The 144,179-nt window shown below is 45.7% G+C and overlaps 1 protein-coding gene across 1 annotated transcript; it reads left to right on the top strand.

Moving 5' to 3' along the window:
- Positions 1 to 33,491: 33,491 nt before the first annotated feature.
- Positions 33,492 to 131,681, top strand: cacna1ib (calcium voltage-gated channel subunit alpha1 Ib; the record flags this gene model as incomplete). The annotated part of the gene is given in 41 exon segments (XM_084465439.1): positions 33,492 to 33,584; positions 39,109 to 39,242; positions 51,266 to 51,363; positions 60,081 to 60,240; positions 62,558 to 62,909; positions 63,248 to 63,340; positions 70,288 to 70,549; positions 70,552 to 70,572; positions 70,966 to 71,108; positions 71,213 to 71,335; positions 76,723 to 76,874; positions 78,580 to 78,765; positions 80,768 to 80,885; positions 81,332 to 81,487; positions 82,180 to 82,264; positions 84,710 to 84,864; positions 89,514 to 89,584; positions 90,336 to 90,867; positions 91,294 to 91,394; positions 94,512 to 94,635; positions 95,784 to 95,852; positions 98,932 to 99,110; positions 99,532 to 99,658; positions 101,180 to 101,305; positions 101,467 to 101,556; positions 102,801 to 102,993; positions 104,404 to 104,555; positions 105,920 to 106,029; positions 106,576 to 106,709; positions 109,773 to 109,843; positions 113,201 to 113,279; positions 114,205 to 114,326; positions 116,165 to 116,519; positions 116,631 to 116,710; positions 120,202 to 120,342; positions 122,716 to 122,859; positions 125,880 to 126,093; positions 126,295 to 126,388; positions 129,005 to 129,068; positions 129,070 to 129,252; positions 131,016 to 131,681. Coding segments are annotated over 41 exon segments (6,552 nt in total).
- Positions 131,682 to 144,179: the final 12,498 nt, after the last annotated feature.

Genomic DNA, 144,179 nt, shown 5'->3' with positions numbered 1-144,179 from the left:
TTAATAAAAATAAAAAAGAAATCTATATATATTTTTAAATTAAAATTCAGATTATTAACTCATCTGCATCAAGACGGAATCGTTCTAGAGAGAGTAGCGATGCATCGAAGAATCTATTATTTTTCCCACAGCTACTCACCACTACCCTTACCCAACCCCCAGTGGCGATTTCTCTAAGACTGCAAGGGAAGCTCAGCTTCTCCTAAAATTTCAAAAATGAAATGGTCAAATATATACTGTTGTGTTAACATTTCATTGACTAAAAATGCATTAGAACACGTCCATCTCGAAGATGAGTTTGTTCAGAATCAGCTGCACAGGTCGAATGACTTGATTTCCTTCTCATACACTCCCGTAGCCTCACAGTGCATTTGCCTGTTGAAGCTCAGTGTCCATCCACTTCAATGGGGCTGCATAGAACAGCTTTTTTTAGTGTGTAGAAAGTCGACGGTCATTGGATAATGCTGCGATTATGTCCCTCCCACGGACGCTCAGCGTCTCTGGGGGTGAATGGAGGAGTGGGCTGGCCTGGACGCTGGGCTTCTACGTGATGATTGGAGGGTCTGTGAAAGAGTGAGTTGCCATTTGATTGACAGCGATTTTGAACTATAAAAAGTAAATTTTCATCGTACATTTCATACACTTATTCACACAATTCCTTGCTTCAGTTTAACATCATTCCCACATTTCCTTGTTCAAGTTTAATATTGTTTTGGTAGTTGGCCATCACTTTGATTCAGGGAGCCTGAGGTCTGAACTTCAAGTCCTGTATTCAGATCAGGACTTGCAGGGTGACAGGGGAAAGCTGTGTTATTTCTTGGTGTTCCTTAAAGACATGGAGTTGGACAGTGCAATGCCTCAGCTTTACAAATTGTTCTCATTAGTGGCAACAATTGGAGCTACATCTGCAGGTGTAGAAAAGAGCTTCTCCTGTTTAAAGCGGCTCAAGTCCTACACCTAACACAATGGACCAAGGCCGTTTAAGCAGCCTAGCTCTGCTGGCCATTGAGAGGACACTGGTCTAGTCACAGACAGCTAGTTGGTATGACAGAGCATTTCCTTGAAAAGGAACAGAGAGCATAATTTACATATACATAAATTGACAATTTATATGATGTAGGCCGAAAATGAGCTTCCCCTCTTTGAAAGACCAGCAGCCGCCACTGCCAACCCCTCTGTTTACTGTTTAATAGCATACGACTGAGCTTATTTGACAACTAGTTGTGTTGGTGTTGTTTTTCTCTACTTGAAACGTGTCTTTGTGTCCGCTCCCTCCCTTATCGAGTGCTAGCTCCTTATCAATGCTGAGGGTCATTAGGTCCATAGTGCTACAAAGGGGAGTTGGAACAACACCAATATAGACAGACACCGTTCATTAGTACCACTAAGAGCTGGTACATGTGACAGAATATGCAAGAGCCTTTATCTCTTGATTATGAGAAGCATTGATACATTAAGGAGAGGGGAGAGAGGAGTGAATTTGTCTCTAGTGCTTCTCCATCTTGATTGACTCTCTGACAGGGTAAGATAGATAGAGATCTCACTCCCTCTCTCCCTCCTTCTCTGTCTGTGACTCTCTATCCTTTCACTTTATCCTGTCTTTTTCTATCCTTTGATGGACAGTGGCATTTTCCTCAAGATCAACATAATGACCCAGTTTCTAGCCTGGTCTAGTCTGTATCTTATACAATTAACTGTGTTTTAACTGTTTCAAAGAATATTATCAGGAATAAAGCTGCATAAATCATGGTAAGCATGATTTATATGTTTCTATAGAAAATCGGATCTACGGGTGAATCAGTTTATGAACTTTTAAATCATTGTAGATCTATAATAATTACGTTCATCATTTCATCGTCGATGGATTGTAGGATAGACTTTTGGTTTGTGTGTTCAACCCAACAGCTGAAAGGTCCTTGGTTCTAATCACATTGTCAGCCGTCTACCTGTGACAAGATAACTCCTAACCCCCTCCTTCTCATAAATGACATAATGTAGACAAAAATCTATTCATGGTACGTTGCGTAGGATGAGAGCCTAAATTAGTGAATGGTGAAACGGAATGTGCTGCAAGCGATGATACTACCAAACAGCTATACATTGTCCCCTGTGAGTGGAGGTGTAGTGTATTCTTTCTCAGCCCTTCTGCAGTTTAGAGTGTGGTTTATTTGGGCTATGTTCATAGATTCTGGAGGGGATGTTGCTTCAGTCTGCAGACAGCTGTGGGAGGCCCTGTACGCTATTATTCTGAATAGCTCAGGAACCACAATTTATATTCAGACAGAGAGAGAGAGAGAGAGAGAGAGAGAGAGAGAGAGAGAGAGAGAGAGTGAGTGTGTATTGGTGTGTGTGTGTGTGTGTGTGTGTGTGTGTGTGTGTGTGTGTGTGTGTGTGTGTGTGTGTGTGTGTGTTTTAGAACATATGCTTATGTATGCTTTTAGAACCTGTGTGTATGTTCTTAGAATGTGTATTGTGTAAGTTTAGAAGGTGTGTGTGTGTGTGTGTGTGTGTGTGTGTGTGTGCATTTAGAACGTGTGTGTGTGTGTGTTGAGAACGGTTGTGTGTGTGGAAACATTGCTGTGGTGCCGATCCAAATGGCCTGGCATCATTAAAGAGCCATTCATGTTCCGTCCCTCAAAGCTCTGCTCTCGACGGTCTCCCCAGTCTCTCCCCCTGCTTTGTGGTTACTCTACCGCTTCATGTCTCTCCCAAACTCAGGTTCACACCGGCTCCCCAAACCCTCTTTCAACCCCTATTCCCCTCTTCCCTTTCATATCAATCTCTCTCTCTCTCTCTCGCTCTCGCTCTCGCTCTCTCTCGCTTGCTCGCTCGCTTTCGGTCTCATGCTTTAGTGTTTACGGCACTTTGTTGTTCACCTTTTCATCTCCAGATATCAGCTCTTTTGTCTCTTCTAATCACAGACACACACACACACACACACACACACACACACACACACACACACACACACACACACACACACACACCTATTTAGGATTAAACATACACACAACAACATGTAAACATACTCAATAAGTCACAGATATATGCACATAAAGAGCTGGTTGCACATGAGACTTCAATCTATAGTATTTTCATGGCTCTTACCTTTCATCTTCCATCATTCATGGATTCCCTTGACTCTCCTTAGCTGATGTCCTCACAAATCAAAGAGAAACCTCTGTCACCATCCGACATTCGATGCTATGCCATTTTTGTTTTTACAGCCGTTTGTCTCTTGTTGCCGCGGAAACACTTTGGTTGATATCAAAGTGCCTGACTCACTTCTGTCGTACACTTCACTTCCCATTCACTCTCCCACATTCACAAGAGAGCTAAGTGGTACTAAATCCTATGGTTTGGCTAAAGCACTATCCTACTCTCATAGGACAGTAAATTAAGCATGAAGCGGTCAAGGTATGATGAGCACTCGACATAGCGCTGGATGCTAGCTTAGCAGAAGTCTCCTGGTGTATGAGTTGGGTTTCAACTCCATAGAAAACATTGGCAACGCTGGCAACACCGACAGTAAATGCTCACCATGTATTGGTGGCATAAAGCAGAAGGTGAGCCTACAGAGAAAGATGGAGCAAGATGGAGCCGAGTCACAGTTTACACAACAGGCTGTCACCCACAGCCGGCTGCTAACAGAAGATGACACCATAGTGTTAGGAACAGGAGGACAGATGGATGGATGAAGAGGGATGGCTGGATAGATGGACTAATGGATGTATGGTAAGATAGTAGGGGTGTAACGATAGACAAAAGTATCACGATTCGGTACGTACCTCCGTTTTTAAGTCACGGTTCGGTATGTTTTTCGGTACAGCAGGGTTAAAATTGTATTTTCATTAAAAAAATGTTTTTGGATTTGATTTTGATTCATTAAATTATATCAAACAAATGCCTTACACACATGAAAAGACATCAAATACAATTGAGGATAAAAACACAATCAAGTCCAGGACTTATTTCCATTGTGGTCCTCAACACCAAACATCAGGACAAGACAAGAAAAGAAGAGAAAAAAAAAAGAAAAATCGGTACTCACCGAAATAAAACGTGCATCGGACCGTTAGACCCGTACCGAAAGATTTCGGTACGAATACGCGTATCGTTACACCCCTATAAGATAGACAAACTGACAAATGGATAGATAGTCAGATTGAAAGATGGATGTATGGAGGTGGATGGATATATGGATGGGTAGAGGGGTCTATCTATCACTAAAGATAGTTCTCTCTGTATTGGGAACTCCAGAGTGTGGGTGTCTAACTCCCTTACATAAACCGTCATGTTATACAATGGAGAGGTAGTGTTTGCAATTAAGTGTGTGTGTGTGTGTGTGTGTGTGTGTGTGTGTGTGTGTGTGTGTGTGTGTGTGTGTGTGTGTGTGTGTGTGTGTGTGTGTGTGTGTGTGTGTGTTGGATCAATGTGTGTGTGTTTACGTGCCTGTGTGAATATATTGTCTGTGTGTGCACGCATGTGTTTAATGTGTAATGTGTTTGTGCATTGTGTATGTGTGTCTACTGTATGGGGGGTTCTAACATTGTGAATTAGCATTTCTACAAATGTTCATTTGCATTTCTATAAGAATACACTTGCTAAAGACTGTTGTATTTCTATAAGAATACAACACTCTCTTTGAATATTAATTTGTGTGTTCTGCATGCACATGTGTGTGTGTTTTTGTTTTTGTTGGTTTTACTATACACAACTGCATTCAATTGGTGATAAGGCGGTTTCACGAAACACACACATGCATGCAAACACAAATACACACAAGTCTTAACTTAATAGCATGCCCTACACACACACAAACACAGAAACATACACATCCTTATCCACAGTCACACCAAATACAAACACCAGATACACAGTTAACCTACACACACACACACACACACACACACACACACACACACACACACACACACACACACACACACACACACACACACACACACACACACAAAGAGGGAGGACCCCCCCTCTGTTACTATGACAACCATGTCATGTCCACCCCACCAATCATAACCCATCCTCCCCAATCCCTCATCAGGCCCTTTTCCCTCTTTCCTCTCCCGAACCCTCACTCTTCCTATTTTCCTTTCCTGTCCTTCTTCCTTCTCTCCATCATGGACTACACCTGACCTGACCTCTGACCATCCCCCAGAGACCTCCCTTATCTCTTCCTCGGTCTGTTGCGTCACACATGCAGAGATACAGGTACTGTCACAGTGTTGGCCTTGTGTCATTCAAGTAGTATGTGGTTGTGAGAGGCTAGACACATGCACGCACGCACACACAGACACACTTCCAAACACACAAACATGTATGGACCTGGGTCATAGAGAGCAGGCTTATGGAGATTGATGGATTGATAGACAGATGAACGGTGTGACAGATGGATGGGTAGCTTAAGGATGGATAGCGGGATGGATAGATGGGTGATGGATGGATAGATAGATAAATAGCTAGAGGTATGGATGGATGTACAAATAGAGGTGGATGCCTTACAGTGTGTTGTAGCTCTGTTCATATTGTTGTCACGGTGACAGCTGGCTATACTCCCAGTCTGCTGAGGGGGATTATGATTGGCTGACACTTGTGAGGCTGTGCCATTGGTTACTTGAAAAGACGAATCACTCACTATTTGAGCAATTTGTACGATGGCAGCGTTTCATAATTAGTTGAAGCTCATATCTTTTCCTGCACAAGTGAACAAGTAAACAGTGTGTTCCTTCAGAGACACATTTACTTATTATTTTGTTTCATAAAAGATGTCCCTTGCAAAATTGTATTTGTTGTCGCACTAAGCGTTCTCCAACTTCTACATTTATCAGCGAGGGAATGCTTGGTTAATGCTATGGGTGGTTAATATGGCCATCGCCAGAAGCAACAATGCTCTGTAACAATATTGTATTCCCAATTTGTTTTTAATTGAATAAACGCAGAGGTTCTTTCCTGCTTTATTTAACATGTTATTGACCAAGATTACAGCCGATACAGCAGTTGAAATTGCCTTATGAAATATTAACAAGGCACATGCATCTTCACAATATTACAGTTGCTCTTCTTAGTGCTTCAGAGATTGTAACCCACAATGTTCTGGCTCTTTGTCGTGTGGCCATTACAAATTGTGTATGTTCTATCTGTTGAATGTTTATATCTATTTGCAAAAAGACTCAACGCATCCAAATCGTAGAGTACAAAGGAAATTGGACCTTTACAATCAATCATCTGTTCCTTGTTTGTTTGTGATGTATTTACTTTCTGGGGACAAGGATGTTCACTTGGTGTCTAAATCCTTAACAGCTTCATGATTACCACAAACTGAATCCCAATACAAAGCAACCCATACTCCTCCCTATCCCCTAAAACCATCTCTCATCCTAAACTAGGCCATGCACAGGTACTCTGTGCCCATAGCCCAGACCAATCAGATTAAACACTGAGTCCTTTGAACCAGGAAGCAGAAAGGTGATTAATGGAGGGGTGGATCCCTGTGCCTCTCAGTAGTGGGGAGACTGATGGTTTATGGGGTCCCGGATGGGTCTGCTAGCCAACTGTGGAGACGCTGCAGCTGCTTGCTGCTCTATTTTCATAGAGCCATAGATCCTGTTGCTCTGGTACTGTCGCACACTTCTCACTTTTAAGTAGCTTGGTAAGGACCCCATGGAGATCTGGTCTAATAGCACACACACACAGATGTGCTCACACTCACACTTACAAACACACATGTGCACGCACACGCATATATCTTCGTCAACTGTAAGGATGCAGGTTTGATTCCCTGCTCCTCCAAGCTTAAGTTCTGTGGTATTATTGACCAGTACACCTAAAAAGAATTACTGTGTTAACCAGCGTGCCTGGTGTGAGAGTGAACAAGAGGTGGCTTGATTAATTAAAACACAAAGTGCATCAAGTGGCCCTAGCGGCTAGCCAAACACTGGATGAGTAGCCAGTTTAGTGTGTGGCGGTTGAGCGAGCGGTGTATTAGTACAATGTTTAAGAACGTGTTCATCATCAAAGCTATGTTTACCAGCTGTCTCTTAAACATGAATAATTCAGGCCAATTCACATGCAGAGCATGTTAACCGCCTGTCTAAAGTGTGCATAGTTTAATAAGGGGGAGGTCTGAAGACAGAAAAGGGGGTTGAAAGAGAGAGAGGGAATGGCATGTAGCACTGGACCGCAGGAGGAAAAGGAACCTGGAGACAAGGTGCCTAATTGACAGGGCGCAGTAAGCCAACTAAATGAGCATTCTTTAAAACGTTTCAAGAACTCTTGTGTGTTTCAGACCTTGGTGTGTCAATCTGTATAGGATGGATTGGATAGTGTTGCAGAGCAGAGAAGAATTGACAATATTCATTTCCTCTTTTCAAGGCTGACCTTTGTATTTTATGTAGGTGTTTTCTGAAAGGATCAGTTTAATCTCTCTTGGCTCCTAAAGCAGCATGTGTGATGATGAGTTTAAGACCTATCGCAACCTTTCATGCGGCATACAAACCAAAACACACACTTCCACATACAGTGCAATGCTAAACAACTGCAATCCCTTATATCATCCACCTCTCACCCCTCTTTCCCTTTTTTCTTATGCTTTCCTCACCCACTTACCTAAGTCCTATCTCACTTTGTCTCTACAGTTCTCTCTCTTTCAATTTAGCTCATTTTCTTTCTCTCTCTCCATCACCCCCCTTCCTCGATCCCTCTCTCCTCCTGTCTGATTCATTGATCCAAGGGTCAACATGGATCACTTGTAGTTGAATTCTATATAATAAGATGTAGATAACCCCCTGTCCCCCAATTCCCTTCTGGAGACGTTTTAAAGAACCAATGAGAATGTTGAAGGTTAAGGATATTCCTTTTAATATTGATAATTCCAGTTCTAAACTGCCAGTAACTAATGAGTACCGATCATCAAACAACCTTGTGTATTTCTGCAGTTTTGCGTTCCAGCTTTTTAGTTTTCTGTAATCCACCAGAGTCTGCTTGGCCAGGGGCTTCTGAGGCCTGGTGAAGATCACCAGGTGAGCTCATGAATAGAAAAAATTATCAACCATTAAGTCAAATAAACAAATTAGTATTTTGTGCGGGTCCAGCGGGCGCTGTCCGTGGTCCTGAAATCAGACCTGTGTGTTACACCCAAACAAACTTAAGACCTGTGTGTTACACCCAAACAAACTTAAGACCTGTGTTACACCCAAACAAACTTAAGACCTGTGTGTTACACCCAAACAAACTTAAGACCTGTGTTACACCCAAACAAACTTAAGACCTGTGTGTTACACCCAAACAAACTTAAGACATGTGTGTTACACGCAAACAAACTTAAGACCTGTGTGTTACACCCAAACAAACTTAAGACCTGTGTTACACGCAAACAAACTTAAGACCTGTGTTACACCCAAACAAACTTAAGACCTGTGTGTTACACCCAAACAAACTTAAGACCTGTGTGTTACACTGAATCAAACTTAAGACCTGTGTTACACCCAAACAAACCTAAAGACCTGTGTTACACCCAAACCAACTTAAAGACATGTGTGTTACATACAAACCAACTTAAAGTCCTGTGTGTTAAATGTACTTTGATAGCCAATTCGATTCAATTGTTCGATTTACCCAAGCGAAGCGGTTGACTAATTATCGTATTGTATTATGACGATGGAGCTGATTGAAATATAGTATTTCTGACTTTAGGAAGTACAAACTACACAAAATAGAGAGAGGTCGCAGGGATTCAGACCACACCCCTACAATCCTTTCTCCAGACTGAGTTTATAAACTGACTTTGAGATGTACATTAATATATTCTTTTTGACATTTTCCTGTCAAGTTGTGTGGATACATCCCTCTGTGATATGCTATGGGTATTTCCCATTTTTAAATCCTGTTGTATCACTTTAAATTAGTAAAAACATTCCCATCATAACATTCCTTTAGATCCTATTGTATCACTTTAAATGAGTAACAACATTCCCATCATAAGATTCCTTTAGATCTTGTTGTATCACTTTAAATGAGTAACAACTTTCCCATAACATTCCTTTAGATCTTGTTGTATCACTTTAAATGAGGAACAACATTCCTTTAGATCCTGTTGTATCACTTTAAATGAGTATCAACATTCCTTTAGATCCTGTTGTATAACTTTAAATTAGAAACAATCCCTTTAAAATAGTAACAACATTCCCTTAATGACAGAGCAGGTGTTAGTACAAGAGATTTTCTTGCCTTGTCTCTTGTGTGGTGTTGTGACACATGTTCTATTTATTCCTTTATCCAGGGAGGGTGAATCATTGCTCTTGGCAACAGTGGTTTCATTAATCTTATTACCATTTCAATTGACTTTCCTTTTAGTTTGGGGCTTTCTTTTCATTAACAGCACCTGAACACCTCTTGGCTGTAATTGTCCTGTTGTCACATTCTGGTGCACTCACACTCCCCATTCACTTGCATCTGGTCTTTATTTTCATGTGTGTGCGTGTTTTGCCGTACACACACATCTACACATGCTGAGGCCGTCCACAGTATGACTGCAGTGGATGAGTTTGTATTTTGATCACGTCAATCACATATATTGTTTATAACAAGCTTTCCCAGAACTTTTCAATAAAAGAAAGTGTATTATTGGGTGTGTTTGTGGCCGGCGTATGTATGTGTGTGTGTGCCTTGTATTTATGGTGTGGGTGTGTTGTGTAGGGTGTTGAATTATTCAGGTGATGTTGTGATTGTAGTCATTTATCTTATGTACATGCACATGTGTATGTAAATGTGTGTTTGTAACTCATTCATTATTAACAAGAGATTAGGATTCTGTGATTACCCAACAACATTATCTATTTCCAGCACTGTATCCCTAATTAGAAAGCAGGGAGAAATGCCAATGTGTGTGTGTGTTCAACTAATTGCTGCAGCTTACGTCATACATAACGATTAACATTGATTGATTAACAGCTGTTTATTTTTCCTGGTGGGGAAAACAACAGGAGGCCTTAAAGTGATGGTTCAGAGTAAAATTCACCATAGGGTAATTTCCACCATGACATCAAGCCAAATACCCCCTCAGAAGCATTTTTAGCGATGGTCGAACATTGTCGAACACAAGTGCTGGGTAGAAGATTTGCTTGTGGCTACAAGTTCACTCCTGGTGTACATCCAAACTTTCCAATACCTCGTTTTGTGAGTACAGACCCTATGTGTACTATTGCAGAAGTGTGGTAACATTCCAGGAATTATTAGTGGGGTAATTTACGAGATATGCGCACTGTTCCATAAGCGCCAGTACTAAGCCATTCGGCTGATAACCCTATCTTGACCAATGTTTGACCATCGCTAAAAATGCTTCTGAGTTGGTATTTGGCTTGATGTCATGGCGGAAATGACCCTAGGGTGAATTTTACTCTGAACCATCACTTCAAGGATTTGTGGGAATTTGAAACTTCCGTTCTGTCATCGGCAGACGTTTTTAGACCATTCCGTAGCCACTCAACCGAAACCGGACAAAACACAGCAACAGCAAAGGAACAGTTTCAAAAACGATCATCTTCATTAACTGTGGGTCAAGCGTCTTCAAAGCTTTCACTTAACACTCCAAATTGCTACTACAAAAATTGAAGTAGCTACAAAAAAAGTTACAGTGCTGCACAGCCTTCCACCAACCGCCATCCGAGCAGAGAGTAGATCATGTCAAATGGGGGGTCTGCCTTTATCCCTCTCGGCCCACTCGTCCGCCCCCCCCCCCGGTCTCCCGCCTGTTTCCTCCTCTCCTCTCCTTCATCTCATCCCGTGTTTGCCATCGCAAATTCTCTGCTCTTCCTCCTCGTCGTTGGCACCTTTTCTCTGCTGCTCTCTGTGATCTATCAGCGTGAATGAACTCCCCTCCCTGTTTGAATTCCCCCCCCCCCCCCCCCACGCCTGTCTTGCCAGGGTTAGGGCGCGGCGGTGCCATCAATTAGGATGTAATTCTGTTAGCCAACGAGTGGTTATTCCTTCAGCTTATGAAAACGTCTGCTGAGCGGCTGGTGGGGGGCTCTCTGTCGCCCATTTAGAGATCAAACTTGTCTAATGGAAGATGGAATAGATAGTTTGGGTTATTTACGTATTCAACCTCATTATACCAAACCAGATGATATTTCACCAGACCATGCCACGCCACAGCATGAAATAGCAATACCATTACTCGCAGCATTATTCAACACCCATATCTTACCCTATCTCTCATTCTATGTATCTTTACCTACCATGACATTCATTAACACCCAACATGCTAAAGCTGGCACCTCTCGCTGGGTGGTTTTATTCAGCTCTTTCTGCGAGTATTTGTTTGTTTTGCGGCGCGCTACGGAGCCATATTGGAGCCAGTTAGTGTAGGTGGTTATTTCTCTGAACCGCCTTTGGCAGCCCGGCTCCAGGAAGTGTCGATTCTCAGTGAGTCATATGTGCTGCCAGCGAGGAGAGGGAGCGATCCAAGATCTGCTCTTTAATAATAGGCTGCGTATGTATTTAACTTGTTTCGCTTCCAAACTATAATTCTCTCTCTGTATGAGTTGTCTGTTTGGACATCTTGTGATTGTATTCTTGAGTTCATTCCAAGTACTCGCATCACATACATTTATTTTTATTTTGCCAACCTTTTATGAAGCGTGACATATGCTACAATGTTGCTTTATGTATGATGGGCACGGTGAGCTTTGTTTGTTGTAGGTGGTTTTCTGTTCTGTGTTTGTGAGACTCATGTTTGAGTGAGTAGGAAGCTTCTCTGAAGCAACCGAGCCAGGACGGCTCTTGATCCAATATTAAAGTGGAACGTCTCAGGCAGAGGTTCCAACCCTCACGGCCCGCACCGGGACCCCATTTTTGGGTCAGAAAATAATTTATCCATGACCCACTACATCTTGCCTTTCTTGTTGTTCTCAGAGTTCTCATTTCTGAATGAAGTGCTGGGTAGAAGATTTGCTTGTGGCTACAAATTCAGCCGTCTAAACGCATAAGGAACCGTAAACCCTTTTTGTATTGATCAAAAGTCAACAGGCAAATATGTATAGCTTACGTATATGCCAGCCCTCTCCCAAGACCCAGTACCCAACCCCCAAGTGGGGTCTTGACGCAAAGGTTGGGATACACTAGTGTGAATACCCCCTCCCCCCCGCTATGAAGATTGTGATGGAACTGATTTATGGAGGGCTGTCGGCTGTCTGAAAAATAGGATGTGAAGAGGATGACACATGTTAGAGGAGGGTCACATGTTCACAAGTGTGTCTTGTTATCTGTGTGTGTGTGTGTGTGTGTGTGTGTGTGTGTGTGTGTGTGTGTGAAACTTGTGCATGCGTTAGCATAACATTTGATTGAATATAATTGGCGTAAAATTGGCTAGAGAAACATTAGCTTTTTCACCGAGCGCTTTTTAATGAAAACCTTTGGTGGGAACACAGCTAATTCATAAGATAGAATCTTTCAAAATGTCATATGAACGCCATCAAATTAGACAGTACCGAGAGGACAGAATGTAATGATAGGAGTGAAACAAATACGAAAACAGAAAAATATAATGGAATAGTAAAACTTAATAACATAATGTCATTCCAGGAAAAGGCAAGCAAAAAATAAATATCAACATTTTTAATATCTTCTTAAAAGTGCCCACAGAGCCTTCTCCTCTGAGATATTAAGGGATATCATGGGATGGTGTTCCATATGTACATGTATTTGCCGCATATGGACTGTTTTGCCGTGACCACAGTCCTAATCAAAGATATGAAAGCCATGGGGCCTCGGTCCGTTGGTTTTGGTCATCATCTTTGTTCGAGCTATTGGGTAGTTAAACCCTGTTCATTGTCTAGGTTTAAAAGCTAGGTTTGAAAGCGTTGTTTTTTTTGTTGCCAGTCTTATCAGCCACAAGTAATATATTTGCCCTAACTGAATGAGCCTGGAACCCGTTTTGTCAGGGGGAGTTGTGTTTGAATGAATGAATGAATAACTGACTGCAGCTTTTCATTAAATACAGTCGCTGGTAAGGTCGGGTTCATTTTCCATGGCTTGCACCAGAATTGTGGCTGGTCACAACCTGCCTTTCAAATGCATATAAAGAAATGGAATAAAAATAATAACCTTGGGTTCCAGCATTCTGTAATAAACTTGAATAAACCTTCTTATGAATAAAAGAAAGTTAATTAGTTAGTTTGTTTGAAAAAATAAAGAAATACGTTAATAAATACATTCACCAGCTTCAAACGATAAAGCTATTCCATAACCCTGTCACTGCTCATCATTCAAATCGTGTCATACAGGTTTGCATATTCCGTAGTCCATATGGTTCTCTATTGTACTCCATTGTACAGTATCTCAGTGCTGACGTTCCGCTCCAACACCTCCGTTCACTGGAGGAATGGAGAACGACTGCTCATTGGAAATCCATGGGCAGTCATTCAGCCATGCCAGGGGCTCCCGAGCCCATTTTAGTGCCTCCCAACATGGCTCATCGATTCCTTTATTGTCGCACACCACTAAGCCACTCAAACCCTTCTCCCTCCTTACCTGCCTCTCTTTTCACACTTTCTCCACATGTTCACCGCACTCGCCTCCGTCTCTCCTTCTCTCTCTGTCTCTCCCTCTGCCTCTCTTTCTTGTACCCCCACCATTCAATTCTGTTGGACTCTATCTTCTTTCTTATCTCTGTGGCGGTTTTTACAACGTTGCTGTTGTACAATCAACTATGATCCCAAGCTGTGCCGATTTTTTTTTTTCACGTGAAGCTAAATATGCTTCTTTTTTATGTCACCTTTTGTTCAGCTCTTCTGCACAGAAGAGATTCTAACCTGATCTCCATCTCCGCTGCACAGACTATGCTCTCTCTCTTTTACCTGGGGTTGTCTTTCTCCCCCTCTCTCTAACCTGTGTCTCCCTCCCACAGACCGCCCCGTTGCCATGACGAGTGAGGAGGAGGAGGGCCTGACACCGGCCTCCGCTATCGTCGGGGTAACGCTGACCCCCGTCGTCTTCACGACGACCACGGCCTGGGAAGATGGTAGCGGTGGTGGCGGCCAAGCCTTCGCTTTCTCCTCTCCCCGACACCACTCCCCCACTCCCCGCCTCTCTCCAAGGGAGCAGGAGGAGGAAGAGGAGGAAGGGGTGATGGAGGTGGACTGGATTGAAGAGGACATAGTGGAGGAGGAGGAGGAGGAGGAGGTGGGCCGGTGTGACAGTGAAGTAGGGTGTGACCACCACCACGATGATGATGATGATGATGATGACGAAGGCAGCAGTGATGCCAGTGTGCTGGTGGTCCCCCACCCTGAGATGGTTCCCGTGGTCTTCTTCTGCCTCAAGCAGACCACCTTCCCCCGCAGCTGCTGCATCCGCCTCGTCTCCAGCCCATATCCTTTGCGTTGCCGCGGTAACCATATCCGTGTGCGTGCATGTGCGTGTGTGCGTGTGTGGAAGAACTTATCTGAAGTATGTTCTGATACATTAGGCTCAAGTCACTGGCTGAACTTTACCAACCCTGCTTGACGGACGAAAAATTAGATTTTAATATATCTCAAGCCTTGAATGTATTGGAGTCTGAAGTCCAAAAAGATGTTGAGATCTCTCAATTCCTGTAATGTGCTGGCAGCTGCACCTGATGTTTGGGTGGTTTGAAGCGGTTTCCTGTGGCTAATGTGGTGTGACTTACAGTCATCTCATGCCATTTTCTGGGTCTTGTTTAAGAGCATTGTGTGTGTGTGTGTGTGTGTGTGTGTGTGTGTGTGTGTGTGTGTGTGTGTGTGTGTGTGTGTGTGTGTGTGTGTGTGTGTGTGTGTGTGTGTGTGTGTGTGTGTGTGTGTGTGTGTGTGTGTGTCTACCCATGCGAGAGAGATGGGGAGAGAGATACACAGTGCGACAGATTAAGAGAGATAACTGTAGACTGGAGATCACTGTATACGAGGGACAGAGTGATGAGAGTGTGACAGATAAAGGGAGCGGGTCAGATAAACGGAGAGAGCAGCAGGTATACTTACGTTTTATAGACCATCCATCCAATTCACTGGTCTAACTGGATGAACATTCCTTAAGAGCTTTCACACTACACCCAGCATTCTGTTACATTCAATCATCTCTCATTCTCCTTCCTCCCTGCGCCTCTCGACTCAGTCCTCACCTTCTCCACCTCTATTTCTCTCCCTCTCGCCTCCTATCTCTCTATCCCTCTCTCCTCTCTTCATCTCTCTCATCTCTCCTCCTCTCACTCTCTCCCTATCTCTCCTCCTTTCACTCTCCAGCTCTCTACTCCTCTCTCTTGCCCCATCTCTCTCCTCCTCTCTCTCTCCTTCTCTCCCTCGCCACGTCTCTCTCCTCCACTCCTTCTCCCTCTGTCACTCTGTCTCTGACATTGTCCCTTCATTACCCAGTCCCTCTTCCTCCTCTCCGCCTAGTTCATCCTTCCCTCCATACTTTTCCTCATCTTCTTCTCTTTTTCCTCCCCATCCTCCTCTCTCCCTTCTCTCTAGGGGAGTTGTGTGTGTGTGTGTGTGTGTGTGTGTGTGTATATACTCCCTCCCTCCCTAGGATCCCTGCTGGCAGTGTGAAGCCTAGCCCATCTCAAACCAGCGGGGTGGGCGTCGCCCTGTGTTGCCAGGAGGGAGGAGAGGCTGTGAAGTCACGGGGATGATTAGAACAGTGATGGGACGGTGACATCCTGGGGATGTGTCTCTTGTTCTTGAGATGCTTGAGAATGTCTCCCTCAGAAGACCCCTCTGTCGATCGGCCTCCTCTCGCTGTCCAATTACTTATTCTGGAATGGATTAACAAGCATCCGCGCGTGTGTGTATGCGTTTGTTTGTGTGTATGTGTGTTATCAATCAGAGTTTATGCTTGCCATCTGTGTCTGGGTTCACCCATTTACATCATTGTGTGTGTGTGTGTGTGTGTGTGTGTGTGTGCGACTAAAGCAATATGCCTATAAATATACTTGATTTCTTACTATAATTACATATTTTATTAATTAATTGTGTCTCTCTATCTTTCTCTTCTTTAACTCTGTCTTTCTCTCTGTCTCTCTTTCTGTGTCTCGCTCTCTATCTCTTTCTCTTTCTCTTTCCATCATTGTGTTAGCCTCTACCCATCACTTAATAGACGGTAAATCAACAGTGGGTTTGTGTTCAAATCACATTGCAGTAAGGCAATAAGAAGGGCGAGAGATATAATAAGACAGCGAGCGAGGCAAGGGAGAGAGAGCGTTGGCAGCCCCATAGTGTTGAAATGAATGCCGGGGGCTATTCTCAGTAACAGACAGATTTAATTTATGTCCCTGCTGCACTTCCAGAGAATCACTGAACGCGGGACATATCCCTGCCATTCATCTCTCTTCCAGAGCTCATCTGCACACCACTGACTCTTCTTTTAGAGTTCTCCTTCTGCTCTTTTATTACTCAGAGGTTAGCTGTGTCTAACGCAGTCTGTCTGTTTCCCCTGACACGCAACTCTGTAGAAGTCCTTAACACTCCCTCACATCAGACATTTAAGCACACCTTCATTCTCACACATACACACACTGTCACACACTTATACACGCACATGAATGCAGACACACACACACACGCACACATGCACACACTCACTTTCATGTCGCACAAGCGCTCACACACTTATACAGACACACACCCAGTGCATGCACACAACTAAAACAAAGTTTTAGACAGAAGGCAGAAAGCAAACATCAAAGTGATCGACACAGCTACAGCAGCCTCATATTCCGGCCACTCAGCCAACCGGTGTTGGCAGCTTTCTACTTCAAAACCTTTCCCCCTCTTCAACGCAGCCCCTCACAACCGTGATGATGATATGCAAATGACCATCTCGACGGGCTGGTAATCAGTGATAAGTATCCTCAGCTGCTGCCAGGACAAGTACTCTTCCTCACGCAGAGGCTTAATGAGGCGATGATCTACAGGTGTCAACCACTCCATCATGTGCTTCAGGTGGACCGGGGCATCACTGCAGCAGAGTAGAATGCAACCTTCCATCGTCATAGAGACACCACATCGCAAACCTCCTCTGTTGTCGTGTTTACACCAGCGGTTGCTGGGGCGATGAGGATGTCGGACATGAGTGTGCTGATTCACAAACAGGAAGTGAAGTACAACTTTTGGAAGTAGGAATATTTAGTGAAAGAGTGCCAATAGGCAATGAGGTGTCCAGAGTCTGCTAAATAGCTAGTAACCCTAATAACCCTAGTGTGCTTTTTGCTAAGTAGCTGTCTGGCCTCTTATACCGTCCACAAATGAAGCGGGCGGTGGGCTTCTTTATGCTAATGGTGCATCATTTGGTTCATTTGGCAGTGTTTTCTTGTTAGGTCTGCAGTGCGGTCAGAGCTCGGCACGTCCTGTTCTGCTGAGATCGGCTGGTTTGTGCCGCTGGGGAACCATGGAGGCTGCTGAGAACCCGCGGCTATGCGGTCAAAATAAGAGAGGATGGTCCTTATCTTAGCTTTCCTAGATGGGGAATTCACTGCACATGGTCGCAAGGACAGAACCCAAAGGAAAACGGAATAATCAATTAAAATAAAAGTTAAAAAAAAGACACATGACATATACCTATTATCACATTATGACTTGTGATCTCAATGCAGCGTCTAAAATATCTGTAAACATTACAGACGGTTGAGGCGGACAGAATTCCATACTATTTTATTGAAACGATACATCATTGCCCATTAGACATAAGTGTCTAAACTAAGGGTTCCAGGGTTCCAGCTCGGCTCTGTGTACGGGGGTAGGGGGGGTCATTCCAGATGGGTGCAGTCAGTCAAGCTCGGCCCGATATCTTCCCGGTCCAGCTGAAATGGGTCTGGTTACGATATGGAAGCACAGCACCCAGTGGGAGAGGAGAATCTGAGATAGCCTGGACTCCTATCAAGACCCGGTGGAGCTGTAATGGACCATGAGAGAGGGAGGGAGGGAGGGAGGGAGGGAGGGGAGAGAGAGAGAGTGCAGTGGACCAGACAACTTCGATTATATTGTGTCAATTGCAGTTCTCATACAGGTGGAGAACAAACACACACACACACACAAATGAAGAGCCATAAACAAACACGGTATACTACATGCACAATCACAAGTACCTCCCCATACACACGCACACACACACACACACACACACACACACACACACACACAAACATATAAAGTAAACACAGGCACGCACACACACATACACACGCACACACACACACAAACAAAGTAAGGAAAGATAGGAGCTGAGGAAGAGGTGGCAGATCGCTTGGGCTACATCTGAATCACATATTGCTTTCTTAATCTGGTTAATGTAACCACCTGTAGACGAAGATGGAGGAGAAGAACAGGATAGAGGAGGTGTTGGAGGAGGAGAAGGAGCATGACGGTGGGGGAGGGGTGAGAGACCCAGGCGGTTGTATTGATGAAGATGAAAATATACTGTGATGGTGTGTGTGTGTGTGTGTGTGTGTGTGTGTGTGTGTGTGTGTGTGTGTGTGTGTGTGTGTGTGTGTGTGTGTGTGTGTGTGTGTGTGTGTGTGTGTGTGTGTGTGAGAGAAAAATCAAGGAGATTGAAAGACTTGCTGGGGTAGGGTGATGGAGAGAGAGGAGGTGAGAGAGCCAGAGCTAGAGAGGGTGAGGGAGAGAGGGGGATGGGGAGGGAGAGAGAAAGAGATATAGGTAATGTTGAAGTATTTTCTGCTCAAAATTCGTGTGGCGGCGAGGGGAGGTCAGGTTAATAGCTTCCAATTCAATTTCAATCTCTTTTTATACCACACACACACACACACACACACACACACACACACACACACACATACACACAACCAACTGCCTCATAAAAAAAGAACACACAGGCGCACACACACACACACACATACATGCACAAACACAATAATTCAATAATTCATCACAGGATTTTTTTGGTGTTCTCACTAGAAAGTATCTTTATGCAAACCAAAAGCCCAATTTTCTATACTTTTATATAAGTAATGCTCTTAGCTTCAGATGCTACCTATTTACTACTATTCAGTCATCAAGAAGATGCCTGTATCTAATGCCACTTACTGTGGATTCAGACACATGCCCTTAAGGTGCAGATATGAGCATCTTGCTCAGTGATAAGGAGTTGACCTCTGACTATTATACTACCCTGCTGCCACTACCCCCTACACAGCTAGACAGTGTGGCAGCAAACTGTTTTCTCAACAGATTGACATTCCCGTTTGACATTTATCCTCTTCAGTCACATGACGCTTGGACATGGCTTGATGCTGATTGGTTGGTTAATTAGCAACAATGTTAATGACTACAGATTTCTATTACAGGCAATTGGAGCAAGCCCTAACATTTAATGAGTCTGTTCATAACATAAGTTATTGGTATTGTTGCATGTATTGACGGGTGAGGTGTGTGTGGGTGTGGGTGTGGGTGTGTGTGTGGGTGTCTGTATTGTATTGTGTTGGCATTGTGCTTGTATTAGTGCATGTCTATGTGTGGCAAGAGTGGTTGTGTTGAAGTTTCTTAGTTGGAGTTTCTCAGTTAGTTTCTCAGGAATGACTACCATGTTTCCCCCCCGTCCTCTATGCCCCCAGAGGCTGTAGATGAAAGACAGGGTTTCTGAGAGCCAAGGGCGACTAGACAAACACACTGGGGCTCAGAGAGAGAGAGGAATGTAGAGGGACAGATGTGGCGAGAGAAGAAAGACAGGCAGAGCGAGAGTGGCAGAGAGTAGATATGGGCATAGAGATAGACTGGATAGAGAGGGAAACAGAGAGAGAGAGAAGAGAGATTGGTCGAGCAACAGGCAGAGTGAAGAAGACGAGGGACATACAGGATGAAAGACAGGTAGAGGAAAAACAGGACTTAACCGATAGTGAAAGAGGAGAAAATAATAGACCATGTCAAGCAGAGGAGAAGCTGACAGATGGAGAGGAGAGGAGAAAGAGGAGAACACTGGATTACGGCTTGTCAATCACTTCTTCTTTTTCACCTGTTCAGTCTGCTCACCTTCTAGCTCTCTTGCGCTCGCTCTCTCGCTCTTGCTAGTAGACACTCGCTCATGCCCCCTCTGCCAACTCTTGGAACTAATGCTAATACCTCAGTAGATCATTATGTTAATGACGCAGTTAATCACTATGCTAATGCTATGCTAACACTGCTGTACCCAGCTGTCAGAGCTGAAGAAAAGGTGGCATCATCACATTGCGCTGGCCTTTACCCTTACTGCGCCGTCTGCTCCCACCCGCCTCTCCGTTTCCCTGCGGTGGTTCCTTCCGTTGAAGGTTTAAAGATATGCGCGCGAGGGTGACCAGAAGGTTAACTCCCAAGGTTTTTTTTTTCATCCTACGCCGCATTTCCATTTTCCGTTTTTTTGTGTTTTTTTATCAAGTGATGTCTGAGATTGAATCCTGGATGTCATGTTCAAAGATGTCGCTGAAAGGTATGCATTTCATATTTTACCATTTTGTGAAAACAAACGTAGCCAGTTTCTGGAGACGTGAGGTGAAAACATCACTTATGTCAAATAATTCACTGTTCACTGTTCAACACAATATCTCTGATTATCCCTATCTGTAGGCTTAAAGTGTCAACAGTCACAGCGAAGATAAATAATCGAATGTATCGCAAATTTAACTTTGACTACAGCCAGAGGCACCATACTGGGAGAGGCTAAAGTGTTCTTCCCATGAAATAAAAACCAAGACAACACACGCAATTTGACAGCAGCCAGTAATTATTTTAATGGCTGCCTCTTTTCCCACGATAGTCTTAATAAGCTTGCAAGAATGATGCGGAGCAGAGCTTAACTACACAGGAGGTGACTGAGTTCAGGGCGACAAACAAAGTAATGAAAGAGACAAGAGAATGGCAGTAAAACGGAACGTGACCTCATTAGCTCAACCACATGATTCCAATTTTCTGTCTTAAATTCAACAGAAAATATAAAAAAAAGAAAAAGGTTTTTGGTTGAGACAATAAGAGGGAAATAGAGAGCAGCACAGATAGACAGTGGTGGATTTAGCAAATTAGGGGCCCAAGGCGAAGATATGTATTGGGCCCACCTCATCCAATCTTTAAAAGAGAACGGAGAAAAGAAATGTACCGACTGAAAGGTGGATAGGCAGGTAAAGCTAATCTACACGGAAGTAAAGGTTGGAGATGAGAAAAAAAGAGAGGGGGAGAGAGGGAGTGTATGAGAGAGAGAGTATATGAGAGAGAGAGAGAGAGAGTGTATGAGAGAGAGAGTCTATGAGAGAGAGAGAGTGTATGAGAGAGAGAGAGAGAGTATATTTAAGCAATAGATCACGACAGGCCGTGGTATACGCTCATTATACCACAGTTAAGGGGCGTTGTCCGTCCCGACGCGCAGCGGAGGGGCGGCGACCCCCTTCACTGTGGTATAATGACCGTATATCACTGACTGAAAACGGTTATAAAACGGTTACGTAAATATGGCGAAATGAAAGTCATAGACACCCTCAATTTTGAAAAAGCTAGAAAGTCAGAAAAGCATTTTTTTTAACGAATACAAAAAAGTAGTCCCTCCTGGCTGCCGGCAAAGTGTACGGCGGTTGCTATGCAACACACTGTAGCGTCCTTCAGAGAGAAGGCTAGGCTAAAGACGGTAGCTTGGTTCGCCGGCAATTTAGCCTTCTATCGAGTTCACTCGAACTCGATAGTAGGCTAAATTGCCGACCGTGTGCCTATTGCTTTACAACATTTCCACCCTCTCCAGCAATCAACATGTTTTTTAGGCTTCAGTGAACTACGCTATCGCTTTTATATATACATAAACAACAGTTAGAGTTAGGCGCGGAGTGATACTGAACTCTGTAAACTGAACGGGCGTCATAGCTGTGTGTATACGCTCAATATACAACGGTTGGGAACCAATCAGATCGCTTGATTTAGGCCCCCCGTTTTATAAGAGAGATTATAAAACGGGGGGCCTAAATCAAGCGCGCCTAACTCTAACTGTTGTTTATGTATATATAAAAGCGATAGCATAGTTCACTGAAGCCTAAAAAACATGTTGATTGCTGGAGAGGGTGGAAATGTTGTAAAGCAATAGGCACACGGTCGGCAATTTAGCCTACTATCGAGTTCGAGTAAACTCGATAGAAGGCTAAATTGCCGGCGAACCAAGCTACCGTCTTTAGCCTAGCCTTCTCTCTGAAGGACGCTACAGTGTGTTGCATAGCAACCGCCGTACACTTTGCCGGCAGCCAGGAGGGACTACTTTTTTGTATTCGTTAAAAAAAATGCTTTTCCGACTTTCTAGCTTTTTCAAAATTGAGGGTGTCTATGACTTTCATTTCGCCATATTTACGTAACCGTTTTATAAAAGCAATAGATCACTTCAGTCAGTGATATATGGTCATTATACCACAGTGAAGGGGGTCGCCGCCCCTCCGCTGCGCGTCGGGACGGACAACGCCCCTTAACTGTGGTATAATGAGCGTATACCACAGCCTGTCGTGATCTATTGCTTAAGTATATGAGAGAGAAAAGATATTGTTCGCCACATCACACGCTTTTGAAACAGGTCTTCACCTAGCGCCACTTAACAGCTAGCTGATGCTGCTGCTGCTGTAGTGGCATGTTCAACGCTTTGGACGTTATTGCTCCTGTCTGTATCCCCAACAGTAGCCGTAAAAAAGTGTGTCATCTTTGGCAGCGTTGCCAAATACTTATCAGCGTCTTTACTCTTTTTTCTTTTATTTGAGCCGCTTGGGTAAATTTATTTCCTAACCCTTTTCCTAACCCTTCTTTTATTTTTGTGTTTAGACTCATCTTGCTTCGTATCTGTTTGTGTACTGGTTGGTCTACCTCGCCTACCTATGCCTCTAGATAGATAAAATAGGGAGAAAACAACGATTAGCATTCACCATTTAGTAATTACTTTTTATAATTTAGCATTCAGAACATTTCAGCAGATGCTTTTATCCAAACTGTGTTTTTTTCTTTTTTACACATGATAATGATAATGAGAAGATAAGGGTTATGCCTTATTGCTCAAGGATGCTCTACTGGTAGTCTATAGACATTGGGCTTCAAACCTAGAACCTTTCAGCTGGGACTTGATGTACATCCCCACCGGCCTATCCTGCCTCTCTTTATGCCTTTAAAATAAAGCTCCAGTGTGAATCCTTGGGGTGTGTATGTTTACACAGCAAGACGGCAGAGGACCTATTCTCCTGTCCCTTAATGTTTAAGTGATTCCTTATCACAGGGCTCCATATAGGACCAGCTGCCTATAAGTGCTGGGACCAAAATAAATGAGAAACATAATGGGGTCTGCGGCTGGACTTTTTAATTGGATATGTCTAATTGGAGTTCTCATCTAATTTGAAAGGTTTAAAGAGGAAAAAAAAATGCTCTGTCTGTTATTCAAAAGGAAATGAAAATGAAAATGTAAGGTGCTTATGGTAAGATCTACCACCACGTAAGCTAACTTTTCCCCCATGCCTTGAGAGCATTGAAGCAGACCACCTCCACTCACATGCCAATGATTCCGATGCCGATGGTTCTTATGGCATCAGTTGCTCTGGCGATGGTTCCTATGGTGATGATACCACTGGCCATGTTCATCTGGGGTTGGTTCCTAAGGCTACGGTTCCCCTGGCGAGGATCCTATGACGATCGTTCCTATGGCGATTGTCTTCCTGCCATTTCCGGCAAGTTTTGAGGGTGTCATGTAGAAAGAGAGAGAGAGGGATATGAACGGTGCAATGGAAATCACCATCAGACATGGTGTTCCCAAGACATTAAGACAGTGTGACCTCTCAGTTCTTATATATAGTAACCATTTCACTGTTTGTGCCACGCTAATTGGGGGGGGACCGAGACAGCCTCGGCTGACTCGCAGCTATACCACAAGCTACGTCCATGCCTTAAAGATCCCATGGCATGCTATTTTATGGATGCTTTCATATAGGTGTTAGTGGGCCCCTAATACAGTACTTGAAGACGTTCAAGAAATTCAGCCTTAGTGCAGAGTTACAGCCACTACGAGCCAGTCCCACAATGAGCTCTCCACAAACGTGCCGTTTTTAGAGGCGGGTCAAGGTGGAGGGTGGGGGCACCAGAGCCCCAGCCAACGGGCAACGGGTAATTAGTTACCGGGCAGCGGGGCTCCGGTGGACAATCCTGGGCAACAATCCTTTTCTCCTCCATGTCGCGGTTCCCAATTCCTTCTGAACAATGGCCGAGATATCCCCCACTATGAATCTCGTTGTGTAAATACCAGAGACCCCAGACAACGCGACACAGTCTAGTCTTTTCACCAAATGGAGCTTTATGCAAGCTTGCGTTATTGTGTTGCGTGTTATGCGCCATAACACCAACAGCAGAACGGTCATCCAAATAACAAAGAACACTTGCGTTACAGTGTGTGTATTCACACACACACACACACACACACACACACACACACACACACACACACACACACACACACACACACACACACACGCATGGCCTGGGGAGACCAGGCGATAACCACACGTAATACTGCTAACTCAAAGGCACAGATGGACCCTCTTGACTGACCCATGGCTTGGAGTAGATGCACTTGTCTGCCTAGCTTGGATCGCTAACTCACACGCTCACACACACACACGCGGAAATGTGTATCAATGGATTAGGCCAAAGTGGCTTGCATGGGGAACGAGGTTCAAGTGCGACATAATGATTGTCCTATACAGAAGTTGCGCTTCTTTGCCTTAATGAAGATTACAAAAAAACAAAAAAAGCATCAAAAACCACATACAGTAGGTTAAGGAAAAGAAAATGGAGGAAAACATGGTGTTGGTTAAGTGCAGGTGTACAAATATCCGTATTTTTGATTGATTACATTTATTGCTGTGGTGATGAATGCCTTTTTATATTTCTTACTTTTGGCCAGCAGGGATTTAGTAATGCTCCCCTTATGAGAGTAGCAGGAATGACTAGCTATTAAATCCAAAAACAAACTGCCCACTCCTGAAGGTAACCATCTCTCTTGTTATTTTCCGTACTAACACCCGCTGTGAGCAAGAGGTCAGAACGTTAGCAGCCTCAATTTCCCTGACAGATCCCCCCCTGGTGCTTCCTGCTGCCCCCTGTGGCTGGTTCTGGTTATTACAGGTCTGGCTGCCAATACATGTTACCGTCAGTCTCGTGTCCCCTACTGGGTCTGCTGGTGCCGAAATAAATCACAGCTTCCAGCCAGGGGAGAACACCTGGATGTATGTATGTATGTATGTGTGTGTGTGTGTGTGTGTGTGTGTGTGCGTGTGCGTGTGTGTGTGTTTGTCTCAGTGTGTGTGGTGATTTGGGGTGAAATTTGTGTGGTAGGGGGTTGAGTGTGTGCGCGTGTGTGTGTGTGTGTGTGTGTGTGTGGGAGGGGGTGATGAAGGTGCGTGTGTCTCAGTGTGTGTATCAGTATGTGTGCCCTTGTGTGTCTGTGTGTGTCTGTTACTGTGGTCATCAAAGCACCAGAGAGAAAGTAATTAACACAGCAGGGTGTGGACGTGTTGGTATGTGTGTGTGTGTGTGTGTGTGTGTGTGTGTGTGTGTGTGTGTGTGTGTGTGTGTGTGTGTGTGTGTGTGTGTGTGTGTGTAGGTGTGTGTGTGTGTGTGTGTGTGTGCAACTGAATGTACTTTTAATATCATTAGTGCTGTCTCTGATGTTTTCCTCCTCCTCCTCCACCTCCACCTCCTTTTCATCCCTTTCTTTGCTGCTGCCCCACCCATCCCTCCCAGCAGTGTCACCATGGTGATCGCACAATTCTAACTCTCCACACACTCTGTTCTGAACTGTTTGTGTATGTGTGTGTGTGTGTGTGTGTGTGTGTGTGTGTTTGTGTGTGTGTCCGTTTAATTCTGGGCTTAAACTTTTCCTTTTCCGAGTAAAGTCATTAAAAAAAAAATGTATCACTTCTCACCCCCAGTTCCCTGGACTTGCTGAACTTTGAAGGCGCTTCTGTTTTTAATAAATACAGACAGACAGACATAAATACGGACAGTCAGACATGGGGACAGATTCTTTCTCTTTTTCTTTAGTTTTTCACTCTCTATCTGTCTCTTCCTCTCTGTCTCTATCCTTCCCTCTCTGCCTCTCTGTCTCTTTCCTTAAGGCAGGCAGACTGGCATGCTATCTTAAAGACACAATTGCAGGCAGATGGACAGACGGATAGACTAACAGAGATAGAGACAGACAGAAAGACATGAAGACGGGCATGACAGATTCAGTATTCCTCCACACACACACACACACACACACACACACACACACACACACACACACACACACACACACACACACACACACACACACACACACACACACTCACACCATGTGCAAAAGCACAAGACGTCATTCCACTCCTAGATAACACGACAAGCAAAGAAAACATGTATATGGATTAAAAACATCTTCCGGGGGAGGAAATGGGTTGCGGGAGATAGAGGGAGGGTGGGGGTGGGGGGGGGGGTGGGGGGGGGGGGTGAGGGATGAAGCAAGATAGAGAGAGGGCGAGAGAAAGAGGGAGGAGAGAGAGGGAGAGATAGAAAGAGAGAGTGATGAGGAAGCGAGGAAGAGAGAGAGCAAGATAAGCCATGACAGGAAGTTTAAACCAAGGCCAGGATGTTGGAGACAAAACACTACAGTGTGTGTGTGTGTGTGTGTGTGTGTGTGTGTGTGTGTGTGTGTGTGTGTGTGTGTGTGTGTGTGTGTGTGATTGATAGCTGAACAGTTTTTTAACAACATCCGTATGCCAAATCCCGGGAGTCTTCTGGCCGCTGAAGCTCAAGATAAAAGCGCTCACAAAGCTACTGTAATTACAACTAAAGAACACAACAAAGTGACAATCTGGTTAATTGAGGAAACAATGCCATCAGGGAGGGGTACTCTTATTTTGGCGGTGCACCAGAATTATTGGTGTTGATGTTTTTGCAGGATAGACTTGGAACCTGATAGGATTTGGATACAATACTGGCTTGCACTGTAGGCGATGTAAAAACAAACTTGAATGGCACTGTTTCTGCTTTAATTCAGGACTGGTGGTTTGTGCTTCAAGTTGGCGAACACAAGCAAGAGTTCCTCCTCTTACAAGAATGCCTGTTTGGGGAAGTGACACGCTTGTTTCCATGGAAACCACACTTGTCAGAGCAGCGAACCCCCACACACTTTTAATAATGGTCCCATAAATGCGATGGATACTTACACACCCAGTGTGTCGCTGGGCCAGATATTTACTGAGGTGCACAAGGGTTGTTGTTGTTGTCAAGGGTTCGGCGATAGAACGCTGAACGCCGGTAGGGGTCAGAGGTCACAGAGGAGGAAGCGCTTGAAGTAGAGCAGGGATTGAGTGATTCATAACAGGGTGATGAGCGTCGGATGGTGGGAGGGAGGAAGCTGAGGAAGGGGGGTTGGGAGAGAAGGAGGGAGGGAGGAAGGGAGGGAAGGATGGATGGCTAGAAGAGGGCAGAGTTCAAATTGAAAATGAGGGGAGAGTGTGTGAGACTGTGTGTGCTCACATGTTCCTGCTTGTGTGCATCTGTGTGCTCTCGTGCTTGTGTGTATGACTCCTCCAGTTCTATACAATGGATTGGCGGGTCATAATACTCAACTGTATAACTGTATTATCACCCACACAGCTGTTTGCTCTGCCTGAGCCCTGAACCCTGGCTGTCACTCTGCTGTCATTTACACATTTCATTTGTTAACCACTCATACCAAGTCTCCAAGTCTCCCTCTCGATCGCTTCACTCTATATCTCTCTCTAAGTTAACTCATCTATTCTATTCCTTTCTGTTCTAATGAACTCTATGATATTCTACTATATTATATTCTAGTCCATGCTGCTCTGGTCTTTTCTGTTCTGGTCTGTGGGATCTCACATGTGTGTGTCAGTGCAATGTCAGTGTTGTGTGTCCATTCTTCAGTGAGCTCGCTGCTACTGCTGCTGGTTACACAAGCCTGACAGTGATCCAGAAATAGACCCGACACAGTGGTGGTGGGCGGAGAGGAGGAACCTCACCGCTATATCATCACTATCATCAGCACCAACACCATTACCACCACTGCTATTACCTCCACCTCCAACACAACCCCAGCTGTCATTGTCACCTCCAACAACCTGACGACACCACCAACATCATCACCTATTTCATCATCATGATCACCCTCATCACCATCAGCATCAGCATCAGCATCATCATCATCATCACCGTCAGTTCTAACACCTCAGCAACCACCGCCTCCATCCCATCACTTCTAACACCTCCACCATCACCAACACCAGCTCCAGCCCACCACTTCTAACACCTCAACCACCAACAACACCACCTCCATCCCACCACTCTTAACACCTCCACCACCACCAAAGACACCTCCATCCCACCTCTACTAACACCTTTACCTCTACCTTCAACACCATCCCCACCATCTCTATGACCTCTATGACCACTGCCAAATAAAGACTGACAGAATAAATCAATAAAGAAAATAAAAATGAAAAAGTAAGAAAAAAAGTAAAAGAAAGAGAGAGACAGGGGGGCACGCCGTATGGTGACAGCAACCGACTCTAGCAGATGTTCCACAACAGTTCACATACCCCGGGGTATGTCTGTGTGGCTCTCAGCATCTGCTGTGGGGACCGTATCCCATCGGTAACTGCACACTGCAGTGCTTTTTCACTCTGTGAGCTTGGCCCCTTTCCCTCTCTATCTCCCTCCGATCTTGTGGCGTCGGTGCCAGCAGACACCGTTAGAGGTGGAGGAAGTGTTCAACGACTGGAACGCCATCTCCTCCTGTCGGGCCCCATCGTGTCCTCACCATCTGCTACACGCTACGCACTAGTTAGCCCTTAGCCACAAGCTATTAGCACTGGTGTGGACGGAACAGCTGAACCCTGCGTAGTGCTGTATACCGTGTGTGTGTGTGTGTGTGTGTGTGTGTGTGTGTGTGTGTGTGTGTGTGTGTGTGTGTGTGTGTGTGTGTGTGTGGCCGATGACAAACCTGAGATTCACTGAGGTAATGAAAGATGATTGTGCCGACAATCCAAGACCAGTTTTGGCTATGACTCACTGATGGATGGCCACACACACACACACACACACACACACACACACACACACACACACACACACACAGTGATTCTAAGGAGCACAAACACACAGAAGAACAAGGAAAGTACAGAAATGCAATCATGAAATCCTTGTGCAGGTTGAATTTCCTGCCAGTGGTTTTGTCTCTCTCACACACACACACACACACACACATTGTGATGTGATTGGTTAGGACTGGCCTCTATTTTAGACATTTGGGGATCACCCATCTCAAGGGTGGCATTGTCAAGAAAACCCATAAAACTGACAGCATGTATTTGTGGGTGTGCATCAAGGTATGTGTGGATGTGGGTGTGAGTGTGTGTGTAGTAGGGTTAGCATGTGCACATGGAGTGTGTGTTTGTATGTCCTTTATTGCGCTCATCACAGAACTTATTTTGATCTGTTTGTTTGATCTGTATTCATGTAAGTATTATGTAGCAAGTAACAAGTAGCATGTGCCATGTAGCATGTATCAGTAATTCAATTGGTAGCAGTCCTTCCTCTGAGAATACCTCTGACATCACTCGTTCTGTGATAGATGGAAGATGTGACGTGTTTAGATGTTTGGAACAATGAAACTCCATTACTCCCGCCATTGTGGTTTCAAAATAAAAGCATTCAAATAACATTAAACATCAAAATAAAAGCTTTGATGTGAATTGAGCCGTTGATCCCTCATGAATGAAGAAGGAACCGCTTTTAAAAAGCCTTTCTCTCTCACCCATCTCTCTAGCTTTTCCTCTCTGCCCTTCCACAAATCTTCCACTCTCTCTGTCTCTCTCTCTCTCTCTCTCTCTCTCTCTGTCCGTCCTAATACTTCCGATCGCTCGCCTGGGTAACCCAAATCAGTTGCCATGGCGACCCCCAGGTCGTTTCCCTCCTGCGATTATCTTTCAATGAATCAATGGGGAGGGGAGGAAGATGAGGAGAGAGAGGGGAGAGAGAGAGAGAGACGGGAGTGAGAAGTGAGACTGAGGCAGAGTCTCAGTGAGGGAGTGGCAACAATTCCTTCTGGCCCCCAGCTGTTTGAGGGCCGAACGAATCTCGCCACGGAGACACTTTCTCTCTCTGTACCGTCGTCATAGCTACACTTGGATGGAATTTGTGTTGTTAAACAGAGGCTCCCCTGTCCGTCTGAGGTTGTTTTAGGATGGCAGTTTAGTGTTCGCTGGCACAACATATTGCCCTACACCTGACCCCTGGCAGGCCCCCTGGCCTGCCACCCTTATCTTACAAACACACAACAGGCTGCACCCCTAAATTGTTATGTCCACAACGCTATAGCTACCCAAGCTTGAAGCTTGAATCATAGCTTTGGAAGATGATGGATCATTGATTTCCCCCGAAAATAATTAATATAAATTATAGCATAGGAGCAGGATTATATAAAGTCTGTATAATCAGCATAATTAAACCTCTCACACATACCTTTCTGTGGATTCAAGTTCTTAGCTTAACACGTAATTAAAAAACTTTTATCTGCATATGGCATGGCCATATTGAATGACTCATTCATTGAAGAATTTCCATTACTTAAGTGTGCTACTTTAGTGTCTGCCCTATGCATTAAAGAGGGTGAGAGAGAGAGAGAGAGAGAGAGAGAGAGAGAGAGAGAGAGAGAGAGAGAGAGAGAGAGAGAGAGAGAGAGAGAGAGAGAGAGAGAGAGAGAGAGAGAGAGAGAGAGAGAGAGAGAGAGAGAGAGAGAGAGAGAGACTCCACCTCCAAGGCTCGGCTACTAATTGCATCATTTTTCAGGAGTTGGGAGAGAACAAGATACAGATAGAGAGAATGGAGAGAGAGATAGAGAGAGAGAAAATTAGGGAGAGAGAGAGTGGGGGAGAGATAAAGTGCTAGAGAGATCATGAGTGTGTGTGAACCAGGAGTATTATAGTATCTGTCTGATGTGTGTGTGTGTGTGTGTGTGTGTGTGTGTGTGTGTGTGTGTGTGGATGGGTAGTGGTGTAGGTATCTGTGTGTTGTTAGAGGAGAAGGATATGAGGAGGGATGAGGAGGAGAAGAGAGGCAAGGAAGCGAGGAGGAGATGGGGAGGAGGGAGGAAGAGGAAAGGAGGAGAGAGGAAGAGCAATGACCCAGAGATCTCACAGTGTTACCTCACAGGACATCTTCATTATTTTGACAACAGAGAGCTGGGGCTCTGACCTGCATTCCCCTCCTCCACCTCCTCCTGCTCCACACTCCTCATCCTCCCTCTTCTAGTTCATCTCTCCTATCTCCTCCTTCTCCCCTTCTCCTGCTTCTTGTATAATCCTTCCATCTTCCTCTCTACTCTCCCCCTCCCCCTCCTCTCCTCCTTCGCTTTGTTTTACTCGGTTTCTGGAGAATATGGCCGCCATCGAGGCCCACACTAAGAAATGTGGTGTGTGTGTGTGTGTGTGTGTGTGTGGTGTGATGTGTGTGTTTGTGTTTGTGGTTGATTGACAGCCACAGCATCTGTCTCATTAGTACAGCTGAGCTGCAGAAAACAGACAACTATAACATCATGTTGCCTGTGTGTGTTTGTGAGAGAGAGTGAGGGTGTGTGTTTGTGTGTGTATGTGTGTCAGCACACCTGCCTGTGAGTGCCTTGCAGTGTATTTGATGATAAGCCCATGATCCCCAGTCATGTCCACAATTGTAGGTTCTAAATTTTAGATCAGTCAATGAAACAGTTAGACGGCATTTGTGTGTGTGTGTGTGTGTGTGTGTGTGTGTGTGTGTGTGTGTGTGTGTGTGGTTGTGTGTGTGTATGTGCCATTGTTTATGTGTGTGTGTGTGTGTGTGTGTGTGTGTGTGTGTGTGCGTGTGTGTGTGTGTGTGCCTGTATGTGTGTGTCTGCATGTATGTATGCCTGTGTGTGTGTGTGTGTGTGTGTGTTTGTGACTGTGTGTGTGCCTGTGTGTGTGTGCCTGTGTGTGTGTGTAGGTGGGGGGGGGGGGTGGCTGTATGTGTGTGTGTGTGTGTGTGTGTGTGTGTGTGTGTATGTGTGTGTGCTCACCTGTCGAGCATTGTTGACTTGAAGTAGTGCTCCCATCCGTGCGGAGAGGCTGCTGGGGTTCCAGCAGGAAAAGCGACTCCTCCATTAGAGATGAGAGGCGGCTGAACTCCGCCCCTGATCCACCCCCCCCCCCCCTCCCCCCCCGGCCTGTGGGGCCGGTGCTGTTGTTGCTGCATATCTCCCTTTGAATTAACGTTGCTGTCAGCCACACAATGGATTCAATGTTAGATACTTTTTTGTGTTCTTCATGTTAACATGTGGGGGGATCTGTGCATGCATGTATGTGTGCGTGTGTGTTTGTGTGTGTGTGTGTGTGTGTGTGTGTGTGTGTGTGTATGTATGGGTCACTCCCCACCAACCTGAGAGGCTTGGTAACATGTGTTTGTCTGTTTGTGTGTGTGAACGTGTGTGTACACGTGTGTGTGTGTGTGTGTGTGTGTGTGTGTGTGTGTGTGTGTCCTTGCATGTGTGTGTGTGAGTGCCGGAGCTAATCTTCAATGTGGTGTGAGATGGAGAAGGTAGTAGTAGTCGATAACAACCAGTATATCAGTCGTAGTGATTATTGTGACTACTACAACTATTACTCATTTTTAGTCACCTAGCAGAGACTTGTATCCAAAGGGACTTACAGCTAATTTAGATTCAGCTCATTAAGGAATCGATCGTGGGTTAGGTTGCTTGCTTAAGAATGAACACAGTGCCATTTGGCTGAGAGTCCAAGGGCCCTAGCCCCTAGGCTATTTTGACATGGTTGTCCAGACACAGGTAGACAATCTCTTCTTTTCTCCTCTCAGCTGTTTCTACCAGCTTCTAATTCCAATCAGTGGAGTTGCAAACTAATTTCACAAAACGATGGCTGCTTTCAGCGAGTGTCGAGAGGCTCTAATCAGGGACTGGATCTGAAGAGGACAGAATACAGCCTTCGGTCCGACAGATGATTAGATCACACGTCCACCTGTCCTTATCATCTGCTCTGTCTATGGAATGATGAGACTGTATGATGAATAAGAATTATTCAAAGACGCTTTGGACTACAAAGTATTTGAGTTCATGAAAGGCACAATCATAGCTTTCAATGGCCTCACATTACTGTATGTGAAACCTCCCAGAAATCCACTGTACATTTTTGATATTTGATATATTCCAGATGTGTAGCATTGTTTAGTAGAGTAGTATATATTCCAGATGTGCATTATTGTATTTAGTAGTGTATAGATTCCAGAGGTTTAGTATTGTTTCTAGGACCGTATAATTCCAACTATGTAGAATTGTATTGTATGTAGAATTGTCATGTATACATTCCAGATGTGTAGTATTGTGTGTAGTCGTGTATATATTCCAGATGTGAAGTATGTGTTCCTTAGCCTAGGTAATGTACGTGGTTTGAGCGTGTCACTATGATGGTGATCCTGCTGAACTGCGTGACATTGGGGATGTACCAGCCCTGCGAGAACATCGACTGCAACTCACAACGCTGCAAGATACTGCAGGTAGGCAGCCATACACACACACACACACACACACACACACACACACACACACACACACACACACACACACACTCTGTATGTGTGCATAGTGTGTATTGATCAGGCACACCACAGGGGGTGGCTTTAGAGCCAGAAGAGGACCCCCCTCTATGGTGTGGTGAACTCTGGTCCCTCCACCACTAATGCCATCCTAGTGATACACCCACCCCCTCCCCCAGATAGCAGCATGGATCTGCTGGGCTGCGGTGCCCAGTGGGTCAATACACGCAGCTCTCAGGAAATCTATCTCTCCTTACATTTCCCTGGCGGGGCCTGAAAGAGCCGGAGCACAGAACTGTTGGAACTCTCCTGCGCTCTGGCGATCCATAAGCTCTCAGACTCTGAGAGTCTCTGAGATGCCCTCAGAGTCACTCAGAGTCTACCACGCATGCGCACACACACACACACACACACACACACAGGCATTACCAAACATTTTGTGCATCCATGCTGGTGCGTTACAACACACCCTCCCCCCTCGACACACAGGCAAACACACAGGCACATATGTGAAATAATCATATTGAAGCGGTAACGATCAAAAGCCTTGCCTTCTTATAAGGCCTTCCTCCCAGCTACCTTACTTTCTATTTAAAAGGACAAATATTTTGGGAAGAGAATAATGGGAAAATAAGATAAAAATCGTAGCAGGCTTGGGAGAGAAAAACAAACCAAACTGATAGGACAGGGGAGGGAGAAATATTGGATGGAAAATAGAGGGTGTAGAAATGTCAGAAAATGCATCTTTTGGCATTTGTGGGCCGTTTATTTTCAAATCCCAGAGGTGTGTGAACTTTACACGGAGATCGCCTGTTGTCATTCCATGCTGATGAAGGTTACAGTCTGCATCTCCAAACACATTGTGGACAAATTACCATAACGGGAGAGTGGGGGGCGGATTTCTCTGTGAGCCTAAGACAAAGCCTCACAGCAGTGGCCATTTTAATTTCCACATCAGGCCGCCTACAGCGTTCCTCCTTAAAAACAAAATTCAATTCAAATCACAGGCGGTGACGAACACATCAACTCCTCATGATAGGTCTCATGATAGGGAATGAGCAGGGAATGCTGGGTATTCTTGGTCCCGACGCTCCGGTGGGAACAGCCCCAAGTGTAATGTGGACAACTCTGATTGTTTGGGCTCTGTTTGTTTTTCGGTTGTTGGCGTTGTTGTGTATTCTATCATCTTGTAATTAGCCGCTTAATTAATACTGTGATTGGAGCAGGGGGCTGATCGAAGAGGGGGGAGGGGCGGAGTTGCGTTGATGTGGAACACGTCTGATTAATGCCTAAACCAATCATTTTCAATTAAGCGACACTTTAGAGTAAACAAGTCAACAGCGAGAACAGAGAGGTTTGATATAAAGACTTGGAAAGAAAACAAGAGGGCCGAGGGGAATGGTGTGAGCTGTGCATGGCGTAGCTGGTCAAAACCCCTTTCCAAGCCCTTGTCTTGGAAACAGGAGTCCTTGGGTTCAAATCTCAGTGTCGCCACATAGCCCTGTGGCTGTAGTTTGTGGCCAGTAGAGTGTAGTGGTTACGGTGTTTGACTACCTGTAGGCATAGCTAAGCAAAATGCTGTAACCCATCGATTAGAGAGGCAGAGAGGGAGAGGGAGGGAGAGAGAGAGAGCGGGAGAGAGAGAGAGACTGTGCATGGTCTCGTGGCTGTGAGGATGGTTGAAGAGGAAGGAAGCATGCTGTGTTTGTGGGGGTATTTGCATGTGTGAGAATGTGTGCGCATCTTAGCATGTGGATGTTTGGGGGGAGGGAGTAATTGCATTTTCGATTTTTTATAAGCTTGATGTTGTTTTGACAGACCCTGCCGTCTGGGAATTCTCTGACAGCAAGTTATATGTTGAGCTGGATGACCCAACTGACAAGGCTGTTGTGTCTTCCTGATTGGGAGGGTTAGGGGAGAGGGGGTGAGGACTGGGAGGGTTAGGAGAGAAGGGGTGAAGACTGGGAGTGTTAAGTTTCAAGTCTTTTGTCACAAGCAAAGTCAAATCACACGTCTTAGGTCACAAGACCAAGTCAACTCTCGAGTCTCTTATGGGTGTAATAGCGTTGCACCAATCCCACTATTTCATAATGGATACCCATTCTGACCAACACATCTTACAATGGACCGATCCGAGTACCAATCTGATGCCAAAAGCCAAAGTTACTTTTGCAAGGATGAAATTCGTCTCGTCAGACATTTCCTGAAGATTAAAGTGGAAAAAAATACATTGCGATGTTCAAAAAATCTCCAGTCCAGTCCAGTCTCAAGTCTTTTGTGAAGTCTCATGTCAAGCCACAAGTCACTGTGCGTACGACTCAAGTCCAAGTCACAAACTCTGGTAGAAGCTAACTTAAAATGGTTTGGTTGCTCTATTGTGTAATAAAAACATAAAAAATCATACCATTTAATAAATGTATTCACTTAGGAAATATGAACAACCGTCCACAAGACACATTGACAGAGACAATAACAAAATATGTTTTCTCTATAATTTGTTTTGTCAAACTGACAATGCCGTTTCAGGCTGGTGTAAACACTGCAGGACTCAACTGCACGACACAGAGGCAGAAGGTAGATACAGGAAAAGTCTTTGCTTAAATAAAGCTTTGGCACACGGGTAATCAGTCTAGCGATCAGGTAATCAAATCAGGTGAAGCTAATCAAGGCGAGGGTGGACAATCCCAGAGCCGGGATACACAAGGGCAGGAAGTAAAGGTATCTTAAACGAGAGGAGATGCGTTTATAACAAAGGAAACAGGAAGCCATAAAGTAATGAATGAACCATGATAAAGGAAAACCCTGCTAAAAAAGGAGCAGGGTCAGAGACGTGACATTCAGTTTGTTATTATTTTGTAACCGCTTTTTGTTTCAATTAATATTTTTTGTTATTTTGTTAATTTTCATGAACAAAAATATCCTGAAGGGGCTTCTGTTTGCTTGTGGAAAGAGTTTCTCTGCAGTCCTGTCAATTCTCCTCAAGAAAGGTCTCTCTTCTAGGATGCTGAGCAGGGGGATGAGTGGAAGAGATCAGAGAGATATTGGGAGACAAAAGAGCAGTAGAGAAAAGGAGAGATTTCATGAGGTCGGGGGATATTTTTTAAAACCGGGCTTGTTGAGTATTTTTTTTACGTTGTCAATGTGCCATTATGTCTCGCTCTCTCTCTCTCTCACTCGTCGGTTCATTGGCACTGGTGACATTTTGCATTGCCAAGCTATCCTCATAGGAGTACAACCGCAACAGAACACAAGCACAATTTGAAACCCTATGAAATGCCCTTTCAGCAAGTACCAAATGTGGGAAAGAATATGCAGGGGTTGAAAACAATGTTTTTCACACCCCATATTTTGGTCCTTCATCTCTCCTCCCTTCTCTCTCTCTCTCTCTCTCTCTCTCTCTCTCTCTCTCTCTCTCTCTCTCTCTCTCACTCTCTATCTCTCTCTATTTTTCTCTTTCTTTCTTTCTCTCTCTCTTCCTCTCTTTCTCTCTTTCTCTCTCTCTCTCGCTCTTTGCCAACTTTGACTGGCTTGGCGCATCGGCAGCAGCAGTTTTTTATTGCAAACAAACATTTGCCGCAAGGTAGGATGGCTACGACCAGTGTTTCCACCAAGCCGCGACTCAAAGTCAGGCATGGGCGCAGGTGCGTGCCAGACGCCTCTGTATCGGTGGATGATGTTCTATTAGTGATATGCGGAGTAGTTGGTGGGAAGAACATCAAGTCCCGCATGAACAAAGCAATAGTTGTTTTCTCTCTGAGACCGCACATGTGGATAAACAACACATTCTCATTCTGAGTTCGTCAAAAATTGACGCCAGGGTTTTCGGCGTCAACTGCTGGCGCAAAGGGTGTCCTTGTGCGTCTTTATTCAGCGCAGGGTGTTTGTAATCCCTCCACGGCGATATCTGACACCCAAAGGGAAAAGAGCTCTCGCTTTTTCGTAGGATGGTAGGGGCAAGTACCACCTTTTACGGTTAGGGTTAGGGTAGTAGTGGTTAGAGTTAGGGTTAGGGTAGTAGTGGTTAGGGTTAGGGTAGTAGTGGTTAGGGTTAGGGTTAGGGTAGTAGTGGTTAGGGTTAGGGTAGTAGTGGTAAGGGTTAGGGTAAGGGTTACACACTGTTCGCCATGGAGGGATTACATTGTAATGAGTTGAAAACTCCTTCCGTTGAATGAAGACGCACAAGGACAGCCTTTGCATCAGCGGTTAACGCCAAAAGCCCCTGACCAAGCGTCGATTTTTGATGAACTCGGAGTGAGAGCCAGTTATTACGATTGTTGGGATAAATTGATTGAGGAAGGACTTGTTATTATTTGTTCAAGTTATGCCTTAATCCTCCCCTTCAAAGAGAATTATTCTCTTGAATGTACCCCCTTACTTTGAAAAATACATTTTGGAGAGGATCCTTTCCAGATATGGAAAACAAATGGCACAGATAAAGCCGGTCCTACTCGATTTTAGATGACAAACTTCAAACTTCATTCTGAATGAACAGCATCGGGACTTGGACGTGGCTGTGAAATTGGTGCAGGAGGAGGGAAAGGACTTTGTTATATACATTTCCTCAAACGGCATTAAATGTTTTACGTGTTGGGAATACGGACATTTCAAAAGATCATGCCTGAAATCGGAGCGGGAAGGAAGGGGCCACGAACACTGCAGGTGGAGCGGTGGTGAATCAAACACTGAATCAAGCGCTTGAGGCGCAGCCGGTGCAAGGTGAGCGTACAGCTGGTACCATACCAAAAGGGGGCCAGAGATCGCCACATTGCTGGAGGCCTCGCTGGAGGTAGATGCATCTACTGAGGAAGGCGCGCAGCAGACGGCAGGCCTACCACAGCCGCAACCATCCAGCACACCACAGCGAAGCGGTGGAAAATGGAAAGCGAAGAGAATACGAGCCAGGCGGAGGCGAAATCTGTGTGTGTATTTATAAGAATGCAGATTTTGAAATATCTGTGAATGAGTGAATGAGTATGAGGACGTTATCATGGAGAATGTGCTGCAACCTGTAGTTGGGGAAAGTGTAGATGATCTGGAGCAGCTTGTTCAGAAGGGCGAGCCGAAGTTGTATTCCATTGCTAGACTGGGCAAATTCCTGGACGACACAAAGGGTCAGCGTAAAATAAGCATTGTATATTTTTTCCCTGACGTTTTGGTTTCTGATGATCTCTACTGTAGTTGTATACTGTAAAAATGCCAGTATGATGGAACTTAATATGCAGAAGCATTACCGAATTAAGAAGCTGCAGAGTACAGTAAGAGCTAAATTAAGTAGGCCCAATCGACGGTAATTTTAATGTTATCTTTTTTCTCTTTTTTACTCAATGTTTCAGATTGTTTCCTTCTGTCTTCTTTGTTTTTGTTTGTTTTGTTTGATTTAACAAAAGAGAAGGAAAATTATTGTTTATGATGGTTTAATGACATGTCAGAATGATAGAATAAAATAATTCTAGTCTAAGTCAAAGTCCCTCTCTCCTGTTCCCAGGCCTTTGATGCGTTCATCTACATCTTCTTTGCGCTGGAGATGGTGGTGAAGATGCTGGCACTGGGGATTCTGGGTCGTCGCTGTTACCTGGGTGACACATGGAACCGCTTGGACTTCTTCATCGTCATGGCCGGGTAAGTCTTCCTATAGTGCACACTTCACTGATATCCCTCCTTATTAAGATTATTCACATAGCTGCCATCTTGGATTTAAATGCTTGCTAACCTGTCCCTCGTCTGTTGAGGTGGACTAGGAGCAAATTTTACACTATTATCATTTAACAGCTTTGTTAATATTTTATTGGACTAGGAACTAATATTATACTATTATCCTTTAGCATAGTTATTTATATACTAGTGACCTAGGAACTTATATTATACTGTTATCATTTAGCATCATTATTCATATTGCAGTGGCCTAGAGGTTTTTTTAAATGGAAGAAGCAAGTGCATACTTTTCTATCTCTGGTCTTAACTTTATTGATCAGCAGCAATCAGCACATAATATTTTACACATGAAAAGATATTCATATTTTATGTTGTAATTAAAAGGCTTCATTACAAGTACCACCTGGAACCTGCACACATACCCCCCAGGGCAGTGTTACTCTTACTTTTGTACCGCCTCCAAGGTAATCTTTCAGCCAAGTACGGCTTTCTGTACAAAACGTTATTTGCAGGGAAGATTAAAATAAATAATGTAAATAATGTAATTGCATGTTATTTGGTGTACAAATGAACATTAAAGAGAGTACATGTAGTGTTTTATATATGTATATATATATATATATATATATATGCCTTATTGAGCATTAATTAATAAATTAAATAAAGCATAAATTAAATGTAAAGGCTTGATTAATCAATTCAAGTACAGTAAAATGATTAGTAAAGAAAAAGCATTAATCAAACCTTAATTTTGTGTGAGCTGATGTAAAGCAATGTCTAAAGCATTTATATAATAAACTTATAGGCTTGAAATGCCTCAAGTGCCATTGCACTGGACACACTTTAGATGAGCACACATTAAAGACTTAACCAAGGCATTCTAACAACTTGACCTAATCATGATTTGCAGCATTATTAAGTGTTTACAAAGCTTTATTAACGCATTGTAAATAGTTTGTAAATCATCACTTATGCTTTATAAATGATCTCATAAACCATTATCTCATTATTGCATTAATAATGCACAACTGATTATGAATGACTTACTAATGAGAATTCATTAAGGAGCAATGCTTTATGCATGTTGATTTCACTACTTCCTGCTTCTTTATTAATGCTTCAAAGTTGCAGTCATTATGAAGTGCTTCCCACTTAGATTTTTGTCATCTTAAGAAAGATTTCCGAACTTCCGAGTTAAACAGATATAATTAATGTTTTTCATTTTATGAAGGGAATATTCAATTTCAACACATTTTCAAAAGAAGATGTTTGTCACAACATTAAAAGAAACAAAAAGACCGGAAGTGTTTCTCGTACCCCTTGAAGCCCTCAAAGCACCCCCATCTGAGAAACAGGGCCCTAGGGTAGACGTGCCCCTGGGTGAGAATCACTGTCTTACAAAGTTGGAAGGCATCTCAATGAGAAATTTGTGTGATATAGCAGACAGCAATGCCAAACTGAATCACTGCTAAACCGCAATAAGAATAGAATAATAGTTTTTGTCATTTCACTTTAGTATCTGGCTCTATTTGACCTCTGATAACTGTAGAAGTTATGCCGCTGTTCAGAAGAATATTGGTTGCGATGCTGGTCCTCATTTGGGAATTACTTTAAATTCTTGGTGGCTCTCTGGTCTCTCCTTCTGCCTCACTTTTTCCAACCACTTTCATGAGGCTTTTTGATGCCAGGGTATCCCGCCGCTCTCGGATTTCTTCTCTGTCTTCTCCACCAGTGGTGCGACGGACCCCATCCTCCCAGTGCCTCTATCTCTGCACCAAACTGCACCACAGCCACTGCTCTAATCTACTGTACTAGCTGCAACTAACTGCAGATGCTAACTGACAGCAAAGAGTCTTGGCATGGAGTGTGATCGGGAAACATGTTGGTGTGCTTGGAAGAGCTACAGTGGTGTGAAATACACTGATCTGTATTTTTGCATGCAATTTGTTTATTGTGTACATAGATAGGAATTTGAGCTAATACATGTGCATACACAGGCGGGTTTCATGTGCACATACACACACACACACACACACACACACACACACACACACACACACACACACACACACACACACACACACACACACACACAGGGGCTTCCCCCTTATTCCTAATCATCCATGATTACAGAAGCCATCAGGAGTTCATTAAAGTGTTCTTATAGCTTTCATCCCCAATTTGCCGCCTCGCAGCGTCACATCCCAGCATGCCATGCGACTGCTTTGACAGCATCCCCAGATCCTCCAGGCCCTAATCACCAAGGCCTTTTCTATGTTCCCATGCACATCAAACACTGCTCCTGTGTCACTCCCCGTGCACATCACACAATGCTCCTGTGTCACTCCCCTGTGTCCCCATCACACACTGCTCCTGTGTCACTCCTCATGCACATCACACACTGCTCCTGTGTCACTCCCCTGTGTCCCCATCACACACTGCTCCTGTGTCACTCCCCTGTGTCCCCATCACACACTGCTCCTGTGTCACTCCTCATGAACATCACACACTGCTCCTATGTCACTACCTGTGTCCCCATCACACACTGCTCCTGTGTCACTCCCCTGTGTCCCCATCACACACTGCTCCTGTGTCACTCCTCATGAACATCACACACTGCTCCTGTCTCACTCCTCATGAACATCACACTCTGCTTCTGTGTCACTCCCCGTGCACATCACACTCTGCTTCTGTGTCACTCCCCATGCACATCACAAATGGCTCTCAGTCAGTACACACACATTAGCTAGCTGGCTCCGCTTGCAAGTGCTCAATTGTTAAATTGATTAGTAATAATTCCATGACAATACTCCTTTGTCATAGTCCATCAGCTTGTTATGTCTTCTTGTAGTGTAGCGTTTGTTATATTTTGGTGTGTGTATGTTTTGATCCATTGCTGTGCCCCTTGTGATTGGTGGTTTGAGCTCACTTATAAGCGGCTCGGTTGTCAGGGTTCACAGGCTGGAGGTAGATCTTTTCAAACACACCTAGCTCCACAGAGGACATTTGCTGAATATCTATTTGTATTTGTTTGTTTGTTCTGCCCGTGTTTTCCGGCAGTTCCCGTACAAAAAATAACTCTGGCTGGAATTGAAATGCGTTGAGTGTGTACACAATGTGAGGGGAAACCCCGGCATAATTTGGTCCATGTTGCAGATGTCCCCACTTCACCCACAATCACACTCTATACACTGGTACCCACTCCTGGGGACCTCGGTTCAGCTGAAACAAATCAACCCCGTCAGCAGCCAGAGGGCAGCGAGCTAGGCCCCACGGCCGCAGAGGATGTAAAAAGAACCAAGGTTGAGGCTCAAGACGTTGGGGTGGGAGGTTGAGTTCTGAAGCCGCCTAGCCCCACACTGCAATGAGGTCCGTAGTGTGCTTCACCTTACCTCACCTTACCTCCAGGTTTGGTATAGTTTGCTGAACTGCGACTTTATCTCCACTCTCCTGCAAATAGCAACTCTCTGATCCCTCACGGTCAATAAAGGAAGTTGAATTGAGTCGTTCTGCTTCCTATTTAACAAACACATGTCATTAAGGAGCAGGTGGGGTTTAGGGATCTTGCTCGGGGATAGGCTGCGGATATTAGGGTTCAAACCCAGACCCTTCCACCACACTGGACTATCCAGCCCTATTTGTTGGATTTCTGAAACTTTGTTCATGCTTGTAAATGTAACAACATCTTGTTTGAATTTAATTTACTATAAATACGATAGCCTATTACGAGTCTCTATTTCTTTGGACTGTTATTTGCAGCTAAGAAAAAGGGTAATCTAGTGATGCTGAATTATTTTTTTTCCAAGATTCTGAATTACTGTCAACCAAACCGGTATTAGGTGTAGGCGGGTCTGTGGAGTTGCCTTCCCTGCGCCCTGAACGTTGGACGTCTTAAACTGTGTTTATTTAATCGTGTTGCTGGAAAATACAGTGTGTGGTATATAAAAACAGTGAGTCACACAAATAGAATATTGACTAGAGTCGACGGCTCCCTAACATTACCGTGTTTGTGTCATACGGTGTCATTGTGAAAAATAACTATAGTTCAGGGCTTGTTTGCCGCAGGACGCTACTGGGAAGTTTCGGTCATGAGAATCTCATATGGTTGGGATTCAGATTTAATAAATTAAACCAAGTAAATAATTCAACGACATTCTTCCTATTTCTCTGTCGCTAGTGATAGCCAGGGGCTAAGTGGTTAGCACTGCTGCCTCAATGTGAGATGAATGCGGGTTCAAACCCCGCAGGTGCCTGTCTGTGTGGAGTAAGGATGTCTTCTGCATGTTCATGTAGGTCTCTTTCTACTACTAAAGCTATTCCAGGTTGCATACTTTGTATGTTAAATTACTTTGCATGTTAAGCTGAACTCCTGCCTCTGCTTCGGATAACCGCCCTGTGGGCTTCTATGTAACTGGCGTAGCCAAACTTGGCCGTCGCCGTAGCACACCTCTCCAACCATTTAACTACACGTTGGGATGTTAAACCATAAAGGCAAGCACTGGCATAGAGGACCAAACTGTTGTTGGTGAGAAAACCAATATGACCGTCTATCCTGGCTTCACTATAAAACCTTTTACCACATTAAATTGTCGATATCACTTTGTTGTGCCGATTATGCCCAAGAGCCTTTTGTGTAAAAGCACGTCCGCCATAAATGTGGGTACTGTTTTGATGTAAAGCTTTTTTTGTGTGTTTGTTCCTCTTGTGTAGTGGCAAATAAATTCACCCCAGGGGATCAATAAAGTTGATCTGTCTTTCTATTTATTTGTCAATGTAATTGTGTTAGTGAAAAACACATCTCGCGCTTTTTATCCTTCTTTTGTAAACATCAAACCATCGCAGTCAATAGTATTTGTTGAATGGGTCTTCTTTTGACATGAACACAATATTTCAGAGGTGCCCGAAAAATACTCACATTGTAAAATCTATCACTGCCAAATTTCCTGGCAGACAAAAGGACACTGCTGGGAAAAAGAACAGAACCAGCCACTCTGAATAATCAATGATATAACACAGAAAGGATCAAAAATAAGATACCTAGTGAAACATGAAGAGACACTGCTGGGATTCTTCTTTCGTGTATAGGTCAGCATCCCGCTCTCACATCTTATCCCCTTCATTAGTGTGTGTGTGTGTGTGTGTGCGTGTGTGCATGCGTGCGTGCGTGCACGCGCGCGGGTAGGTGGGTGGGTGTGTGTGTGGGCTGTTTGAAGTCTTCCTGGTAAAGCCACAGGGGGGTGTTACATGTAACTGGACAGCAGGACATGGGCGACACCAGGCCTTCTGGGAACATCAATTAAACAGGAACCCTGTTGCAGCAGCAGGTTTCCACATGCGCGGCGTCTGCATGCACTGGCATTTTTATCGGTCACATGGTTGCACCTTGGTGCTTAACACGGTCATTTGCAACAGTTTGAACGTGCAAGCGTACGTGCGGTGAAACTCTGCATGCTTTTGTCTCGCTATGTTGTTACACACGCTGTGTGTATACGCGGGCCATCAGATGTGGTGTGTGAAAAATTCTGCAGTCCAGCGTTCTGACATTAAGAACAGGTCATATATATCTATCAATATCTATATATAGAATCTAGACAGATAGATATGTATCCATGCCTACATGCCTTGTTTGTTTAATTGAAAGCACACATACATATCTACACACATATATATATATATATATATATATATATATATATACATAAATAATTGAAGTGAGAGCGAGAGAACTCCTAACTGCTTTACATTCTCACACATTACCTCACACGTTCACACTCTCACCACGTTTCCCACAGGCTCCCGCAGCAGCATGCGTGTGGGCGGTCGGGGGCACCGTGCACCTCCTGATGTTTACAGTTCGGTCGGACTGTGTGTGGGCAGAACGTACGGCTGGCCCTCTCCTCCCGCTCCCTCTGACGTATGCCTCGCCAAAGAGACAAGAGAGCCGGTGGACACACCATTCATTTCGATCTGTGTTGGCATGGCAATACCCCCGGCATGAATCATATCTGTTCGATACCTTTCACCTTAACCCAAAGCTGTCTGTCAAAGCTGCGTGCAAAAGGCATGTGTGTGGGTCTTGTGGGTGTCCCCCGTGTGTCCCCCCCCCAGCGGCCCCTGTGTGTTAAAGGACGATCCCTCTCTTCAGACAGCCGGGGGTCGATCAGAGCTGTTGTCTCAATCGTCATCTGCATTTCAAATGTACTGATTACTGATGGGCATGGTTTTACCGTACAGTCGTCCTTTATATGCGTATGGATATTTGTGTCGTGTGTTTATGCTCGGGGGCAGAGAGAGAGAGAGAAAGAGAGAGAGATATTCTATGCATGGTCTCTCAGCTGTGAAGATGGTCAAGGAGATTGGGTAGGAAGTGTGTGTGTGTGTGTGTGTGTGTGTGTGTGTGTGTGTGTGTGTGTGTGTGTGTGTGTGTGTGTGTGAGAGGGTTAATTGCATTTTCTGTGCATTTCATGTTTGTTTCTCTCGGGGTGAGCATTATCATTAGTATGTGTGTGTGTCCTCAGCCTTGCAGAACTCGCTCTGGGACAAAAGATCTATTCCACTCATTAATCTTCTCTTAATAATTCATACCCTGTACTCCAAAATGACTTTGGTCAAAACGGATGATATTAAATAAGTGTCCTGGTGCTACTCGTCAGCTAACTGGTTTATCCGGCTCTATTAGGCTCTTATGCTTCGGTACTAGGCTGTTATAGAGCTTTGTGGATCCTTATCATACTTAACACAGTTGGCTCCGGATCTGACATTTAACCACCTATGACCCCAGGTGGGCATCATACCTGTGGTCACCACCAATACATTTTGTCTACATGGTGGGCATGTAAATCCTGCTGCTCAAGGCAACTGATTTTAAACAGCTTGTTGTGCTGATGAGGTGTCTGGACGGATATATATTCTGTGTGTTCTATACATCCACACTGTGTGCTTTCGTATTCCTAACTTTATTCAGCTGATAGTAAATCCCACAGCCCTTGGGCTCTCCAAAGCGTTTAGATCCGTTGAGGGAAGAGACATAAATAACCTTGGGAGACATTTGGGGTTTTATTTGACAGCACGATAAAGCTGTATCCCCCCTGCTGAGATGGAAAATGTTGCAGTCTACCTCTCTCATCTCCCTGCCTCTCTCTCTCTCTCTCTCTCTCTCTCTCTCTCTCTCTCTCTCTCTCTCCCTTTCACTCTCCCTCTCTCGCTGGCACTCTCTCTCTCTCTGTCTCTCTCCCTGCTTCCCGAGGCCAATCCTACAATTTTTCACCTTCAAGCCACCAACAAAGAAGCTAGTGAGAAAGGTTGCGAGACAGAAGGAGACCTAGAGAGAGAGCAAGCAAGAGAAAGGGAGAGAACAAGATAGAGAGAGAGAGATTGAGAGAGAGCGAAAGTGAGAGGGAGATTGACATGGCAAAGAAAACAGTCAACGATTGAAAGATATGCAGTAAGAAAACTGCAGGAATAGCTGTGCAGAGAAGGAAGAAGTAGAGAGGGAGAGAAATTTTCCCCTTGAAATATTCATGACAGGGTTTGGTAAAGGGTCTCTGTCTGACTATTATTAGTTAAACTTTCTGTGCGGAGACGCAATTTTTGGTTGCGACGGCCGTGTCTGGTGTGCGTTTGTGTTTGTGTGAGTGAGTCTGCTGTTTAGGTTTTTGGTCTGTGTGTGCTGTGCGAGTGTGTTTCTCAGAACTATGTAAATGCGTCATAGTTGACGTTGACACAGTTCCCTGACAGCCCAGAGACTCCGAGGGGCCAGTGCTCAGATGTGTGTGTGTGTGTGTGTGTGTGTGTGTGTGTGTGTGTGTAGAGGGGGGGGTATGTGTTCCATTGTTGTTGTCATAAATGGCTTCCTGTAGGGACGAGAGCTGTTTCCGTCTCAGTCTTGCCATGTTCATAATTTCTCCTGTTATCTCTCTCTAACACACACGCACGCACGCACGCACGCACGCACGCATGCACGCACGCGCTGTTAAAACATCTCATCACTGCCATCACTGCTTCCTACGACCCTAATAACCCTATCAGGGTTAATCCATCTGTTTGGCCAGTAGCCCGCCTCCTCTCTCCTGAAGCACACCTGGAAACCTACCTGTCATGTTAGATCACACGTGTCAATGTTGCGCACTGCCAGGAGACCAACTCCCCAGCACGGCTTGATTACCTGTGTTGACTTCCTGTTTCCCTGGGTCAGAGTTTATACCAGTCCAGTTTGTTGTGATCTTGTCCCTTCAAATGAAATCATGTCACAGTGCGGCGGAGTTGGTTCCTGTAGTGCAGAGTTAAGATGAGAGGGAGGAAGGAAGAAAGGAAGGGTGAGTGAGTGATCGAGAGTGAGAGAGACAGACAGACAGACGGTTCACTTGGTCTGAGGTAGGCGGTTGAGTACGTCTTGCAGACAGGTTGGGGATGCTATAGCGTTATGGCAGAGTGGATACTGCCGTGTCCGCTCCTCTGATATCCAACACACGGTTCAGTGATGTGAGGCATCTTCAGACCGAGGCAGAGTTTTAGACGGAGCGGCTGGGCTCACGACCTCCGCTAGATCATAACTTTCCACAAACTTTGACTTTATGTATTTTGGAGGACCCAGAGGATAACGCATCAAATCAACCGTGCACTATTTCAAATGGGATCCTTGCTGTAAATACAAAAACAAGAGAAAATAACAGCTAATTCATAGAAAGAGAAGAATGCTAAAAGGTACTAAACGATTCCCTACGATTCCCCTCATTGTTTATTTGTCCGTATCCCCATACATAAGTCAATGCCTGCAAATCAGTCAATGTATCTTTAACCTTGCCCTACCCAGCATATTTCATAATAATTGTTATACGTGTACCTTTGAATGCCTGTTTGGACTGGGAAAGCTTAATCTCTACAGGAGGGCTATTCCACAACTAGATTCCAGTGTTAAAGATTGTGGTGGGAGCCAGTCCAGTAGCTCTGAGGCTCCTTCCAAGACACCACAGCCTGGTGTGGTGATTGTGTTGGATCATTCTCAATGGGTTTGTTTTCCTCCCTGTGGGTCCCTGTAGTTTTGTGTCCAGCCACACGCTTGGCTTGCTGAAGGAAGAACAGAACAGAGAATAATTTAGCAGTGGACTACTGTGACCTCTTGGTGGCTGAGCCCTCTGAACCAGAACCTTAATGTCTTCAAGGTTCCTCGTTTGTGTTTGAACGGTTCTCCCTCATCTTCGCCGTGACAGCCCTGCTCTACAGATAACCTGGTGTTGTTTGAAACTTGAATCTTGAATCTCATGACGATACTTTATCTACTCTTGCAATCATACATCCCAATATGTTGTCGTGACCCCTGGTCATATCTTTGAGTTTTGTGTGTTCGTTTCCCCTCCATATTTGTGTTGCCAATGTTTTAGATGGCAGGTTGGTTTAAGGATCAGCAGTGGACTGCACTCCATCACAGCAATGTCTGTGTCTTGCTGTGATATTTTGTCAGATTCATTTATTTTCCATTTCCATTCCATTACCTTTTTGTGCACTTGTTGAATTCAAGACTCAGATGAAAGTGGACAATTTCATGTTGCGGCAAGTTCCCTTCAGCTGGTTGTGACAATATGTGTTTAATTCAATTACTTGTCATCATATTTGTTTTTTTATAATTATAATTGATGAAGAGTAGATCACAAGTTGTTTGTATGTGTTGTGTATTACCATTTGTGTTCCAAATAAACTTTGAAGTTGAACTTCAATAAATAACAAACCTGTCTTATTTACTTAAAACAGTTCTCCATATCCACACACCGGAAAAAGGAAAAGAGATGCCCTGATTGATCAGAAAATAGCAGTGAGCGGTCAAACATCTGTAATGTCCCTTACAGAGGCAGGTGCAATCCTCTGCAAACGGATATTCTCAGAGAGCATTTAACTCATTTCTGATGCATGGCTCCGCTATTTAGAACCAATTACCCTCAAATAATAGCTGTTCAATCTTACCTGCACCACCTTTAGTGAATAAATGAATGAAGGCTAAGGCACTTGATGAATTAAATTCTCAGGGACCCTTCCTGTCTCTTCCACTTTCACTCTGACTTTTTTTTTTATCTTGTCTGTTCTGCAATCTCTCTTTCTTGGCATCTTTGTCTTCGCAATTTATGTCCCAGTGTTTTTATGATTTCCTACGCACTGCTGGCCTGATCCTTCCTCCACTTCATCTCTTCTCTTCCTCCTCTCCCCTTGTCTCCCTCTCCATCCCCCCCCCCTACCCCCCTCCCCCCCCAAATGTGTCACATCTGGTGGCTCTTAACATCTCCTCATGCCAGTGGCGGCTGCTGGTCTTTCAAAGAGGGGAAGCTCATTTTCGGCCTACATCATATAAATTGTCAATTTATGTATATATATAGTATATATGTAAATTATGCTCTCTGATCCTTTTCAAGGAAATGCTCTGTCATACCAACTAGCTGTCTTTTCCACTGACTTGACCAGTGTCCTCTCAATGGCCAGCAGAGCTAGGCTGCTTAAACGGCCTTGGCCCATTGTGTTAGGTGTAGGACTTGAGCCGCTTTAAACATGAGAAGCTCCTTTCTACACCTGCAGATGTAGCTCTAATTGTTGCCACTAATGAAAACTGTTTGTAAAGCTGAGGCATTGCACTGTCCAACTCCATGTCTTTAAGGAACACCAAGAAATAACACAGCTTTCCCCTGTCACCCTGCAAGTCCTGATCTGAATACAGGACTTGTATGGACTTGAATGTACGATGAAAATTGTCTAGCAATTTCGCCAAGCAACTATCAAGAAATAGGTAGGCAGTTCGTCTTTCGACTCGCTTGCAAAATCCGCAATGGGACTGAGGAATGAAGACAGCTCCGGTGACTTTTTATAGTTCAAAATCGCTGTCAATCAAACGGCAACTCAGTCTTTCGCAGACCCCCCAATCATCACACAGAAGTCCAGCGTCCAGGCCAGCCCACTCCGCCACCCCCAGAGACACTAAGCGTCCGTGGGAGGGACATAATCGTAGCATTATCCAATGACCGTCGACTTTCGACGCACTAAAAAAACCTGTTCTATGCAGCCCCACTGAAGTGGATGGACGCTGAGCTTCAACGGGCAAATGCACTGTGACACTACGGGAATGTATGAGAAGGAAATCGAGTCAGTCGACCTGCGATAAGCAGCTGATTCTGAACAAACTCGTCTTCGAGATGGACGTGTTCTAACGCATTTTTAGTCAATGAAATGTTAACACAACAGTATATATTTGACCATTTAATTTTTGAAATTTTAGGGGAAGCTGAGCTTCCCTTGCAGTCTTAGAGAAATCGCCACTGCCTCATGCGCTATAGATCCTCTCATGGAAGATAAGCTCTGTCTTACCGGGAGATATTCTACTGTTCTTCTTCCTTCTGGATGTTAAACTTTTATTTCACCTCTGGACTGTTTGGGTGATTAGTTCTGTAACGCCGTTGACAGTAAACCAAACACACCCCTGGTGGTTTTTAATTACAAAGCATCTCTGTAGGGGTGCATTGATTGCAATCAACGCAAAAACTGCCCTTCCATGCTACAAATATATGTATATAATGTATTATCATATATATATATAAATATATTATTTTTCTTGCCTATACCTCCAATGCAACCTTAGGAAGAGATCTAGAGATCTAAAGAAGGGTATATATAGGGTATATATATACATACATAATATACATTATACATAATTTGCCTGTTCATGTTCACCATGCGCACATTAATTTCCCTCTGGTTGCCCCTGGTCTCATGTTTCTATGATGAGGACTAGAGGATGCAGTAAACCAAGATCAGCAGTTCAGCTTCATAAGCTGTTAGCGTTGTGCTGATCTGAACTCTTTCTATGTGTGTTGCATGTTTCCTATCCACTCTCGGCTAGCTTTTTGGCTAGCGCAGCAGCTAGGAACGCAGCGGAACATACCTGATGCCATTGTTCGATGACCATAGTAAAATGCTAATTTGTTCTGTGTGTGTGTGTGTGTGTGTGTTTACAGTATCGTGGAGTACTCCCTGGACCTGCAGAACGTTAACTTCTCCGCCATCAGGACGGTGCGGGTACTGCGGCCGCTCAAAGCCATCAACAGAGTGCCAAGTAAGAGCCTGCCGACATCTTCATAGTGGGACTTTTTCAACCAGCGCCCATTTTGGTTCAAGAAGCTGGCTTAATGGGGCCAAGAGGGCCGCCAAGTGAACACGGCCAATAACACAGCTGCTTTAGGGCCGGGGTATTGTTTCAGGATTCATATTCCTTCAGAGATATAACTCACTAGGTATGAGTAAGTATGAAATGACATCAGTGTACAATGAAAAATGGGGGAGACTTAAAGACTGGGACACAAATAATGTTTTATATTTTTTGCTGGTGGTGTGGAAAGGATTGAGAATTCGCTCCACAACGAGTCGTTATTAATCTCTGCCTGTATTCCCATTTTTTCCTGGCGGCATGACCATGTGATCTCTTCCACCCGACACCTTTGCCATCCTCTCTGGCGATGACATCCAGCCATGTCATGTCTTTAGATGAAGAGGAGAACCCTCTTCGTCTAAACACATGTTTCATCGCTGTGATGTCATGGCCCCCGCTGAGCTGGAGACTACATGTTTGTTACCGCGTAATCCACACTTTTACATTGAGCTGCCCATCATCACTTCGTTGAAGTGACGTTGCTTGCAGTAATTGTATTGTACTGATCCAGAATGTATTATGTTCCTGTATGTTCCCTGACCATACTACACCATACTACACCATACTAAACCATACTTCACAATACTACACTATACTACACCATACTACAATGTACTTCACCATACTACACCATACTACAACATACTTCACCATACTACACCATACTACAACATACTACACCATGCTACAACATACTTAACCATACTACACCATGCTACACCATACTACAATGTACTACACCATACTGCACCATACTGCACTATAACACATCATACTACACTACACTACACCATACTCCACTATAATTTACATTTACATTTAGGGAATTTAGCAGACGCTTTTATCCAAAGCAACTTACAATAAGTATATATATAATATGGTGTATATAAAAAAAAAAATATATATATATATATATATAATACACCATATTACACCATAACACATCATACATACTATCATACTACACTATACTACACCATCCTACACACCATAGCACATCATACTGCACCATAACACACAATAGAATATACTACACAATACTTCACTATAATACACGTAATAAAATATTACTGATTTTACAATATACTACACAATACTACACCATATTGCATTGTCCTCCACTATACCTAGAGAACAAACCACGATTATGTACTTGGGTGGGTGTTGGCATTGACGTGTGTATGAGTCAACACAACAAAATACCACAATATGCACACATGTGCAGAGGAAGAATATTAAAATTTCAGCTGACATGATGAAAGATGAAAGTAACTCATATCTAATCATTTTCAGTAACGGTGGTGTAAGCAGAACGAACCACTCCGGGCTGTCCCGTTATTGGAAAAGAATGTACAACGAGGGTACTGATGTGGCCGCGGCGTGGCCCAGGTTTCCCTCTCCCGCCAGCGTAACAGGAAGCCCGTTGTGGTTCATTCTTACCAGCTACACCACTCCACTCCATACTCCACAACCAAGCTGGGGACTAATTATGGTCGCCATAATGAGTCGAGCTCCACCATGCATTGAACCCTGCAAGCTGCTGTCGGAGTAGCCAAATCTTTGCAACCTCAAAACCAGTTGTAATAAAACAGTTCATTATACTGAATAATAGCCTCCGAACATTGTTTGGAGCAGATCTGATCCGAGCAGTATGTGAGGGGGTTTTAGGAGGCGAGCCACTGGCAGTGGCTAGCCCATTTTAAACTTAGTCTGGAAACCAATTATGTTAAGCAGCTTGGAGTGGCCTGTATACCATAGGAGCACTCAGAGTTAATGCTGTTTTGGTTCTTTCTCAAGTGTAATTGCTGAGATCTTCTCATTGATGTATTATGCCTCCCCATTATAGTGGCTGTGATGGGCTATCACATAAAGCATTGCTACAAGAGGATTATTCAGGATCCAACTCCCATGATGCCCTGCTCTCCAATAATTTCCCTGCATGTTAAACTATCTTAATCTAAAGGCCTCAATGCAAGCTTTCCTGACTTCAGACCTTATCTGATCCAGTAGTAGTAGTAGTAATAGTAGTTTAGTGTGTGTGTGTGTGTGTGTGTGTGTGTGTGTGTGTGTGTGTGTGTGGACGTCCTGTTTGACTTGTGTGTCATTCAGACCTGGCATGTTGGTTTTTGGCCCGCACATTAAACCTGTCTTATCAAGAGAGGAATATGAAATGGTGCTCCTGTTGGATCCAGCCCTCCACCTGAAGACCCGTCCATCACCCACACCCTCATCCCTCCCCACACACGTACCCTCTGCTTCCATATGTGTGTTTTTTTACATATATTACATATTTACATATATATATATATGTGTGTGTGTGTATGTCTGTGTGTGTTTACAGATGCTTTCAGCTTTGAGATGTATATAGAGGCTGGTTTTGCTGCCCTCAAACCACTGACAAGGAGGTTTATAATAATTAGGAACAACACAATCTTGATGGATGGAACCGAGGACAGAAATGATGAGGAAAAGCACAATATGATAAATGATGGAAGGATGTAGGGATTAACCAGCATCCCTGAGGAGGCCTTCTAGGAGTCTTTAGGAAAAGAAGAAGGGGGAGGATGAGGAGTAGAGGGTGTTGGGAAGGAGGAGGAGGAGGAGGAGGAGGAGGAGAGAATGTGGAAGCCAGGAGGGGTAAATGATGCTGAGGCAGGGAGGGAGTGGGGTGGTCGAGAGGGTGGAGGGGGAGGTGGAGAAGAGGGAGAAGGAGGAGGAGGAGGAGGAGGAAGCGGTGGTGTTTGAGGGGATGGGTGAAGAGGGATATAGGAGCAGGGACTATTAGCATGATGGATAGAGAGGACGAGGCCATGTGTGAGGGATCCAGGACGAGACGAAGAGAGAGAGGGAGAGAGGGTGAGAGGGAGAGGGGGAGAGAGAGATGGTAATGCATGAAGATAGCCAGACAGGTTTTCTTGAACTGGTTTGAATTAGTTTCTCTCGCTCTGTTCCCCCTACATCCATACATCTCTCACTTCCTCTCCCTCCATCTAGCTCTCTATTCATCTCCAGCTCTCCATTTCCCATCTCCACCACTCCATCTCCCTTCCCTCCCTCCCTCCCTCCCCTATCTCTATCTCCCCTCTCCTCCTATTCCACTCTGTTCTGTTGAGTTGGTGTTCTAATGAACCGCCAGGGGCCAGGTTATAATTCCCACTGTTGTCGTTCTGCCCCAGAGCTTGGGTAGTAATGCACTTACACACACACACACACACACACACACACACACACAATCACTCCCCTCCATTGTAAACGTTGAGGCTGTGTGTTGCCAGTGTGGCTAGTGCTGGATAAACCACCTCTGGCGCTGCGTAGGAACATTTATGCACACACCTATCTATGTAGTCACACCGTCACCACCGCTCAGGACTGTGGTCAAAACTGTTCATTTCAACCACTTTTAAATGTCAAATCTGTTTTTTTAAAGTACACACAGTACTCACGCATGTGTCCTCATGAAAAATGCAGAGATACTTTGTGGATACACTGGGAAACAATCATGGGAATCCGCTTCTTGTGTCGGAGTGAGTGGGGCTATGTTTCAAGTGCTGCTCTCAAACCATGTGCCATGTGAAACCGACGAGGCGACACAAAGTGGATTTCATTATGTTTGGTTATCGTTTTTTTTTTTTCATGTTATGCCCTATGGGTGAAGCTTCTGCACCTGTGAGATGGTTCATCAAAATGCTTCATGGGATTATTTGTTGGCAGCACTCCACCATATTGAGAGGACTCCAGAGAGTTGTAGTGAAGTAAAATCCTTAGGCCCCGTCCCAATACCTCCCCTAACCCTATATTTTTGCCCTAACCCTATATTTTGCACGTTCTCATGTAGGGGTAGGGTGCCCCATTACTGTAGGGAGCAAGGGGGAGTGCTATTTTGCCCTTATAATCAACCCTCAAAACGTAGTGAGGTCTGATGCAGGCTTAAAACAAAGTGGAAGATTTACTGTTGAGGGCACTCCAAACCAAGTGGAAGTTTTAAGGGGGGAGAAATGGGACAGGGCCTTAATTCATGCAAATATACCCTAACCTGGGCTAATGAAAACTTTGGCCGTTTCTATCATCACAATGTCCCTGCATTAAAACAAATCAGGTTACTAGAGTTACTAAACAATGAACAATGAACAATGATGATAGTGAGGCTGCATGGGGAGCGAGCGGACAGAGGGCGTGAGTTTGAAGGGTGAGCAAACCGAGAGAGTGAGAGGGAAAGAACAACCACCGACCGAACAACAAAACACGACGATCACAGAGGTCAGGAAGGCGTCCACGACAAGCTGTCATGAAATCCATTTCAAAGGTTTTAGTGCTCATGCTGGGTAAGCTATGAGCGTTTAAAAACCTGGAGGCTCTGTGAGGCCTATTGGCAGGGAAGTGGGGGTTCCTGGAAACATTCCTAACAAAAACCGCAGTCGATCCGCATCAAAACAGCCCCGCCACAAAGCCACCTAATTCCCCTGCCTCTATGGCGATGAGAGGCGGCGATGAGACAGCCTTCATTAAAGACAATTTAGCACAGAGCTCATCTCTGGGGCAACTCAATCTGCACGGTCTCTCACACACACACACACACACACACACACACACACACACACACACACACACACACACACACACACACACACACACACACACACACAACGAGGCACCCGTCAAGTCACATACAGTCTACACAGACACCAAACACATGTGCATAAACACAACCATGTATGTGCATACACACACACACACACACACTCAAAATACAATCAAACACAAAAAAACACACACTTAGACACACACACATTCACAAAAAACACAGGCATCCATGCTCACTAAAACCATGTGAAATGCAAAACAAACAACTGACCTCCCTGATGAGCCAACGCTGAGTGGTCCGCTAATGGGGGCTAACCAGCCATGGGCCCTAATGGACAGGGGATGGATTAGACTGTTTACTACATTACCCACAACACCCTGTTCTCCTGAGACATGGCTCATTTAACTGCCACGTCCACAACCATCATGTCTTCTCCTTCCCCTCTAATCTTATTTCTGCGGAGCCCAGTTCTACTTCAGCTGTTTTTCATTTTTCCTAATTTTCTCATTTGTATTTCTCTGCTTCCGAGCTATTTCCCCCCTCCGTCTCCCCCTCTCTCAGCATCTCTATCCATCTTTCTCCTCCCCTCTCTCTCTTTCTCTCTCTCTCTCTCTCTCTCTCTCTCTCTCTCTCTCTCTCTCTCTCTCTCTCTCTCTCTCTCTCATCAGCCCATCCTCACTCTATCACTGTGATTGTCTATCATAACATGCTCCAACGTGCGCTGAGTGTACCCAGCGCTAATCAAATGAATCCCATTAAGGTAACGCAACCTTTAGCTTTCATACGGAAACCGTCGGGATATTAGCGCCTTCGCCAGCCGCGCTGCGACAGATGGCCTTGTCGAGTTAGCCACGGATGAATTCTCCAGGTCCTTGCCGCGTTACAGTTTGTACAGAGAACCCTGGCCCTGTGAGATCCAGAGTAATGAGTACCACGGGCGAGTGCACGCATCAACACTACGGCTGTGGCAGCAGCAGAGGCTGGCGGAGTGCAGCTTGGCGTAGGGTCTCTGAGAGTCCAAGGTCCTCGAAATATCCTCGAAAATATATCCACCCCCACCGATATAGATCTATACCCATCTCCATCTGGACTCCACCAGTATAGATCTAAACCCACCTCCACCTATATAGATCTATACCCATCGCCCTCTGATCTCCACCTGTCTAGATCTAAACCCACCTGCACATATATAGATCTATACCCATCGCCCTCTGATCTCCACCTGTCTAGATCTAAACCCACCTGCACCTATATAGATCTATACCCATCGCCCTCTGATCTCCACCTTTATAGATCTATACCAACCTCAACCTGTATAGATCTATACCCACCTCTACCTGTATATATCTATACCCACATCCACCTCTATAGATCTAAGCCCACCTCCACCCTATATCCACCTGTGTAGATCTATACCCATATCCACCTTCACCAATCGTCATTGTCCTGCTATGGAGGAAATTTGGTTTGCAGCCAGGGTTTTAAGATAAATAAACAAGCAATACAAATCACATCAAAAACACAGGATCTGCAGGCAACGGTAAGAACAACAACAAGGCAGCAAACAACAACAGGATTTGTTGAAATCTCCTTACATCTCCACATCAATCAATAAATGAATGCTCTGAGAAAAACATAAAAAGATCTGGTAGCTCTGGCTGTGGCAGGCCTGTAATAAGCCCGTTCAATCATTTTATCGGCCCCAATGAAATAATTGGATGGCTTACCTGTCTGTCTAACTGACCTACCTTGCTCCCTGTGTGCCTGTTCAGTCATTGTGCGTGATTGTCTTCCACAATGTATTCATCGATAGAACTTACTTATTTGTCAATATTTCCAAGAGACTGTTTCTTCATGTTTCTCAGGTAAATTTCCTGAGGCAGCTAGCGGGGGGTCCTTGCTCATCTTCAGGGCTGTCCCAGGCGTTGCATGACGAGCTATGAGTCAGCTGGCGGGCCCCTGGGAGGGGAGAGCTGGAGGGACTGAAGGACTGTCAGTCCACTTAGCCTCGATTATCGGTCTAAATGCTAAGGCCCCATTAGCAGTAGAGATGGGTTTTAACCCCGGCTCCCGTCTGCTCCCAGGGTTCAGACACAAAGCAATGGGATGTGGATCATAATTACACACAGGGATTAGGGATTGATTGGCTAATTATGGTAGTTTGGCAGGTTGCATGGAAATGCCAAAGCAATGTGGTCTTGTTCTAAGAGACTTGTTTGTTGTCTCTGTGTGCGTGTCCGTGTCCGTGTGGGTGGATCTGTGTTGATAAAATGTGGCTCATAGGTTAACCAAGAACAGAACAACACAAAAACATCGGATTGGAATCACACTTTTGGTAATGTCATACATTTTATGCGTGGTTCACGTAGGGGTTATATTGCATACATTGTATTATTGGTTTTGGCCATTCTCAATGGTAAACCACCATAAACATCTATCTCTGTCCTTTATACTTTTGAAGTACATATATTTTACACAACACTCTTGTGGAGTGTGTTTAGCTGATGGCTGGTTTAAGCAGTGGGACTTAGGGGGCTGGGAGGGGCTGCACACCTGAGGCACACGTTAAACCAGCCATCAGCACACACACCCAGGGAGAGATCTCCTGCATGGCAACATGGAGCACCCGGTCATTTATCAATATCTACATACGTTTACAATAAACTGAACTTCCAACACCACCACCCTGTGTCCTTTTCTGGAGGAGCCCAGTAAAAGCCACCTAGCTGGAGTGTAGCAGTGACGTTGTTATACCTGTGTATAACCTATGTTGTGTCAATTGGAAGTGTGATGTACAGTATGTCCCAGAGACTGTGGGTTGTTCAGCATGAAAAACAAGTCCTTAAAGTGAACAAACCAGCTGCAGGTGCTTCATAGTGCGCTAACAAGCCACAAATCCCTCTCTATGTATTTCAGTGTGCTTGTGTTAATAAATATATATTATTTGACAGGTGTGTTTATGTACTTGTGTGTGTGTGTGTGTGTGTGTGTGTGTGTGTGTGTGTGTGTGTGTGTGTGTGTGTGTGTGTGTGTGTGGTGTGTGTGTGTGTGTGTGTGTGTGTGTGTGTTTTTTAGTACACTGAAGTAAAAGTGGGAGCTACAATTCTGTTTTTCTCGAGACATTGTATATGAGCAGATCTGTTGTTCGTCCAATTGAAAGACTTTTGGTGGAAAGTAAACTCAATTTCTTATCTATGTTATGGGGTCGTCGTGGGCTATTGAAGATATTCTAAGGATCCACAGGTACGTCCTTAGCTTTCGGGCTGCCTTTTGCCTTTTGCCTTTTTTTGTACCCAAGGGGAAATAAACCAAATACCTGTGCCTGTCAGTGTTTTGGGAGATGGCTGGTCTCTTCATCATTCTAAGTGCAGCTGTTTCTACTCATTGGGTTTCAATGAGATGATGGAAAATGGGCCGAGAGGGAGACTGCAGACAATGGAGTTGGAACCCAGGCAGATTGGTGTGTTTGGTTGACTGTGTGTGGCTGAGTTAGTTTGTGTGCGGTGGTGTGTGTATGTGTGTCAGTGAATATGTGTGTACTGTATTTATATATTTTGTGTGTGTATATATGTATATGTATGGTTGTAAATGTGTGTGTATATTCATGTTCATATATGTGTGGGTGTAACTATGTGGGTGTATAATACATAAATTGTTTGTTGATAAATGGTCCTCATTTATTTAGCTCTTTTATCCAAAGCGCATTACATTGTTGACTGACATTCACCCATTCATGCACACTTTCACACACCGACGGCAGAATCAACCATGCAGGGCGACAGCCAGCTCATCAGGAGCAATTAGGGTGAGGGCGGCGTCTTGCTCAGGGACACCACGACACTCAGCTTGGAGGAGCCGGGGATCAAACCAGCAACCGTGCGGTCACCAGCCAACCCGCTCTACCTCCTGAGCTAATGCCGCCCCTGATATATATATGTGTGTGTGTGTGATTGTGTGTGGGTGTAAATGTGTGCGTATATTCATGTTGATATATATATATATATATATATATGTGTGTGTGTGTGTGTGTGTGTTCCTGCAGGCATGCGTATCCTGGTGAACCTGCTGCTGGACACGCTGCCCATGCTGGGCAACGTGCTGCTCCTCTGCTTCTTCGTCTTCTTCATCTTCGGCATCATCGGGGTGCAACTGTGGGCGGGCCTCCTGAGGAACCGCTGCTACCCTGCAGAGAACTTCACCCTGTGAGTCATGCCCCCGGTGTGTGTGTGTGTGTGTGTGGGAGTGTTGGTGGGGTGTTATCACTGGGGGGGTCACTGCAAGGTCACTAAATATATGATGCTTCGGCCCATTCAATAGCAGGGGGCTATTGCTTCCATCACAGGGGCGTGCCAGACAGGGAGCGATGTCTCCATTTGTATGCATGCTTCCCGTAGTGATGGGGTGGTTGCTAGGCGATGTGCGAGGACTGGCGGAGAGGGGGACCAGTGGCCGTGTGCCGGTATGTGCAGGATCACATATGCGGCCATTACCAGTGCCCGACCCGGGGCAGTGCTTGAGTCAGCAGGACTCATCCTCAGGGTAGTGACGGTTTTACCTGCAGGTCTCTCTTTTCTCTGGAGCTGGTGGATAGCTTTTTATTGATTCTGTGTTTTCCTCTATTTCCTGGGTTTGTGATCTTGCCTTGATTTCCTTCTTCTTTGATTTATTTCCTTTCTCTCAAGCTAATTTAGCCTTTTTCTGCTTAGTCTATGCTCGAAGCGTCGTGGTTTCTTTTTTTAATAAAAAACAATTAAATATGCTGGCTTAGTCAGGTTTAGATAAAGAATCACGATGCACAAATCATCTCTCCATCTGGAAATTGTGTTACAAAATACAAGCCATTTCATTGCTGAGATGTATTCCCGAAAAATAAAAGTTCTGCTCATAGAAAAACTTCTACTGCTGCGGGGTTCTCAGTGTAACCAATTTACAGCAGATAAGCGATCGGAGGAACAGTCGCTATGTCTAGCGGCACGGGGGCCAGACAGATGGGAACCCAGATAAGGCCTGCCTTAACACCGCATCATGTTCTGTGTTGTGTTTCCTCTGGTTTTAACAGAAGACTTTGTTCAGAGACACAGAAACAGAAAGCGAAGATGTGCTGAGTTTGTTTAGCTGTTTACCTTACTCAGTAGGATCTCTAGCAGTGCTGGTTTTTAATCGTGTAGAGGGGAATCCAGGCTCTCCCTATCTATCTAGCATTCCCTGTCCCTCTCTCTCTCTGACTCTATCTCTATTTACCTCTCCCGATCTCTCACTCTCTGGCTAGCATTCACTCTCCCTCTCTCTGTATCTCTATATATCCGCTCTCGCTCTCTCTCTCTCACGCCAGTTTGGATGAATAAAATGTGGAAGTTGTGGTTGAGGAGATACTGGGACAATAGTGTGAGCCTATCCAATCTGTGTACTATTTGCAGTGAGAAAAACACATTTTCTCTGCTGCTTATGGCAACTGCCAGAGGTATTTCTGTACTGAAGGGCCATTTCCTCAGGTGGAGGATCTTCTGCTTACTAATTTAACTCACTAACTAATTGGACATGACTTGAATCTGTCTTCAGAGGCTGATGAGCCTCCATCTGGTACCAGTCCAGGTTTAGGGAACGCTGAGCTTGGCAACCAGATGAAACTTCAAGCTCATGTTTCATTTGCTTTGGCATATGCATCTGGCCCCCTCCCAGTTAAGACAGATTTCCAGCCAATCACAACCGATGATCTAATATTGGGCGGGTTTAATTTCGAAGATCATATGGGATAAAATCTGCTGATGTTTCACACTTTTTGTTGCTCTGATTTGTTGTAGGTCAATCCAATTGTTATCGCCCCTCGGAAATTGGAAATGCTAGGGTAGGCTCACATGGGAGCAGATGTCTCATGATAAATATTATCCATATATATATTATTTTTAATAAATATATTGTTCACCGTTTAGGTATTTTCTGTTCCACTCTTTTCACAAATAACACAAATGAAAGAGTCAGGACGACTCAACTGTTTGCTTTATTTTTCCTCCTCTACACACTCACTTACTCACTGACTCTCCCACTCACATGCACTCACTAAGCCATACAAGTAAAACCTCTCACTCATACAAATACACACATGCTCTCTCCCTAAGCTGTAGTGTTTTCAGAACGAGTTAAGTGCAGTGGTGTGGTGAGTCGCAGAGCCTCTGACCAGATTGACCTTGTCCAATCACGAGTGTGCCTTTTAAAACCGATTGAGGCTATCCGCGTACGTACCCTTTTATTTCAAAAAAGCGTTCACAACACTGACAACATTGACTAGTGTGCGGGACACCCAAAGTAAGCGACGGCACTTACTTCAGTTTAAAAGGTTGATTCATACATTTATTTTGATTCTTACCAGCTGCCAAGAAGCGCAGTGTTGTGAAGTTCGGGTCCCATGTGATTCTTCCTGAAGTCTCCTCTCAGATCTCTGATCAGAACCCCCCCCCCCACATCCCCCACCCCCCCACCCCCCCACCCCCCTACCACCAACACCCTCTCCCTTGCCCACAGCAGCACGGGTGTGCGTCTCCCCCGGCCCTACTACATGGCGGACGAGGACGACGAGCGGCCCTTCATCTGCTCGCTGCCCGTGGACAACGGCATCATGGCGTGCACCGACGTGCCGGCGCGGCGCGAGGGCGGCCGCACCTGCTGCCTGGACAAGGAGGACGCGCTGTACCGCCGCTCGCTGGGCCTCAACCCCGACCCCCCGCCTTCCATCGCCAACGGCACCCACGGCAACCCGGGGCTGTGCGTCAACTGGAACCAGTACTACACGCGCTGCCAGACTGGACACAGCAACCCGCACAAGGGGGCCATCAACTTTGACAACATCGCCTACGCCTGGATCGTCATCTTCCAGGTACCCAGAGTGGTGGAGGTGGTGGCGGGGATGGAAGGGGTGGCTGGGTTCAGGGTAGGGGGGATGGAGGTTCAGTTTAGGTGAGGTGGAGGTAAGGGTGAGGTTTAGGTCATTCAGGGTCGTTTGGGGACGAAAAGGGTTTGACACCTTTATTCAGATTCTTTGTTTGTTTCAATGTTTCAATGGTATGTTTAATAACATTGAAACATGTTATAACCTTTACATTTGTTGTGTGTGTGTGTGTGTGTGTGTGTGTGTGTGTGTGTGCATGTGTGTGCGTGTGTGTGTGTGTGTGTGTGTGTGTGTGTGTGTGTGTGTGTGTGTGTGTGTGCGTGTAGGTCATTACCCTGGAGGGCTGGGTGGAGATCATGTACTATGTGATGGATGCTCACTCCTTCTACAACTTTATCTACTTCATCCTACTCATCATCGTAAGTCTCACACACACAGACACAAGTTATTTTGGGGCTTTTGTTTTAAATTAATGCGGTAATCATCCGTGCACAAATACAATTTGTGCCGATCTTGTATCATCAAATATCACAGTAAACATGGTTAACACAGCTCAGCCTGATCGTTCAGTGATGTGACACAGAACCTGGTGAGGCTGTCCGGATGAGCTTCCTGTCCAAACACCTTTTTCCCCTTACAGTGGCAACACTGGTTAGCCCGGAGGGCAAACCTTCTAGAATGTCAAGGCATTCTGTTTAGTACTGCATTCCATTTCCCCACGAGGTCGCATGTAGAATGCATTTCCATTGGGTTGTCATGGTTTCCCCAAACATTCTACAATGTTTCCCCGCACAGCTAACCAACATGGCCCCTAGTCGAATAAGGTCTACACCTGTACTGATGTATAACCCCTCGGCCCTGGAGAGACTCTGTTTTTGATTGGTCCGTAAGGCGGGAAGCTCACCCTAACAATCAATGGACGCCGTTCCACCGCCTGTGTGGCAGAGCGCCACACAGGCTCTGTCCATGCGTTCAGAATCACAAAGCTCCAATTATCGATGGGGAACACGTCAACTCAGCGCTCTCCCTCATTAAGGATGACGTCATTCTTTGCACATTGATTGTTGTGTGACGGTGCCCTGCGGAGCCCATGTGACGGCTTTCTCAGAGGAGCCTCGTGTAAGACGAGGACGTCAGGGAGGGGAGACAAGGCCGAGAGGTGGCATGATGGATCAGGGAGGAGGAGGATGGGCAACAGAGGGGAGGAGGATGAAGGATAGAGGAGTGGATGAAAGAATGGGTGGTGATGGTGAGGAGAAATGAACATAGTGATGATGATGGTGGTGATGAATATGGTGGTGATGGTGGTGGTAATAGTAGTGGTGATGAATATGGTGGTGATGGTGGTGGTGATGGTAGTGGTGATGAATATGGTGGTGATGGTGGTGGTGGTGGTGATGGTGAAGATGGTGGTGATAATGGTGGTGGTAATGGTGGTGGTGATGAATATGGTGGTGATGGTGGTGGTGATGGTGATGGTGGTGGTGGAAAGATAGGCGATTGCCTGTCTTTATTCTATTCCCAACACAGTGAAAATCTTTGGATAGTAATTCAAAGCAAATGCCAAACCAACAATCTCCCCTTCTGGACAATAATACATTTCGATTAAAACAACACATCTGAATCTGGGTAAGACAGGCGATCCCCAATTTACAGATTTCTCGGCGTATCCCTTTAAGGGACCATTTTTCATTTTCAGGTTATGAATATAGATGTATGCCTTTTTTGAAACCACAACTTTTATGGTCACTTTCAATTCACGAATGTAAATGTATTTAGTATATATACAGTATTATTCACTGGATTATGGAAAAATTTGTACAAAACCCCTAATGCGTTTCCTGTTCGAAAATTTTTGAAAAGGTGCCTACTATGAAACCAAGTAGATAAAAAATGAGGTTCCATGTAATGGCTCCTGTAAGGCACTTCAAAAGTATATAACATTAAAACATTCTTGTGGTTGGGGGAACCCAAACGCACAACAACAGACAAATTAATTATATTTATTTTTTTAATATATATTTTTTTGAAAGTGAGCAGAGGCTGGTTGATGTGGGAGGCCACCCGTAGTGCTCTGATGCTATTGGCCAATATCTCCTTCCAGCTAAACTCCCAAGTATGAACGGGGACGGCGGCCATGCAGGGTCGGTGCGCTAGTGAGAGGATCTGAACAAAAGCAGAGGATTAGAACCCCACAATCACAAATACTTAGACGAAAATAACATGGAGACTGGAACGCTACTGACATAGTTAGCGTAGATATGACGATTTGACGATTTGACGATGAGTATTTGACGATCTGGTGATGAATGGTTGAGAAGCCGGAGTAGATAAGCAGGAAGCGTTGATTATGATGATCCACAGGGGTGTATGGTTGAGTCAGAGAAAGGAGGACTCCGGAGAAGCTGGAGTCCACTAGCCCCGCCACAATAATGATGCCTACATTGAATGTCAAGTAACTGGTTCTGTTAGAGATGCACAATTTATTAATTATGGAAACAAATAACAGAATAAGTTCTCACCAAAGATTTAATCAGAACCACCTGAACAGGGCGATAGCGTTGTGGTTTGGGTGTTCAACCCCCAACTCCTGGTTTGGTTCGCAGTGTTGGCAATCTGCCCGTAGGCTGACACAACTTAATATATTAGTATTCACTGCGCGTCTCGGTCGCCGTCTGCTAAACCACAAAATAGTAAATGGAAAGACTTCCACACTGAATAGGAACATTCGGCGTACATTTACTTCTCATGAAACAAGAGGTGTGTGTTTATTTAAATTTATAAATGGATAAGATGTTTGGACAGCTAAGCTCTCTATAGGATCACAGCATGCTGTATTTCCAGTCCTGTCTCACAGAAAGACACATAATGGGAGGGATACACTATTGTCTCGTGGTTCAACATTCCATGTGGGTATTAACTGCAGTACCTTCATCCTCCCGGATTCTGCTACATATTTAAATATAGATGTTTGTACGTGTACACATGTGGGCGGATTGACGATGCCAATTCATCTATTGTCAGTTTCCCATTGTCTTCAGCACTGTGACAGGCTGTTGCATGAAATACCAGTCCCAGCTACATTCATATGTAATATTTATGTATTTATACATGCACACGCACTGACTCACGCACGCACATGGACATACACACACGCACACACACACACACACACACACACACACACACACATAAATAAGGCACTGAATTTATGTTCAACACACATCTAATATAAAGTCCTTAACACACATAACATTGGCATAATGCATCAGCATCAATCAGCCCCCCAGCGGAGAGAGAGGGAGATCTACCCTATGTTGGTATCCCAGTCACGCAGACTAACTGCTATTAAAAGGCTTTGAATGGGGGATACAGCGGCGAAGCCCCCTGGCAGTCAGGAGGTTTCATCATCTACAACACTCCGATCCCCCATGCTAGAGCTAGATGCTATCAGCGAGCTAACAGCACGCCAAGCCTCTGGCACGTTGAGACATTCACAGTGCGTGGAGACCGAGCAGCTCCTTCAACTGATGTCGCTTAATACCTGACATTAAAGGTAGCTCCACAGTGTCTCTACCACCTGCACCACATTTACATGTTTTGTATATTCCTGTATTTTCCCGAGCGGAGCGATCAGGGGAGGGGAGGTTTCATCTGGTTCTGATCCACGGCTCTGAGGCTGTAACAGGTGGAGCAGGGAGCCCCACTTTTATTCACCATGAGGTACAGGAACAGGAAATGGAAATGTCTCCAGGTGCAGGAGTTGGAAGAAGTGCTCCTGTTTCTGAGCACAGGCAGTCAGAGTTTGGTTCATTGTTGTAGTAGAGTAGATTAGGTAGAGTGAAAAATAGGGGGGTTCTAAATGTGATCGTGGTCCGAGCATGCTACCATACCAGTGATCGATGTGCTTTATTACAACTGTGCCTACATATCAATTTTAAGACTTAATTTGACTTGATAGCTACTTTATTAATCTATGGGTGAAGGAGATGAAGGGGGGACATTATTCAAATTGACCAAGATAGCCAGACTGAAAATAGACACATTCAGACCCGCTATCGTTTAATCCAGCGGTTCCCAAACTTTTTTTCCCGCGCACCCCCTTCAATGTCCCAACCGGGTTGGCGCACCCCCAATCCCCACTTCAAAAAGAAGGAAAAAAACCTGCAACAAAAGCTTTGTTTTAACTCCATATAAAGACTCATGTTTAATCATGCGCAAATAACCAGAACACGCATGACAATAACAACATCAACAAATATCCAACAAATAGGACAGCCAAGGGACATGACTGACGTTGTGTGCAAGATCTGCTCATGTGTGATTGTCGTAGATAAAATACAACATCTAAACAAAAACTAAGAGAGATCGAGGAAGCCGAAGGTTTGAGTGATAAAGATTTTATTATCACTCGAGAACAAGCAACAATAAAATCCTGAGTTGGTTTGACAAAGAACTGAACAGCCACTCCCCAGCCCCTGCCTTTATGCTCCATTATGCCCATATATCATCCATACGTTGTTACCTCATCCCATGCATTCTTCCCTTATTTGGAGATACACTGCGCCGTTTTCCAGCTCTCCCTGGACCTCTTTCAGGCGCAATCTAAACAGAGCATTCCATTCTGTGCAGCCCGTGGATCCAACACACTGAAGAACATGTATCAGATACACATCATGTGAGGAGAGCATTTCTTTGGTTGCCCAGTGTTTCTCCACACTCATTTAATTAATATAGCATACTGGGCAAGATGTTGATTGCATATTGCTTAACAAATTTCTCCTATATATTCCGCACAATAGACGGGCAGACGACCGATCTACTAATCATAACACAACGGTTATGGAAATTAGAACAGTACATTGAATTAAATTGCAATGAAGTTACAAACAATCCACAACATTAAAGAGAATAGGCTCCGAAACAGATAAAATAAATAAAAACGAGGTAATATTACACCAGACCGCCATTACATTTTTCATCTCGCGCACCCCCTGGTAGCAGCTTGCGTACCCCTGGGGGTGCGTGTACCACACTTTGGGAATCCCTGGTTTAATCCATCGTTTGTTCCATTTATACCACAGTGACCAACAAAGATTAGTTATATTACTTTCATCTTTTTTAATCAGCTGAAATTCAAATCTATCATCTATCAACACACACACACACACACACATACGCATGCGTGCAGCCAGGGTGTTTGAGTCTAAATAATGAATCAAGCAGTTGGTAGTGCTGGATAGGTGCTATTGTGCCCCCCCCCCCCCCCATCCTCACCTTAACACCCCACCCCCCCCACCCCTTCCCCAGGAGCCCACCTCAGGGTAACCTTATCACTGGGAGCCCACCAAGGATCAATCATTTAAGAGTCAGCGTACACACACACACACACACACATACTGTAGATGGACACTCAAATGAAGATGGACACACACACACGCACACACACACACACACACACACACACACACACAATGTGTGTGTGTGTGTGTGTGTGTGGGTGTGTGTGTGTGTGTGTGTGTGTGTGTTGGGGGTAACAGATCAGATAGAAAGAAGGATTAGGGCAGGGGTGGTGGGGGGGTTAATCAGGCTTTACCATCACTATTGATCAGAGAGAGAGAGAGAGAGAGAGAGAGAGAGAGAGAGAGAGAGAGAGAGAGAGAGAGAGAGAGAGAGAGAGAGAGAGAGAGAGAGATGTTTTACTTCTCGCTCTTCCTAGTGTTTTACTGTAGAAGCACTGAGAATCACCACCAGGCTGCTTCCCAGAACTACCGGTCACACAACCCTAAACACACACACACACACACACACACACACACACACACACACACACACACACACACACACACACACACACACACACACCCACATACACCCACACCCACACCCACACACACTGTTAATTACCCCCTTTCTCCCTATCAATCTCTTTACTGTGCGGTTCGGTCCCTCTCTTCCTATTATTCTCTCTTCTCTACCAGCCGTACTCCCCCCCCCCCCCCCCATCTCATTTGTGTTTTTTTCCTCCTTCTCATCCACTCCCTCATCGTGCGGCTTTTATTTAATTTCCCTGACCCTGTCCTCTCTGTGATCTCTCCCTCGCTCTCTGTGTTTGATCACCCTCTTTTTCTCTCTAATCACTTTCTCTCTCACTGTCTCTCTTTGTCACTCCCCCCCCTTCTCAGTCTCTCTCTCTTCTCCCCTTTCTGTCTCTCTCTCTCTCTCTCTCCCCTCTCTGTCCCGTGCCGTCCCATCCTTCTCTCTCTCTCTCTCCCGCTAGTCATTTCCCACTTGATCCATTATTTATCTAGGTTGTTAAGGCTTGGGCCAGATCGGGTTCTTTAGAGACCATTTGTCGCGCTCCTGTAGCTATTTCCCATCGCTCTTTTCCGAACAATGGAACTAATAAAAGTTCAAAAGCGTCTCATAGACTTTAGTGCTTTCCACAGATGTCTTAGATAGCATTGAGGATTGCTTTTGCTGCTTTGTACGTCTTTTTAGAAACAAATGGTGGCGTTTAAAGCCATCAGTAACAGGAAAGTCCTATAGGCTGGGTATATATGGCTAGGGGCTTGGGTCTAGGGCTAAGGCTAGGGCTAAGAGTAGTAGAAATGATTTTGACCGACAACTATCTAACATGTTTTGTAATATGTGTACGATGGCGTCTAACCCAGAAGCATGAATCCACATTCCACCAATGTTTTGTGGTTATATCTTCATTAACATAAATACGCCAGCCATCATGTACCCTCATCTGCATGCCTAGAACCCGTAAATCGATCAAACACCTAGTCCATCACCCAGGATAAATGGTTTTCAACAAGCTTGGTTTTCAAAAGGGAAAGATTAAGGAAGGCAAATATATGCATTTACACATTATTCCTTGTGGCTCCTTGTGGTAGCCAGAGTATAAATGTTTTGTTTTGACTGGTTTGTGCAGGCCTTGAGTTGTTTTCCTAGCGTCTCCAATGTGGATCGCACTCATCGTTCCCAGCCTCACTCGTCGTTTTTGGATCAAAGTGTCTGCTATCCGACTAAATGCATGAGTAAATGTACAAGCTGAATTTATAACTACCACATTTACCCCCCCCCCCCCCCCCCACAACTCTCCTCAGTATCCCAGAAGCCGTCCCCATCCAAAGCGGGTTCTGTTTTTAGATCAGATATGAGACTGCTTAAGGGGATAACATTGTCCTTAACATCGTCCTTACTACAGATGGAAATCAGCCGCCGGGTTACAATCTGGCACATCTATGTGTACTGCGGTACATGTGCATCAACGTGCGTCGTCCTGAAATAAATAAACAAGATAACATCATCCTGGGAAACGGCCCCCCCCCTTTTGTGCTTTGTGCCCTCCCTACAGATCGGCTCCTTCTTCATGATCAACCTGTGCCTGGTGGTCATCGCCACCCAGTTCTCGGAGACCAAGCAGCGGGAACACCAGCTCATGCAGGAGCAGCGCGCCCAGTGCCTGTCCTCCTCCACCCTGGCCAGCCAGCCGGGGGACTGCTACGAGGAGCTCTTCCAGCTCGTCTGCCACGTGCTGCGCAAGGCGCGCCGCCGCACCGTCACCCTCTTCAACGCCATGCGGGGGAAGCCCCGGGGCTTCCGGGGCCCTGGCAGGGGGGAGGCGGGGGCGGAGGAGGGGGGAGGAGGAGGAGGGGGGAGGGGGAGGAGGGGGAGGGAGGGGAGGAGAGGGCAGGCAGGGAGAGGAGGGGGAACCGAGGAGGAGCCGACAGCCGGGAGATGAGGAGGCCCGTGCGACCCGGTGAGTGTGGGGGGGGGGGGGGGGGGGGGGGTGGCGGCGCTGGTGGGCTTGGAGCCATTTCCTTTCCTTTTGTGTAGGGTTTGGACATTTTGCTCTAGGATGCATATAGGTTGGATGTAGACATGGGGGATCGAACCCAGAACCTAGACCACAAGACTACCCCACCCCTTGTGTTGTATTCACAAGCACATTGTCAAAATATTGAACCATTTGATAGAGAATACAAGCCCTTAAGCCCCGCCTTCTCCCCCCTCCCAGCCTCCTATTGCCCAGACAACAACAAAGCCGACCATGTGACCCCAGCCGAGCCAGTGGCACTGGACGTGGCCGCCAACGCAGACGGCTGCGCCGTACCCGTGTCACTCGGCGCCGCTGGAGCTGCGGGGCCCGGCGACGGCGGACCGGCCAATGAGGGTGCAGGGGAGGCGGAGATAGAGGAGACGGACGGGGAGGGGGACCGATGCTGCGGCCGAGAAAGGGGGAGAAGGGCGGGGGGTGCCACCCCCGGCGGCGGTGCCAGGGGCTGTGGTACGAGGTCCGGGTGAAGCTCTGGAGCATCGTGGAGAGCAAGTACTTCAACAGAGGCATCATGATCGCCATCCTCATCAACACCATCAGCATGGGCATCGAACACCACCAACAGGTAGGATGCGGTGGTACATATATCTGATGCCCTTTAACTATCACTATCTAGTCATGTTTACTTAGCTTGGACATCATCAACTACCAACAGGTAGAATATTATGTATGATGAACCGTGTAACTATCATCTATAGTCATATTTACTTAGCTTTGAAATCATAAACTACCAACAGGTAGGATGTATGATGTGCTGTATTTTACTATCACTATATACACTGTAATATTTAGGATTTATTATTCGAACGTTGTTGTATATCCACATTTTTGACATCTACCCGCTGGGCTTTTAATCATTGTTTCTATTTGGTGCTGTGACGAAATCCACCGTTTGTTATTTCTTGGTCATTTTTGTCGATTACTCTCTCAGTCTCTGTCTCGCTCTCTCTCAATTTCCCTCTTTCTGAAATGACTGCATTTGGCTTACCTTATTGCTATAACCCTTTCTCACAGTGACATGTCACATGGAGTCACATGGATTATCATTTGAGTGAAATTTGTAGACAATTCCACACCCTTCTGTCAGCTATTAGTGAGTGAAAGGCTCTGATGAAATCAATGTTTCAAATCATATTTTTAAGATCCTTACGGAGTTTGAAGCAACAAAAGGGTTTCTGGCTGTTATTATCTTATATTATCCGTCTTATTATCTCCTGCAGTCTTAATTATACACCCTGTCTTTCTCTCTCCCTGTCTGTCTCTCTCTCTCTCTCTCTCTCTCTCTCTCTCTCCTTATTGTTTGTGGTATTTTTAGCTTCGTCTAAGTTAAGTAACAACCCAGTGGGCAGAGAGAGAGAGAGACAGAGAGAGAGAGAGAGAGAGAGAGAGAGAGAGAGAGAGAGAGAGAGAGAGAGAGAGAGAGAGAGAGAGAGAGAGAGAGCAGCATCCATCAGACAAACGGAGAGGAAAATATCAGGAGAAAGATTGAGAGATCAAGGTAGACAGAGAGACAGGTGGAGAATTAATAAGAACATTAAAGGTAAACAACGAGAGAGGAAGAGGAGGATGCCGAAGAAGAGGTGGATTCTGCTCCTTGTAGAAGGGGATAATTGCATTGTCTATGACAACCCTCTACCTCGAACACAAACCCACACACACAAGCATGCACACACCAACAAACACAAGTACGCAAGCATGTTACACAACACATACTCAAACACCACACACAATCAAACACACACCAACAAACACAAGTACGCAAGTACATTACACAACACATACTCAAACACCACACACACTCAAACACACACACCAACAAACACAAGTGCGCATGCATGTTACACAACCCATACTCAAACACCACACACACACACACACACACACACACACACACACACACACACACACACAAACACCCACACACATCCCGGCAATAGGTCAGTGATATGAGAGGTCTTATCTGTCTCCTTGCCCTGATCTCAGTCCTGCAGCAGCCTAGAGATAAGGGATCTTAACTCTGTGATCCTCCTACCCCCAGGCCATAACCTACTGGTTCCACCTGATAATAAACACTTCTCTCAGGTCAGGTCCACACCACGTCGGTTCAGTGTACAGTACTTTGGGTTATTTAAAGGGGAACCATCACGCTCGCTCTTGATTTTGGAGGAGAGTGCTGCTTCACACACGTGGTCTGGAACCTGAACTCACTCATAAATATTGCGGAAATGTTGGTCTACTGATGTCATTGTGTCCGGGATTTGCTTTCTGCATTGTTCCGAATGATGCCGTTGATGTCGCCTGTCCATGCTGTTTCACCACCATGACCATGCTGTTTCACCACCATGACCATGCTGTTTCACCACCATGACCATGCTGTTTCACGAGTATGACCATGCTGTTTCACGAGTATGACCATGCTTTTCAACGGCTATACGCCGACATGAGAGCAGTGTTCCCAAATGCATCAACAGTGGGAGAGCATTTTTGGAATATCGTATAGCTGCTTTGTGGAATGCCAAAATAGAGATAAATATGATTTGTTTTCAAATATGTTCCCATTAGTGTGGACCTGACCTCATTCAACCTATCAGCATTTGGTCTTCTAGCCACTGATATCCTCCCGCTAAGTGAGTCACCTGTTTATAGTTAGTTGTCTGGAGTCCATGTTTATGACGCAGGGCTCAAGACGTTTCATTTGGCCGAACAAATCCTGTCGCACCTCTTTTATGACCGCTTTTGTATTGGTATCGGCCTGTCCTTTGGCAAGTACCATCCATCTTTGTTCATGGATTTGAAAGAGATTAACTCACTGAACTCACCAATTAAATTGGAAAATTATTTTATTGCATAGGCAGTCCCTTTATTTTTTAAGGCCATTTCCCCACCAGCTCCTCTTTCTGTATGAAAAAGCTATACTCTCTGATTAAAAAACAGGCTGGTAATAAGGTCATTTACTCCAGTTTGGATTTTTCTTTTCCTTTCTTGTGATCCGTCATCCAAAATACTAACTTTGAACAATGTACAAATTACCGTTTAAGTTTTATGATCATCTTTAGTACAGCCATACTTGAAAACCGTGTTTCTTAATTGGATCTTAAGTGGATCATGTTTCCAATGAGAGCGCTAACGTGGGCACCGCTGTACAGCCAGTCTGTCACCTCCAGCACGGCTCATAAACGTTGTCCATTGCCACCTATTATATTAAACAGGCCTGAATCGATGCCGCAGAGGGAACATTACTTTGCACCCACATAATTAATCGTTGCAAACAGGATAATTTTGGTTAGTCTTGAGCCCTACAAATTATGTCATTAAGAGAAAATGAAAAAGATATTCAAAGGACTACTTAAATTCTCCAAATCTCTTGTTAGGATCAGCACGGAAAGGATGTGTGTGTGTGTCACAGCTAATTATAAATGACATGCTGACACAGCTAATGCAGCTAGCTGTGTTGACGACAAAGGGACCTGTGATTAGCAAACACTGATTAGCAGAGCCCATTCTTTGAACCTAATTAGCATTTCTTAGTTTCATGGCTTGGTTAATGTCTTTTTTTCCAATTCAAATTCCTTGTCTGATTGCCATACTCCAAACTGTTTACTTTATTCTTGCTAATTTATATTTAGGAGCCACAATAGAACAGGCATTTCATGAATATAATTGATCTTTAGCTAATGAAAGGATTATATATTTATAAATATTTATATATATATATATATATATATATATATATATATATATATATATATATATACTGTACAAAGCGCAATAGCATCTTACTAGCCTACCAGACCTTTCAATGTGCAGAGAGAAAGTATGTCAATTGTTAGTGGCATGTTTCCCGCGAGTCACTGTGTCGTTTTAAGTCTGGTCCAATCACCTGTCTGGAACAACTACGAGTCCCAGAGCATACTGGCACGCTGCCCTGGCTAATGAGGTGGCTAGGGGGAGGGGAGGGGCGTAGCGGTTGTAGTTGTTTGTTGGTGTCTGGGCTCCCGACATTCAGACACAACGCATCGTTACCACAGCCACCAGGAACGAATCATTAGGCGGACGCTCCATGCAGGCTAAATGCTCGTTAGCCTCTGTCACGTGCGTTGTCACACACACACACACACACACACACACACACACACACACACACACACTCCGAAAAGAAAACCGACCTGAATAGGCAGCTGAATGTTAATAAACCATACAGGCCAAGGTGAATTGAGACCTGAATGTCAACTGTTTCATATCTGAACTAGGCTGAGCTTTGGAGCTCTGGAATACAGTTAGCGGCTGTATGTTTCTAGTTCTGCACACAATAAAGTGACTTGACAAAAGATATTTTGCTACTTTACTCCTGGAATTTGTAATTCAGCCCACAAAGGGAAACATATCAAATCTAACCACAGAAAGATGAGTTTGAGTTTGCAATTTGTATTGCCTATAATGACTACTACAACAAGTACTGTTCAACACTACTACCAGCTTTACAAAGCATAGCCTGATTAGCTTCCGTGCTGAAGTGCAGAGGTCAGGGTGATTGACTCAATCAACTAACCCAGCTCCCCTTCCCCAGCCAGGAGTTAACATGTCCACATTTGAAACTAGACTTGTTTGTTTTTCGTTTCTTGTTTGGTGCATTTGTTTTTAACAATAGTAGGTAAGACGAGGCGGGAGGTGCAGTGCTTTGGACGAGCATGAGTGTGTGTGTGTGTGTGTGTGTGTGTGTGTGTGTGTGTGTGTGTGTGTGCGTGTGCATGCGTGCGTGCGTGCGTGCGTGCTGCGTGCGTGCGTGCGTGTGTGTGTGTGTGTGTGTGTGTGTGTGTGTGTGTGAGTTCACGCTCTAGGCTGACCTTTGTAAGCAATTAATTGTGCAGTGGTTGCATGGACATTGAGCTGTCTGATAATTACACAAAAGGAGAGCGTGAGGGAGAGAGAAAGATAGGCGAGAGAGAGGAGAACGAAATGAGATGAAGAGAGGAGAACAATTGGGAAATAGAGGATAGAGAGAGAGCAATCTCAAGGCAATTAGGATTTTTTTGTTTTTCTTGTTTTGTAATTGTTGTGTGTGTAGGTCTGTGTTTGTGTGTGTGTGTGTGGGGGGGGGGGGGGGGCTTTGTGTGTGTGTGTGTGTGTGTGTGTGTGTGTGTGTGTGTGTGTGTGTGTTTGTTCCACACTATCAGTTTCTAGTTTTGGTTAACCTTTTGTTTCATTTAATTTATTTATATATAACAGTGCACATTAATCTACATTTCTGTAAATGTGCCAGTGTTAGCCAGCAGGCAAATTTTCAACTGCAGTCCTTTGGCAAGATGTTAAGCAAGATGTTAAGCACAGGATGGCTAAAAACTAAACACATCTTAAAGAATACACACAGCAAATGATAACAACAGTATAATATGAACCACTATGGGTTAGACAGGAGAGCTACAACAATACATAGCTACAGTCAAACATCCACTAATCTTAAATACCATCAAAGGTGTTTGATTGCGTGTTTGACATTTTTGATTGCTTAATAGCTAGTCCTTAAGATGGTGGGTGAATGTATGGTGGGAGGTGCAATTTCTAATCTCCACTGAGAATCATAATTGACCAAAGGAGCTGGACCTAAGAGGGACTACACAGTCCCCTCTTAGAGCAGACCTTGTGGTACTGCTTTTGGATTTTTTCTGCTGTATTAAAGAGTGCAGAGTGGTGGGAGAGCCTTGACATTGATAATCTTAAAAATGAGGCATGCGTCGGTGTGTTTTTAAATATTTTTCCAGCTGAGCAAGTTATATATGTCAAGCATGTAACAGTGGTGGTAAAGCTTGGGTTTTCAAGTTGTTGTTTTTTTGTTTATTGACGTATAAAAGGTAAAGTAGAATGTAGTCCTCACCTTTTTTTATCCTCTTCTCCTCCTCTTGACCTCTGACCCCTCATGACCCCCTGCCCCCCCCCCCCCCCCCCCCCCCCCAGCCCGAGGAGCTGACCAACGTCTTGGAGATCTGCAACATCGTCTTCACCAGCATGTTCTCACTGGAGATGATCCTGAAGATCACAGCATTCGGCTCCTTCAACTACCTCAGGAACCCCTACAATGTGTTTGACAGCATCATCGTCATCATCAGGTAGGAGAACCTACCTCTACGTAGGATGGACAGGGGGGGGGGGGGGGATCAGTCCACGGGACTGTCGCCATTCTCTGCCTCTGTATACTTGAATCGTCAGGTTGACTCAAAAATCGATCATATTGTTATTCTTTGTAATGTTTTTTTTTGACAAGAAACTTTCATAAAGTAAATTTGCATCAGCTACTTTCTGTTCCGTTTTGTCACTAAAAAATCCAATTGTGGGCACCAACAGACCTTTAGAGTCTATTAGAAAATACCACACAAAACCACACAAAATTCAAAATATCGCAATTCACACCTCATTTTCATATCGGCACTCAACAGTCGTAATGTTGTGTGTAACAAAGCGGGTAGTTACGCTAACCATCTCTAGGGCGATACACATTGTAGGGATATATGTCCTTCTCACTCTCTTTCAGCTCACTGCCCTGTCCCCCACCTGTCCACAAAGACACAAAAGAAGCTTGAATATATCTTGTTTGAAAGCAAAGGGGATGACAAAAAGACAAACACAGAACAGATCGTACTAAAACTATCAGGCTAAGAAACAGGGATAAATCTTAACAGGAGATAAAGCAAACGGGGATTCATAAAATAATGCAGGACAACACAGCAGAGCAAAGACATCTCATCGTTTGAAGTTCTAGTTGTTTTATTATTTTGGGGCGAGCCATGTTACAAGCTGATCCAGATTTGTCCCGTTTTCTCTTTGCTTCCCCATTTCTGTCTGTTTGCTCTTTGGAATCAAATCCCGGCTAATGAAAGGGCGTCAGAGCCATTGTTGGCGTTGATCGGTTTCCTGATCTGCTCACGGAGCAGCCACCTGCGTCCGCCTGTCAGCCCGTCTGCCAATCTTTACTCTAGTCATCCGTCTGTCTCACGCGACGCCCTCGGCTGAGTGGCTGCGTCTTTGATCCGCCATCTTCATCTCTATTCATCTCACCTGAGCAGCATTCGCCCCCCTGTGATCTCCATTGTAGCGCCCGACCCCGCCCCAACCCTCTCCATCATCCATCAAAACGCACATCAAAGCTGTAACCAGAGAGGTGAGATCAAAATGGAAGCTCTGGTCAATAGGCAGAGAGAGAGAGAGAGATATGTGCTGAATCTGTCTTCTCATCTATCTTCTTTCCCGTCTCCTGCCTGTCTCTGCTTCCCACAACCTCCTCTGTTGCCCTCCAGCTCCCCCTCTCTCTCCTGAGATGGGAAAACAGATTCAGCACGTTTATCTCTCTCTCTCTCTGCCTCCATTGACCGGAACACTTGATCCTGATTGGTCAATAAGGTTCCAAGGGTGTGTTTTATTTTGCAATAACGGGAACAATCTGCCCCTTTTAACAGTTCTTATAAATGCGCTGCAAATCCTACGTTTACAACAACAGTCAAATCATTCGGCCAGCTGTTTCCTTGACAACGCAAAAACAACATTGCCATTCGGGGTGGAGCAATATTTGAGGTTCTGCAGATTAAGGGCGATAAAAAGCCAATCCTGTTGAGAGATAAACGTAACTCATATCTCCCCACTGTTGGATACTGTGGTGTCAGCAGAACGACCCCCTCCGGGACGTCCCGTCCTTGGAAAGTAAAGCACGACGGGTGTGGTGAAGGCAGGGCCCAGGTTGCTTCCCATCGCCCGAGTACACCGCGTTTTGTTGGTGTATCATGTCACACACACACACACTCCCTTCCCCTCCCCCTGCAGCGTGTGTGAGATCGTGGGCCAGTCGGACGGGGGTCTCTCCGTGCTCCGGACCTTCCGGCTGCTGAGGGTGCTGAAGCTGGTGCGCTTCATGCCGGCGCTGCGCAGGCAGCTGGTGGTGCTGATGAAGACCATGGACAACGTGGCCACCTTCTGCATGCTCCTCATGCTCTTCATCTTCATCTTCAGGTGAGGATCCACACCACCTTATTCGTTTTATTCTGCATTAGTCATCCATTGATCAGCGTAAGCGAATGCACTTATGAGCAACAGTGGATGAACTGTGAGTTAACAGTTGACTTACAGTCTGGTTATCCTATCGAGATGTTGTTGCAAATATTGTTCATGTTAACCATGGTAATGCTGTTCATTTTCACTGAGGTAGAAAGAGAGGTACTTCATTTATACATTATTTAATAGGGTTAGGTTGAGGGTTAACCCTAGCTCATTGTATTTAATAATGCTTATTACTGAATTAACTAATGCTGATTAATGGTTAGATTAAGTGTTACAGAATAATAATAAAAAAGGCAATAGAAATGCTGAATCTTGAAATATGTATATACCCAAACTGTATATAAAGTATAGAATATGCATAATGTAACCATAAAGTCTCTTTAATGCTCAACAAATCTCCTCAATGGCCGACACATGGATACGATTATTTCCTGTTATGCTGTTAAATGTCAAGTGTATTGGAGTCAAGTCAATTTAATTAGTACAGTCCTTAATCACAGCTACAATCTCAAAGCTTAACCCAATAAGCCCTCTAAAGAGCAGAGGAAAAGTTGTCCAAAACCCAGAGGAAATAACCTTGAGACGGCACACGCAAAGAGGGATCCTTCCTTCCAGCGACGGCGTGTGTCAGCGACGGTCAGACCTACAGCGGAATAATGGAGGGTGTTTAACATGCAGTGTATGTACGGTGCTCTGGGGGCAAGCATACCCAAAAATAGAACACAGGCAGAGCATTTCTGTGAAGCGCTGTTCATATTGACCGACGACGGTGCTATTCTCAACAGGAGATCAGCCCCACATGTACACACACACACACACACACACACACACACACACATCCAAACAGCAGTCTGTCAGTGGAGAGGCAAAGTGTTTTCTGTCTCTCTCTCCTTCCTCTGCACTTCCCTGTCTCTCTGTCTTTCTGTCTCCCCCCCCCCCCTCCTTGTTTCATGTCCTCCGTGTCAATTAATGTGAAGATGCTCTCATGCTGTTTTTAGCTGTGAAGAACGTCAGTCTTACCCCCTGAGTTCAGCTCGATATACGCACGTGCACACGTGCACACTCACATGCCACTGATGTACTATGTGTGTATGTTCTGTTCATTGGGAGTGTTTGCACTGGTTGCGTTAAAGTAGGAAAGGATTTGCAGCCTTGTCTGGCTCTCTCTCTCTCTCTCAGGGTATCTCTCTCTCTCTCGCTCTCTCTCTCGCTCTCTCTCTCAGAGTATCGCTCATTTCTCAGGGTCTCTCACTTTCTCTCTCAGGGTCTCTCGCTCTCATCTATTTTTCAGGGTCTCTCCTCTTTTGATCAAAAGTGAGTACGGGAACAAATGGTTTTAGCACTTAGTTATTTATACTTTGTTTGTGTGTGTGTGTGTGTGTGTGTGTGTGTGTGTGGGTGTGTGCATGTGTTGCAGTACTCTAGTAGGGATGCATTTTATATAGTACGTGTGTATCTATGTTGTGGCGTGTGTATCTATGTTGTGGCCGTTTGCACTCAGTGAACTCAAGCTTAACCTTGGTAATACACACGCCTCACACCGATGAAAGGATAAAGCTGTTTTCATAAATAAAGGGTTTTTTTTGGGGGTGCGGGGGGCTAACTCAAGTTCTTCCAGGATCTAGTTAATTTACAGTCTGGGTTTAGTCTTTCTTGGCTCAGGGACACACAGGAGCACTTTAAGAGCACTTTAACAGTGCTCATACATACATACACACACATATATATACATACTGTATATAAGAGAGGGATGCATATCTTTGGCTGTAAGTTATGTGTGTGTGTGTGTGTGTGTGTGTGTGTGTGTGTGTGTGTGTGTGCGTGTGTGTGTGTGTGTGTGTGTGTGTGTGTGTGTGTGTGTGGCAGTATTCTAGGGATGCATATCTTTGGCTGTAAGTTATACATGTGTGTGTGTGTGTGTGTGTGTGTGTGTGTGTGTGTGTGTGTGTTGCAGTATTCTGGGGATGCATATATTTGGCTGTAAGTTCAGCCTGAGGACGGAGACGGGGGACACGGTGCCAGACAGGAAAAACTTTGACTCTTTGCTCTGGGCCATCGTCACCGTGTTCCAGGTAACACGCACACACACACACACACACACACACACACACACACACACACACACACACACCTGCACACACACTCACACACACACACACACACACAGATTTTTAATGCAAATCAGTGTGTGTGCTTAAATATATGTTTTGTCTCCAGATCAAGTGAGGTGTGTGTGTATATATACATATATATATATATATATATATATATATATATATATATATATATATATATATATATATGTGTGTGTGTGTGTGTGTGTGTGTGTGCGTTTAAATGTGTGTATGGTCTCCAGCTCGAGTGCTGTGCATACATATGTGCGTATATATGTGTCATATACATGAAAATATATGTGTGTGTGTGTTTAACTGTGTGCATGATCTCTAGATTGAGGGAGGTATAAGTGTAATGCATATATGTTTGTGTTTAACTGTGTCCACGATCCGTCTGTCTCCAGATCCTCACCCAGGAGGACTGGAACGTGGTGCTGTATAACGGCATGGCCGCCACCTCCCCGCTGGCCGCTCTGTACTTCGTGGCTCTGATGACCTTCGGGAACTACGTCCTCTTCAATCTGCTGGTGGCCATCCTGGTGGAGGGCTTCCAGGCAGAGGTGAGGCTCACATACAGGGGGAGGGGGGGGGTTATAGGCTCAATGATATAGGAGGAAATATAGACTTGACTTCTAGATGTCTTTTCGTAACCCATGTGTCCAACCCAGTACATCTCAAAACCCTCACTGCTAAACTGCCCTGCCTTCATTGAGAGAGTAAGTGTATCATTATCCTCATTGGATGTTTTCAGATTCAAATGCACACTTGTATGAACACATTTGTAATTTGACAGGCTACCACTACTGTTCAACTCAACAGTTCTAGTGGTGATTATGACCCATGACTAAAAAATGTTAAAGTTGCTAAGAAATCTGCAGGCCTAAGGCATTAGCAGCTGTCAGTGTCCTCCCCTCCACAATAAACTTCCATACTGAGAGAGCCATGCTGTCTGTCATGCTGCTGGGGTTTATAAGGCCCAGCTCATAGATACAGCATTCACAACAGGTCCTCTTTAAAGTGCTGGCTGGAGGGAAAATGTAATGCGTCAAAATTTTTGCCTCAGATCAACAATTTCCTCACCACAATGGAAATGTCACCGTGACAAACTATCCATCTTCTGTATGTCTGTCTCTTCCTCCCTTCCTCCCTTCCTCCCCTGTCTCTCTCTCTCTCTCTCTCTCTCTCTCTTGTCCTCTCTCTTGCTCACTCTCTCTCTTGCTCTCACACACACTCACTTTCTCTCGGTCTCCAGGGCGACGCTAACCGTTCCTACTCTGACGACGACCGCTCGTCGTTCGACGAGAGCGAGAAGCACAACGACTCCCTGAAGCTCTCTGGTACCTCCGGCCCCTTGGGGCCACAGCTCACATGGCCTCAAAGCATTTGTTATTTTTATTGTAACGACCAGTGCTAGCAGGGTCAACGAGACCTCGGGGAGACGCAACGAAACAGAAGGCTTTTAATAACGAATCTCAAAAATCTCAGTTCCAGGAAGCGGCATAGAAGAGAGTAATGACAAGGGAAAAGGGACATGACAAATATAACAAACTGACCAGGGAGCAAAGGATGTGAACTTGTATATACTAGGAGAGGCTGATCATGGGCAGGTGGGGAGATGGATAAGGGTGCTCAGGTGAGGATCTGGGAAGTGAGGGGAAAAGTCTAAGGACATCTGGTGGACAGGTGGAGAATGGAAGCTAAATAACTAAAATAAGTCAGTCATTCATTAATTAGACGCTGTTGCCTGATCCAACACAAGTTACTGTGGATTCAGATACATGTCATTAGTGAGCTGCCAGACGGTAATTAAGGCATCTTGCTCCAGGCTGCCTTCAGGTTGCACATACAAAAACATCAGAGTAGGCCCGCAAAAAAATGGAGTGAAAAACCCCGAATTGATAAGATATTTGTTGTTGTAATTCTCAAAATAACTTGTTGTTGCGACTAGATGCCACAATAGGAAACTAAGCCCCTAATTATTCAGAACGAGGTTATGAAACTTGCTTACTGCCAACGTCAACTTGCAAGATGTCCCTGTCAAAAAGGGTGGGCCGTCAGACGTGGGGGGGGGAGTGGACCATTTATGCTTATTTTCATGCAGGCTTTTAGACTGTTGCCCTGCAGCCTGATCTATACACAGAGGGCCCTATCTTGTGCCCGGTGCAATTGACTTTCTACACCGACGCATGTGTCGTTGCTAGTTTGCACCCGGTGCAAAGCTGATTTTCCCCCGTAGCAACCAGGCGCCACTACACTTGTGACTGGAGAGGCGTGTCGGCAAAAAGCAGGGGCGTGTTCCGGCGCAAATGATACTTGGTGCTATTTTAGTGATCAAAAAAATGCGCCAACGCAATTGCGCCACTGACCGAAAAAATACCTGGTCTATATATTCCATGTGTGAATTATGCCTGGAGGGAGAAGACTTCCAGAGACACTGCTGGCTTTTCAAGGCAAGGCAAGGCAAGGCAACTTTATTTATATAGCACTTTTCATACACAAGGCAGACTCAAAGTGCTTTTCAGTGGTTTTATAGGTAGTATCAAATATCGAAATATTGAGGCAAGCAAGCCCGGGTATATATTATAGTTTATCTCAAATGTAATATCCCCCCAAGAGTTTGACTATTGTTTTGAGTCCGACGGTTTCTCTCCTGTATACGTACAATAAGTCAGCCATCACATGTGTGTATGAATTATATGTTAGAAGAGATTTTGATTTGATTTGATTTGATTTATTTCTGGATCAAGACAATAAAAACAGTAATCCAAAGGATGACATGCAAAAGTACAATACTTATTTCCAGCATGGTCCTAGAGACACCATGCTAATCCTTTCAAAACCAGTGTGGATAGGATTTGTCATATGCCAGCGACCAGAACCCCCCAGCCTGCCAGCAGGGTGCCCCCCAGCTGGTGGGGCGCCCGCCAGGGTGGGTGGGCCAGGAAATGACTCACATGCTTTGTCTTGCTTTGTTGTCCCTTGGAAAAGGACCAATAGAAATACAATAAAACACAAAGTAGATGCCATTTAGTTATTTACTTTCTGCTGTAGTGAATTGGTTGCTACACCGGAGCAAAGTGAAATTCCACCACTGCTGAGAAAGTAGTCCCCCAAAATGTAATGTGATCATTGCGATACAAGGATAGTTTTATTTCTAATATTATTCTATCAACACAGACATTTACATAGATAGTTGGGCATTATAATTGGTTTGCATCAGGTGTACTTTGGAGTGCCAATAAAAAACTGTTTTTATTGGCAGGCTAGCAGTTCCCCTCGACTTGCGCTAGCCTAGCACCAGCGATTTCTGCAACTAGAATGAAAAGTGTTGAAAACGGTCTCCAATGATAAATAACACACTGGCTCACTTGGAAATGAGACCCGATGTCTAAAATCCTGAACTACCCCTTTAATGCCTTCCTCTACCAGCCAGTTGAGTTGAACAGCCAAACCAACCCCTAACCCTTGAAGTAGTAATGCCTTTCTCTTCAGATGAACTAGTTATGATCATTGACTGAGAATTAAGTTGTTAAGGTGTTGAAACACAAGTTTAGTTTTTTGGGAAGTTTTATTTATACTACTTGTATTGTGTATATATATATAGATTCTCCTGTATATTGTAGATAAAGTAAAATATAATCTTTTCTCATAAGTTTCTAAAGGGAGAGGCTCGTGATTGGTTGAAATTGGCCATCTTCCACTGCTTGTTGACCAATGGAAACCCTAACGACCTCCAGCCTGTCCATACTCACCCGACCTACCTATTGCATCGTGTCATTTAGACCCCAAGATCTGCACCCTGACCCCCAACGGGCACCTGGAGCTGGGGGCCCCCCCTGCCCACGCCTCGGACCCCCGCAGCCTGGTGCTGGACTCACGCAAGAGCAGCGACATGAGTCTGGGAAGAGTCAGTCTGGACCGGAGGTCCCTCTCCCTGGTAAGACACAGAGAGACGCAGGCACACACACACACCCACACGCGTGCCTACATATACAAACAAACCAACACCTGCACGCAAATGACATATACATGTGTAACCTGCGTTGTGTTTATTTTGTGCGGTATGGACTGGGACACTCATTAGATGCAGTGGGTTTTATTGCCTGCACAATGGGTCAGCAAATAATACAGAAAAGGGTATGAGCATTGGTCTGGTCCGACTGAAGCAGATACCGTCTTTTCTGCTTCTTACACCATAGTGTGTAAAGACAAACAATATATACAATCCTATGATAATCTGACATACAGCATACAAATAAGAAAAATACATACATTTTAAATGTCGCGCTGAACAACGCTCGTAAACAGGTGAACTCTCCACTCGTGTGACGACTAACGGTATTGCATGTAAAAGACGTTATAACCATGTGACCGGCTAGACATTCAAGGTCGAGAATGCTAGCAACACCACGAGTAAGATTCTAAAACGTACAAGAAAAATAGAACCAAAATAACTTATTGGTTACCTGCACAATGGGTCAGCAAATAATACAGAAAAGGGTATGAGCATTGGTCTGGTCCGCCTAGACAAATTAAATACAATGTTACAAATGGAACGACAACCATGTGCGTGCAAACGAAAATAGAAAATCTAATAAAAGAAACAATACTATGCCAAATATCCCAAGAATTTAAGTTATATGATGGCATATATTTGTAACAACTGTCTAGAGATAAATTACTTGTATAAAACAATGACAACATGACTTTAACAGATTTTTCATGCGGACACGTTTCTTGCTCAACCTACCTGCAGCAGATACCGGCTGTGTCCCAATTCAGAGGCTGCATCCTTCAAAGGACGCATTTGAAGACCACTTACGTCACAGTGGCGCGTCAAGTGCTGTCCCATTTCGAAGGCTCCTTCAAATGCGGCCGAGATATGCAGCCTTCTTTTCCCGGATTTGAAGGATCCACCGGGTGGATCCTTCATGGCCCAATGTATCCCTAGATTCATTGCGCGTTTTTTTTCAGAAATGGCGCGGAAAGAGCACAAGTGGCAGCTGCAGCGAATACATATTTAATGACAAACAACAGTTTTTAATATAAAAATAAGGTTGGGACCATTTTAAATATGTCACTTTATTGTCAAAGTTCAATGACATTAACGCTAGACATATAACGTTAAACTAATTAACGTTAAGCCAACGTCCTCTCTTCCTCTTCACCTGTCAGCTCCGGCGGTGAATCTTCTCCCACTCCTTCAATAAAAGATAAAACATAACAAATAAAATTATGATTTCTGGCTCCATATTTCTCCTCCGCTGTCCAGTTTGAACTGCAGCTGTCAGGGTTGCTAGGAGACAGGAGCGGCGCGTGGTCACGCAAGGTAATGAACGTTAACGGCTGGTTACGCAATCCGGAAATGCTCTGTAGGCTAGACCGTCTCATTTAACAACGATCGTTCGGCCTTCGGTGTGGCCTTCGCAGTCTACGAAGGCCACACCTTCATATACCGCGTCCTTCGAAGGATGCAGCCCCTGAATTGGGACACTTACATATTTTCTTCTGCAGGATACCCACGATGCAACACAATGCAACACGATGTACAGACATATCAAAATAAAAGTCTTGACCCAATGACACAGGATTTAATATTATTTAAATACTCATTTTATTGACTCTGTTACACGTGTACACGCACACAAACTGATATACATGCACACACACACACACACACACACACACACACAAATACAAATACATATTAAACCACAATGAAGAGGAAGAGGATGGAGATATGGAGAGCGAGAGAGAGATAAGGGAGAGTGAGTAGGAGAGAGCGACAAAACAGTTTAGTTAAGTCAGGGTCAGCATCCAGTTGCCGTGACAACGTGTGCTAATTATGGCTTCCTGTGTTCTTGTCTCTGAGAGAAACATTTGGAGATTGTTAACAGAGATGACTATAATAAAAGTGGGAATGATTGATGGGTTTAATGGACGACAAACAGAGAGAGAGAAGGACAGAGATAGTAGGACATAGAGTGTGTGTGTGTGTGTGTGTGTGTTAAAGAGAGAGATAGAGAGAGAAGGATACAGAGAATTTAAAGGACAACTTTTGGATTTTTCAACCTGGAAGCTTTTTTTCCTATCATTTTGGGTCTAAGTGAGTAATTTTGACACCAATTTTTGAAATTGGTCTAGTATTGATCAAGAATGATGTGGCCATAATCCGGAAAAATGGGCTGCAGTCCTTTGGGGCAAGAGCGTCCCCTCAATTTAATCCTCCAAAGGTGTTTGATTTTTCCACTGACTGGCTTGAATAGTAGTAAAATGATAGAAAGTATTCCTAAAGAGAAATACAAAACCTTTTTCTTTGCCTTTCACTTGATCCAATCTGTTATTGTGTCCATCAAAGGAGAAGGCTCACTCTAAAATCTTGTTGTTGCATAGTTGCAGGATATTTCCATATTGACATTACAATCTGAACCATCCTTGACCCAAATCATTAACAAAACAAACACAACAAACTCTCCTCTCTCCAGCGCTCACTCATGTTTCTCCCACTATCTTCCTGCAACAACTCAACTCTGGTGAGACATCTCATTCAGTGAGACTTGGTTGGGAACAATAACAAACAGATTGGATCAAGTGAAAGGTGAAGAAACAAGCTTTGTTTCTCCGTAGGGATCCTTTTTCTAATGTAGAATGTAATCTGAGCCTGTAAGTGGCAAAAACAAGTAAACATTGCCGGAGGGCGATCAGAGGTTTGCCTGCCTGAATCTTAAGAGAGATCAAATCTATCAGAAGCCATGTTAAATGCATCAGAAGTCCTGCTTTACTCTATCATATTGCAAACAGCAGAAATAACAAAATGCATTTTGATATAACCTCAGAGTCTGGCGACGCAGTAATACACGTTACTTAGTAACAGTGCATGAGCTCTATAAAACACCTGTTCAACTTTGAATGAATGCATTGATCAAATCAGCTATCTACTTACCTCGGTAATTTGACATCACTTATAAATGAGACTCGACATGCAGTGAGCGAATGTCCTCACTGCACTCAGGGAGCAGGTAGGGTTAGGATTTTTGCAATTGCTCAAGACTAAAGACACTTAATCATCACTTCTAAACTAACCAGCCTGTGTATTTTTCTGATGCAGGACAAATCATTCTTGCCAATGGTTAAAAAAGGCATCAGATGTTTTGTTTTGTGTTGATATGTCATCTAAAGCTTCATCATTTAGGCCTTAGCCAGTCACACGACTGAAAAACACAGTTTGAATTGCAATAAAACCTCCATGCTAATGCTAAATTGCTTGTAAAGAAACCGTTGACATTGATTTGAGACGTGGCGGTGTGCACATCAGCATGCATGCAGTGCATACCGTGCAAACACACACACCCACAGACACACACACATGCTCTCACACAAACACACACACCAACATACATACACACACCCACAGACACACACACACATACTCTCACACAAACACACACAGAAACATACACAGAAACATACACACACACACAAACACACACACACACACACACACACACACACACACACACACCTATTCTCACATGCACACACACACACACACACACACACAACCACACACACACACACACACACACACACACACACACACACACACACAAACACACACAGAGGCAGACACACATACACACCAACACACACACACACACACACACACACACACCAACCAACCCAGACACACACACACACACACAGTCGGACAAACATATACACACACACAAATACACACAGGCAGACACACACACACACACACACACACACACACACACACACACACTCAAACACAAAGATAAATGTCACATGCGATCATCTCCTTCACGCAGAGCTCACAGTTGCGTGTAACAAGCGCTGGTGTGCACCCTCTCTGCGGATGATTGGCATAACGTACACTTCAGACAGTACAACATGTCATTAGAGGGAGAGGATTCAGCACGCAGAAACCGCCACCGTGGTTTGTGTCTCTCTGTGGGTTTCACTGCTCAACAATCAAAGCCTCATCATGCTGAGTCCAGTCAAATCTCCTATTTATTCATTCAATTAAACAAGAAGTCATGTAGAATAAATCTACAGCAACTGTTGGCCCTACCACCAACAAAAGAACTAAGAAGTTGAGGTATAATAACTAGCCTTTCATTTCTGATTCCTATGGTTTCTCTGCCTAATTAAGCTGGCTAAATTAATATGCTTGAACTCAAGTGAGTGTAAGTAGAAAGTATCCACTTCATGAATATATATTTTAGGAGGAAGATAATTGCTCTACCCTCAGTGAAACAATGAAGAAGCATAACAGCATTGTCCTTTGTTCATAATATGCTCTCAATATTTCCTAAAGCTGGACATATTAATACAATATTGAAGTGTTCAAAGCAACTTCATTGAGCTCCTGTGATCAGGGTTATTAGACAGACTGTGAACATGGGATATCGAACCGAGAACCTTTTGTCTCAGAGTCAAATATCCTAACCCCCTAAAACAAAATGTAAATTGCAAATACAAATTTTTATTTGATTCCATTTGCTATTTGTCCTTGTCATGAATCAAAACCAACCCAATGTGCTTGATATGCCTCTGTTCCAGCGCCACGGCCGCAGTTCCATGTACCACAATTGGGGGCGCCCTCTCCCTCCGCAGTCGGCCTGGAGCCGCAGGTAGACCCAGACCCCCAGACACTCCACACACAGATTGTGGTTATCACCCTAATGAAGCGCTAACAACTTTCATAAATGATCAAAATGAATACAAGGGACCTTTGACAATTGCTTTATAATTGGATTGAACCTGCGCTTATTATTTAATTATTTATTTAATCACTTGGCAGATGCCTTAATCCGAAGCGACTTGCACTTAATCATTTTTTGGTACGTGAAAGGTAGAGGTTGTGGCATTTCCTTCGGGATTTCTCTCTTCTTTGATTGGGAGTCACAAAGCCTACTCATGTTGATGTCATACCGTATCTTTAATTGGGGGCATCCAAGTGACTTTCCTGTTTGTGAAGACCTGGGGGAGCTGACTAACATGTAGTACATATACTGTCCTATAGGGGGCTTGAGGTGGCTGGACGCAAACAGGCAAACACCACTCTCAGTCAATTGGAAAATTATGTTTTAATTCTCATGCTACAAAGCAAATACATATTTTATCCTCTTTCAGTTTACCTTAATTAAACAGTTAAAAAGGGTTGAATAGGAATTTATTTTGGTCATAGAATGCTGTGAGGCTGCGAGGCTGTGAGTTCCCGCCCTCAATGGGCAAAATGGATTGCCAAGAGCAATTGCAGCGCCCGTAACATGAAATCTACCGCTTCATATGGTTGTGAGGTACCGTCACGGACGCTACGTCAATGTTTTTAACAGTGGGTGGTCGCCACGTGTCGTGTTAACGGGGTCTCGGGTTCCCCAGGTCCAGCTGGAACAGCCTGAGTCGGAGGAGCTGCGCGGCGGGCGGAGCGCCCCTGGTGGGCGGGAGCCTGCGTGTCCGCAGCACCCACTCCCCCTACTCCTCCTCCCCCCACTCCGCCGAGCACCAATCCCTGCTCTTCCACTCCCGGCCCGCCATCCACCCCCCCTTGCCGCTGCCGCCGCCCCCGCTGTCCAGGCGCTACAGCGGGGGGGCCCGCCAGGACCGCCGCGCCCTGTCCCTGGAGCTCCCCGAGCTGCCGCCGCCCGTGCCCCCTTCAGCCACCCTCCCCCCAGCGGTGCCCCCACCTGTACCTCCACCGCTGCCTCCTCCTCCTCCTCCTCACCAAGAACCCCTGAGGAGGAGCTTGGGGTCGGGGACGGCGGGATCCGGCAGCGTGGGCGGGGGGCCGGAGCACCAGGACTGTAACGGCAAGACGGCCCACCCCCACCACCACGCCCACATCCTGGCCGAGGTCTTCCCCCAACTCAAGGCCCGCAAGGACCGCGCCGACACGGACGAGGAGATCGACTACGTGAGTAGGAGGAGGCTATTTGCACAACTATTACAGCTGTGATGTCACATGGAGTTCGCACCGTGCGACCTGATTGGTCAACTAGACCTTTAGAACATGATCCAATGAGCAGGAGAGCCCACATAATAATGAATAATGCCTCATCACTGCCCCCCTGACACGGTGCAACTAGCTTCAAAATACATGTGAATGGAAAAAGTAGCAATTAAATCATTTTTGCAGCAAATGTCTTATTTATTATTAAAACTTTATATTTTATAATGTTGGTAACTGTGGTATAAACTTAATTGTGCAATATTGCTTAAGTATGGTATGGCTTCTATACAACAGTACTATTCCGTTAAATAAACAATGTGACCAGGCAATTTATTGTTAGTGCAATCACAGAGTGTAAATGAGCTACCATTCCTTGTTGTCTTTTCTCAGGGCCTGTGTTTCCGGATCCGCAAGATGATGGAGGTGTACAAGCCAGACTGGTGTGAGAGCCGACAGGACTGGTCTGTGTACCTGTTCTCCCCTCAAAACAAGTAAGGCCCCATTGAAAGCTCTCCTTGCTTGTAACACTAAATAATCCATAAACAGCCTGGCCTGTAGCAGCCCTGCTTAGATTTAGAAAGAAGGAGCACCTTCTTCAATGTTGTAACACGCACCACAGCGTGTACCACGACCAAGCAGTGCTACAGGCTAGGCTAACATCACACCAACAGCACCACCGTGTGAACCACAATCAAGCGGCCCTACAGGGGTCATCCCTATGTTCCCCGGGTCCTATGTTCCCCGGGTCCTATGTTCCCTGGGTCCTATGTTCCTATGTTCCTATGTTCTTTGTATGTGACCAGGCAACATAGGACCCTTTTTCAAAAAAAGGGTCCTATGTTATTCGGTCTGTCGGTCTGTTATTTTTTCCACCATCAGTGCTGATTGCCATCAGTTACAGGCCGTTTGACGCGCATATCCAAATAGGCCTAGATGAGCAGAGATTAGGCATGTAAATTGGCTTTTGTTTTTGTCACGTTTGGACAGTTCAAATAAACAAAACTAAATAAACAATAAATACTACTAATAAATAAATAATAATAAATACACTAAATACTAATAATAATAAATAAACAATAAATAAATACTAATAATAAACAAACTAAGGGCCCTATCTTGCACCCAGCGCAATTTACTTTCTACACCGACGTATCGTTGCTAGTTTCACACATATGAAAGATTGTTCATATGTGTGAAACTGCATAGAAATAGCATGTGGATTGTGGAAACATTTTTTTCCATACGGGTTAAGATAAGATACAAGCTACAACTTACCAATTTACAGCCTAATCTCCCCTCATCATATTTGGATATGCGCATCACGTGGCCTGTAATCTACCGTAACAAAATGCTGAATTAAATCAACGAAGGCATAGTCTTATGTCATGCAATTCGGCAATTATGGAAATTATGGTGAAAAAATAACCCCTTTTTAAATATTATTAGGACCCGTTAAGAAATTGCGTAGGACACATAGGACCCTTTTTCAGAAAAAGGCTCCTATGTTCCCCAGTATGTATTGCGACCGGGGAACATTGGACCCTTTTTGGGAAAAACGGGGAACATAGGACCCGGGGAACATAGGTACGCTCCCGCCCTACAGGCTAGGCTAACATCACACTAACAGCACCACCATGTGAACCACGAGCAAGCAGCCCTACAGGCTAGGCTAACATCACACCAACTGCACCAGACCGTAAATAAGAACCAAGCAGCGCTACGGGCTAACAGCACCATAGTGTGTACCAGTTTGTGTCCCCACCCAGCGCAGCGCACCGCCCCTCACGTCTACCGGGGCTTGTGTAAACAGCAGCGGCCCGGAGCGACCACGCTTAACATTTGAAAAGGGTTAGTTTCACAAGGGCATTTCCTTCTGAAGCACAACTATTGGCTGCTGGATTATCCCTGCAGGCAACACAAATGAAAAATCACTCAGTTAGACGTTCAGCCCCTCACTCTAATCCCCGCTCGCTGATAGCCACTTTAGCGGCTAACACCCGGCCCCAGGGGGGGTGTTTGGCCGCGCTGGCAGGTGTCATCGCTCAGGCAAATGGAAGACAGGGACTGCACGCCTGGAAGTGTGTGCGTGTGTGTGTGTGTGTGTGTGTGTGTGTGTGTGTGATCCAACGTGTTTGTATTTTTGCCTGTTTGTTAGGCTGTTTTTGTTTCTCTGTGTGTGAGCACATGTGTGCACGTGTGTACACGTGTGTTAGTGTGTGTGTGTGTGTGTGTGTGTGTGTGTGTGTGTGTGTGTGTGTGTATTTTTCGTATTTTTGTTTGTTAGTTCGCTTTTGTTTGTTTGTTTGTGTGTGTGTTTATTTGCAGGCCTCTCTGTATGTGTGCATGTGCAAGCGTGTGTGTGTTTGCGTGCATGTCTGTGGGCACCAATATGCTCCCCTAACTGTTTTTATTTGTGCTGTATTTATGTCTGTGATGTGAGTGTGTGTGTGTGTGTGTGTGTGTGTGTGTGTGTGTGTGTGTGTGTGTGTGTGTGTGTGTGTTTATATGTGGGTGCGCGCATTCTTGTGTGTGTGTGTGTGTGTGTCCGTCCAAGTCTGGCAACCCACACCCAAATCATTACTCAAAGCCAGTAAAACAATCAGAGCGAACACAAATCCAGTTAAATACATCGGACACACATCAACACCAAGGAACAGGGGTGCCCGAGTTCAATGGACTGATAAGGGGGGGATGGGGTATCTGGGCCTGGTCTGGAGGAAAAAGGAGAAGCAGGCAGATTAGAAGCATGGATTGCATGGCTCAGAGACCATGTTAGGGGGGGGGTAGGTGTGTGTATATGCAGGGTGTGTGTTTGTGTTTGTGCGATGTGTGTATGCTGTGTATCAGTGTGTTCAGGGAATGTGTGTTGGAGAATCATGATTGATTGTTTCTGTGTGCTGTGTGTGCCATGTGTGTGGAATTTGTATGTGTATTGCTGTGAATGGTGTGTGTGTGTGTGTGTGTGTGTGTGTGTGTGTGTGTGTGTGTGTGTGTGAATCAATGCGTTCAGTGTCTGTTTGTGTGTGCGTCTGCATGTCACTGCGTATGGTCTGTGTATGTGTGTGTGTGTGTGTGTGTGTGTGTGTGTATGATTGTGTGTGTTTGTGTGCGTGTATGAGTCTATGAATGGGAAACAGAAAATAAAGAGAGATGGAATGTGACGTTAGGGTCCATTGTAGAGCCTGCTGTTCTTGTGGGACAACAGAGGAATATGCAGAACAGTACCAGTTCTTCTGAGCAGAACAGGTATAGGCCGCAGAGTGACTCCACTCTCCACAAGGGAATACAGAGTGTGCTTCTGTGCGTGTTTGTCCTTGCGTCACTTGTTTTACACTCTAAATACTGTCTATACTTTCTAGGACAAATCTGTCAAAAGTAACAGTTTTAGGACAACGTGCATTTGGGAGTGTGTATGTTCCTAGCTGAGACCAGATGTCTTTGCCTCCTCCTGTCCGCTCCTCTCTCCCCTTCCCATCTCGCCCCTCTCCTCTCCTTCTCTCCTTTATCTCCTCTCCCCATCTCTTCTCTCTCCTCTCCTCTCCCTAATCTCCCATCTCTTCTCTCTTCTCTCTTCTCTCCTCATCTCCCATCTCCCCTCTACTCTCCAGGTTCCGTCAACTGTGTCGTTCCATCATCATTCACAAGCTGTTTGACTATGTGGTTCTGGCCTTCATTTTCCTCAACTGCATCACCGTGGCCCTGGAGAGGCCTAAAATCATGCAGGGCAGCCTGGTAAGACCCCTCCTTGGACCCCTCCGTAGACCCTCTTTAGACAGCGTGAGCCCCCTTGGAGGCTGGGTCCTCTGCTGTATGACCCAGCATCTGTTGGCCCCAGACAGCACATCCTATGACCAAACATTTGTGCTTTAAAATCGAAAGCATGAATGTTTGAAGAGAGGCCACCAGAGGTGGTGGTTATCTGAAGTTTAGATCTAGTTTTTATCTAATCCAATATACTGTAATCTAAATGTCCATCCACATTTTATATCATGAAATGTTAACAAATGTCATCTAATTTAATTTTAATTGTAAATATTATATAATATCATCTAATGTTATATCATGTAATCCGACTCTAATCGCAGCAGATCTAAACTAGTCTAATATCATTTAAACCGGATATTATTTAAAATGTAATAATAATAATAACATAATTTTAATCATCAGTCATCTGATCCTAGTTGAAACAAATCAAATTTAAAATCATTTAAAATAATCCAACCTCTATGTATTTTAGCTAATCCAAACTAATCAGATGTTATTTAATATAATCAGTATACACTAATACAGTCAGCATTAAATGCTGACTGTATTAGTGTAAACTGATTATATGAACAAAGACAAATGTTGTCTTTGTTTCTCTTCATTTTAAATATCACACAAACTGTAAATTACAACTGTCAATTATAATTAGTTAGTTTGAAGTGAACGCACAGAGAGTATTCTAGTGTGGTGTTACTCCTACTGAGCAGGTGTAGCCTCAGCGGGAATTATCCAGGACGTTAATGCCTCAGTCGACCAGCTGAGCTACAGAGCTCCATGTTGCTTATTTTCTTCATTCCAATTAATTCCTCCCCTTCCTTTTCTCTCTTCTCCTCTTCTCCCTCTCTTCCTGTTTATTCTTTGTGTTTATCCCTGACTTCTCTGTATGTCTCTTCCCTCTCTCTCTCTCTCTCTCTCTCTCTCTCTCTCTCTCTCTCTCTCTCTCTTCCTCCCACTCTGTATGTCTCTTCCCTCTCTCTCTCTTTCTCTTTCTCTTGCTCTCTCTCTCTTTCCCCCAATCTCTCTCTCTCTCTCTCTCTCTCTTTCTCTCTCTCTCTCTCTCTCTTCCTCCCACTCTATCTCTTCCCTCTCTTCTTTCTTTTCCTTCCTTCCTCCAGGAGCGTCTCTTCCTAACCATCTCCAACTACGTATTCACTGCCATCTTCGTCATGGAAATGACTGTCAAGGTAACAGCTTTCTTCTTCCTTTGTTTTATTAACACACACCCACACACCCACACACACACACACACACACACACACACACACACACACACACACACACACAGGCACATGCACACGCATCTTCTTAAGAAGGGACAGCTGGAAAGGAAGTTAATTAGAAAGCTATCTCTCTCTCTGGCCAGTGGTAAGCAAGATCTGGACAGTACATCGATATGGGAACACACACACACACACACACACACACACACACACACTCCACATGCAAACACACACCCTTCATTCTTTATTTATTTTTTCTTCCTTCCTTTCTCTCACTCCATCTCTTTTGCTTTCCCTCTTTCTCTCCTCATTTCACTGTCTTTGTCACTCGTCCCATCTCTTCCTCCACTCTCTCTGACCAGGGTGGCATCCATAATTAATGACCTCCACGTCTCCAGGCTCTTCCAAGCTGATGTACATTATAGACCCTATAGGTTGGCACCCTCTGATGTATTAATAACCATCAGCTAATGAAGACACGTAGCTCACATACGTACAGCTCACCAACTACATTGGATGGGGAGCTTAGCTTGTTATAGTTTGTGCTTGTGTCACTCCTCATTAGAGAAGAGTCCTGGTTTGTGTCTGTGGTTAGCCATTAGCTGCTTTCTGTCAGGGTTTCGCTCACAGATGTAGGCCAGCTTATACTCTATTTAGTCTATACGGCTAAAGTATATAGGGCTTTCTAAAGCGCTTTTAGTGCAAAACAGCCACGCAAAGTGCCTAACAAGAGAAATCCTCTTCTTCCACACATTCTTTGAGAACCATTCTGACTATCTGTGTCTATAGCCCTGGAGAGCCTGCTAGACAGACAGTGGGGGAGGTGAGAAGGGAGGGACGAAGTGGTTGGGTACACACTATTGATTTTTTTCCCTCAGTGGTGAAGAGAGAGAGAGATTAAGACGGAAGCAACCAGCCTTCTCTCCCTGTTTCTTTGATCATTGACACTAACAAGCCAGTCCAGAGTGAAATGCTCTCTCTCTCTCTCTCTCTCTCTCTCTCTCTCTCTCTCTCTCTCTCTCTCTCTCTCTCTCTCTCTCTCTCTCTCTCTCTCAGAGGGACAGTAATTAAACTACCTCGTTAATTACAAACGGAGATACTCCATCACCAGGGCTGCCTGTCTGCTCTGGTTTTCAAACGGCATGCACACACACACATGCACACATGTCACACACGCGCGTGCATGCACACACTTGGTTGGAGTGTAACATGCTGCTACTAATCAGTCAGTTATACACTCTGGGAGAGTCTGATAGCTCCTAGCTAGAGATAAGTCTCTATCGAGATATAGCACACGCATAATTTGCCTGAATTTCTATTTCCTTTGACTTCAACAATCAAAAAGTGGATAAGAATTCTGCAACTTTTCCTAGACTTTATAGATACCTAATCCAAAGTTTTTGCTCAGGGGAGCCACCTTGTCGTCTTCCCGTGGGCAGCAATGGCCACACAGATTATTTGTCTCAAGCCTCCGAAACGTTTCCTACCATTTCTTTATTAGGAGATAAAAACAACACACCACCTGCGAGACGTTTTTTGGCTTGGTAAACATCTAGACTGAGCCGAGTATTACTACAGCACCCGACACCAGACCCACATCACTGAACCTTTTAAGAATCGGGCAGTGATCCAGCCACTAGAAGCAGCCAAAAGGGACCATCATAATATCACCAAGCTCCCACAGTCCCATGTCAAGCAAAGACATGTGCTCAACAGAGCAAACACCTCCTCCGATTGGCTTCTCTGAGTCTGATGACACCCCACAAGATTTCAAGATTTTCACCCCACAAGATTTTCAAGAAAACAGAAGTAGGCAAGGATTAATTCATATATTCCCATATAGAGTCCCGGGAAAAGCCTACTTTATATAGTTTTTTTTTAAATATATTTATATATTTATAGTTATCTCCATTTCACTTCAATTAAGACTTCAATCCATCGTACATTACCCACTATAAAGACGGACATGTCAATGTCCCTACTAATTTGCGTTTATTGCTATTTATTTGTTTGTGCATAGATGGAATAAAGCAACAACTATGGTCTAAATCAATTTTTTAATCAAGATAAACAAGATTTTTTTTAATCTTGTTTATCTCACCGCCACAGTATGACCTTGGAAACCAAGTAATGCTAATACTTTAATATATTATTATATTTTATTACTATGATTTCGTTAGTTTGAGGTATTTGTCCTTATTTTCATTTATGTACATTTTCTGATAAATGCATTGGGTTGATAGAAGGAGGCGTTTTATAAATAGAGCTCACTCAAGCCAAGCGGGGTTCAATTGAGTGAGGGGGTGTCTCTATGTACAGCACTCTGTGTCACTGTGTGGACTATATATATAAAGCTGGCCACAGTGCCTTATTTTGTTTGTACAGGTTTTACTTGAAATAACAGTTAACTTAACAGTGACCATAACCTTATGAAAGTCCCGCCGCACTGAAAAAAGAAATGATATAATGAACGACTTTTTCCATTGGTTACCGACAAGGGAATCACCTCAACAGTCTCTATTCAATATCACAATGTGTACTCTAACTTTATATTGATTTTTCAATCCCACTGGCTTGTCAAGGTTTGTCCAGTCAAACAGACAGAGCATAAGTAATGGCTTGCTCTTTACATAAGCCTTAGACAAGCGGGATAGAGACCACTGAGATGTGTGTGGCTGGCCCTCTCTCCTCTCTTCTATCTTTTCCTTACTCAATCTCAGTGTTTTTCTCTGCCTCTACCCTTCTCTCTCAAGTACATTTCAATTCAATGCATTCAAAGCTTCATTGGCATGGAATATAATCATTAACATTTCCAAAGCCGTTTAAAAATGTTTAAAAACGATCCCACTTTTTGCATGGGGCCTTCGTTGTCGTCTGCCTCTTATTTGAACGTTGCCATGACAACCGTTTGCATGTCTCTCCTTGACCTCTACCTTGACTCTCTCTCCCTCTCTCTCTCATCTTAACCTCTGTCTCCCTGACGCTTTCTCCCTCTCTCCTTCAACCTCTCTCTCTCTCTCTCTCTCTCTCTCTCTCTCTGCAGGTGGTGTCTATGGGGCTCTACCTTGGAGACCGGGCCTACCTCCGCAGCAGCTGGAACGTCCTGGATGGTTTTCTGGTGTTTGTGTCTCTCATCGACATCGTGGTGTCCATGGCTGGAGGGGCCAAGATCCTGGGGGTCCTCAGGGTCCTACGCCTGCTACGGACTCTAAGACCCCTCCGGTAACACCACCCATAACATCCATAACACCATCTAGAGTCACCTCCACCCTAGACTAGGAGTGCAAGCTGGGTATGCTCAGAGAACATCCGGTCAGCTCTAGTCCTGCCCACTTCTGAAATGCATTTCAGAAAAGTTTCCATCTCTCTCACGCTCTACCTCTCTCTCCCTAACTCTTCCTCCCTCTCTCTAAATCTCTCACTGTATCTCCATCCCCCTCCTTCGCTCTCTCGCCCACTTTGTCCCTGTATCTCTCTCTCTTTCTCCCCGCATCTACCTCTCTCCCTCTCTCTCTCTCTCTCTCTCTCTCTCTCTCTCTCTCTCTCCCCGCCTCTACCTCTCTCCCCCTCTCTCTCCCTCTCTCTCCCCCCCCCCCCCCTCTCTCTCTCTCTCTTTCTGTACCTACCTGCCTCTCTCTCCCAGGGTGATCAGCAGGGCTCCAGGTCTGAAGCTGGTGGTGGAGACCCTCATCACGTCTCTGAAGCCCATCGGGAACATCGTCCTCATCTGCTGCGCCTTCTTCATCATTTTCGGCATCCTGGGAGTACAGGTACCCTCCCACACTCACTCACTGCACTTTATAGTAACACACTGACTGTACTCTAAAGTCACACACTGGTGCTTTATAGTAGCACACTTTCTGTGCTTTAATAATACATTGACTGTACTTTAATAGTAACTCTCTCTCTCTGGGCTTTAATAGTAACACACATTTACTGTACTTTATTAGTAATACACTCCCTCTATCCTCATATAGCAACACATACTTTTTATTGTCACATACTCTATATACTTAATCGTACATGTATTTTATTATTCCTTATATTTAATTACATTTACATATATCACTTTATCTTCGTTGTCTTTGATTGATCACTCTATTTTATTGCTAATTGTATTTATTGATCGCTGCTCTCCATCCGCTTGTGTCCTTGTGTTGTTTTTATATATAGTTCTAGTATTTCAAAGAGATTACCTTTGCAGGTAAAAGCACTTTGTAAACTCTTTAAAGAACGCCAAAACTCAGAAAATAATCCTATTAAATGACTTAGTAGAATACTCTGGAGGTCCTCTGATCTGCCACCAAGGAACTGGTGTTACCGTCTATCGCTACTTTATAGGTCAGCTGTCGCTTTAGCGATCAGAACAGGCTTATTGGCTAAACACGTAAGTTAACACATTAGAAAAACATGGCGGTTTGGTGGCTCACCGTTCTGTTCTTTAGGCCCTGTAGAGATCCGCAGGTTCGATTCTGTCATGGGGCCGAGGCTATGTGTCATTCACCCTCTTTTTCAACCCATTCTCCTGTCCATCTTCACCGTCCTGTTAAAAACGCTACATTTTTTTTAATAATAAATGATCAAAATGTAAACCATATGAGCAGCTGATAATCTCAGCTTGGAGAAGGAATATGTGTTAGTATGTTGAACTGCATTCATGTTTTGTGCTGTACTTATATTTTAGAGTCACAACCACAGCTATGACTTACATTATAACATTGGACCTGCTGTGCAGCAATTCAAACTGGGGCTATTTAAGAGTCAGGGTTGTGTGTTGATCGAGAAAACGAAAAACATTGAGAGATCGACCCTATCAGAGTTATTTAGTATCAATAATTTAAAATTTTTAGTCTGAAAGGCAAAATGAAATGCATTATTCATGAAACCAAGTTGAACGATTCTCATGAAAAAGCCAAAAGTATTGGCAATGAATCACCTTCAGTTTTTATAATTTATTTTTAGGAGTTTTTAGGATGTGTTTATGTCACTGGGGATGGAAGCGTAGTTCCTCCATAATCATTTCTCACACCCTCTTCATGGCCAGATTGATGAAATATTCCACTTAATTCTTTGATGTGCTGGAAGGTGAAAAGTCTCCGTAGAACCATCTTCAATTCTGTAGATATTCAGCAACGTGTCTGGTCTCACAGGTTACACAATACAGGGAGCTGAAAATACAACTGACACTTTCCTCTCTTTGTGGCTGTGTGTGTGTGTGTGTGTGTGTGTGTGTGTGTGTGTGTGTGTGTGTGTGTGTGTGTGTGTGTGTGTGCGTGTGTCCGCCTCCAAAGCTCTTCAAGGGAAAGTTCTACTACTGCCTGGGCCTGGATGTGAGGAACATCACCAATAAATCAGACTGCATGTTGGCCAACTACCGCTGGGTGCACCACAAGTACAACTTTGATAACCTGGGGCAGGTAGGTGATGCAACTAACTGCTGATGACCCTAGCACTACCCCCTACCTGCCCCTGATGACCTGTGGCTTCTGATGAAGTATAATGTTTGGTAAATGTAATTTGTGTGCCTTTGTGCATGCATGTGTGTGTGTGTGCATGACTGTGTGTATCTGTCCTCCAGGCTCTGATGTCCCTGTTTGTTCTGGCATCAAAAGACGGATGGGTCAACATCATGTACCACGGCCTGGACGCAGTGGGCATCGACCAGCAGGTAACACACACACACATTTGTGTGCACACATACCACGCATACACGCACACACAAAGGCATACACGCACACACAACGGCATGTGCACAAATAGTTTTGTGGTTTGAGATTCCGCACAAGCACACACACTCTCCCACATGTGCATTCACAGACACACACACACACACACACACACACACATACTGACACAAATCAATGGTGGCTGGTGGAGCCGTACTATTAGCATAAAGCTATTTCTCTCATGTAAAAACGTGGTTGGAAAATCCTTCGCCCATCATCTGTATTCATAGTTCATTCAGTACCATCGGAACGCTACACTCATCTTCCTCCTCGTCAAATCTCAATCCCTCTACAAGTGTTCCTTTGTCTGACATCATTCCCATCTCTCTCTCCCTCCCTCCTTCACTGTGATCCCTCTGTTTCTTATCTCCTCCGTTGTCTTCATCCCTGTGATTAACTCTGCGCCAACCTTCCTTTGTCTTTAACTCATCGTTCTCTCTGTCTGTGTCTCTGCGCCCTCTTGACATTGTTTTGGCTGTATTCACACCATGCTTCTTACTCCTGTTTTACTCTTAAAGGTGCCATGACATGCCACCAGGTGTGGTGTGATGAGCCGTTACAAGCCGTTTTGGAAATCTGCCCCCCCCACCACAACGGGTGGCATGTCATGGCACCTTTAACTGAAAGCTGTTTGATAGCTGAGACATGTAAACCATTTCTGTGTGGTGCATTGTCTGCTCTTCCTCCTCCTCTTTCCCTCTCTCTTCGTTTCACTCTTGTCTCCTTTTTCACTTCTCTTCATGGTGTTTACCTCCTGTTGTGGCCCTCATTTCCTCTTGGTTATTCTCCTAACTTCTCACCTCTTTTCTCTATTTCCTCTCTGTTCTCTCCCTCCTCCTCTCCCCCTCCTCTTTGTGTCTCTCCCGGCCTCTCCTCTCTCACCTTTCCTTCTCCTCTCCTGATCTTTCTAACCTGTCCCCCCTGTCTCCCACCCGCTCCTCTCTCACCCTCCTATTCTGTCCCCCCCACCCTCTACCTCTCCCACCCTCCACCCTCCCCTCTCCTCCTCTCTCACCCCCCTCTCCTCCTCTCTCACCCTCCCCTCCCCTCTCCTCTCCTTTACCCCCCCTCTCCTCCTCTCCTTTACCCCCCTCTCCTCCTCTCTCACCCTCCCCTCTCCTCTCCTTTACCCCCCCTCTCCTCCTCTCTCACCCTCCCCTCTCCTCTCCCATTCTCTCCTCTCCAGCCGGCGATCAACAATAACCCGTGGATGCTGCTGTACTTCATCTCCTTCCTGCTCATTGTCAGCTTCTTCGTGCTCAACATGTTCGTGGGCGTGGTGGTGGAGAACTTCCACAAGTGCCGGCAGCACCAGGAGGTGGAGGAGGCGCGGCGGCGTGAGGAGAAACGCCAGCGGCGCATGGAGAAGAAGAGGAGGAGTAAGGGCGCCGGTTGATTATCTGTGTGTGTGTGTGTGTGGGTAGGGTTGTGTCTGTGTGTGTGTATTTGTCGGTACGGGTGTGTGTGCGCAGTGGTGTGTGTGCGTGTGTGTGTGTGTGTGTGTCTGTGTGTGTGTATGTGTGTGTGTGTGTGTGTGTGTGTGTGTGCGTGCGTATGTACAGGTGTATTGGTGGAGGAGTGTGTGTGTATGTGTGCAGGGTGGCTGTACCTGTGTGTGTGTGTGTGTGTGTGTGTGTGTGGTCATCTATAACTGAGATCAGGGCTGCCCAGAGGTTACACTCATCGTTTTTATTACTGTTACCGGTGATTTAGAAGCCTTGATCCTCACTTTCAACACCTTAAACACTGTTGGCCTTGATACAGAACAGGCTGTATTCCTGGCTCTCTCCTTTCTCCTCTCTCCTCTCTTCTTTCTAATCTTTCCTATCTCCTCATCTCCCTCTCCTCTTCCTCCTCACCCTGTCCTCCTCTTACCCCTCTCCTCTCTCGTTTCTTTTTCTCTTCTGTGAAAATCATAGAAGTTAGAGTTGCAAAAATAATCTTCAGACCTACAAATGCTCCACGGGCGATAAACGCTTGTGAAGCACAATGTGAGAGAGTAGAAGAAGACAGGATGGATCCGCTAGCGACTCAGGACAGATACCAGAGTGTTCGCAGCGTGGAAGCCTCTGTGATCCTCTCTGTGATCATCCCCGTTCATTCAGGGCCTCTTCTACCCTCTTCACCTCTGGGACGTCTCTCTGCTTCCAAGTCCGCAACACTTGATCTCACCCTCTGTTAATCAGCCGCTAATCACTGCTCTCACGCTCTCCTATTCTTTCGCGCTCTCTCTTGCTCGCTTATAATCTGTCCAACCCTCGGGAGGGAAACTGGCTGCACAGATTGTTTTGGATTTTGATCCCTGTTCCCATTCACATGACCCCAGGCAGGACATGTTCCGGAACAATTCAGGGCTGGTCTGCGTGTGTGAAAGGGGCATTTTTGGGGGGGGGGCGGCATTAGCTCAGGAGGTAGAGCAGGTTGGCTGGTAACCGCAAGGTTGCTGGTTCGATCACCGGCTCCTCCTAGCTGAGTGTTGTGGTGTCCCTGAGCAAGACGCCTCACCTTAATTGCTCCTGACGAGCTGGCTGTCGCCCTGCATGGTTGACTCCTCCGTCGGTGTGTGAATGTGTGCATGAATGGGTGAATGTCAGTCAACACTGTAAAGCGCTTTGGATAAAAGCGCTATATAAATGAGGACCATTTACCATTTACCATTATGTTATATATGTTTCTCCTCCCGGCCCACACTCTCCCCCTTCAACTCTCACAACTCGTCATAATGGTAAATCCCGAATCTCGTTTCTCGTCTCCTCTCTTTAACTCTATGACCCCTTCTCTCCCTCCAGAGGCCCAGAAGACCCCCTACTACGCATCTTACGGCCCCACCCGCCTGGCCGTCCACACGCTGTGCACCAGCCACTATCTGGACCTGACTATCACCTTCATCATCTGCATCAACGTCATCACCATGTCCCTGGAGCACTACAACCAGCCAAAGGTACCCTCATCCCCTCTCTGGGCTGGGGCCACGCCAGGAGGAAGGGTGGGGTTGCCATTGGTTACAGCGCTTGGGATTAAAGACACTTTGATGTAAAGGACTTGGTGGAACAATATGTTTGTCGAGATACAACTCTTACTATGGGCTACTATGGATTTTTTTTTTTTTCCTGTTTTTAATGCTGCTTCCTTGGCCAGGCCATTATTGGAAAAGGAATTTTGAAAAGATCATAGTTACTCCCGTGTCTATTGTATGCTTTGTCGAGACACCTGTCATTCGCTTTGGATGCAAGCGTTTGCTATGACTACTTTAGTAAAGGTTTTATATGAGGTGTTCACAGTCGAAAGGAGAAATCAAGATATAAACAGAGAGACGTGTAGGTGTGTATGTGTGTATGTGTTACATGCAGACGTGTGTGTGTGTGTGTGTGTGTGTGTGTGTGTGTGTGTGTGTGTGTGTGTGTGTGTGTGTGTGTGTCAATGTGTGTCGTTGATCCTGTGTGCATGTGTGCGTGCGCCTGTGTGTGAGTTTGTGTGTGGTTTCCATCCTGTGCGTGAGCTGAGAGGCAGTGATGGGCGCAGGATGACAGACTAGAAGCAGAGCGCTGAGGGGATAATGATCTCCTGGGCAGAGAGCAGCGGACCGGCCCCTCCAGTGTGTCCTGTGTTCCCCGCCGTCTCGCACACTGCCCCCACTCGGATTAAAGCCATGTCAACACAATGAATGCATTTTGCACCAGGCCAAAAAGCTGGCAGCTACCGCCAAAGCCCACTTAACACAACTGCGCACACACACACAAACACACATACACACACACGCAAACACATACACACACGCACGTGCATGGACATACAACCAAACAGACACATGCACTCCTGCACAAATACCCACATAGACAAACACACACACACACACACACACATGCACACGCTATTAGCACTGTCAATGGCAGCGCCCTTTTGGCTGGTCAATCTTCCTCTTTTTAGTCTATCCTTCTTTTTCTCTCCCTCCTCTCTCTTCCCTTAAGTAATTTGATTCCACAGTGAAGAACAAACTCAATTCAATTACAAGGGTGTTCTTTGTGGTAACTGTGCATGTAAATTAAAGCCACAGACGCCTCAAATCATCGAAGCACGTAAACATGACATGATTATAAATTTTAGTCTGGCACAAAGAAGGGCTGTGGCAGTTCATTTGAGCCATTGATTAACAGATTGCTTGAAACAGGATTTGAATCATGTTCTGTGCAATGATTTATCTTAATCTCTCTCTCTCTCTCTCTTTCTCTCTCTCTCTCTCTCTCTCTCTCTCTCTCTCTCTCTCTCTCTCTCTCTCTCTCTGTTATCTCTATCTCTCGCCCTCAGTCCCTGGAGACAGGACTGAAGTACTGCAACTACTTCTTCACCTCCACCTTCGTCATTGAATCCACACTGAAGCTGGTGGCCTTTGGCTTCCGACGCTTCTTCAAGGACAGGTCGGGGTTAAACAGTTATTATTTAGCATTGGGTTCAGACAGTACAGAGACAGGTCATTAAGGAGCAGGCAGGGGTCAGACAGTACAGAGACAGGTCATTCATGTGCAGGTAGGGTTAGACAGTACAGAGACAGGTCATTAAGGTGCCCGTTAGGGTTAGATCTTTGAGAGTGATTTTTTCAAGCCGTCTGTGTTCTTTTCAGCCAACTGCACATGTCGAATCTACCATGACCAAATTGGTCCGACTGCCTTTTCTGCCTACGATCAGCAGTTGGAATGATGTGTCAGGGCCTTTAGATAATACAGAGACAGGTCATTCATGTGCAGGTAGGTTTAGACGGTTCAGAGACAGGTCATTAAGGAACAGGTAGGGGTTAGACACTGAATTCAGTGACAAGTTATTACAGAAAATGTGGGGTTAAGACATAAAATACATTGACAAGTCATTAATGAGCAGCTACACGTATAAATGTCTCTTTGTGTGTGTCTGTATGAATGTCTATGTTTGTGTGTCTGTACAAATGTGTCTATGTGTGTGTGCTGCAGGTGGAACCAGCTGGACCTGGCCATAGTGCTGCTGTCTGTGATGGGCATCATCCTGGAGGAGATAGAGATCAACGCCTCGCTGCCCATCAACCCCACCATCATCAGGATCATGAGGGTGCTCCGGATAGCACGCGGTACACACACACACACCCACACACACACACCCATACTAATATACACTCTCACACACACACACACACACACACACACACACTAATATACACTCACACAGACACGCAGACACATATATACATACTAATACACACATGCATGTACTCCCACGAGCATGCACACCTGTACATAAACAAACACACGCGCACAGGCATACACACACGGGCACACACACACACGCACATGCATCATGCATGTTAAGCTGAACATTTCTTGTTGATAGTTTGCTTCTCTGGAGCCAGAACGCTGACATACAGGTACCCACTCACCGTTGGTGTAGGTGGTTGTGTATCAGTCTTTTTTCCCAATATCTTCTTTTCATTTAAGTTTTGCCTGAATAAAGATATCTTAATACAGCAATACTGTTAGTAGGCTGCACTCTGTGCATGCGTACAGGGTGAAAAGGATGGCAACAACTTAGGCAAATTCTCTAATCAAATGATGGTTTTCCACAAATTTCTTAATCAAAAGTTTCAGCACACGCAACGTGCGGGTACAATGTGCAAAGTTACTCATCTCAACTGAGTAATATAACCTAATATTAGCCTATGTCATCCATTTTTCTCATTTCACAACCTTTTGTTTCATCTTTACGTAGAGAAATAGACAAAGTTTTGGGGGGCACCATTTTATAATAGCGGGTTGGGAATAGGCCTGGGCGATATGGCTGAAAGACATATCATGATATAACTATTGATATATGATCAATAGTTATGATATTGATAACTATTGATCATTTTAATGACATAAAAAGACTCTTATGTCGATATAACAATGAAAAACACTCAAATATTGTAAATAAGTGTAGAACCGTGTTTGTGTAACAAACCCAGCTGCTAGATTCGGTGGTCCAGTCTCTTTTCGATATACATTGAACATGTTTTATATTGATATTGATCAAAAGTCTATCACAATACGATAATTGCTTGTTTTACTGCCCAGGCCTAGTTGGTAAGCCCCCAACACACACACACACACCCACAGACACACACCCACACAGACACCCACACAGCTCTGGATCTCTTGCTGATACAGTAATTTAACGGCGGCTCTGACATTAGGAGCAGTGTGTTTGTCCACGGCATTGTGTATGTGTGTGTGTGTGTGGACTGTACAGTCCCTGGCATTTCAACAGCTGGAATACCATCGGGTTCCTAGCACAGCTGGCATACCAAGTTACCAAAATCGTATTTTTAGCCTGAACCGCGCGAGCAAAACACGATGTGATCACAGGCCTTGGGCCGCTTCATATGGCAATTTTTCACATGTCGCACACCTGTAAAGAGTGCGTGACCTGACTATCAACCCCCATGTTGTGGCAAAGCGGCCACTATAAATGCAATAGTTTGTGCGTGGACTGTCTGCGCAATGCACAAACGTTTCTTCACGGTGTCTAGAAAGCCGCCCATCACACTTACAGTCTGAAAGGACCTTCACAGGCCTCCTCCTCATCCAACTCCTCCTGCTCCAACTCCTAACCACCACCTCCATCCCCTCCTTCCCTACCTCCTTCTCCACCTCCTCGACCACCCCCACCTCTTCAACCCCCTCCAACCCCTCCTCCATAATCCCCGCCTCCACCACCTCTTGTCTTACTCCTCCTACTCCTCCTCCTCCTCCTCCCTATCTATCTTCCGGCCCTTTATCTCCACCACGCCCTCCATCACCCTCCTAATCCATACCCTCCACCCTCCCTTTCTTCCCCCATCTCTCTCATCTTATAGGGGGTGTCCAGATTCCAATGGGAGGGGGGGTGGGGAGTAGATGGGGGTTTGGTTATCCAGCAAATTGTTTTGCTTTTCTCCACCTCTCCAGATCTGCTTGTCGTGCAACCCTCACCAACCCCCCCCCCCCCACACACACACACACACACACACACACACAGCCATCTTCTTCGTCTGTGTTCATTGCCCTTCTCTTCCTCCGGAAATTAGTCCGCTGGGGTTTGAGCTGAATCTCTAATGGGAGAGAGGGCCGGCATATCCTAACATCCGGAGCTCTCTCCCTCCCGCTGGATGAGACTGTAGTGTAGAGAGGAGAATACCATACATATTGGTCTTGCAGTATCCATACACTGTATTAAACCCTGCTGTTATTAATCTTCCCATTTTGATTTGAATCATCTTAATGCGTGTGTGTGTGTGTGTGTGTGTGTGTGTGTGTCACTTACTCAGTCACACGAAACAGAAATACACAGAGCAAGACAGAAACATTTCATCATACTGATTATTTTCTTGACATTGTTGATTCCGATCAACTTGACCTTATCCGTGTTTACTGATGTCTGGCCCAGCCCACACTGATCATCCCAAGATAAACAACCTTTCCCGCTTTGATGATGAACTTCCGCGGTTCACAGGCAGGCTGATCAGACACAATGAAAGGTCTGCGGGACAGTCCACTAATCATTCGTTAGGTTATCTACTCTTTAACAGACTCAACTTCAAATGCCATCTGATTAGAAACGTACAAAATTGTCAGTTCATTTCTTTGGAGATTATCCATGAAAGTATTTGCTTCGGTCGACGGTCATCCGATCATCTCGTATATAAACCCCTCCGGTATCAAACGCACGCGGTACGACGCGTCAAGGTATGATTTAAAAAGCACGGATACAGATTGTATAACGGCTGTATTTTTGAAAGGGAAGGGGTTGCCGGGGCCACGTGTCTTTGTGAGAAACAGCAAACCTCTTGTCTCCCTGGTGAATCCACGGCCGTCGTACCTGGTACTCTGTGGTAACATCGGAGCACCTCCGATTGATCCACACGGATGTGGAGGCTCGCCAGCCCTCCCTCTGCTCCGCTTACGGGGCTGGGGTGGCAGAACCGTTACTCAAACAAGAACTCTCTACTCACTCTGACACCAACACGTACACACACTCACACTTACTCACTCTGACACAAACACACACACACACACACACACACACACACACTCAGTCTTAGGAGTACCGAAACCCGTGCACACAGAAACCCACTAACTCCCAGCGAAAGTGATGTAACCTCTCTGTGATCTTCCCTCAGTGTTGAAGCTGCTCAAGATGGCGACGGGGATGAGGGCCCTGCTCGACACAGTGGTCCAGGCTCTACCACAGGTAAACACCCACACCCACGCACGCACACACATACACACACATACACACACACGCACATACACACACGTGCACACACACTACACACAGACACATACCTGCAAAGAAACACACGCACGCAAGCACAAACACACACACACACACACACACACACACACACACACAAAAACACACATAAACAAACAAACCACAAGCACACACACAAACACACACACACACTTACACACATGCACACACACTCACACTCACACACACACACACACACACACACACACGCACAAATACATGCACGCTTGCACAGACACACACAGACACACACACACACACACACACACACACATACACACACACAGACGCCACACACATATATACGCACACACACACGTGCACCTTGCTTTGAACTGGACACTAAGGACACTACAGAGTGAATCAGCACCGGTGAGGATGATGGAGGACCTGCTGCTCTAAGGACCTAGGAGAGGACTTCCTTGAAGAGGCTTTGAAGCTGGTGTGCCCCCAGATATGAGCTCTCCCTCAATCCCTTTGGGTTTGAGGCTGCAAACCCAAAGGGATGCTCTGTAATTTTCAACGACCTCCGCTGCTCAGGAGAGGAGCTGTTGATGGATGGATCCTTTTCCGAGGATTCCTCTTCCCTTTAATCTCCCCTTCCACAGAAACACACTTTCTGTTTGGTCGATATTTAGATTCTCTGAACGCTCTCCGTTTTTCCTCCATCCATCACTGCATGCCGTCCAACTACCCACAGTACCACTGCATCTCTCTTCCTCTCCTCCTCGCCTCCTACCCTTCCTCCTTTGCCTCCTCTTTTCTTTCTCTTCCTTTTTTACTACTCTTTCTACTCTTTCTCTTTATTTAATTTCCCCGCCTTTCTTTTCCTCTTCCTCTTCCACACCTTTTTCCATCTCTCCCTGCCCTTATCTGAGGAATCAAACTGCTGTAATCTTGTTCATTCATCCATAGGATAAAATGTGTTTTTCAAACAGTTTTTGTGTTTACTTGAGTTTCAGTCTGTCGTGCGTTCGTCTTGATGTTATCGTCTTTGACAGCAGGAACGATCCTCAAATGTAATTTCAGATGTTTCTTCCTGCAGTTTCCTGAGGTTCACTTTTTTCTCTTATAGTTTTCCCCGTCTCGCTGTCGCTCAGTTGAGCAGATGTAATGCGCCTCTCTGTTTTATGGTGGCGGTTGTTCCTTTGGTTTGCACGCTCGCTGCACATCTGAATCACTGACAGAATCACCAACAACAAAAACCACAATTTGAATTTGGTTACCAGAGTGTTTAAGGTAATATAAGCTGTTACAGCGACTACAGCTATTGTGTTGGTCACTTGTTGCCAAGGACAACCAAATGCTGGAGACTCTTCGGTTTAAGCAGACCAGTTTCAAACAGGGGCCGATCACAACTGTCCCTGTACAAGTCATCTATCATTGAATGAGCATATCTGTGGACCTACACAGGAAGATCATCGGACCAGTATCCATATATGGTATTTCCTGCTGGGGAAAAAATACATCAAACATCTGTGAAACTTCAGACACCGATGCCATGAAAGGAGCCGCCTGATTGGCCAAGGTGCTCAGATCTCTCTCAGTACTAAAGCAGTGCATCCCTCCCTCATCAAGTACAAGTGATCGCGTTGGGACACACTAAGGTATCACCGTGGTAACAACTGTCATACTGTGGTACCCATGTTCTCTCTTCTGTTATTTTCAATTGTGCAGCATCTCCAACAGATGTCCATCTCCCATCTGAACTGAAAACAATTCCAACAAAAATGACTCAATTAAACGACTCGATTAATGCCTCCGGTTGAATTGCATGGTTGAATGTGAAGTGTGGAGCACAACAGGGGAGGATAGTTTGGAACTTGTGAGCAGAGGGGGATGAGGCTGTGCATACAGAACAGAAGATACAGACAGGCATGACATGTTTCGCTCATCCTGGTACAAGAGTGGCTGGCTCCACCCGGAGACCAGGGGTAGAGCCATCAGAGTCTCTGGAACCGCATTGTCTCTGCAAGATGCCGTCTGTTCCTGTCCTTCCTGGGTCTCCTGGCCCTTCCACACTACCACTGCTCTCGCTCTCTCTCTCGCTCTCTCTCTCGCTCTCTCTCTCTCCTTCTCTCTCTCATCCTTTCCTCTTTCCTTCCTTCCGTCTCAATCTCTCTTGGTCTATCACCGGCTCTCTCTCTCTCTCCCTTCAACCGTTGAATGGATGAGTCTATCCAAAGCTGTGTTTTGTTTAATCCATGCCGTAACCTTTCATGCTGTGTCGCCCAGATAGAGAGAGAGAGAGAGAGCGAGAGATACGAATAAGAGGAGGAATTAAATGTGCTCAGGCCATTGCCCTGACTCCTTAAGCACTGCGTTAATCTACTCTTCTCTCTTGGATTAAAACACAGCTTTACATTTCTTCATCGGGGTGGGGGGTTCAGGTAGCTTGACATCGCCAATTTGCAAATGCGTATGAGTCTGGAAGCCCTCAGGTCATTTTCAACTAAACTGCCTTGGATAGACCGCCGACCGAAGTGTGCGACACATCAGCACCAGCCATCTTGGTTGTTTATGAAACGGCCTCCACAGTGATCCCATAGGCTGGTCCTCGGGCCAGCCGTCACATGGTAGATAAATGGTTGTGATTGTGTGGGCCAGGTCTGCTGGGAATCAGTCTGAGCGGGAGGGGGGCCCGACGCCAGATTCGTCTGGTTCCCAGGCTAGGGTTCAGGGACAGGGTGAATATATTACGCATACATTTACAAACCTTCCCCTCTGTATGGTATCCGGAATCCTCACTGGTATTTATGATAACAACACACACACTCACACACACACACACACACACACACACAGTGAGGCGCTGTGTGTTTATCCTATTACTGGGGTTCGCAGGGTGTGTTGGTGGGGCATACCACAAGGTGACTGATGGATGGTGCTGCCAGCTGCCCAGAGGTCCTGTATCTCTGTACCGTAGCCTAGCAGCAGCGTAGCATGGCTGCTGGGTAGCATAGGACAGCAGGATGTCAGAAAAGGGGAAACTCATTCCAGATAATATGGTTTGAGTCACTTGTTTGCAGTATGATGAATATGTGAAAAGGTTGTCTTTCTATAAAAAAAAATATATGATTCATATTTTGTGTCCTCTAGGTCTAGGTTTGACTAACTTAAAAACAGTATTGCAATATTCCACCACAGAAAAAACTTTAGAAAGTTATAATTCGTTAAATAGCTGGGGCCTGAGCTTCAATATAGAAATGTGATTGCTGTTTGTTAACCTTTCATCTGTGTGTGTGTGTGTGTGTGTGTGTGTGTGCGTGTGCGTGTGTGTGCGTTTGTGTGTAGGTTGGTAACCTGGGCCTGCTCTTCATGTTGCTGTTCTTCATCTACGCTGCGCTGGGAGTGGAGCTGTTTGGGGAGCTAGGTGAGGGGAACCGGAACAACCGAGAACAATCTGGAACTACCTAGTGACTGGTCCAAACCTGAATAATCCAGAATCACATCCTTCTACTGATCCAGAACCATCCAGCTCATGATGGCTCTATTTAAGCACTATGTTACTCATAAGCAGCCTCTAGTGTTATAGCTAAACATGATCAACATTGTCAGATGACAGTGTCATCTGATATGATAGAGCTATATAACCATGATACAGCCAGAAGCACATGTATCTGGCTGTGTGGACCAGAAAAACACAATTAACTGAGAACAACTCCCTGGATGAATTAAGTCGTGGAACCATTTTATTTCAGTAGTAAATAGTGAATAGCTGTAGTAAAAAAAGTAACGTGCAGGTTATAGTGCAGGTATAGTGCAGGTTTGAAGAGTCCCTCTGGTTTTCTGCTTATAGTTCATTTGTCAATGGAAAGTGTCTTTGTGGATCGCTGAATACATTTCAGCGAGACCCGGTGATCTAAGGGCCTCGCCCTCTGGCCGGGTGCTCTGGACCAAAACCCCCCCCCCCCCCCCCCCCCCCGCCGACACTCTCATTTAGATGCACAACATGGCGGCCATGTTTAATAATGCATCAACTGGATCTCAGGGGCCGGACACCGGCTGCTGCCTGGTGCCCCCGTGTTCACGTACACCAACCCATTACCGGAACATAGGGCCTTTGATCCCCCCAAAAACCCTCATGCAAATCCCATCTGGAGTGCGAAGACTCCAGATGGGATGTCCTCTATCTATCAATCTGTCTGTCTTTCTATCTATCTGTCTGTCTGTCTGCCTGTGTTGGTCTATCTTTCAATGTATTTCTCGATTTGATCCGGTTTTTTTTGTTCTAAGTGTGTGTGTTGTTGATGTATGTGTTGTGTATTTATGAGTTGTGTTGTGCGTTCCCCTCCCAGTGTGTAACGCTGACTACCCGTGCGAGGGGATGAGTCGCCACGCCACCTTCGAGAACTTCGGCATGGCCTTCCTCACGCTGTTCCAGGTCTCCACCGGGGACAACTGGAACGGCATCATGAAGGTACGCCTCCACCCGCACGGCTACACCCTGTCCTCTAATCCACCTCCACTACTACACCCTGTTGTCCTCTCATACACCTCCACCTACACCCTGTTGTACTCTAATCCACCTCCACCTCCACACCCTGTTGAACTCCAATACACCTCCACCTACACCCTGTTGTACTCTAATACACCAGGACCAATACAGCTAGACCTTGTTGTACTCTAAAACACCTCCGTCTGTACAACCACACCCTTCATACTCTCAAACCGTCTATGGTCTCGCCTCCACCCGCACACCTAAACCCCTACACCAGAACTCCATTGAAGATGCTGCAACGCCATCCACATCTATGTACAAAGAATGACTTCATAGTTTTTAATTGAAGGTGGTGAGTTGACCCTAGTAAATAACGCTGTCTTGGTTTGGGCCGGGTCATCAGGCCGACGGCATCATGGGGAGAACTCTCTTTTGTTTATACCGCCTGCTTTTCCTAGCGGCATGCAGAAGCTGACAGAACACTAATTTAACCCAAACCTCGAAGGGGCCAGTTCTTCGAAGCTTGAAATGGGCCAGCCCTACTGTTTTTAAATGATATTGAAAAGTGATATTTTTAAAATAAATGTTCTTTCTTTTCTGTCCTTGGCAATCTGGGCTGCCGCCTTTGTGCAGCTAATCAGACCCTTGCACACAAAATGTTTTGCAATCACACCTGAAGCGTTTGACGCACCACAGGGGGTGTTGAGACGATCACGACTGATTATGCTTTCAGCCGGACTACGGGAGGCAGCAGTGGGGGGACAGAAGGTAGAAAGTTGTACTTAGCGGTGAATCACACTACCATATTAGCTTTCTACCTCCCGACGGAGCCCACAGAGGCTGGCACTGTAGCTTTATGTGCACCTCGTCTCCGGAATTGTAGATCTGCACGTCAGGGGGACCGACGGTCTTTCCTGCTACGTTTTGTGGTTCATTCACCATGGATAGTTGATGAGGTTGAGCATATTATGTGGTCCTTGTTACAACACAATGGACCTTGTATTATAGATATGCTTTAGTAATCTTATTAGTGACTGAATTAAGGGACTTCATGGTGGACTACGCCGACAACAGAAACAGAAATGCGAGCAAGTACGAGTTACTCTCTAGTTTGAAAATGTGTGGATGTGCACTGTATAGTCTGTACTTCTTATGTTAAATCACCAGAACATTTAGTTTGAAGTTTGTTAAAAAGTGCTGCATCACTGACTCTGAGGTCCACTTTTATTTTGACAACTTTGCCGTTGACTTCCTTTGGTCTGATTTCTTCCCCTTTCTGTAACTTTCTTGCGTCTTCCCTGTCTTGCCTACCGCCACTAATCCGTCATCTCACCTCACTTCCTGCTTCCTCTGCTCCCATTTCCACTCTGGCGCCATTCGTCTCACCCTGACTCACTGTCTCCTCAATTTAATTCCTGTCACCCTCTGATTTCTTTGCCTACCCTCTCTCCTCTTCTCTCTCTCCTTCTCTCCCTCCCTTCCCCCCTGTCCCCCTCTTTCCCATTCTCTATCTCTCTCTCTATCGCTCTCTGCCTCCCACCCTCTCTATCTCTCTCTCTGCCTCCCACCCTCTCTATCTCTCTCTCTCTGCCTTCCGCCCTCTCTCTCTCTCTGCCTCCCGCCCTCTCTCTCTCTCTCTGCCTCCCACCCTCTCTCTCTCGCTCTCTGCCTCCCACCCTCTCTCTCTCGCTCTCTGCCTCCCGCCCTCGCTCGCTCTCTGCCTTCCACCCTCTCTCTCCCACCCGACCCATCACGCCCAACTACCCTCCCTCCCTCCCCCCCTCCCCGTTTTCCCCCCCTCTCCCCCCACTCCCCAGGACACCCTGAGGGACTGCCCCCCCGGCCAGTCGAGCAGCGACTACGGCTGCCACGCGGGCCTGCAGTTCATCTCCCCGCTGTACTTCGTGTCCTTCGTGCTCACCGCCCAGTTCGTGCTCATCAACGTGGTGGTGGCCGTGCTCATGAAGCACCTGGACGACTCCAACAAGGAGGCACAGGAGGACGCCGAGATGGACGCCGAGATCGAGCTGGAGCTGGCGCAGGGGGGCCTCTGCTGTATGACCGGGGGGCTGGGAGCCATCGCCGGGGCGACCGGGGCCTCCGTCGGCGGAGGAGGAGGAGGTGGAGGAGGAGGACCCGGAGCTGGGATGATGATGATGATGATGAGCCAGGGTGGACCTCCGCCGGGCGGGGCCGGCGGGGGTCCGGTGGCGCTGAGAGGAGGAGGAGGAGGAGGAGGAGGAGGAGGAGGAGGAGGAGGAGGAGGAGGCGGAGCAGGAGGAGGAGGAGGTGGTGGTGGAGGAGGAAGCACACAGTACGAAGCACAGAGGCACCGCAGATGCAGGCTGTACTCCCCGGCGCAGGTGAGTAGAGGGTGTGGAGGCTGTTTGGGTGGAGGGGCTGTGGTCTGTATTTGGTTTTGTTTGTTTCTGTCGGTTGTATTTTTATTTGTGTATGCACAATAAGGCAGACAGTGAGAAAGACAAAGAGAGGGATAAAGGGAGAGGGAGCCAAGGAGAAAGAGGGGAGAGAAAGAGAGGCCGACAGAGAGAGAGGGAGGGAGATAGATTGACGAGAGAGAGAGATTACAAATGAACACAACAAGACTCAACATATCTGGAGCATGACAAATAAGATTGAGAGATTATTGACTGAATTGTTTGTGGAGGATGACAGATCAGTCTGATTAAACAGTAACCAGTCAACATAACAGACTTATCAGAAGTATCTGTAGATGTCAGCGCTCAGAGTTGTCACAGACATCAACAGCTATCTGCTCTCTGTGATGGTATAGCCCAGAACTTTAGTATCTACACAAATCTAACCCTGGCATTGATAATGCCTTGCTCTACCAGTTGAGCTTTGCAGGATGGATGGATGGATGGATAAAAGGAAGGGTGAATGATGGATGGATGGATGGATGGAAAGGGTGTCAAACTGGCAACCTGTGGTCTGAATCCAAAAGACCCTGGGGGAAATATGATAAAATATAAAGAAAAACAAAATGTGTTATTCCTGCCTTCTGTGTCACTAGATGCCACAGAAGGCAACTAGGCCCCTAATATTGGTAAGAAAACTGCTGACCACTAACTTCAACTTGCAAGATGGCCCTGCCAGAAAGAAGAAAAGTTGATACTGAATAAATTTTTTCAAGATGTTTGGAAATATAAATATTTATTCACTGAAAACTCAACTGGCCCAGTGTACACACAGCCAGTAGCGGTTAGAAATAATATTATATTTGCTACCGTGGGATATCGACAGGGAAAGTTATGACAAATACACAAATTCATCTTTGTGAGGAATTGTATATTTTCAAGAATATCAGAAGTTGTTTTTTTTCAGCCTGTTCCCTAATGTAAACAATAGAATAGGTTGTTTTTCACTACCGTCCAAAAGTTTGGGGTAACTTTCCTTTACGGAAAAGCACTGTTTTTTCAATGAACACACATACATTAAATGAATCAGAAATACAATTGTTAATGTGGTAAATTCTAGCTGGAAACGGCAGATTTTTAATGGAATATCTAGTTGTACAGAGGCCCACAGGTGTTACAAGGCTAATTGTTGATTAGAAAACCCTTGTGAAATTATGTTAGCACAGCTGAAAACTGTTGAATAAAAGTGAGTTTTCATGGAAAACATGAAATGGTCTGGATGACCCCAAACTTTTGAATGGTAGTGTATACTGTATATATATATATATATATATATATATATATATATATATATGATGGCTGTCAGCGTGGGTTAGCAGTTGAAGTAGGTTGATATTCAAACATTTATCAGATTAAGTGCAAAGTAAAAAAAAAACAAGCCTACTTATTGTATTTAAGGCTAGTTAAACCTAGAACAAATTATTTTGAATTGTACTCTCTGTGATTTCTATTTACAAAACAACAAATACAAACCGATATTAAGGAACAGCAAGATCGTATTGTGTTTACTCAGGGCTTCTGTTGACTCAAAAGGCTGTAATATGTTGAGGAGTAATATATGGAAAGGATCATGTATCTCAAGGGGCTATCATTATTCATTAAAACTGTTAAGCCCGGTCGCTCAGTGGAATTGGATGGTAATGTATCGACTAAGGAGATGGATAGAAAGCCACTGAGTTGTTTCCTGGTTAATAATGCGATGTTTACGCTTACATGATCATAATTCACTTCCATTCACTCGGAAAGCCAGGCGAATACAGAGCAATTTAAAAATAATCTCCCCATTTAGCGGCCATTAAGATTACTGGCATAATCATCTTTCTAAAAACAGATGACCTGGAGGAAATAGGATGGCCTCAACAGAACAGCTTTCCCTGGGGGCTTCGGGTGGGCTTAAGAGCACCATCAGAAGGGCAACAGTGCCACCAGTTTGTATCTCACTGTAGTCATATAAAGCTGTATGCAACATTTGAGAGTTGTAAAGAATGAATGAGAAAGAATGAGATTGTGTAAATAAACAACCCCAAAACACACCTCCTCACTCTCTGCTCCCTCCCTACGTTTCTCCACCATTGGGTAGTGTTCAATTCCCACACCATTGTGTGTGAGTGAATGTGATTGACAGGAATGATGGTATGATCAGGCAAAAGATTCCCTGATTGGTCAGAAATGAGGCGGGGTGCGGTCTAAAATCTAAATTGTTTAACACAGAGGCAGGCGCACTCAACCAGAACAGGTTTCCTCTGGGAACATTTATATCGGTAAAAGTCATTTCCGTGCAAATTCAAACAAATGACACTGAAATAATTGCTCTTAAATGTTCCCCACCTAACCTTTTAATGCTGATCCAGAAGCCTCCTCTCTTAAGGATGGTTCCTGGTGGTGCTCCTCACGTCCTTTCACGGTCGTAACACCAACACCTCACCTCTGAAACTCTGTGCACCGTTTGAGGTGTAGCCCAACGCGGTTCTGCTTGGTGCTGATAGATTGAGACGCATTCAGGTGAGACGTGGCTAGAGACTGTGACCCACTCAGTTGGGTTCCCAGAGACAAACACTGCAGCAAATTCAGTGGAGGGGCCATGCACCTGACCTTACTCCGGGGTCGACTCGCTTCGACCAACCTTGACCTGAGCTGACGCACCAACCAATTGAATTGCAATAGCTACTCCAACATGGCGGGAAACTTTCAGCCGAGGCTGATTGTGTGTGTGTCTGTGTGTGTGTGTGTGTGTGTGTGTGTGTGTGTGTGTGTTTTAAATACTGCCGTTCTCGAGACCACTGCACCCGACCTAGTGACCTTGCGCGCTCTCCAACCCCGTCTCAACTGACCTTAACTCTTCTGGTCCGAGGGGAATTGTGTCGGTTAGAGCTGTTGAGGTGATTTTCTCGGCTGACATCTCCCTGAGTTGTATTTTATTCATGTCAGATCAACACTCCCCTCAGTCCAGATCATAACGGTCCTCATACCGGCAAAGTGATATTCTATTAGGATACTAATAGATGTTATGAGAGAGAATACGAGATCTACAATCTTGTATTGATCTACAATAAAAAAAAAAACTAATTTGCACCCCTTCTTCAAGGTCTGCAACCTGAATCACTGTTAGATGTCCTTGGTGGGAAACATTCCTCTCCTTGTTTATGTGTGTGTTTTATAGAGTGGTAGTGGGTGACTGTACCTAACATTGGCACTTTTTGCAGTTTGAATATCTAACAGTAGCTAGCTGACCACCATGGAAGCTGGTATAACAGGTCTAATGTACATCCCCCAATCTTTTCCATAATTTAAATCTAATGAGTAATTTTTGTCGGTGCATGCATGTGCGTGCATGTGTGTCTATGTGTGTGCTTGTTTGCTTGTGTGTGCATTTGTGTGTCTATATGCTTGCGCACGTGTGTGTGTGTGTGTTGCAGGAGAGCCAGTGGTTGGACAGTGTGTCTCTACTGATTAAAGACTCCCTGGAGGGCGAGCTGATAGACAACCTGTCTGGCTCCGTCTTCCACCACTACTGCCCCCTGCCCACCTGCAGAGACTGCAGAGCACACTCCCAGGAGGTGAGACAGACACGTGCACGCATCCACACACGCACGCACACACGCACGCACGCACACACGTTTTATATTTTATTGCTTTTATTTTTCGAAAAGCAATTGTATTATTATTACAAATGTTCACATTCTTAAAGTAGTAGTTGTAAACTATAAAGCTTTACTGCTGCAAAAAAAGAAAAAGGTGGAGGTATACTGTCGAGTGAAAAAAATAAAATGAGTCAAATACAGTGCCTTTCGTTTGGACAGCCAACACCCCACATTTACAATGCACTGTTAATATGCCCAGCCAAACCTCTGTAAAATGGACTAATATAAAATGATTGAAAATCTGGAATCGACCATACCGTGACACCTTAAAGACCCTTCACTCAAATTTAAACCTCTTATAAGTATTCCATATTGAATAAAAATTTGTTTCATATGTTTTCCCACCATTTTCTTTGAATAAACCAAAGAGATTGCCTTAGCAGCATCTCTACAACCAAGCTAAGCCTATTGAAAGATATAGTACATAAATACGTAATACATACGTAAATATGTACGATATAGTATATATGACATATATTTTCCTTCCGATTAGCACAACTCATGAACAGAATAGATAGATAGAAGTTTGTGTAATTCTACTCTGGTCTGTTTACCAAGACAGTGATTAACATGCGCTCATTTTCCTGATTATGAATACGATTATGATGGATTTCAAGGGGTTTCTGTGTGTATCGCTGGGATGCGATACCCAATCATACGCTAGTCTTTGTAGTCTTTAACCTTGGGATGGAAGGAAGGGGGGCTGAATGCCTGCCAATGACACACAACAGCTCACACACACTGACACACGACAATACACGCTCACACACATACACACCTACCCTCATGTACAAGCCCATACACACACACACACGCACGCACACACGCACACACACACACACACACACACACACACACACACACACACACACACACACACACACACACACACACACACACACACACACACACACACACACACACCAATGAGATTGCTCACTGAAAAAACATTGCATGTCATGGGATGGCAGGGTTACAGATTAAGGAGAGCTAGGACATCAGTGAGACATGCGTGTTGATTACAATTCAGTGGAACATTCAACTGACATGTGGAGCGGTGTGTGACTCTGTGTGTGTGACTCTTTGTGTGTGTGTGTGTGTGTGTGTGTGTGTGTGTGTGTGTGTGTGTGCTAATCCTATGAGTCATGTCATTTTGTGCAGCATGTTGGCGTGTTGGCATTTCCATTTTTATTCATTTTTTATGATTATATTTCATGTTATGATGTTTTCCATGTTTTGTATTTTATCTCTAACTTTTTATGTTACTAGGCTGCCATTTGTTTTCTTTGTTAATTGTTTTACTGATTTGGCAATAAAAGTTTTTATTTAACATGCTAGTAAAACTATTTTCTAGCACGTTAGAATAAGTGCTAGAAAAGAGTTGAGACAATGGTTCATAAATCATACATTTATGACGATGTACAACGCGTTAATAAGGGTTTATAGACATAATGCTATATATGATAATGATAATGCTGCAATTTATGATTTGTCAGCTAGTTTTAAACCATTAGTCTGTTGTGTGAGTTCATCCAAATTGAGGACTATATATGCCTCACTACATATAACTACTTATACTTGGTACTGCTGCAGTGGTGCTGGTGGCATCTCCAGCCTTTATGTAATTTATTAATGCTTACTAAGGCATAGTATTTGGCCGGTTTGTTGTTAAGTGTCGAGATGTAAATCAGCGATGATTTGTGTGCCACTCACCCCCTCTTGCCGTGTGGGCGTGAACCGAAACTGGGCAGATGGCGAGCCATTGACATCCATTCTATTCCAAGAGTTTCCCATAGCTGGATCTTGGTTTGTTCAACACCAGTGGGCACATTCGAACTGGCAGGGTAGGTTTGTCCATTTGTGCCTACAAACAAACCGTAACCCGCGCTCAGTTAGAATTCCATGCGAAGAGAAGGGCTGTGTTTGAAGCAGTCTGATTATTCAGAGCAACCTTTCAATAAGCCGTGAGGATCAGTGTAGGACAGGAGGGTGTGTGTTTTAACTGAGTGGAACGTGGCCCAAGGATTCACGAATCCAAATGTTGTTCATGTATGAACAATGCTCCATAAAGGAGAAATTCACGGTTATTATTATCTACTAGTGCTTTATTAATGCTTAAAAGTTGCAGTTATTCTAAAGTGCTACGATTTTTCGTAGGTTGAAAGGTGAACTGCATACGCGCAGAATCGCTTTTTTTTCTACACAAACACAAGGTGGTACTCTTTAGTTGATGTGAGGTTATGTCAGAGTTCTGAGGATGACGTCATTCTCCATGTGTTTGTTCGGCAGATCCGGTTGGCCGAAGTGGAGCAGGCGTCTCTGATGTCAGAGCAGATGTCAGAGCAGATGTCAGACAAGTCTTCCCTGGCGCTGCCTGATGACCTCAGCCTGGACGAACACAGCATGTACCAACTGCTGCTCCCCGATCCGATGGTACACAAACATGCACGCACACACATACACACATGCGCACGCACACACACACACACACACACACACACACAGACACAGACACATACACATACACGCACGCACGCACACACACACATACACACATACACACCAGCTACGGGTCCTAGATACACTGGTACATACACACGCACACACACACTACAGCTACTGGTCCCAGATACACTGGTAAGCACACACACACTCACAAACACCAACTACTGGTCCCAGATACACATGTTCGCACACACACACATAAACATACACACCAGCTATTAGTCCAAATACACAGGTATGCACACACGTACAGACACACACCAGCTACTGGTCCCAGAGACACAGGTACACACTCATTCAGTCTAACAAGTTCACACATACACACTCACTCTAACACCAGCTACTGGTCTCCGGTACACAGATACACTCACACGTTCATGCACGCGCACACACACACACACATGCACGTACACACGCACGCACGCACGCACGCACGCACGCACGCACGCACGCACGCACGCACGCACGCACGCACGCACACACACACGCACACACACATTATTAGACATTCCTAAATGAAGGGCTTCCCCCTTCATTTGTTGCTATTAAGACATAATAAATGAAGTGTCATATTTTCAATTGGACATGAGTGATATATACTACAGCTACATCTGGACTGCGGATCAACCATAACCTTTCAACCTACTTTGTATCATTGTACTTACAAAACTCGACCAAAACACACACAAACACACTTGAAACTAAACAAAAAGATATATGTGATACGGGTGGGCTCATCAAAAAGTAGCCCGCAGTGGGTTTATCAGATATGTACCTCTATTCCATGCCCATGGGTGGTCCCAGCTTCATCCTGGTACCCTCCCCCCACGCACACACACACACACACACACACACACACACACACACACGCACACACACACACACACACACATCTGTGTGCTAATCCTGGAGCATGTCATTAATCACTATTTACACACTCTACCACCTGATTAACGCACCTGTCTCCTACCGAGCCAATATTGCTCCCTGTGGTGTCACACCCTGGGTTAGGGCGTGTGTGTGTGGGCGTGCATGTGTGTATGAATACATGTGGGCATTAGCATTTGCTGGTAAGGGTCTCTGAATGTGCATGTGTGGTTAATGGGCTTAACTCTGCAGGCATCTGTGTATTTTGAGTGTGCATGTGTGTGTGTGTGCGTGTTTGTGTTTAGCTTGGTGTGTCCGTGTGCTTTTATCTCTGTGTGTACATCAAGTCTGTGCATTATTCATGAAAGGACGTTTTTGTGTACTTGTTTATCTTTGCTTGCTTATCCTCATCAGCGTCTTTACGTGCTTGCTCTGTCAATTTGCTTACATGTGCTCTCGCCTAATCCCCGCATTTACATGTTTTTGTGTTTGTGTATGTATGTGTGTGTGTTTTTGCATGAGAGAGAGAGTTTGATAAATTATGTGTGTGTGTGTGTGTGTGTGTGTGTGTGTGTGTGCGCATGTCGGTGTGTCTTCTCATCCGGATCATCTCTATTCCCATCCCCACACTTCTCTCGCTCATTCAATATGTTTTCCCGCCACCAATATTAGCATTATAACCCCATTGGCCAATCAACATTTACCATATTTTAATGGTGTTGCATCGTCAACAACCTATTGTGAAATCCAGTTTTAAAGTCTAAATTAATTAAGATGAAAAGACGTGCCTTTTAACTGACTCAAAATATGAGGTTTGAAACATCAGCGAAAATAGAAACTACTTTTAGTTGGATACCATACTTTATGTTTCCTTGTACATCGGTGTAATAGACCTCAGTTCTTTTGAATTCCAGCATTTTGTGATATTTATCGATATTGTGTACAATTCCCCATGGAATTGTACAGATGCCTTTACCCTAGGTGTCTTAGAGTGAATTCAGATACAGGTCAATAAAGGGCAGGAAGGGGGTTAGGGCATCCCTGCTCATGGATGCCTACAGGGTAGTTCTGGGTTCAAACCCAGAACCCTTTAGCTGGGAGTCGTTTACACAACACTACAGTATTGTACCCCTTAGATTCCCCTCTATATCCATAGTTAAAGCCATGACATACATGCCCATGTATCCCTCTTTTCTCTTCTTTTCTTCACAAGATCAATAAGCAATCAATCATGAAGCCAGAAGGATGAGGAAGAGACTCGGTTTATCTTAATCTGTGGCATGCAGTGACATGTTGAGTCGCAGATTGAATCACATTTGCCTTTTTTTAGATTTTGTTATTCTGGGAGGAAAAGTGTTGTTTTTTGTATCTCGCTCTCTCCCCCACTCACTCCTTAACATATGCACTTCTCCTGGTGCTGTATTCACCTAGATACTCTATTGATGAATGCAAACTGACTTTGTTCAAATGTTCTGTGCCTTTGGTCATTCTTATGCACTACACAGAAGAAGCTGCTGTCGTCAGATGCGTATAGATGCGGTAGATTTTACCAAGTCAATTTGCCTTTCCATTACCTTGGGCAGTGCGGTAGCCAATCTGTTTAAGCCGACCAGGTAACAGCAGAGCCGCAACTGCTCAGATGAGGCAGGTGAGTTAGCCTTTTCTAGCGCGCAGGACCAAAGTAACTTGTGTGCACTCATGTTGACCTCAGAAATGAGGACACTCTGTGGGAGTTATCTTCTATTGAAGGGGTTTAAAGACTGCAAACGATGCCCACTGATGCAGTGCTGCTGCTCTGTGAGGTTGCGGCGGTCTAAAAGACCCTGAAACCTCTGTGGTCATTAATGCTGTTGTTCAATGTTCCCTGGGGCGGCTGGAACCCACAGCCCTGAGCTATTTACGTGGTGGATCTGTTTGCCCATGTTTATTTCTCTGTTGTGTGGTGGCAGATTAATTTCCCCTTGATCAATAAAGTTCATCGATCTAAACTAAACAAATCTCTCTCACGCTCTCTCTCTTTCTCTCTCTCTCTCTCCCCCGCCCCCCCCCCCCCCCCCCCCCTCCCTCCCTGTCACCACCAGTCCCAGAAGGGCGGTAGCTCCTGTCCCAGCCCAGAGGAACAGCGCCAGGTGGGGTCCCAGGGAGGGTCTGACCCCGTCAGCCCGGACAGTAGTGAGGGGGAGAAGGGTCTCCGGTGGCGGCAGGAGGAAGGGCTCCTGCCCCGCTCCGCCCCCACCTCGCTGGGACGCTCAGGTGCAGCACCGCACGCCAACGCTGGCCTCACAGAAACTCGAGGTAGGAGAATCAGTTAGAGAAAAAAAAATATTTGAAGGGGACCGAAAAAAACCTAGAAAGAGTTTTTCTGTACACAGCTATCGCTGAGGCTAGCACGTTTAGGTTCAAAGAGAAAAAGGGATGTTCAATAGATTTGTCCGGGATCACATGTCGAAACCTAGATACCATCGGCCATATCTGGGCTCCCCTCCCTCAGGACAGACCCAATCAGACCCAACAGACACTACCAGGCCGCTTCCTCCTCTAAGCTGTTGGAACAGAGATCATGTCCTCGCACAAAGCCTGCCAGGCCGAAGTACACTCTAGATTTATGTAGCTGCCAGCCTGGCAACAATTGCCGCTTTTCCACCGACAGTACCAGCTCAACTCGCCATGACTTAGCGTGGCACAACTCGGTTTGGTTCCAGGCACGTCGCGTTTCCATCTAAAAAAGTACCTCTTCAATGTGGGCGGGTCGTAGAAAAGAACCTCTCCAACATGGGCGGGTCGTCATTAGATTTTAATCCCGGGAGACGGGATTCCCGGGAAATCTGAATCTGATCAAGACTATTTCCTGATTCCCGGGAAAGGTTATGATGGGAAATAAAATAAAATAAAAAGAGCAATGACTGCGCGTCTATTGTTGTCGAGCCCTGGGAAAGGAACGACACAAAAACGAAACAGCGAAATGCTGATCCGTGTCCCCCTCAGGAGCGGGTCCGTGGACTCCAGCCATGCCGGACACACACAACCACACCAGACACACACAACCACGCGCAGCCTAACTCTAGCCCCGGGAAAGGAGCGACACACACGGCGAAACACTGATCTGTGTCCCCCTCGGGAGCGGGTCCATGGACTCCAGCCACACCGGACACAACTTCACTTTTGAGTGATTATTCCCGTTTGCAACCGCTGGCCAATCAGTGGCCAGCAGCCTGTTTATGTCACACAAAAGTACCTACTCCGCTCGCTTGGAACCTCGACGGAGGTGGTACTAAGAAAAGTACCCGGTACCAGGTACCAGGTACTTTTTTTGCCAATGGAAACGCAAAAAAAGGCGGGCCGAGGCGAGTCGAGGCGAGTTCAGCTGGTACTGTCGGTGGAAAAGTGGCAAATGTGTGTACTAAATGACTGATTTATCGCCATGGGAACATTGCTCAAATTGTATATGGAGTGATTCTGAGACAGAACCCCTGAGTTGTGGTCATATGGGAATGAAACTAATATCTTATAATATAATAATAACTAATAACCTTATGGTTATTGCTACAGTGATTCACTCTCCTATTAAATCCCATTGTAACTTTTTAAGCTACAGAGACAGAATTTCATTAATACACAGGATCAGATGTTATAATCCCTTGTGCCAAAATCCAAGGAAAACACATATTCAGAAGCCCCTGTCCAAACCAACCTTATAAGCACGCTGGCTACCAAGCTACCAACCAAAGGTGAAAAACACGAGACAACTAGCCCAACTAACAGCAGTAAATACAGCAGTGAGCAGTAAGCAGAATATCATTGGGGTTATCAAGTGCACCCTCTTTCACAGGTGTTTCGTTAAGTTAGGCCCACTTAATATAGAGATAAGTAAAAAAAAAAAAAAAAGTACAATGCACCTATCCTATCCTATGGCTATCACAGCCTAAAAACAGCAATGTCAACTTCAACTAGCTTAAACAGAAATCAAGTTTAGCCCAGGCAAAGTGAAGTACTACCCAAAATGGTCAAATGGGACCCGGGGTGCATTGCACACCACCAATAGATGTTTTATAACAGTGTTTTAGACAGGATTATTAATTTAACAGAGCTTGGTTAAGGGCTGACATTTTTTGCTTACTTCAAAGGCAACTCTAGACTCTCAACAGTTTAGGACGTGGATATTAAAATTTTGCTTCTGTGACACAAATTTCAGAGCTGATAGAAGACCTTGAATGGCTGAACACTGATTCATCCCAGGCTTTAAAATGGACCTGTGGGGTTCTCTAAGAACCTGCGAGCCTCACACCACACACACTGTAGTGGAACCCTCTTTGGAATGCATTTAACTTTGATTCCACCAGAGCAGAACAGCCTTTCTTCCCATTAGCGAAACCCCTGCCGTTGCATTTGCATATTTCCATACGGTTCGTATAATCCGTACGTCACATTAATAAAACCCCTTACATCCGCACTCCTCATTATCCGTTATCGGCGTCCTTTCCGCTGGCGTTTGAGCGGCGTCGGTTGATTGCGTCCCGACTTTGCTGTGACCTTGATCGGTATCGCGCTCACGTGAGGGGGAAGATCCACCTGAGCGGCCAGCTTCGGCGGCGGCAGGGCGCGGAGATACGAGGATCAAATGCCGTGGAGGTCGTCTCGACGCTGAATGACTTCCTAATCAATTACCTCCATGATAGATGGGGGACGTGTGGGGGGGGGGGGGGGGGGGGGGTAAGGTGGGTGACGGATCCCCCTTGACGTTGATGAATGATGCGTTATGGAACACTCAGCACTTTGTCCCAAAGTAGCCGACCTGCACCGCGTGGAACCGCCGGAGCACTCTCCAACTTGAAACTTCAGCTCCCCAAAGGGAGAGGCAGGGGGGGGGGGGGGGGGGGGGAGATCACCGCCTGCATTTAAAAGACTAGACTCTGGCAACGCGGTGGCTCCACCCACTGCGCTAACCATGCAGGGCGATACAACTTGTAGCGACCCCTGGTCCAACTCCGACTTGTGGACCCACACTACATGTCAATCCCTCCCTACTCCAAATCCACTTCCTGCCCGTCTCTGCTGTTCTGTCCATCAAGGACAGAGCCTACGAAAACATTGGAACCTAAAGGGAAGACGTCCTCCTGTTTACTTCCTGTTTTGCGCACAACCGGGCTGATGCTTACAGAAAGTGAATTCACCGCCTGTTGGTTTATCCACCTTGTGTGTGTTCCAGCGGGCGACCCGGGAGCAGACGGTGCCGGAGGAGGCAGGGAGGAGAAGGAGGAGGAGGAGGAGGAGGGCTCGGCCTCGCCCGCCTTCCCCCTCCCGGTGGACTTCTTCCACCCGGCCCACGTGGCCCCGCCAGGCAGCCCGCCGCTAGACGCCGACCCGTGCAGGAGAGACCCGTCGAGGCTGGCCTCCCCCGCCTCCTGGGCCTCCCTCCGCTCCCCGGCAGCACACAGCAGGGACCTCTGCTCCCAGGTCGGGGGACGGATGGTGGGAGGGAGGGAGGGGAGGAAGGAAGAGAGGGAGGGAGGGTTGATTGATTGTAATGTGGTTGATTGTAAATTTCTGTAGATTATTCACTTTCTGTTCCAAAACACTGAGGCATGTGTGTTACATTTCTGCACTGGCTGATGTGTAAGCAGGTCCCAAGGTGTGTTTCCCTCAGGTGACGAGCCCCAGGCCCCCTGAATGCAGTAGCTAAGTACATATTCACATCACAGCACAGGGGTCCAACTGGTGGCTCCAGCCTGTGGAAGGCTTCAGTCCAGCCCTGGGAGCAAAATGCTAGGATATTATTAAAACAAAATGTTTAAAAGAAGCACGAACACCATCCTGAGTTGGCCTTCAAGAGGGAGAAAAGACAAACAGGTGTATTAAATGGATTAAATATTGCTTGTTGATTGCTTGTTGTAATTCCCAATATAACTTGGGTGCCCTTTGATGCAACACTAGGAAACTAAGCCCCTAATTATTCAGAAGGCTGAGAAAGTGCTAACTGCTAACTTTGACTTGGACAACGTCCCTTTCAAAGAGAAGAAAGGTTAATACAGAACAAGAGTTATTTTGGAAGGGGTTTTGGAAGAGGAAACATGTATTCACTGAAATGAATGGAAACCCAGCCCGATGTGCATACAGCAAAAGTGGTTTAAAAAAGATTATTTCCAATGTACCCACAGGGGAAGCTTGGTCAACTTGGTGAAGGCTGTTTTTTTGTCCGGCCCCATTTGGTCTATTACGGCCTTCAACCTCAAATGAGATGGACAGCCCTGCCTTAGACTATGCCTATCGTCAACCATGTTCATTTCAAATTCCTCTATCTGGTCAGTAAGCGACTCAGTGGACACACTGTCGGATCCTCTTCTCCACAGAATTGTTAAGGAGTAAAATCCCCTCATAATCAGACAACTATAAAGGAGAGTTATCATATAACACATATGTTCATGAGTCAGAACCACACCATTGATGTGTCCGAGGGTGCTAGCACACACCAAAACAAACACAGCGAGCTCGGCTAATTTCCTGCCGCATTAAAGACAACTCTCAACATATTGTTTGCGCCACGCTCTCGGTTGACTTCTGAAACAAACACAAGCGTACTTAAATAGCCCTTTGTTCTGTCGTTTTTTCCGTGTAACCATGGGGACGCGTTGTGCAAAGCCTGTATTTCTTTTCCATTATTATATTCTCTCTCTCTCTCTCTCTCTCTCTCTCTCTGTCTCTCTCCCTATGTCTCTCTATCTGCATGTGGTCCTCAGCTGGCAGATGAATGCTCTGTAGCACTGAGCTAATTGGCCCAGGCCGCTCCACACCTCAGATATCCAGCTTATTTATCCCTTTAATCTCCTCATTCGATCTCTGTATTTTTTTCTGTTTGTTTCTTCTGTTTACTCCTTTTGGAAGATATTGTTTTGCCTTGGGTTTTTTACGCATTGTTTAACGAAAAACGTTTCAGTCATGTTCATTCTACGTGGCATCAAGGTTGGTCAGGGTTGAGGTCGAGCCTTGCTGTGACTCACTGAGCAAAGTCTTGGCTCCGCGCAAACTCAAAACTACGCTCTTAGTTGTCTACTCACTTTCTAATCTCCTTCATTGCAGCTTTTTGTTGTAATGCTTCTGTTTGTATTACCTCTTTTTCCAGTAGATCATATTTATTTTCTGTTGACAGCATAAAGGTTGGCCGTACCGACCTTCTAACTGTTATATCGTATATCTCCTCCTCCTCCTCCTGGTCTCCACAGCACACCTCTCACTCCTCCCTGGCCACAGCCAGCTCCGACGGCAGCCTGCAGACCCCCCTGGACGAGGGACTGGGCTTCAGCGTCTCCCTGACAGGAGACCAAGGCCTCCAGCGGCCTCTACTCTGCCCTTTGCCCCCCAGCCAGCCCCTCTCCTACGCCAGTACACCCCCGCACACCGCCCAGGCCCACGGCTCGGCCACACTGCGGGGTCGCAGCACTGCACTGACCCTCCAGGCCACCAGGGGGCGCCAGAGGAGCCAGAGCAGCTGCGGGGGCAGCATCAGTCCCGGGGGTCTCCGCCAGGACTCCATGGATCCCTCGGACGAAGAGGCGGGCACGGGCTCTGGGCGGGGCGGGGCCGGCAGCCAGGCGTTCAACAGTGAGCACCTCTCGGACGTGCTGAGCAGCCTTTCGCTGACGTCACTGCTCTCGCCGGTCTCTCTGGAGACCCCTGTGGTGAAGAAGTGTAACAGCACCGGCTCCCTCAATCAGGCCAACCTGTCCGCACGGAGCCAAGATGGCCACCAGTGTTGCGGCATCGACGCCCATGGCTACTTGTCCAACCCCTGGGAACAGTACCGCGGAGAGCAAGATGGCGGCTTTAGCATGGTGAACAGAGGCAGCGGCAGCCAAATAGCGAACACAAGCCCCAGAAAAAACAGATGAAATACCTCTCTCCCGCTCTTTTCCTCTTCTTCCAACTCACAACTATCTCCCTCCATTTGCTATTCAAGGGACGGCGGTTGGCAGGGCGAGAGACTATTAACTAGCTGCGCCGTGAGGTCCTGCCACTGCTGACACACTTCCTGTTCCTGTTGCTCATCCCGAACGGCGGGGTGTCGGTGTGCTCACACTGACGCCTCGCTGTGGTTGCGCAAGGTCGGTTGGCTGTTTGAATGTCTCGTCTTTACCGCAGACGACAGGATTAGCGCTGCGTTAGCCTAGTGAAGACCCTAGCCAGAAGGACTGACTGCCGGAGACACTGGAAGAGAATTCAGCAGCACTGGTGTTGTGTTGGAGCCTAGCTAGCTAGATACAAGTCAAAATGAACGTTTCTCTTTGAAACAGGGCTAGCATGACGCATCACTCAGTCTCACCCATCGCAAAAACACAACTTTGTCAAAGGCAGTTGAATATTCATCTGGGGATCCTTTTTGAATTACAAAAAACTTTGTACATATGTTTAGGGTTTTTGATTTGCTTTTTGTAAGAACCGTCACCAACCGTAGCATCGACATCTAAATATTTTTTCTACCTGTTTAGCTGATTCCACAGGGGCGGGAAAACCGTTGTTCCACTTGATGTGTTCTAACGTTGTGCTTGGCAAGAGTGTTGGAGTTGTGTTGATGTAGTCATGACGATGTAGTCATGACAATGAGGAGAAGAAAAGGAGAGCAGGAGGGCAAAAAGAAGTATTGGCTAGTCTGAAAATAGCCGTCACAGGTGAGGGGGCAGTGCGCGGGGGGGTGGTGTCGGGGGGGCGGTGGGGTCAAAGGGCAGAATTGTGAATAGGTGGAACGCTGCTTCAAGGCAACTGGTGAGTGTGAAGGAGCAGAGCAACGCCACACCATCACTCCTTCAGCTCTGCCGGGAAAGGGCTAAAACAGGAACAGCTAACAGGTCTGCCTGAGTGCCATGACCCCGGTATGACCCTGGCACGACTCCCTCAGTGAAAATACTTCAGTTTTTAGTCCACCTGGTTTCTGATGGAGATTATGTTCAGCACATCGTGGCAGTACCATACTGTAGGTATCCCCATTCCTTAGGCAATGGAAGGAAATCATTTGAATTGTGTACACCCGATATCTGCTAGTGATGGAACTATTAATTATACATATATATAATATGAATACAAGGACTATATAGAAACCTAAAAGAAGACAAATACAACCGTCAGAAAGACGAATGAAGACTGTTGTACTGGATGATGTGGGCCGTAGTGTAGAGAGAGAGAGAGAGAGAGAGAGAGAGAGAGAGAGAGAGAGAGAGAGAGAGAGAGAGAGAGAGAGAGAGAGTCGGTATCGGAGAGGGACAGCTGATATACAGAGTAGATAGTTGTTTCATCTACAAGCAGATAGCTTAATCAATTGGCAGCAACAGAGGTACGGGGGCCAACTGTCATGTGTCACTCTGCACTGTTTCCTCCCTGTTTTACCAAGTTTTAATGAAACACGTACATACAAGAGATGGTGATTAATACTTTCACGGGAGGCAGTTATTTATAAATCCACTGGAGGTGGAACTCAGGTGAAGAGTAGCACACACTGAAATCATTTTTACACAAATGCAGGAGAACACACATGCACGAGCACACCCACACATACACACACTCACTGCACAAGACCACACCAACGAAGCGCAGTATGCTCCCACATTTTGATTTCATTAACCTTTTGGAAGCAGATAGATGAAGGAGAGAGAGAGTGGGAGGGGGTGGGGGGAGGGTCTCTTGCCCTCCTGTTGTATCGTTTCATCCTGCTTCGTCCTCTCCTTAGCTTCTGTTCGCATTGATTTAGAGAAGAAAGCTGGAGTCGGCAAATGGCGGTCGACTTTCCCCCCTTATTTGAGATATGCAATATGGTACGGTGGACCCACGGTGAGGTAGGCAATGTGGCTACGGAAGAGTATATTTATAAAGATGGATTATGGTTTCAAATTCATCCCCGGGAGCTCTGAGGTCATTTGGAATGGTGATGTGGTGGAACGTCATGTGACTCGAGGTGGTGGAATGTGTTAACCCTTCTTTCCCCCTCTTGCCGCCTTTTGATTTATTCTTCAATGCATGTGTTTTCTCTCCTTGTTTGTTTTGTAAATGTCATTCTAGTACCATGCTAATAAAGCTAGCTAGCTTTACACGAGCAACCTGCTCCTCCTCCTCCTCCTCCTCGATCCTTTCCTCCAGCGTTGATGATGAAGATGATGATGATGATGGTGATTGTGAAAATGGTAGTGATGATGATTAGATTCCATGTCCCAGCTCAGACAACACAACATTTTTTCCTTTATTTACAGAATTCCCGGCATATTTAGGAAACGGTGAAGACATTTTTTTGCTGCACTGTTTTGGCTGTCTCAATGTCCTTGACTTATTTGAGCACATTTGGTAGGACCGTGAAAAAGGATCTGTCAACTGGTCTTGGAGGTCTTAGAGAATAAAGGAAAATTATATATTCTCAATACATGTGGTGTGTATGTGTGTGTGTTTATGTGTGTACACACAGACAAAAACACAGACACACTAAAACACACATATTCACTAAAAACAGATGCAAAGCAAGAGCAGAATAAGACGTGCAATTAGTGTCCCCAGGACTATCTGCTGTAACTTCACCTGCCACCCCGTAACACACACACACACACACACTACACAGATGCATACAACACACCCACACCGAGCGCACACACACACACACAGTGCACAAACACATACACACAGACAATGAGGGAGTTGCCTATTTATTTTAATTACCTGGGTGGTGGAAGTGGCGTGCACTTAAACACATGTACTATGTAAACGTGTGTGTGTGTAGTATGCAAAGATGTGTGTACGGTATGTGGGGCGAGACGGACGGATGAGGAGATGGCTGTTCCCGCTGTTTCTTTCTAATGGCTCTGCATGGATCATTAAGGTAATGGGCGTCTGGATTATACGTACATATTTACTCAAACACACACATCCCTTGCACGACCTGTGTGAAATTGTGTGTTGTGTTAGTACTAGTTCTCGCCACTTACTATTAACGTATTTCTGTTGTCCATGACTTTAGAAGGCCTTTGGGCATCTTGGAGGAATACACTCTGGACAATGAGCTTTCTGAGAGGGACAATGAGAATGGGACCTAGCCTTCTGCAAACAATTCTGTTGGTGCCTCTACCTCCACAGGTGGAAACATTTCTAAACATTTTCCATCCATCCTGAAAACCTTCAGGGAAAATACCAAATGATAAAAATGGATAAAAGTTATGACTCCAAAAGTAAAAGAGATACGATTACAAAACATGAAGCAAAGGAGGACGTAAGTCAAAGTTTGTCATCGTCATCGTGGTGAAAACATCACACACACCTGACCACCTGGAACTGAGGGACGACAGCTGTTTACTAACGAGGAACCTAACGAGGGACAGGTGAGAGCGGATAGTTGGTGAACTGGGATGTGTGACAAAAACCCAAGCCTGTCCATACAACAGGCTTGGGTTTTATCAACGGATATTAAAAAAAAGTGTTTTGTCTGTGTTTAATAACACAATAATATAAATGATACTTAAAAAAAAACAAAATTTAAAGAAATATATTAAAATATTAATTATATTAATTATGCGAGCATGCATTCCAATACACAAACACACACACACACACACACACCAGTATCCTCCACACCTGAATGCTGATAAATGTACTGCACAAACTCACACCAAAACACACATACCTTCACATAGAATAATGTTCAAACACACAGACATATGCTCAGCACACATATATGCACAGATACACAGGGAAAAATGGTTTAGACACATTCACCCCCCAAGATACACACACACACACACACTCACACAAATGTAATATGTATTCTATGCACCGACACACAGACATGTGTTACCCACAAAGACTTACACATAATTGCCATGCACACACACATACACAAACACACGCACATGCACACATACATCTTTCATGCACTCTCACACACACATGTCCCTTGCTCAGCATGTGGACCACGCTGGGAGGAGCGTTTCAAGGTCAGGAGGAAACAGGTGGCATTCTACAACAGGGGGATGCTTGTCACACTGGCCTCTGAGCAGTAGCGTAGCCAGAAATGTCCATATGGGTGGGCACAGAAAAAAACGGGCGGGCAAAGCCAATTTGATTGAAATTAAGATAAGCCTAGATTAGATGCACAATACAAACATTAATCAAATGCATGTTATATTTATGACATAAAGGTGGAATTTATTAAAGGCATTTTATCACAGCTGACAAATTACCCAGACATTTTTTAAACTGGCGCAAAACTGCATGACCCATGCATCGGCGCGTCACATTTATTGAAAGCGAGAGAGGGAGAGGGAGAGAGAGGGAGAGAGAAGGAGGGGGAGAGAAGGGAAAGAGGGGGAGAGAGTGAGTCGTCCTCGACCGCTCAGGAGGGGAGGGCTGAGGAGCTGCCGGCTGTTCACAATTTGACTGATTCTTGAGCTCTCAGCGGAGCGCTGACTTGCGCACCTTTTTTAGATGGTGAACGTAAACGAAGGAAAGCCCTCTGATTCGATGGGCAAGACTGACAATTAGGCAGGCCTAGGCCCGTCCAGGCCCGCCCGTGGCTACGCCTCTGCCTCTGAGTCAGTGTTCCCAGACTGGTCACGTGGGTTAGCTCAGTCACACAGATCCCAACCGGTGTCCGTTAGGGGAAGCTTTTCAGTTTTTCACATTTTGTCATATTTTATATTAATAACATTGACATGACAATCCATTTACTTTTATTCAAAGCAACTTACAGTCAATTTGTTATTTAGATGAATGCCATCAAGGTGCAGGTGGGGGTGAGGGCAGGTGGGGGTGAGGGCAGGTTGGGGTGAGGGCAGGTGGAGGTGAGGGCAGGTTGGGTTAGGACATGTGAGTTTGAACCATTAGATGAGTGGGAGCCAAAGCTGGACTGTCCTTCCTGCCCACCTCATCACCTGAGCGGTGGTGAGGTCAATCTCAAGTGTGACTTTTCCTAGTTGCTAGTGAAAAGCTAGAGCTGTCATTCCAACCAATTGTCAGACAATGGCGTTAACTGACAATACACAACGTGATCACGGAGGCGATGGACGCTCTGATTGTAATCTCAAGTTATTTTTCAAGACAACCTTAACCCCTACATCCAACTTCCTCTCATACAAGACATAAGCTGACAGACACACCTACACACAGACAGATCAGGGAACAGGTAGTGGAGGCTGTTTGTGTGTGTGTGTGTGTGTGTGTGGGGGGGGGGGGTAAGGTTCTTAACATGTGTATGACACATCATGTTTATATAGGTGTTGAGGTTTCTTGAGGTGTTGTGATTGTGCGTAAGATGTAAAAGATGTTTATTTTTCATATATAGCTCTCCTTTTCCCAGAGTAATAATCTTCATTCAAACTAGGTGAACCTACCACACACATGCATACAAACATACAAACTGAACACACACATGCTCTAACACACACACACACACACACACACAGACCTACATATTTCAGATTTTATATATTTATTTTGTTTTCCCTAGAATCTTCTAGACTAGAGGGCATTTCTTTCACACGGGCAGACTCTGGAACAATCTGGAACACTCTCAACTCTCGTCTCCTCTCTGGTGCCTCGACTGGTCACAATGCCCCCCTTTTATAACACTTCTCCTGGGGAGAAATATTTCCTGTATTTACATGCTGGAGTTCCATTATCTTGCGAGACCCTTTCTTCCAAGCACAAGGTCAGTAGGCGCTGCCAAATAGTTTATTCCCATTTTCATCCCAAGAGGTGAAAGCACTCAAGGGAAATTAAGTTTTTAATGAGTCTCCCCAAGAGGAAAATGAATGAGGAATTAAATATTTCTAGTGTCAGAAATCTGATTTTAGATTAATAACAATAATAAAATTCTGATATTAGACAACCTTAAAATCTAGGTGAATGCAGCTTTTAACTTTATTACGCATCATATTTGTTTCAACCAATCATGTTGCTGGAGGCTGAGATCGAATTGGCAAACAGCAGTAGTAAACTGTTACAACTGTCTGTAAAGGCTTCATCAACACCAGGTAGGCTACTGTAGGAATCCACTGGTATCATATCTCTGCGACAAAGCAGTAAACATGGAGTTACTCTGCTCGCTATTGTAATGATATACACTAGTAGAGGCACAGGGGCACCCACAGCATTTGTGTAAGACAACCCCATACTATATAATGATTATGAATTTGCTTGCACATGTTATGGCACACAGCAACAAGAACATACACTCCAAATGACCCACACTCTTGATCTGAATAAACACACACAAGCACATACATATTAAAAAAAGATAGGACATGCATGGCCACACACAGACACCTTTATGACGCACACACAGACACACTAACCCCTCTCTCTTTTGCGACATATGCAATTTACTGTATATTATCTGCTTACATCTTGGCGGACACTTTTTCCCTACACACAAACACGTACACGCACACACAGACACACACCAGTGTCAATATCTAACCTTTAAACGCTGTGAAAATGGCTGTTGTTTTCGTCAGCACTTTTTCACCACTTGAACAGGCATGGCATTTAGATTTGAGTCCTTTTTCTCTGTGTTTATTTGAGCATTAAGGCGAGATCGTAGTGGAATGCTGCACAAAGTTTGTTCCCATCGCAACCCCTCGTAAACAGATTATGAAAAAAATCATATATTGCATCATGACCAAATTTGTGTGAGGAACATATTGTGTGTTTCTGCCGCGTAGGCTGGCAGAAACACACAATATGTTTCTCACTCAACACTGTGGCAACCCGCTCCCCACCAGGGGGAACCGTGGGCTAGTGGTGGATGGTGTGTACCACCGCCATCCACTAGCCGGCGGCAGTGAGCACATCTTCACTCAACGCAATCAGCCCGATGGAGAACACCTGGCTGCAGGGTGGAAACGACCGGGCGGACATCTTAAAAGCTGACCGGGAACTCAACCCAGGGAGAAGCAGAGACGACGACCCAGCAGAAGGCCGACGACACAGCCTACTACTCGAGTCTCACGGAGGCCATAGTATAGTTGATGTATTACCTGTTATCTACCATACCTGTGAATAAACGCAGAATACGGCTTTATTGGAAACCTCTGCGTGGTACTTGCCGTGAGATCTCTAGACTCTTGTGGACCGGGTTACCACATATGGTGGAGAATGCGGGCATCCCGAACCCACTACAACTCATGGTAGAGTACCCGCCCACCCAGTATGCAGAACCCCGATGGGGCCGCGGCCGCGGCGGCCCAGCGACAGCAGCAGCACCAGGTACAGGCCGCAGCCATACAGCGAGAGACGGCGGAGAGCCTGGCCCTGCTCCGGGAAGTGGTGCTCCGACTTACCCAACACGCCGTCCGCGACGCACCGGTCACCGCCCCGACCAGTCGGCTCACCAAGCTCGGCCCAGAGGATGATGTGGAGGCCTACCTGGAGGTATTCGAACGGACCGCCCGGAGAGAGAGCTGGCCGGAGGACCAGTGGGCCCACATCCTGTCGCCCTTCCTCACCGGACCCGCACAGCAGGCAAGCCAGGACCTCTCAGCCGAGACCGCCAGCCAGTATCCCGCTCTCAAGCAGGCTATACTGGCATATTACGGCCACAACCTCGCGGCCAGGGCCCAACGTTTCCACGACTGGCGATTCGACATCCGGGGCACGGTGCGGACGCAGATCGCCCAGCATGGCCACCTGGTGAGGAGGTGGTTGGCGACCGGCGAGGGACCCAGCCCGGTAGACCGTGTCCTCATCGACAACACCATCCGCCAGCTGCCACCTGATGCGCGGAGGATCCTGGCCCACCACCACCCCGACACGGTGGATGATCTGATCCGCCAGCTGGAAAACTGGCAGGTAGCCCAGCAGCTGAGCGCCAGCCCCTGGATCACCCCTAGGCCTGCAGAGACCTGCCGAGACCGACGGGGACCCACGACCTCGACACCGACACCCCCACCGGAACCACCAATCGGGACCCAGGAGGGACCCGAGGGGAGACGGTGCTACACCTGTGGCCAGGTCGGCCACCTAGCCCGATTCTGTCCCGGAGACCGGGATGTGTCGATGCCTACGCGGACGAGGGGAGGCGCCGACCCTGCATGCTGGCCACCTGTTGGGCGCAGGGGATGACTGGGACCCCGACAATCCCAGCACGGGTTATGAACCACGATACGCAGGCTCTCCTGGACACCGGCAGCGTGGTGACCCTACTCCGTCCCGACCTGGCGGGAGGGAAGGAGGGGGAACCGATGGAGGTCGCCAGCGTGCATGGGGACACCCGTACTTATGGAACCTGCCACGTGGTCGTCCGAACCCCCTACGGTGTGTTCACTGCCCGGGCAGGGATTGTTCCCCATCTCCCGGTCCCGCTCCTGATCGGGAGGGATTGTCCGATCTTCCATCGGCTGTGGAATCCGGAACGGGAAACCCGGCTCCGGAGAGAGCCTCCCCGACGAGCTGGGAGGATGGCCCGACCGGCCTACGGGACCACGCGGCTCCCGGCGACTCCGGGGGAATCGACGGCCAAGGACCAGGGGAGCGAGGGGAACGGACCCTCACCACCGGGTTCCCCGATCGGCAGGGCGGACTGCCCGCCCGCTCCCAGCACCACGGACACCCTCACGGCGTCTGAGCAGAACGACCCACCCGAGGAGCCTGAGAGTTCCCCCCTCACCGAGTTCTCTGACTTTCTCCCAGTAGGGGGGGAAGGTACTGCTCGGTCGGGACAGTTCGCCAGCGCTCAACTCCAGGACGACGCCCTGAAACATGCATGGAGCCACGTTCTCGCCCATGACGGACAAGCCCGGGACTCGGTGAGTTGCTTACCGCACCCACATTTTAGCACCAGAGGGGGACTACTCTACCGGGTTGTGGAAAAAGAGGGGGGGGTGACAGAACAATTAGTGGTCCCACGACCATGTCAGCCAGGTGCTGTTTATGGCCCACACTCACCTCCTGGGAGCGCATCTGGGAATGGACAAAACTCGGGACAGGGTCCTAGCTAGGTTTTACTGGCCGGGGGTTAAGCGGGATGTAGAGCAGTATTGCCAGGCGTGTCCCGAATGCCAGCGGGTAGACCCTAGGGCCACGGTCTGGAACCCTCTCATCCCGATGCCCATTATAGAAACCCTGTTTGACCGGATAGCACTTGACATTGTGGGGCCCCTCCCCAAGACCAGTCGGGGACACCGGTATATTCTGGTCATAGTGGACTATGCAACCCGGTACCCGGAAGCCCTACCCCTACGCGCGGCTACAGCCAAGGCGGTAGCCAAAGAACTCATGCTACTTTTTAGCCGGGTGGGGATAGCCCGGGAGGTACTCACTGATCAGGGCTCATGTTTTATGTCACGTGTAAGGAAGGAATTGCTGAGCCTTCTACAGGTCACGCAGCTCCGGACGTCGGTGTATCACCCCCAGACAGACGGCTTGGTGGAGCGGTTCAACAAAACACTAAAACAAATGTTGAAAAAAGCCTTGGACCTCGCCAAGGAGGCGTGGGAGAGCCAGCCATCTCCACACCGCACCATGCTGGACCATGTGGAGCAGGTGAGGGACAGCATGGCCCAAGTTTGGCCCATCGTCCGAGACCACCTCCAGCGAGCCCAGCAGGCCCAGGCATGGGTCTACAACCGTGGAGCCCAGCTGCGCACCTTCCTCCCAGGAGAACTGGTCCTGGTCCTGGTCCCCACGGCGGAGTGTAAATTCCTGGCCAAATGGCAGGGGCCGTATGAGGTGGTCGAGCGAGTGGGAGACGTGAACTACCGGGTACGACAACCCGGGAGACGTAAGCCCACCCAGTTGTATCACGTCAACATCCTGAAGCAGTGGAGGGGGGGAGTGGACCCTCCAGTCCCGGCGTCCCTGGTGTTGGCGGTCCAACACGACATCCCAGTGGTTCCAGTGGGGGAGGACCTCAGCCCGGCCCAGAAGCAGGACCTAAGCGAGATCGTCATGCAACATCAGGACGTGTTCTCGGTGATCCTGCGTACCCAGCCTACGCAGCAGCATACATCGATGATATCATCATCCACAGCGACAGCTGGGATGTCCACCTCCGGCAGCTGCGGGCGGTGCTGGGGGAACTACGAAAGGCGGGCCTCACCGCCAACCCGGCCAAATGCCGCCTTGGACTGGAGGAAACATTCTACCTGGGGTACCAGGTAGGACGGGGAAACGTTCGGCCGCAGGAAAGCAAGGTCGCTGCCATCCGGGACTGGCCACGACCCACCACCAAAAAACAGGTGAAATCGTTTTTAGGGCTGGTAGGCTATTACCAGCGATTTATACCAGGCTTTGCCACGCTGGCCAGCCCGCTTAATGACCTGACCCGGAAGGCCCTACCTGACTGGATCAGATGGTCCGAGGACGCCGAAAAGGCCTTCGGGACGCTCCGAAGAGCCTTATGTTCAGAGCCAGTTCTCATAACCCCTGACTTTGCTTTACCCCTCATAGTGCACACCGACGCTTCAGAGGTGGGGCTGGGGGGAGTTCTCTCCCAGGTCCGGGCTGGAGAGGAACACCCGATCACCTACGTCAGCCGGAAACTCTTACCCAACGAGAGAAACTACTCCACGGTGGAGAAGGAGGCTCTGGCCATCAAGTGGGCCCTGGACAAACTCTGATACTATCTTCTAGGTCGGCAGTTTACCCTGGTAACTGACCACGCCCCACTGAAATGGATGGCCAGCGCCAAGGACACCAATGCCCGGGTGACGAGGTGGTTCCTGGCCCTCCAGGATTTCCATTTCAAGGTGGACCACCGTCTGGGCAAGGAGAATGCCAACGCCGACACTCTATCACGCCGGGATGCATGTGGGCTGGGCCCCAGACGACCAGAGGCTTCAGCCAGTGTGGCAACCCGCTCCCCACCAGGGGGAACCGTGGGCTAGTGGTGGATGGTGTGTACCACCGCCATCCACTAGCCAGCGGCAGTGAGCACATCTTCACTCAACGCAATCAACCCGATGGAGAACACCTGGCCGCAGGGTGGAAACGACCGGGCGGACATCTTAAAAGCAGACCGGGAACTCAACCCAGGGAGAAGCAGAGACGACGACCCAGCAGAAGGCCGACGACACATCCTACTACTCGAGTCTCACGGAGGCCATAGTATAGTTGATGTATTACCTGTTATCTACCATACCTGTGAATAAACGCAGAATACGGCTTTATTGGAAACCTCTGCGTGGTACTTGCCGTGAGATCTCTAGACTCTTGTGGACCGGGTTACCACAACACACAATATATGAGGAACATATGAAGAGTGGTGGGGAGGAACATGTGTTCCTCCCCACCACTCTTCATATGTTCCTCACCATCCTATCAAAACGTTGTGTGTGTGTGATTGATTTATTCTGTTGTGATTGTATACCTGTTTCCGTGGCTCTGTGGATTTAATCTATTGTTCCAAAATGTTCTGCATGAGCAATATTGTGGAACACAGAACAAACACACACACATATGCATAATGTGCATTTGGTGGCACGTGTGTCACCAAATATACTCCTCCAGTGGCGGCTGGTGATAAAAATTGTTGGTGGGGCGCAGTAATAGAAAAATTAATTTGGTAGATTTGATTTCCTGTATTCTGGTGCATTTTGGAGATGGCCACTACCTATTACCTACTATTCATTCAGATTCATAGCCTACATCCTGACTTGCAGGGCCTAAGCTTACCCATTGTTGTTATTATGATATTGAAGCAAATCATGATCACTGTCCTATAGCGTCCATTTTTGTGTCTCAATGGCTATTTAAAATGCAGTTAGAAATATGGGACAGTTGCTTTATATTGTTTATATGCTACAGGCCGAAAGACTAAATTTATATGGAACTTACTTGCTCCTTTTAAGTATAACATTGCTTGGAGTCCAATTCCTCCACTGAAATGGGTGGAAAGTGCTTTTACAACTCTCTCCTAGTTAGCGATCCATCTCTTCTCTGCTGTAAGTGTGTTGCGCGAGCGTTGCTGAGGGAGGTAGCCTATTTGATTGATTCACTGAATTGTCCAATCGTGTGGTGATAAAAAACAAAACAGAAAAGCCATACCATTGGCCAGGGGCACACACTGGTGCGCCCCGATGGCGATTTTTTTTGCGCCAATGAAAAGCCGTCTCTGCTTGATAGACAGCAAAAAGTTTGCGAGCTTACAACTTGGCCGGCGCCCCTGACCTGAAGGAGGGCTTTATTTCGAATGACCAATAACTAGCGTAGCCCAAGACGTTCAGACGCATTTAAATGGTTGCTGGCAGTTGCAAGTACGGTTTATCACATAATTAAACGAGGATAAACACTATGTATTTTTGTTGATTTATTTTGTATGTATAATAGTTTATTCAAAGTTCGCAGATATATTCGAGTGAATATGAAAAGTTGAAAATTAAATATGAAAAAAATTAAAAGTTACGTACGTGTACTCCTCCCTCTAA

This window comes from Micromesistius poutassou (genome assembly GCF_964030765.1).
Source record: "Micromesistius poutassou genome assembly, chromosome: 3".
Lineage (NCBI taxonomy): Eukaryota > Metazoa > Chordata > Actinopteri > Gadiformes > Gadidae > Micromesistius > Micromesistius poutassou.
This window is presented reverse-complemented; position numbering and strand designations above follow the sequence as displayed.